The following is a 144,179-nucleotide window of genomic DNA, read 5'->3' as shown; positions in this document are numbered from 1 at the left end:
TGATTATAAAACAGAAAGACAGAATTACAGAATGTGTGAGTTTAGAAGGGACTAAGAAGGTCATCTGGTCCAACTTTGTCTGCTTGGCAGGGTCACCCAGAAGTAGTTGCCCAGAGCTGTGTCTGGATGGTTTTTGAAACAAGAAGAGCTCATACTCTCTCTGCGCAACCTGTGCCAATGCTCAGTCACCTTCACAGTGAAAAAAAGGGTTTCCTGATGTTCAGGCAGAACCTCTTTGTGTTGTGATTTAACCTGGCAGGCAGTTAGAACACCACACATCTGCTCATTCACTCCCCCACACAGTCAAATAGTGAAGAGAGTTGGAAAGAAAAAAAAGTAAAATTAATTAATTAGATAAATACAGTTTATTAGCACAGAAAAGAAAATTATAATAATAATGATAAAATAATTAGAATAATAAAAACAAATGATGCACAATGTAATTGCTCACGGCCTGGTGCCCAGCCAGTCCCTGAGTAGCAGCCCTATGAGCAACTTTTCCCTGGTTTATATAAGGAGTGTGATGCCATATGGTATGGAATATCCTTTTGGTCAGTTGGGTTCAGCTGTAACAGCTGTGTCTCCTCCCAGCATCTTCCTCTGCTCCCTAGTTACTGGCTGGTGGGGCGGGTGAGAAGCTGAAAAGCCTTTGACACAGAGTAAGCACAGCTTAGCAGTAACTAAAGCATTAGTGCAATATCAAGATTATTCTCATCCTAAATTCAAAGCATAGCACTGTCACAGTTACTAAGAAAATTAACTCAGATGAAACCAGGGCATTTTGTTTCAGTTTGTGTCCATTGTCCCTTGTTCTGTCACTAGGCAACACCTGACAGTCTTCAGTTCATCTTCTCTTCATTCTTTTATGCACTGATAGGATTTCCCAAAGCCTTGAACAGTCCCAGATAAACTTTACTCATAGGAGAGATGCTTTAGTGTCTTAATCATTTTTGTGGTCATTTCCTGGAATCTGTCCAGTGTCTCCATGTCCCCAACAGAGCTACTTAAGTAGTACATTTTTTTTTCTAAGTATACTAATCATTATTCCAAGAACATTAACCCTTTACTCCTAATTGCCTGTGTCAGTGATTTTTCAAGATAATTTTGAATTAAGTAATGAATAATCCATATGACGCTAAACTTAATGAGATTATTAAAAGATGTGGTATGGATTTATCTGCAACATGTCAACCAAACTAATATTCTTTCTGAAAGGATAACCGAAATCCTGAAAGATAGAAAGCATCAGGCAGTAAAAACATATTCCAGTAGCTTTTTAGTACTATCCAAGTTACGGTGATCAAGATATTCTCTGAGCCCTCTTTTCTCTTATAGAGTATCTGGTAGCCCTCTAGGTCTTTGGGGTCCTCCAGGCTTTGTTTATACAGGCATTCTCTGTAACCTATCCTGCATGAAAGGACAGGAAATCCCTCCTAAGCATTGTAGGTACCACAATGACTCCATCTAAAATGTCAACCCTTAAACTAATTTCTACTGAATAACATCTGAGAATGTTGATACACTCCCCCACAGAATCCTACCACACCTTTTATAAGACTGAGTATATAAATATGGAGACAACTTACAGGAGGTATATAAATAGTTGCAATTGATGTCTTTTCCTGGTCTTAAAAATTGAGAGCCAGACACAGTTAAGGGATAAGGGATTTTTATCTCAGTATTTCAATAAGGATGCACGATTTCACCAAAGTGGAATGAGTAACAATGAACCCCCATGATAGACCTTGTATACAATTTATAGACCTTACCAATTAGTATATCTAACCAGGATGCCCCAACAGGAGGCCTGGATGAATGGTGTGATATTCCCCCATCTGTGGAATTCCTCCCTGGATGGGCCAAGTCTCTAGTTTACAGGATTTGTTCTAGACTACCTGGGTTTCCCAAGATAGCATAGAGTTTTCTGGCCTCCTTCTACGAGGTCTTTAGGATGTTTGGTCTCCTGGCCTATCAGAATACTAGGACTATGCTAAGTTATCAGACTTAAGGAATTACAAGTATGCATGCTAAGAATACTGAAGACACATAAATGAAAAGGCAGAAAATCCTCTTGGCATCAAAATAACATTTTTTTAAGGACCTGTGCTTTTACAGAAGAGTTCAATGAAATATTAAGTTTTTAACAAATTGCTGTGTTTCAAAGCAATATGTCATATCTTGGAAGCAGAGGGGAGAACCAGACATTAACATACAGAAGGCAGCAAAATGAGGACACCAAAGGTATTTCAACAAGTGTGCTTATTTGCTTAGATAAATTTGCATAACTTCTGGTAAAACTAGGCTAGATTGTTTTAATTTGTTTTCAATTACCAAAGTTATCTGCCCTAACGTTCACATTTTACATTTACAGTTTACCTTTTTTTACACTCTTCTTCTGTTAACACAACCTTTTCTTTTACCTGAAGCTGAATACTATTTCAAATTTCAGGTTGTTGTTTTTGGGGTTATTTTGCACTAAGTAGTGCAGTTTCTATCTCTTTATTTTAGTTGCTGACAGATGGTTCCATTTAAGTGATACCCTCTGGCTGGCTTTCTAAAAGAGCTCTAAAATTGTTACAAACAAAAATTCTGGTGTAAATTTCCTGGCTCCTTCTTGTGGCTAATAATGATGACACTTTCTTATACTATACAGAACACAGACTGTTTAATTTATTTAATACTTTTAAAAAAAATTATTTGATACTTTTTTTATTTAAATGATGCACATATCTGAAGCCAGACATCAGGTTTTTTCCTTTCTTGGAAACTTTCAGCATTTCATATTAAGCAATAGGGAGGTTGTTCTTCATACTTAACATTTTTCTAGCTTTAGATTTTTTTTTTCTTTAAGTTCTTGGCTCATTTTGAGTCCTTACTCAGGAGCTTGCTTGAAAATTAATCCTGGTTAAACTGCCTAAGGTAGTAATGCTGTTCTGAGAGTACTTTCTTAGTCAGTGCCATATCACTGAAGAAGAGAAAAAAAGGTAACATGGTAAAATAAAATTTTGAGTCTGTATTTGGTATTGTTCTCTTCAATTTTCCTGAATCTTATAGAAAACAATTTAATAATGATGATTTTTTTTAAAGAACAGTATTCAGTTCTACTTATCTTTCTTCCCTCAGCTAGAGGTGTGTCACCATGAGTTGCTGAGGCAAAACTGCTGCATGAGTACTTTATTATTCCATCATTGTCTCAGATCATCAGTACTTTACTAATTGTGAGTCACTCTAAGTTATCCTGTAGCTGACATTGTATGTCTTTGAGTTTTCCAAGAAGCTTGTGATGTTAGTGGTTATAGCTGCTAACCTAGGAGCAGTCTTTGCTCAGGGATCACTCTGTCTATTGGCATTTTATTGGAAGGCTGCTGTTAATGCTTAAACAAAGCTTGAGACAATGCAATGTGTTAAAACTTTCCACCTCAGTGTGGCTGCTGTCATCTGGAAAACTGTGCTTAAGCAGGGCTGTGCTTGGAAGCTGCTGTGTGGCCACTGTGAGGCTCTGGCTCATCAGTGATGCAGGGTCTAGGAGTCAACCAGACAGAGGAATGGACATGATGTATATCAAAAGAGGGAGTATGTGGGCACTTTGACAGTATTGGAAAGAGGAGAATGAATGACAAGACATGAAAGTTCCCATGGAAAAATCAGAAAGAAGGTAGAAACTGAGGACCAGTAAGTACCCTAAGCACTAGCAATATTCATTCTATTTCTTTAGACAGATAGAGATATAATTGTTTTACAGAGTGCAAAACAACTTTGAAGAAAAGATTCAGGATAAAATTACATCCCATTTTTTAATCTGAGAGTTTATTGATAGATCAAAAATTTTCCCCTTGCTCTGTCTTTTCTGATCATGCCTCCTTTTCTTATTCTGGGGGGATTATGACCCTGCACTGAAAGAGTTTACTGAAGTGATCAAAAAGGAACCTGATGATGGCCAATTTCTTCCTCTCCTGACAGGTTGGATCAGCTCAATAAAAGGACTGATGAGTGCTGGAGTACCTTCAACAAAAGACTCAAGAACATGCAAATAGAAAAATTATGTAAGACGGAAGGAGAGTAAGAAGCAGCAGACGTTAAACTCTCAGATTGAGACATAAAATAGAATTTAATCTGGGGAAAATTAAAGAATTTTTTTATAGTTCAGTGTTGCAATCCATTGACAGATACATTTATAACAGATTTTTATTAGAATCCATGCTCTAGACCACAAAAAAAAAGGAGAAAGATTACATTACATTTTCCTTTACCTTTGATAAATCTTAACCACCAAACATCTTGCAGCGTTCACTTTGTATTCATTATGGAACTAACTTAAACCACCAGTTGTAGTGATGTTTATCAATTCACTCTTTGCCTGTCCCTCAATAGCAAACATATATTTCCAGAATATGAAATTTTTTGATTCATAAGTGAGGTGGAATTCATAAATGAGAGTACACCTACTCTGCTCTTACAACTGAATTATCATGTTATTCCAAACAGAGGGTTCACCTGGGCTATGCTGCAGAACAGCCCTTGAAGTGCTCAGGTCAGAAGGAAGAATCTATTTGTTATTTCTCATAGAATAAAGCTGACACTGAAGACCCATGTAACATATCACAGGGTAGGGTTGATTCTTTCAGTGACCGTTCAAGAAATCTTACTGATGGTTCTTCATACTGTGTTTTTTTGCTAATATTGTAATATTTGCATAATGTGTGTGGAGGTATTATTGGAAGCATCTTGAAGAAAACATGTTGCAGAAGGAGAGGAAGGGGAGGTAAATCTGGAGCAAAATTTTGTTATTCCATGCTAAACCTGGAAGCTGGCTTGTTTTCCATAGCAGTTGGGAGATACTGTGACTACTTTGGCTTGCTTCTCTTGGACTTTCCTTGTACAGTGTGTTTTCCAACCTGTACTGGTTTGAAATGATCAGAATGGCCCTACCTTAGTGGTCTAGAGTAATTGTCAGGGTACTGAAGTCAAAAACACATTTTGAACTTCTTTCTATCATAGTTTCAGAAAAGATTAAAGGGAGTTTGTGGTGCTGCTGTGCAGTACCTGTAAAAGGTCTGATATCTCATCTGTAATAAGAGGAAAAATACTTATGATTTTTTGAGGTGATACCTAAATATTGTGTCTCATTATCTATAAAAAATTTTGGGCTGGTGGGAACATGGAAAATAAAGGGTTATTTACAAGCCAACTGCTAACATTGGGGATTGGAAGGTTTAATATAAATGCTAATTATTTTCATCTGTAAACAAAAGAGAATTAGTATACTACATGCAGTCAAAATAGATGAAACAGTGGGATGCATTTAATTTAGTATCTTTTTTTATGTCAAAATATGTGAGTTTTCTTTGATTCTGGCATTTCTCACTGAGAAAGAGATAATATCACATTTTGGAATCATCATTTAATAACAGTCCTTCTCTTACTTACTTTGCACATAAATAAAAAGAAAATACAAAACATATCTTGCTTGTAAAGTGTTAATTTTAAATTGTCTCCTAATTGAGTTTCTCATATTGTAATCTCAGTTTTCATTTATACCTGTGGTAATTCTAACAAAATCATTCATGTTTGAATGAAAATTTAACTTATAAGAGAGGATAATAATTGCTACATTAATATGAAGCTAAGTAAGGGACAGTTTATGTTAAATATCATTAATTTTTTTTTTTTCCCCAAAAGATGGTTGGGCATTGGAATAGGCTCCACAGGGAGGTGGTCATAGCACAAAGCCTGACAGAGTTAAAGAAACATTTGGCAAAACTCTCAGGAACATGGTGTGATTGTTGGGGTGTCCTGCGCAGACCAAGAAGGAGTTGGATGCCATATGCCATCAAGCGCAGGGACATGCACCAAAGCTTGCCAAAATTGATCCCTGCTGAAGGCCAAAACAGAAAAGGACTTACAAACACACTGGAATGGAGATACCATCAAAGGAAATGCAATTGAATGGAAAAAAAAATAGAAAATTGGGAAATTTAGTGACTAGAAGAAAATGGACCGGGATTACATTAGGTTCAGTGCAAAGGACAAAAACCGGCCAAAACTAACCTCACAGATCTTGCAAAAGCAGGGGAAAAAATCAAGGAGGAAGACACAACTTGAAGGGGAAGAAATCAGGGACATGGCATGAATAATTAAAAAAAAGAAAAAAAAAAATTTCTCCAAAGTCAAAGCCATCAAAAGGCATGCCATATGCCATCAAGTGCAGGGACATGCACCAAAGCTTGCCAAAATTGATCCCTGCTGAAGGCCAAAACAGAAAAGAAAGACTTACCAACACTCTGGAATGGAGATACCATCAAAGGAAATGCAATTGAATGGAAAAAAAAATAGAAAATTGGGAAATTTAGTGACTAGAAGAAAATGGACCGAGATTAGATCAGGTGCAGTTCAAAGGGCCAAAGCAGGCCAAAACTAAACTCAAGATGTTGCAAAAGCAGGGGAAAAAAATCAAGGAGGAAGACACAACTTGGAGGGGAAGATATGAGGGACATGGCGTGGATACCAAAAAAAAAAAAAAGAAAAAAATCTTCCCCAAAGTCAAAGCCATCAAAAGGCACAGCATGCCATCAAGTGCAGGGACATGCACCAAAACCTGCCCAATTGATCCCCATTGAAACTGCAAGATTTCGTTTTCCTTTCAGGAAGGGAAATGGGATGTGCGAAGAGGAAAAGAAAGGCTTGCAGACACTGTGGAAAGGAGATAGGATCAAATGAAATGCAATAGAAAAAAAAAATCCAAAAAAAACAGGAAATCGGGAAATTTAGTGCCTTCAGAAAATGGTTTATGAGGAAATGAGCTGCAGTGCAAAGGACAAAAACAGGCCAAAACTGACTTCACAGATGTTGAAAAAGCAGGGGAAAAAATCAAGGAGGAGGACAGAACTTGGAGGGGAAGATATGAGGGACATGGCATGGATACTTAAAAAAAAAATTTATATAATAAATTTTTCATATCAATAAATTTCATTTTTTTTTTTTTATCCACAGGGTGGTTGGGCACTGGAACAGGCTCCCCTGGGAAGTCGTCATAGCACCAAGCCTGAGAGATTTCAAGAAACATTTGGCAACAATCTCAGGCACATGGTGTGATTTCTGGAGCGTTCTGCGCAGGCCAGGAAGGAGTTGGACTCTGGACTTGATGGATCCCTTCCAACTCAAAATATTCTATGACTATGACTTGAAATTTCAAGTTAATACAGTTTGTCAGATAAAAAGTGATATTATGAGTTTTATTTCATCGGCGGTGTAATATGACTACAAAGTAAGTTCTGCCACTGCTTAAAGCAGCAAACATTTCTTACCTCTTTAATTCATTCATTATAAACTTGTATTTTTAGAACAAACCTTAAAGATTAGATTTTTAGAAAGAATTTGTGGACTTTGAACATATTCTGAAGATTTCCTTTCCACTTCTGTGCTCAGTAAAATTTTTCCATTAACTTTGACTAGCCAGATGCTGAAACAGGATAAGCTTATGTATAAAAAGTTTTGTTAATGAAATCACATTTTATATGAAATCACAATTCATATGAAAATATCTTGTCTTTTTATTATTTTTTCTTACAGTAGGGGAAAAAAGTATGAGATATCTTTATATAACAAGATTTAAAGATTAAATTATAAAGGTAGAGACATATTTACATGTGTGACATGCATAAATTCAAAGTCCAGAGTAATGGAAGCTTTATGTTAAAGAGGAGGCTTTCGTCAGCTGCTTAATAGCCAATCCTTTTGAAGGAAAGAATTCATTCTGTAAAACCCAATAGCAAAATTTTAAATAAATTATATTTCCTTAGTTTCCACTATGTCTAGTGCTGTAGTGATCCTTGCCACCAAAGAACAATTTGAAAAGCAATTAATTTCATAATATTTTTAAATTAAAATTTCAGGTTACTATTTGATCATAGTTAGAGTGGAAAAACCTAAGGACATGGAGTTTAAGTCCTCATTCACTTTGCTTTTCACTTACAGGTTTGATGCTTACACTGAGCATAGATTAATAATTAGCTCCAAGGCAGGATTTGTTCCCATAAGAAATAGTAAGGGTCATAAAAATATACCAATTCTTGCTTAGCTCCAACTAATCCAGCACTTTAGAAACACTCATCATGGAATCTATTCTTTTGAATGCTGTGTGTCAGGAAATGTATCACTATTATACATATAACCATTAAACCTTAGCTTTCCCTTAGGGCCTGTTTCCAATACTTTATTCATGTAGAGTTTTAAGTAACTTGCTCAGCACTCGTTTCAGTGTTATAAGGAATAGATTATACTTTAGCTTACTGTTATGCATGGGATTTTTATTTTTGCTGAATAACAAATCTAACAGAAATATTACTTCTGTAATGGACACTGATAATGTATTGTTGAACTCAAACCAAGGTAATATGAAAACACACAAATGCTGTCAAGAAATGAGGAATAAGCTGAACAAAAACCAAAAGTTCCCATGCATTTATTTTTATAGAAATATACATATATATGTGTATGTGTGAGTGAAAGCTTGCCCACACAGGTATGTAAAGTGTGATAGCTGTTTGCTATCCAGAGATAACTAATACAGTGTAGCAGTTCAGCACTAGTGGAAATAAAATGCAACCATTTCCATATATTTCTAAAATATATTCCCATGGAATATTCCATAGGAAAGTGGAATGCCAGATGTATCATTCAAGGACTAGGAACTAAAATGCAGCATCAAAAAAATGTAATTTCTGTTAAAACTACAATGATTAGTGCTGTACAGCAATGACACACCTGCAAGGTTTTCATTGACCCTTCTTTCTGCATGTGACCAGAAATATTTGGAATTCAAACTCCCATGTATTTACATGGAAAAATCATTCTGAACTTTCCAGCACAGTGCTCCTGTTTGCCTGTGCTCATAACCTTCAGAAATTTACCACCTAGCGTCTTCTAGAAACATACCTAGCACTGGTATTTCTTTTTGTTACTAGCTATGTCTCAGTATCTCTATATCAAATTGTCACCTTGGCCTTTTGTCCATTCTTGCTTTTCCCTGCAAGAAGTTCTCGTTATCCTTCATTGGACAGAGATGTTCCTTCTCTCTCCTCATCTTTCTCTTTGGCCTGTATTTTCCTCTCTCCTTCCAGCTTTGGTAGGACAGTAGTACACAGAATAAAGCATAATGACTCTCAAAATCTTGTCCCCTCATAGGGGAAGCCAGCAGGCAGTGTCAGTATGTTGGCCTTTTCAAAACTTTTCAGTTCCTTCTTGTGAATGTGTTTGCTAGGGAATATGTGGTTGACCTTTCTGTCTGCCTTTCTCATTTCAGCAATCACTAAGTATTTCTAGGACATAAGCTGCCTAAGAAAAGTAAAAGTTTGAGGTCCTATTTAAGGGAATTGGTACTGATGTCTTGGTCCCTTTCTGCTTTCTTTCTTCCTTTACAAGTATCAGAACTTAGTTCTTCATCTCTTCAGTTAGTGGTCTGTTATTTGGTAATTTTGGCTCAGATTGGCTAGACTGCCTTCATAAAAAATTAGAAAATATTTCCCTGAGATGCCTTTATACTAGTTATCATATGCACCAAAGGTTTGACAGCACAGTACTGACTGCTTCACACTGCCAGAGCGATATACCAAGGAGTAGAGCAACCCTCCTAATGAGGAAAGGCTAAGAAAATTTGGCTTGCTCAGCCTGGCAAAGTGACGGCTTCAGGGTGACCTAATTGTGACCTTCCAGTACCTGAGGGGACCCTACAAGGAAGATGGAGACTATTTACAAAACCATGTAGTGAGGAGAAGGGAGAATGGCTTCAAACTGAAAGAGCACAGGTTTGGATTAGCTATTGGGAAGAAGTTCTCTGCTGTGAGGTTTGTGGAATAGGTTTCCTGAAGAAGTTGTGGATGCCCCATCCCTGGAAGCATGTAAAGAGAGAGCCTCAGCACGTACACACACACGCACCTTCTAACCAATGCATTGAGTGCCAAGAAAATTACTAACCAATTAGAATTAAACATGCTAACTTGGAAAACTGGATAAAAATAGGCTGTAACATTAAAGTGGGGCTTTTACCACTGAAACTTTGAAGTGTTATGCCCATCATTATTTGCCACTATTGTCATAAATCTCTATCTCTGAAACACCTGAAAGAGGAATAGTTTTCTGTATGGTAATCTGTAATCTTTCTGACTGTCACAGTAATTACACAAAAGAAGCTACTTTCCTCCTTGTCTCCCCCTTATTTAATGAATATAACATCTCTAAAAATGTACAAACATACTTGGGAAAATTACATTAGTTTTAACTTTTATGAACTTTAAATTCATATTCTGAACAACAAATTCTCAACCAAATAACTATAATTTCAAATCAAATCTTTTTTTTTTAAGTTTCTTCCAATTTTCCAGAGCTTGCAAAAGGAGAAGCAACATTGGATGGTCAGGAAAAACTCTACTGAAATGTTTCTTGAAGGAGGAAAAGAGCACCCAATGTCATAGAATTGTAGAATGGACTGAGCTGGAAGAAACCTTAAAGATCATCTGGTTCCAAGCCCCGTGCCATGAGCAGGGACACCTTCCACTAGACCCTGTTGTTCATAGCTCCATGAACCCAGCCTTACACACTTCCTGGGGTAGGGCATTCCCAATTTCTGTCCTTGGAACTAGGTTAATAATTTTAATTTTTTACTAAAAAAAAAAAATCCAAAGTAGAAGTAATGGAGGAGTTGAACAGCAAACTGAACTGAGAGGTTTCAACAAAATTGTATCACCTGATCCAATTGCCTCACCTCAGGGGTGAGGCAAACAGACTTGGCTACAGTGCAATCTCAAGATGATGGAGGGAGGGAGCTGCTTAGTGTGCCTAGTGAGATTGCAGACAAGGAGAATCAAAGATCAAAGGACAATTTTGAGAGTGTCAAGAGCCATGGCATTCTGGAAAGAAATACACTAATAACACAAGAAAGCATTACAGATGTATTATTCCAGGTGCCCTCTCGTCAAATTAACTCCCTAGCAGGCATACAGTGCTTGTATAGAGCACCAAGTGAAAGGTTTTTTTTTTAAACTACCATGAAGTGAAAATCTAAGGTATACAAATCCAAGTGCAGCAAGCATTCGCATTTTCAAACACAAAGAATAGTCATGTAGCTGTTTTCTTAAGCAGTGCTCTTGATTGATGGGCTACCTGGAATAACAGTCTATTTTCTGTCTCTGGAAATAAAAATGTTTATTTTGCGGTTACTATGATTTCTAGCCTTCACAGCTGAAGTCTACAAGTGATGCTTGCCCAAAATAAATTGTTTCTATTCTTTTCCTGAAATCTCTCATCTCATGGTCTTGTGAAGTTTTATTATTCCCTCATGTATTAAGAAAACATAATGGCAAAATATTGATTATTATATATGTATATATACCCAGCTAAACACAGAGACAAATACAAATAATTTTTGCTCATCCAAATCCTTTTTCTGCTTCACTTTAACATAGTGCACTACTCATCAAAATATAAAATGTAATGAGCGTTTCTATTGAGTCAATGTGAAATTTTACTGAGAGATCTAAACACCCAGTCAGTAGTGACTTGAACCCTTCTAACCCACCACAAGTACAGATAACTGCATAGGAGCCAAAAATTTCATAGTACTGGTCTTCAGCTATCCTGTCCCTGCCAAAATTTACACATATGACCTGGAATAAATAAACAGATAGAAATTTCCATTTTTGAAGAATAATTATTTTTGGTAATTGATCCCATGGAAATCTTTGGCTGACATACAAAATTATTTGCAAACCATTTACAGACACTACTTCATTTTTATTTGGAAAAAAATAGAAATATGGTGATAATGGATTATTTCAAGATGTAGAATGGGCGGTAGGGAAGGAACACTTAGCATAACTGCATTTAAAAAACACTTTAAAGTTATATGACATGTAAAACCCAACAATTTTATTATATTATCAGATCTATGATAGAGGGTATAGCAAAATAATACTTGTCAGAGACTTCTAACAGCCTACACTTTCTTCAAAACATTTTTTATTGTATCAGTTTTGTACAATTAACATTCCTATGGTTGTGGGGGCACCTAGTGGCAAACTAAGCATGTTTATATATAAAGTAGCTGATCCTCAATTATCAGAAAGCGGATTTATTTTCAGAGAACTATTCTCTTGCTTGAATAAAAAATGCTTTTTGTGTAAGATTAAATTCAACATGAAGTCACATTAAGAAATAACAGCTGGACATAACACACTGGCAATTTCCCTGACTCCCCCTCCCTTCCCTACTCCTGTCTGATATGTGTCTATAGGAGCTGAAAAATAGACTCTGAAAATAAAATCCCTTTATATCCTGTATTCCCTGTCAGAATTCATTACTCTCTGAGCAGCTTTTCTTAGACATTTCACATGAGAAGGGTTTAATGTTTAATGCTAAACTTACTTATTTGAAGATATTTCATGCTCACTGGATTTTGATTTAACAGAGGGGTATGACAGAGCAGTGAAATCACAATACAAGCAGAACATAGTAGTTCAACATATAGCAGGAACACAACGCAAATATGATTCCTATTACTGGTCCTTATATGTTTGTTATGATGGCACTGGGTATCCCCAGTCACCAGGAGGGAATATTTATATTGAATCCAGCCCAAGCCTGTTTCTATCCAAGTTCATTTTGTTGCCTGAATTTTTGCACTCTACTGAGCAACTTGCACCCTTCCTCCATGCTAGTCAGGCTAGCTCAGGAAAACACTCACAATCCTCATTAGCTTGAGAAATAAATAAAATAATCAATTACAAAACCAGCTGATCCTCTCATCAGGTACAGCCAGCTGATCTCAACCAAAGTCCACGCTCCAGTCCTCCTTGTGCTGACCTAAAATCAGCTTTCTTTGAAATAGCTGTTGTCACTCCTCTCTTCCCTGAGCTACATGAACCAATTGCCTGCACCCACCTTGTCTGAGCAGTTTTCCACAGCAGCATGAGTGTTGTTCAGTCACAATACCATCTCTTGATCTCTTTTTCCTTGCCTCCATCTGGAGGGGACTATGCAGGGGCAGATTTCCCAATTACGTCAATGCTGTGCTCAGATACCACGAGGAGATCAGGAGATCACCTGAAAAAACTGTTTTCTTTCATCCCAAGACATGCAACATAATATATGCAATAGGTACAAAGGTAAGGAGATATTTTTCATTTACATTAGTTTCCTAAAAAAAAATTTAAAAATATTTCATCATTTCAAAACCCAAGAATTTTATATGAACAGTGAATGTCTCTCTGGAGGTTTTATGATTAGATTTGTTTAATCTATTGAAATTTCACATGCAGCTTTCCAATAAGCTTCCTCAGTTGTCTTCCTTAAGGCTTTCTCCCTGATCAGTTGGGTAGATTCATCTGTGAAATTGTTTTTCCTTTTACTCATTTTTGTCCAAGGCCCATATGAAGAAAAACAGGCAAGCATTCTGGCTAAGCCTTCATTCTACAGAGCAAAGTCCCAGTGTTCCCAAGGTGCACCATACAAGGATGCTTTACTTGCTCCTCACAGAATCCTTGGCACTAAGTTTTGTCCTACACCTTATTTGATGGCACATTCTGGATGCCAAAGACACTGACATTTTGATTATGATCTAGCCGTGTAATTACAGCACTAATTCACAAATGCCAGATTTAACTTGGTTTGTTTGGTTGGTTTGGGGTTTTTTTTTTTGTTGTTTAGTTTTGGGGTTTTTTTTTGCCTAGATATATCCAGCAGCAAGCAATATCTCCACACGATCTCCAGTGGGCTGTGCAGATCCTGAACAAAGTCTTCAAGGCTGGTAACAGGCAGTGCAGCTCCTCTCTAGAGACTTGGAGAGGCAAAAAAAGAAAGTAGATTTTTCTGTGGGACTACAAAACAGTTTTATCACACTTAGGAACAGAAAAAGCAAGGTAAATTTACAGTCTAAATCCAAACACATATCTGTGTTTTGATCCTGTACTGGTGCCTCATGGGGCCCACCTCCAGAAGCCAGATCCTTCCCCAGGAGTCAGTAACCCCCTCCCAGCAGGCACAGAGTTCTGACTGTGCAACCTGCTCCTCACCAGAGGGGAAGAGCACTGATCCTGCTCTCCTCAACAACCTCATGCAGCTCAGTCACCAACATTTTGACTAACAACTCTTATCAGCTGGATCTCATTATCAGCTACAGAGAAAGTTCACTGAACTCATTATAGATTGCAGATAGGAATCACTTGTTCATCTTTTTGTCAGGATACAGAAATGCTGTGCAACTCTATTGCTGTATTATAAGTTTTTCTCTGTAAAACTGCGGATTTTGACATGTCTCACTTAAGCGAACAAAATTTTTTTATGTACAGAAATGGATTCTTTTGTTCAAATTATTCTATCCAAACTACCTCTCACCATTACACTGAAGCATTATAAAGTAGGAATAAAATAGCACAGAGTGAACTGCCCTCTGAATCTCTGGCACATGGTCTTGCAACTTTATCTAGGACTTTTCTAGAAAAACTAACTGCATTTAAGACCGCTTAAAATCACAGTGTCAGTCTTTTCCAGCCCACATTAGGAGACCATAAGTGAGTAAACCTATTAACATAAACAAACACAGGAAGAGGTTAGTCAATTAGCCAACCTGATTTTCAGTGTTTATACAGCTGTCAGGCAGTAATTTTCATGTATGGATGAAATAAGTAAGATATGCTCAGCCAGAGAGGGATGGCCATAAATGTACAAAATACAAATATTTGTGTGAAGATTTTGCTATAGTTTAGATATATAAAGACACTGCATTGCCTCACCCATGACAATTAAACTGTTTTTTATTGCATCATTATTATAGTGCTGAAAAGATAGCATTACTCTCAAAGTGACCTGAAAAATACTTGCTGTACAGTTAAAACATTAGAATTAACTTTTTTTCAGATTACTTGAATCAGAGAGATATCCTTTCACATGGCAACAGAAAAGGGAAGTATTATTTTTACCAATTATGATGTGCAAGTGTGAAAAATTACAGGAAATGAAAACTATAAAACAGATGAACAAACTTAGAAAATTTACTGACATTTCACAGAAATTGCAAATGTATCTACAGGGTCTCTAGCCAGTATCACTAAGATGTATTTTGTCATTGTCATCTTTTCATCTTTATTTGTCCATATATAGATATCTTTTCTCTGTTTAAGTGATGTATCTCCTCTATACCCTCTTTATTGTCCTCACACAATCTTACCATTTCTCTACAGCCTTATCATTTCAATACTGAAAGCATACAAGATAAAGTTGATTTTCATCACCCAAAACTAAGATACCATGATTTTTGTAGACCACAGATAAAGAAGGCATTCTGGTAAGGCATTATTGTCAGCACTGAGGAGATATTCTGGAGCATTCATTCACACATGAACCAGGTCATGTCCTAAAATGCATTCAAACAGATGATGGAACTTCACTTTTCTCTCATGAATAGTCAACTGTATTTATTGTTATTCCAGAAAGTCCAGCTAAGTTCACCTATATCAAAACATAATAAGTTCTCTCCAGGTTAGGGAACTTGTTCACCCAGCACAGTATTCTGTCTCAGACAGTGGCAACAGGAGATTTCAGGGAAGGATACAAGCCTGAAAACTTTCTTATGTCTGCTTCCCATCTACTTTCCCAGGACCTGCAACTACTATATTTATGATACTAGTGAGTGTACCCTTACCTAATCTCTTATTTTCCATTAGAATAACTCTTTTCTGTAAATCCTTTTTGTTTTTTTAACTGATGATACCCTCTTCTACAGCCTTCAGTAGCAGCAACTTTCAGAAGATCACTGCCTCATCTATAAAGAATTGCTTTTTTCTACCTGTTCAAATCAACCTTTTCTAGTTTAAATGCCCTTAAATTCTTTTACTGTAGTCTTAGAGAATAACATCTCCAAATTCAACTTCTTTCTCAGCCTTCTCTGAACTTTCTTTCTAAACTGAGGTCCCTGTCTTTCCTCATTGCTTTTTCCTATTACCTTGTTCTTGTCCATATCTTACAGAACTTTAATTTTGTCTTAATCTTCATGTATTCCTTGATGATATTCAATATTTTGCTGACCATTTTGACTGCTGCTGCATTTTAAGACAATGATTTCTGTCCAAAATGACCATAAGGTATTTCTCTTTAATTGTAAGCATCAATTCAGAATTTGATACTGTGTCAACCTGGATGCATTCCTTATATTGCTTACCTTAAAGCAGTTCAAAGTGGAACTCAGCTACCACCTTACCTCAAATCTCACAGTTTTGTAACATCTTACTTGAAGCCTTTGCAACTTACACAGCATTTGGCTGTCCTGCAAATTATCTACTGCACTTTGTACAATAAATCTAGGAGCCTTCATTCTGCTGGGGGACTTTTAACTGCTTATGAGCTAAAAATTTATTAGGTTTTGGAATTTCTTATTAATTTAGGATTACCATGCTCTTACCCAGCTCTACACTGATTAGGTTGGCTACTAACACATGGGACATATGTGATCACATCAAGACAACAGGAATAGGCTGACCTGAGTAGTTCTGGACCTCCACTAACACATGTGCCCAGTGCAAATCACCCATTTTGTGGATCTTTGTTCTCACCTGGACGGAGGAAAGCTTCATCCCTTTAGAAAGGTCTTTCTAAGCCTGTCCACACCTTTTTTGCATAGCCTTGAGAGGCAGGCACACAGCAAGCCTTCAGATGTTTGCTTCTAGCAAATTTGCCAGCTGTTCTTTCAAAGCATAAGACTGCTACCAAAGAATCATCCTGTGCTGCCAGGAGGTATATACTCCCTGAGTTCTCCTGTACTTCAAGAAGTTCTTCCTTCTGTCCCTGCTGAGCAAAGCTGCTGTGCAGACTGCTTGGCTAGCTATGGTTTCATCATCACTCAGCTACTGCTTTTTATCATTTTCTGAACAAGCTTAACATTTCCCCTCAGAGGTTCATTAACTCAGAGACAGGGGAGCCTAGTTCCAGCTATCACTCCTTACCTGAACATCTGCCAAAAATTGATCTCAGCTTTGCCATTTAAACTAATCATCATTAAACAGTTAAGATAATTAACAGAGATATAAGCAATCTACAGTCTGAAACTGAGCTGACATTTCAGTTTCAATACCTTCCTTTCTGGGCTGACTTAAGCAGTGCCCACAATCAGCCTAGCCCACTTTGAAATGTCTTTCAGACTAACATGATTCACTCACGTGTCTATGTGATCTTAAAATAAATGTTGAAAGTTTCCTCAGGAGTTATGTCAAGCAGGGGCCAGCCATCATTTCTGGTTTCCCTTCTCCCACCAACATAGACCTTTTCTAATCAGTAAATACCTGAAATCCATCAGGTATGGGTTCAATCCAACCTACAAGTCTGTATGCTTGTGTGACACATTGTCTTCTGACAGCATCTTTTCCTTCTGGCACTGTATGTGTATGGAAAAGGCCAGGATGAAAGATGCAGAAAATGAATTTAAAAAGAGAGAGGAGTATTATTTCAGGGAAGAAGTAGTGAATATGCACTAAGATCCCTTTGATTTGAGCACATTGTGAGAGAATAGGTGGGGTCACAGAAAACTGCTCTCAACAGTGCAACCAGGGAGTAGAAAATGAAAACTCCTAACAAAAGACACTATCTCAAGGAAGTTTCTGTAAATGCAGACCTGTGGAAGATTACAAAACTGACACAGACATGTTTTACTAGAAGAGGATTAGAAATATCAGGTTGGTCAAAGCACATACCCACATCCAGAGGTGAAAATTCTGCAGTCAGCCATTAAAAATATGTGCATGTGGTAGAGGAAGAATATGCTTCCAATTTCTTGCTTATAATCTGTTTCTGTCAAAAACTTAAACACCCAGATGGATAGTAAAGGGAAGTAATGTGCTACAAGAAAGTAAAGGCAAGATACTGAGGTCCTTCATTGCTGGCATTGAACTCCATCCCCACATGCTTTCCTAACTGCAGTACTGAGAACTACTAAAAATGATACAGTTAAACTTCCACATGTGCATGTAGTATCAGATTTATGCCATTGTTTGAAACATTTAAAGTCTATTGAAAGTATGAAAGTCTAATTGAAAATATAAAATATACAATTTAAAAAATATAAAATATAAGTCTAATTGAAATTATATCATTCATTGATGTTAAAAGAGAAACACATAACCTTAATTTGAAAGTTCCTTAGAGAAAAAAAGTGTAATCTTAAGAATATATTTCTCACTAATTAAGGTGAAGAGAAAAGCATGAAATGAGGAAAAATAGGTGGTCATTTTTTCCAGTAAACATTACAATTATGAGGAAAAAAATAAACCCACCAGGTTTAAGTTATTCTTTTTTTTAACAGTAAAAACCAGATTACTTCATTTTGTTTTCAACTGATTTTGAAATTGATTGATAATCAAAGTCATATGGTTTATTTTGTTCAAATATATAATTTCATCATGAAGCAAAACTTATTGACAAAGCCTTGGATCCTGCAAAGATTTATGTACTTGCTTACAGTTACAGTATTTGGCTATTCTCATTGATTTTGATAAATCTTTCCAATATCCAGGATTTTCTGTACCTACTCACAACATGTACTTCTGTGTATGAATGTAAACTTCCTCTTCTTGCATTTTTAAATTTTCTGCCTCTCTCCAATATTAATCTTTCTAATTCTGAAGCTGGATAAGTCTGTGCATCAATTTTTTTCTGCACTCTAAAACATTCCCAGAAAAACAAATGTAAATCAGACTAGTAATAGAGAAACAAAAGATCATTTTTCTAACATTGACAATGGTCTAAGAATACTGCTATCAAAACCTGTAGGATTAAACAATGAATTAGTAAATTCAGGAGCCTAATCATTGTGTCCAGACCTAAAGCTCCAGCCTCCTTAGCTATTTATAAAACAACTACAAAACCAAACACAAAGATTTTTGTCCTGACTTTTGCAGTAAGATATGGATCCATGGTAGTTAAATATATTTATTATATATACCTTATAAAATCAGTAGATTTTAGTTCAAATTACTTCAAATCAATTAAGACCAGATTCCAAGAAGATTGGTTTTCAAGAAGTGTTTGAACAATGCTCTCAGGCACATGGTGTGATTCTTGGGGTGTCCTGTGCAGGGCCAGGAGCTGGACATGATGATCTTGAAGGGTCCCTAAATTAGTGAGAAATATATTCTTAAGATACACTTTTCTTCCCTAAGGAACTTTCAACTCAGGACATTCTAGGTCTCTACATTTCTATTTTTTTTTTCTAATTCTTGGTCTGACGTGCAAATTCCTTATTTTTTATGCATAGTACACAGAATATCTCATATGGAACAGATAAGATGAAAAAAATAGTCTCTCTTTAAATTTACAAGATCAAAATTTAAAAGTTTTAACAGCAAGAACACGGATTCTTTTTAGAGATTTCCTTAATGAAGTTCCACTTAAAGACTTTTTACCACTTCTATATTGAGAAGCCTGCTTTTGTCAAGTTTGTAAGTGGCAAGTACAAAAATACAGGCTGTTGAAAATAAACTCAGATTTCATAATACAGTACCTCTTGTAGTCTTTACTATTCAAGGCATCATCCTGTATCTTACCTTCTCATAATTAAAACATCTTCTACATAACAATAATACCACCCTAAAGATCCACTCAAATAGTTGGATTTGTCTTCTATCTAGATAAAGACATTTTCTTCTTTTTTATTTTCATACTAGATTTTACTTCATTCATGATGAGAGATTTCTGGCACACATTATCTTCTTTGAGAAAGAAGGGATACAATAACTGAGACATTTCTGCAGTGAAAACTTTCTAAGAAAGGGTCTGTTCACTAGCCATTTATCTTATTAACATTCTTTGTGGGTTACTTATAGATGAAAAAGTCAGGCAGAACCATGGATGTTACTGTAACTACCCTCAGCCACTGCAATGGATCTCATGGAAGTATCAGTTAAACTAATTTTTAATAATTGACGCAGATACAATGAGTTTTAGTCAAGTTCAGGCTATAACTTAAGGATAACTAGATGTTCATTTCAATCACTAGCCCCACATACACACTGTGGGATCTGAGAATAAACTACAGCTGAGTAAGAACAGCAAAATTCACTCCAACAAGATGAGCAGAGTCATAGCAGCAGTAGTCACAGTCATATCTGTAGCTCTCCAGAGCTTTGATTTATATACGTCTAATTATTTTCAGCAGATATTCAGGCTGAAATACAGCAAATTGAAATGAACTGACAGTTGTCTTGCTTTGTAAGTTGCCCTTTATATGCTTTGAATATGGTCTCTGATGCCAGTTAGAAAGCACTACTAACAACTAAACAGGAAGACATCCAGAACAGTCAGTGTTACTTGGTCAGTATCAGAATTTGGGCACCTTGGACATAATGAAGAGGCTTAACCTCTAGGAAGTTATGATTACCATTAGCATCTGCAGGAAAGAGACAAGAGTCGTAGTTCTTCATTTGCTGTATGAAAAATTGAAATGGTGTAAACACTTCACAAATAAAATAAAAAAAAAAAGAGAAGCAATAAATTTCTAATTGTATTGCAGTGACTTCGTGATATAAGAAATCATTCTGCTTCAGCATGTTGGTTTATAACTGTCTATTTTATCTGGAGTATTGTATCTGCAAAGTAATTGTAAGAGAATAAAGAAGGAATAAAGGGCCAGAGGGGGTTTCTTTTTATTTACTTCAGCAGCATTTGACAATTCACTGGGCTGCTTTGTTATGTACTAGACCTTGCAGACCACATCAAGACAGCTTGCAAACATCTCATTTTTTATTTAGGCAATGTATACTCAATGACTTTAGTATCTGAAGTTTCATCTGAATTAAATTTTGTGTAATGCCAGCCTTGGTTTCTTTTCATTTGGAATCTGGCAGAAAAGAAGTCACAGAGGGGAAAACATGAAAACCCCACATTCTTGGTTTATGTCCTTTCTCCCAGCCACATTAGAAGCAGACTATGAATTAATTATGAGTCCATATGAAGCCAATAACTTGGTGACTGAGGATTTTTACGTGTTCTGATGTTTTATTACAGTATTATACTTTGTGATTGCATTTTTGCTTATATTCAGACTTGCAAAGATCTATGTGCATGTGTTTCTCAGGGGTTTTTTAAACAGATGAGTTATCTGAACATAGTTAATTTTAGTGCTAAATATGTTCATTTGGTACACATTCAAGCAGTTCCTCTGAAAAAGCAAAATTAATAATACCAAAGGGGAATACTGAATATCTTTTTTAGACCAAAAAAATTGCTGTTCCCCTGGAGGTCCAAATGAGCTATGGGAATTAATATTTTTTTTATCTCTGGAAATGAATAGAGACCTGTGACATTAATTATGGATATGTCTTTATGGAAAGTATGGATCAAAAGAGAGTATAAACAAATAATTATACAGCAAATGCATTCAATACCATCTCAGAAACAAATGTTAATCATTCTGTAACCTCAGAAGACACAGTAAATAGTTCGAAAGTTATTGTTAAAAAAGAACACAAATCATTAAATAAATGATCACAGGGCTACAAGGTTTGTTACAATACAGAGAAATACTGGATAGCTGTGTCCAAAAACTCAGATGCAGGTTACGTGCTTAGTATACAAGCCTATTTACTCAGAAGGGTCTCAACAATCTTATAAGTAACTTTCTCATGACTCACCAAAACATCTTCTAAAAGAGGTAGCAACAACATTATAACAGCTAACAAAAAGAACATTGAGTTTACATGGGATATCATCATGTCTCTGCAAAATGCAACACTACTCAGATTCCCTGCCATGTCAGTTCCTCCAAGGTGGACTGACATTGTGACTCTGCACAGAGCCTCAGCTGATAATGCTCAGCTATGTGGCCAAGGCTTAGATCTGACAAGAATACTCTTGTTAAGATGAAATAAAGCTAGTGAGCTAAAGTCACTTCAGATAACAAAATTAAAAAAGGAGTGTACTTATTGAGATAGTGAGCGGCTCAAGGATTCAGGAGGAAAAACGCTCACATGAAAGCAAATAAAGCTCTTCAGCTTTGTTTCTGTTGTTAGCGTGCCTAGTAGAAAACTTCAAACAAAAGTGACCTAGTGAGTTGGATTACAGATAAGATCCTACCACAAGCCATGTAGAACATCAAGACTTATAAGGCATTTGGGTTTGATGTAAGCTAAATGTAAAATCTGAGATCCTATCATTCTGAGGAGGTAAGACTACATGATTTAGAAATCCTTTTTAAGTTTAATTTCAAAAATTTGACTTCTCTCCCAAGGAAAAGATAGCTTTGATTTTTAAAGAGAACCACTAATAATATTAGAATGCCACAATGCTAAAAGCAGCATCTTGCCTAGCCTGTCAAGGACCATGCAGCAGGGGACAAAGAACAGCTTTGTGAATAGATGCCATGAAAACACAGAATTGTGCCTGATGGCAGTATGAAAGAAAATTACACTGAAAAATACCTTAACTGTGTGTAATAAAGACAATTTTTTTAATCCAAGTTTAAAAGGTGTCTGTATATTACTTCTCAAAAGTCAAAACAACATGCCAGAAGATTCAGCGCACGATAACAGCCTTGACAATGTTTAGGTGGCCCCATGTGTCAGGATTGAAGGTGGCAAAATATTTCATATTTTGGCCAAAAAGCCTTCCTGGTTGACATATTTGATTTTGTCAAAAACCTTTGAAAGTGCAAATGAGCCACATACAAATTCAAACTCTCAAACCTTTGAATTCAAAAAGTGACTTAGAAGTGAGCGAGAAAGAGCTTCTTAAGAAGGAATTTTCAGAAGTACAGAGATGAGACAGCAAGGAACTCAGCAATTTATGAGAAAAATATTAAGATAAAAGAGTAAAATCTTCAAGGGGATGTTGTCATCTTGTTGCAAAGCTCCATACCTTCTCAGTGATTTCTCATGGGCAGCTCCTTACAGCACTAACTCTTTATCTCTCACAACACAGCAAACAAATTTTTCTAACTCTCTTCTCAACCACCTAACCCACTCTTTTGTAGCCCTCTTCTTCTTATTGGACACAGCTATGGCCTATTAAAGGCAGGGCTGTTCCATTAATTGGTGATTAATGCAGCTGCAACTCCTCAGGGGTGAGATTGCCTTCTGCATTATTCTTTTACATTCTATCCTTCCACAGGGGAGAAAAAAATAAAAGCAGAGAAAAAGACAGCAAGGTAACATTAGGCTATACAAAAGGGCCTATACTGCCCCCACTGGAGAGGCAAGTGCTGGATTAACAAACTCTCTTCATTGGCTGTGGTGAGTATATTAATACTCAGCCTCCTAGCCAATTAATCTTAGCTATCTAGCTCTCTATCTTGTTGAACCACCAATAAGCAATTGCTGCAGATCCTCTTTGTGACTTGTAAAAGATCCCAAATTGATTCAAAGTGGGTGGAAAGAGAACTCTTAGCAGTCACCTGTTACAACTTGTTTTCTCACAAGCTAAGTTAACTCTGCATTATTTAAAATATGTAAGACAAAAAAGTCATGTTATCCACATCCTTTTTTTTCAGGTGTTGGGAAACAAACTGAGAAGTCACTTCACACACACTGTCACTACATATCCTCCTGCAGCAGTCAAGCTTTGAAAATTGATTGATTAGCTCTTATTGGTCCTTTCAGAGAGTGCTTAAAAATGTTCATGGATTATTTTCTAGATAAGATTCTACTTTCTGAAATTTAAACAGAATCATGTCTTTTGCTGAAGAATGGTCTAACTTCAGCACCAAGTTCCATGGGGTAAACAGAGATTAGATGTATTTATTGTTTCCCACCAGCTCTAGATTTAGGCTCCAACTAAACTCGTAATTTTTTAATTTCCTTTCTGAAGTTCTTAAGTCCCAAGTCTCCCAACACATGGCATAAAGATACTCATCGGCCTTCATAATCTATCCAAGACCATGCACCCTACAGTTTAGAATTTTGAGGGTGTGAAATTACTGACATGTGCAGACTGGCTTTCTGGGGCCTTGATGGGCAGCTGTATGAGGAGAGGCTGAGGTCACTTGGTCTTTTCAGCCTGGAGGAGGGGAGACTGAGAGGAGACCTCAGTTTACAACTTCCTCATGAGAGGACAAGGAAGGGCACACACTGATCTCTTCCCTGTGGTGCCCAGTGACAGGGCTCCCCAGAGACATTGCTGGTCACAGCACCAACCTGACAGAGTTCAAGAAGCATTTGGAAAATACCCTTGGACATGTGGTTGACTCTTGGGGATGGTCCTGTGCAGAGTCAGGAGTTGCATTCAAAGATCCTTGTGGATCCCTTCCAACTTGGCATATTCTGCCATTCTGTGATTCTTTTGGACATAGAATTACTGATATATTTTTCTAATTTCAAGGATAAGCTCTCAACGCTAAGATAAATATATATAGCACATATTAAATGCACATAGATAAAAATGTCTTGAGTAGTATTAAAAGTCTTCTTATTTCAAATTACAAAGCTATGAAGGTAAAATTAGGAAACAAACAAACAAACAAAACCACAAAAAACCAACCAAGCAAAAAAAAAAAAAAAACAACTAAGTCAACCCTCTTTATTTCATAGAAATCTTAAATATTTATTGCAAATTGGTAAGATTTATTCACTTGGGGAATCAATAATTAATTAGTAGAAATTAATGTTTCAGATATCTTATAAATATCAAAGGCTCTTAATTATTACTTTACAAATCCAGATCAGCAGAAATCATGAAGGCTTTAAACATTGTGGGAGGTGGAAACAAGCTAAGAAGTTGAGAACTATAAAATTATCAAAAATGAATCAAATACTCTTTGATCTTACATTGTAGCCTTGTTACAGTGAAGATTAATACTAAAAGCATGATCCAGTATGGATCTTTTGATGCTCACTGCAACCAACAACAAAGCTTTCCCAGCTTTAATGATCCAGAACCAGACCCATAGAAATGTCACAGTATCGATCATATACACTTCAAGTGCAGCTCTTCAAAGCAAGGAAGCCAGCAGTTGCCACAGGAAAGCAAACTTGCTTTTCAGTCTTACAAGAAAACATATTAATGATTTCCAAAGTACCATTTTATGTGAGCAAATTAATAAAACTCTGGATAACTAAGTTCAATTTTAAAAAACAAAAAGCCGCTCCACTCCATCCCAGGAGACTGAAAAAAACCAACACTAAGCCTCACTATGTATTCTTGGAGAAAAGCCCACTGTTTCAACTTTAAAGTCAATGTTGGCCACTTCTAACTATGAAAAAAGGCATTAAAAAAGCATTTAAATTAGACAATATTACTGATTCCCTTGTTCTGCAATCTGTCTTGTAAGCACAGTATATATATGAAGATTTTTTTAAACTCTATGCAAAAATAGAAGTTTTCCTTTTAATTCAACTACTGGATAAATGCTGTGAAATTTTCTGTTGCCATTCTTGATATTTTTTTGATATTGATATTGTTCTTGAAATTGATATTTTTATGTTTACATAATGAAAAACAAAAATCCCCAAACATTGGAGTAAAAAATCTTGTCAAAAGTTTAATTGTTTTATTAAAAATTGAAACAAAATGATCTTTAGGGACCCCAACCCAAACCATTCCATATTTCCATGAAAAATAAGCATGTATAGCCTCATTACTCTCTCACTGGCAGAAGACAGAGAAAAAATTGCAAATAATCAGTTCATTGTTGAGTATGTGATTTCTTGTATAATATAAATATGAAAAAAATCCTGTGAAACTGTAATGGCAGGAATGGATAACAGATTGATTTGCACCAGAACCAGATGACAAACAGATCCTGAAGAACCAAAGGCATTATCATCAACTATCCCTCAGAAGATATTAAAATCCTCTGCTCCATCCCAAGTCAAACAAAACACAAAGATATAATTTTCCTGGTGTTTTGTGACACTTGCATTTTTTTTCAGACATCCAACAGCATAAGCTATGAGACTCCTCAAAAGACAGGCATTCCTCAGATAAATCATACATGGTACTAAGTTCAGCTCTAAGTTCACCTTTGATCTGTGCATACTTAGCAAACCTGAAACATCAGATATACTCAGCATGCAATAAAGAAACCCTCAGAATCTGAGTGGTACATCTATCCCAGCATATAAACACCTCCAGTCAGCAGCTAATAGGATTAAAATAGCTGGGGGAACAGAAAGGGGCTGGTAACTAGTGCAGTGAAGTGCAGAGATACAGAAGTCTGGGCATTTATTCTAACCTGGGCAATTCAGTCTATATGCCACTTTATTCAGTAGCCAAAAAAACTATTTACTATCAAAACATATCTTGCTACAAAAGCATGCAATTATATATCACTTTGCTTGCAAGAGGAAAAGGCAAAAGCATTTTTCTCTACCACGTACTTTTACACTTCAGTAGTTTTAATTTGCACCTAATATTTGGAGTTTATCTACATTTCTCATGCAAAATTTGTAAGATGGTAATAAACGGGCATATAATTTAGACTGTATACTGTAGTCTGCCTTGTTTAGTTAAGAAGTGAATGCAATTAACTACAGTATCTGGCATAGATTTGTCCTGTGTATTTAATAGGAGGAAAAAGAAGGGAAAATAGAGCTAAACCAAAGCAGCTGGATAGAAAGAAAAATCAATCCTGGTCATATTAGAGGATTACATCCAGTCATACAGGATGGCTCTAACTCTGATTATTCTGGAAAGCCACAGTCTGTGGCCTGCCCTAATTCACCATCAATACTGATGGAGAAAAGAGCACACTAAGTTCAATTCATCAATGCATTTAAGAGGGAGGATTTGACAGTGGAGTTCTGCTGGCATCCCTCCACAGCTAATATTTCTTGAGAAAAGGTCACTCTGTTGTAGATCTACATCCTGGTTCACAGGAATATGTGGGTTGTCCCTACCTGGTACAGCATGAACTGAATTCTTTGTCTGAGCTGTCTCTATTTCACCAAGGAGGATGTATTGTGTTCATCACCTATTCACTAGATGCTTTTGTTTTTCTTCACTCTGACTGATTTTCACTTCTATTTTCTCTCCATCTGTATTTTGCAACAGGTCAAACACAAGCATCCTACTTTTTATTTCCCCACAATTCATTAATGCTAACTTTTATTTCCAGCACATTCTTTTGCCCACTGTGGATACCATGCTATGAAAATTAGAGTCTTAATCTTCCTAAACACCCAAGCTGACATGATATAATTGCATTCTCCTCATGAGTGATTCATTCATAGAGCAAAGTCTGGCTGGACAGAAAGTAATATAATTGCAATGATTGCCTGCAAGACCTCAAAAGGCAGAACCTCACAAGACCTGAGTTTTAAAACTCATAAAAGATATAGTTGAATCTCGCAGGAGAAGATCAGGCAAGGCCAGAGAGGATTGGCCACAAAAGAAATCTCTTGCAGGAGAAGATCAGGAAAGGCCAGAGAGGATTGGCCACAAAAGAAATGTCTTGATTGTTGTTGAAGAGTTATCTTTTGGCAAAATGAAGACTATTTCTCATTTATTAAGTTCCAAAGTGATGGTGACAGCAGAAATTTGGGTACAATGGGGACAGCCAAAAGTTGGGTACAATGATGCTTTATTTACTTCAGTACAGAGTATCAAGGGCAGAGCATAATGAGAAAGAGCAAAACTTTGACCACTACTTAGCATCTCAAAGTAAGTGATTATAATAGCAGGATTTGTTTGCAATGACCACAAATTATAAATACAGTTATATTCTCTTTATTCTGTTTCATTTTATAGTGACTCTCTATGATTTGTTCTAGCTTTTAATCTTTCAGAACGAAATCAGCTCCCAAAAGAAATGGACATGTATTTTTTGATTTTTGCTACCATCTTGACTACCAAAAAACTTGCAGAACAAGGGAAGAACTAGAGTCTGACAAAATAGCAAAGTTCTCACTGTGAAAAAATAGGCAAGCAACTACAAGGGAAAAAAAGACCCAAACTCCTTTGCCTAACTCTCTCTTCTGTTCCTAAGTCACAATAAGCAAGTCACAATAAGTGCTTATTATTTTCAAAAAACTCACAGAGCTCCTCCATCTCAGAACGCATTTCCAGGAAAAACTCTTTAAAACCTCAAGTTGATCCAAAAGCTGAACACAAAAGGCAATCCACAGCACCAAGAAAGAGAAGGCACTTCCAGCTTCTGTAATAGGTACAGAAGTTCTGCTGCTTTCCAGGCATTCCATTCCAAACCAGGTCCCCGTCCAGCTGTACCTGAGGACTTTTCCCAACACATTTTCACTGCATCTACATGACATCTCATATGCCTGTTCCTGCTTGGGGTATGTATAAAGCAGATATTGCCAAAGGGTCAGGCAGTGCATAACTCAATATGATTTGAGTTATCCTGTGGATTTTTCCTCCAAGGTGAGTGTCCTTCAGCTATTTTGACTCCAGCATTTCCCAAATAACTTCTGTGCTTCATGCTTTGTCTCTACCTGGCCCACACCTGGCATTACAGTTATCTTGGTTACACTTCAATTAACAGGACAATGCTGTGGGTTTTTTTCAGAAATGAGCCTGAATTTTCATGACTTCTCAGTCCTCATAGTTTGTGGGAGGTTCCACTGAGACATCACTCCTTTGCTATCAGCCTGAACAGCCCTGCAGGATGGCTCCACATCACCATCCTTGGATCATGCCTCGGAGAGTGACTGTCGGATGCTGAAGCCTTCTGCCCTACCTTGAGTTTTCTCTTGTCTAATTTACACCCCACACTGTGAAGAAAACTCTTAAGACCTGGACAAAAACAGCTGTCCTCGCTGATGCCTCTGAGAGTGATATAGCTGTTCTATAATTCTAAGGGAAATTCCTGGGGCCAGGTGAGAGAGGAGAAACCAGAGAGTAAAGTGTCACCTCACAGGGAAGGTATACCCTTTACCCTATCAGCTTCACATTTCTACAGTTAAATTCCATTAGATAGAGAAAACCTTATCCAAAATAAAGAAGTCTTGTGCATTTACCCCCAACACTGCAGAGAGGCTGAGCAGGATGCTGCCAATTCTCATGCTTTATTAACAAGCTTATTTTTTTAAACTCTACTAAGGCACACCTGAACAATCTGTGTGTCCTGGATTAGCCATGGTGCTGTCAATAAATAATCTGAAGAGTGAAGTTTTCACAGGAGTCATAGAGAAGTTAATTTGATTCTTTCTTAATTTTTAATATTGATCATTCCTTGGGAAAGTAAAAAAAAAACCAAAAAATTTTCATATTTCTGGAGGCCTGGCTGACAATTTAGTGCCAACAACTTATAAGGCTGGGCAAGGGGGAGTTTTTTTTTAAATGGGCTGACCATTATTCTTAGATTATTCAGTGGTAACAGTTTTATTGTTTTTGCATCATTTTGCAAGAATAACCAGGAGGATGTGTAATCAGGAGGAAGAGTCTCTTGTGACACTTGCTTTTAATCATCCTTATAGGGCATGACTGAGCAAGTTACAATGAGCAGGCTCTCTCCTGGACAGTACTCCTCCAGAAAGTAATTGAAAGTTAAATTGCAGATATAACTTGTGTTACTATTGAGTTATAAATGTATGCAAAGAATCATTTCTAGTTCAATGTTTTAGTAGCTGACAAATTTCTTTTATAAGCAAGTACTGGCAAGAAGTATTGAGCAGGAAACCTGACAGAAGGCAGGTGCTTAATCTGCCAGGAAAAAAAAAGAATCTAGTTTAATCCTTGTTATTTGTTTTACAAGCAGGAAAATGTTACACTGCAAAAGCCCAAGACAGTAAGCTGATCTCTTAACAGGTGCCTACTAAAGGTAGAAAACATTCATCCATGAAATCTAGATAATTTATTCATTTAAATAGCTTTCCAAGATGACCACTCTAATATTAAACTTTCTCTTCATTTTGATGGGAAAAAAAAATTAAAATCTCCATGCTACCATACATTTTGCTTTTTTTTGTTATTTGCTCTTTGTATTTGCCTGTACCAGATAGCCTGTGTTGGTTGTTCAGTGTGCTCAGCTCCCCAGCACGGTGTGCTCAACTCACAGCATAGTTTGCAGAGAGGAACACCAATTAAAAGCACATATCAAAGAATAACAAAATCCCAAACCACTGAGCATTTTGACAACAGTCATGAAGTTAATTTTCAGGAAGCCTTCAGTTCCCTTAAAAATAGAATATTTAAGCAAAGGCTACAATTTTATCGGACTGAGATTAGCAACATAAATTAAGGCAGTTATCTTGCCAGTTCTCATCCTAAATCCTAGTGCTCACCAGCTATGTATGTATCTGATGATTTTTAGGGTAATACTAATATTACTTCATACAATAGTTTCTTCATACACCATAATTTGCAAAAAGCTAGGCTTCTGAGTCACAATTCTTTGAGAGAACTAAGGACATGGCACCTTCTCCTCAGTATTTTCTCCTCTGATAACCTGCAGCTGGAATGAGTAATTGTGAGAGCAAGAGGGGGGGGTCACACTGATGATAAAGAGGACAGGTCTCTGTGGGGAAGATTTTCCATGCCTGTGCTGGACAGTGGCTGGTGCAGTGTGCTTGCAGAGTCCCAGACCAAATTTCAAGCTGTGCACCTTGGGGGGAAGCCTGATTGCAGCACCACTGCCTGCCTGCCTTGCAGAGCTCAAAAAGAGAAGCCAGTGATACACATTGGAAGAATAATCTGACCTACTAATGCACCTTACAGGATTCAAATTATCTGCAAATGCAGAGGGGAATAAAGGACTTGGATACTTCTGAGAACCAGTCAATAACAGTCTCTGCTCAATACATGGCATTGATCAAAAGAACAAATGTTAGGATGCAAACAGAGTAATGTTAAAAACGGTACTGAAAATGAACACCATCATAAAAATCAATGAGAGAGCTTCCTCTGAACCACTGTTCAGTGCTGACCACTTCATCAAAAAGGCATGTGGCAAACAGTTTACAAACAGACAACAAAAATGAAGAGATGCTTGGGTAAACATTGATTATGTAGTGAATTAAATGACTGGGACAGCTCAGCTTTGAGAGGTACTATTTAGGGTGCCATGAATAATACATTCACTAAATCTAACTTCCAGAGAGCTGGGAATTTTCTAACAACCTGGTTCCAGTAGAAAATATGAATTTGTCAAAACAGAAGTGTTCTGTCAGAATGTACCATTTCAAAAAAAAACATTTCAAAGGAATAACAGCCAAGATTAGTTCTTGTCAAGGGCTTTTCTCCCTTTGGAAAACTGATTTGTTTCCTCCAAGTGTGCTATCTGGGATCCCAATTTTCTGTGGCAGATGTGTGTCACAGACCTCCTCAGACACAGAGCAAATGATAATTTATCTTCAAGACTCCAAGACAAAGCCCCTGTAGAGACAACCAAGAATTTCAAACTCAACATTTCCAGTGCTCTGGAAGCTCTAGATGCAAGAACACTGGGCTCATAGAAAGGCAGAAAATCCTAAATCTCCCCAAGATGAATCACTCTGGATTTTACAAGTATGAGTTGACTTGACAATATCCTTAATTTTTTATTTAGCATGCTCCTCTTCATAAAGGAAACCAGGAAGTACACACAGAGCATAATTCAAGGAGAACCAAAGTCTACAGGCACTATCTGAACAGTTACTATCCTGAACAGGCCACTATCCTGAACAGTTACTCCTGAAAAGCATTTTGGTTGAACAATGAAAAAGTCATGGGGCTATTTTTTGGCAGAAGGCCTCCACTGTGCCCTTCCTCATCCAAAAGTCTGCCTGTATTCATTGCAGGTCTTCCCCCATCCTTCGGAAAATGCTGCCCCACAAGTTGGACATTGCATCACGTACTAGACATGATCAACTAGGTGGAATACCCTGTCACAGGAGAAAAACAGGTTTAACAGGCAGGACTTCCATCTCATGAAGATATGCTGTCTGTGACCAATGACTGTGTTGTCCTCCAGGTGTATTTTCAATACTTCCCAGAATAATTTTTCCTTGGTTTTACCTGGCACTGAAATGAGACTAACAGGCCTGTCATTTCTGACGTCCTCCTTCTTGCCCTTCTTGAAAATCAGGGCAACATTTTCCAGCTTCCTGTCAGCTGGGTCTTTTCCAGATTCCCAAGATTGCTCAAAAATCTCAGCTCAGGCCACTGACATTCCCTTGGTCCATCATCCATGTTGAAGACAGAGGCAAAGAATGCATTAAACACCTCTGCCTTGTCTCTGTCCCTCTTTGTAAGACAACCATCCTCATCCTGTAACATCATGATGTTATTTTTACACTGCCTTTTGACAATAATATATTTGCAAAAAACCCTCTTTTTATTGTCCCCCACAGTTCTGGCTAGCTTCATCTCCAACTGAACTTTAGCTATGCAATTTTTTTCCCTACAGTGGCAAACAGCATCTCTGTATTCTTCCCATGTCACCTGACCTGGGTATATACCTTCTTTAATTTCAAATGAAATCTCTGTTCAGCCAAGCTGGCCTTCTGCCTCATCTGCTTGACTTACGACACTTGGGAATTGCTTTCTCCTGGGATCTTAGGAGGTGATGCCTAAAAAGTGAGCAGCACTGATGAATGCCAGCACCAGCAAAAGTATTTTCCCAGAGGATTTCACCCACTAATCCTCTGAGCAGACTCAAGGCAGTTCTCTTCATATACAAGTGCAGGGTTGAAGTTTTCCTGGCATGTTTCCTCCTGTCTAAAGAGATTTTAATCTCGAAAACTTTGTGGCTGTTGAAAGGAAGGATGCCCAAAAGGAAGAATTTCCTTTCAGGAGACGGAATGAAATCTTGAGATTTCAATGAGGATAAATTGGGCAAGCTTCGCTCCATATTCCTGCACTTCATATCATCCCATTGGCTTTCCTTGTTTTCATGTTGTATCATGTTGGGGTTTTTTTTGAAATTTAATTTTTTCAGTCCCTCCTCTTTTTGTTTCCCTTTCTTCACAGATTTTAGGGATTTCAATGGGAATAACTTTGGCAAGTTTTGATCCGTTTCACTGCACACAATTTCATCTCAGTATCTCCGTACAATTGGTTGTAGTCACTCCATTTCAAATTTTTGGGATTTTTCAATTTCAGTTTTGATTCAAGAATTTTCTTTCAGGAGAAGGACTGAAATCTTGCAATTACATCGAGGATCAATTTGGCAAGCTTTGGTCCATCTTACCTTTTCAAATGGCCCTGTTAATATGTAAACTTGCTTAACATCCTTTTTCTTAGGAAGTAAAAAAAGGAAAGAGGGAGTAGGATTTTAAGCATAATGGTTGTGCTCTCATCTGCTTCAAATCTTACATATCACAGTAGCATGTTTGTATAATTATTTCTACTTGTAAAATACCCCAAATACAAATGAAAGTCATTTAAAAATATCTAAAATGTTTCCTGACAGGAAAGATTAAAGGAGACTCAGTCTGGAACATCTCTTTTCAAAGACTTCTCAGTTTCCCTGAGAAACTTGTGGTGACAACTGTCCAAAACAGGAGATAACAGAAAACACCTTTTGGAAAGTGTGTAGAATGAGAGATAAGTAGGGTTATATCACCACTCTGTTTTATGAAAAAAAAAATTGCTATTTAGCAATTTTGAATGTAGGTTGTTGTAGTTCTCCCCCAAGCTGGCCAGTAAGGCTATTGTGGCCTTTTGTCTGAATGCAAAGCCCTTGCACAACACGGCGGGGAGGCTTTAGCTCTGGAGGGAGCGAACCCAGCGCACGCCAAGGAAGCGAGGGTTCTGCTAGGCGTTGTTCAAACCCATTCCTGGGACTGCACCGCACCCTGGTGGCCGCAGGCACAGTTAAATAATCGACAGACTCGGTTGGTTTTTTAAATAAATTTATATATTTACATAATGCATTGCTGTACAAGGGAGCTTTCATCAGAAAATATCTTTATTGGCTAAAAAATGTCAAAATACTTCTTTTTAAACAACGTCTACAATTCCCAGGGACATTTTACTTCGTTTTTATTTTACAACAACCAATGTTTTTCTTGTTCAGGTGCTAACTTGAGATGGACTTTCCTACCTTAATTAATAAACAGAATATTTAAAATATCAGTGCTGTTGAGATGCTGGGAGTCAATGGTGTTAATTTAGGCATATAGGTTTGTTAAGGAATGCAGGATCTCAGACTGGAAGCTTTGCAAACTTTTGTCAACATACAGGTGGTAGCACTGTTATTCTATTTACTAAGGAATATGGTTCACCTAGATGAGATGTCTGATGTGCTTTTATAAGTACCATCTGGAAAAACATTAGCATATTTTAACACATCTAGGTTGAAATCAACAAATCACTTATTTCCCCTGGGCCTTCCAATTCAGCAGCAGATTATGGCTATGCATACTTAATACCAGGGCAAGTTCAACTCTGCTTCAGTGGCCCTCTGCCTCTGATTTTTAGCTCATTATCTCAGAGCTTATTTTCGACCACTGTGAGTGTAAATCAGTGGCGGGGGGGGTCTGTCATGCAGTGATTATGTGGAAGTACAGAAATGCAATCAATCTTTAGGGCTTCACTGCATGAAATCCTGAATATTCTCAGTATCCTTTGGCTTCTCTCTGGGGTTTTAATGACAGAGAAACCCAGGCAAGATTAAAAAATATAACAGGGAAAGTGTCTGTGATCTGGAAAACAAACAAGTATTTTTATTATTTTAGAGAATCTTAGTGTCTTTGAAGCTGTAAAAGGAAAATCTTAATTAAGTGTTTGATCACACAAACCACTTGATCCCTTAATGTTCCTCTCATTTCTGTCAAGAGCAGCTAACACCTCACAGGAACTTTAAATATCTTGTTGAGCCATATATTTAATGTGCAATGCTGAGATATTTTTTGGTATCTGTGGATTCCTGGGTTGAGCAAGCTATAACTAAAAAGAACGGTATTTGTATTTTCTCTACAGGAAGCTCCAGTGAAAAGAGAACTGAAGCTGTGATTCCACAAAAATTGAGGATCAGCCCAGTATTACCCTCATGGCCACATCCTTTTCTTCCTGCATTTCCTTGTGTTTCCCTTGAGAAGAGTCTGACACTTAGCCCAACCATCTGCTGGGATATTCACATCTTAAGATGCTAGAAAATTATTTTCTTTTGGCTTTGGTTTGTTGGGTTGCTTTTTCAGGGTGGGGAGGTGGGTTAAATTGTATAAGGAGGTGCCTTGTCCTTTGTGATCCCAGTCAGAAAGGTGCTCAGATTCGATAAAAGACCTCTTAAGATCATGATTTTTTGAGACCACACTAAAAAGAAAAGGAAGATAGTGGAATTAACCATATGCTGGGAGCCCCAAGTCAAATAGGGCCTCTAACCACAGCCCAGCACCATGGGTGAAACCCTGCAGATTTCACCCATGGGAAATCACCTTATTTTGGTCACTTACAGGATTTTCCCAAAGAGACCAACTCTATTCCTCATTTCTACTGTCAAACAGAAAGGATGTCCACCTGAGAACTTGCTGCCCTAAATAAAGGTGAGGCCCAGCAGGGAGTGTAATCACCTCTACCAAGCAGGAGCTGCTGATTTTCTCCTGTGGTAAGGGATCTGTGTGGTACAAGTCTGCAGGCAGCACATGCAGCCTGTGCTGCACTTATAGATCCACATAGTAACAATATTAAATACTTGCACAAATTGAATATTGAAATTCTTTTTAACGGAATGCTAAAATCAGACCAGCATAATAACATTTGCCCGTGCCTATTTTTGGTCTTATCAAATTTAATACTCTAAATTGTGGAGACACCAGACAAATAGCAAATGTAACATTCCTATTACTTTTATGTGAAAAAAAACAGAATTAAAAGGCTTTATCGAGATATTAAAAAATAACTTGACACAACAGCCCTCTGAATTGAGATTATAAATTGCCTCAGGCAGACAACATGTGAAATGTTGCTTCAAGGCATCATGTGCTACAATTTGAAACACTAATGTCTAATGAGAGGTGGAAGGAACATTTTCAACACACCTAGTATTTGATTTTAAAAAGATGCTTCTTGTTTTGTACATTATTACTTAGATAAACCAAATCCTCTAGGTTTTTCTATTCCTCTCTTGGTTAAGAACAGTGATGCATAACTGCATACATGTCTATAATCAGTACAGCATGTTCTAACTTAAATGATTAAAAATTAAATTTCAAAATAAAATAAAAATTACATCACTATTGAGATAATCAAGTAGGGCAGAGAAACATACCACTATATTTCTCATAGAACAATGGAATTATTTCAGCTAGAAGTACCCTGGAAGGTATCTGATCCAGCCTCATGTTCTAAGCAGTCACAGAAGAAAAGGCTCCAAGGTGGTAAAATGTTTTCATTCTCAGTTACATGTGCCACCACGACAATAACTGGATCCTAGTGTTACAGAAAGAAGTTTGAAGGGCTCTCTAAAAAAACTGATTGTGTTCTAAGAATGGCCAAAGGTCAGGTAAATGCAAAAAACTGAAAAAACATCTGAGAAAAAGGTATGAAATCATGTATATGTAACACTTCATTAAGAGGTTTGTTTCCCCAGAAAGGAATATTAAAGTATCCTTCTTATCAGTCTTTATATAACTCTTCAAATTTCAGTTTGAAATGCATTTAAATACATATCTCAGTTAATTCTGAGTTTTCTTGTGAATTTCTTTAGTTCATAACACATTATGAACTGCTCCTCCGTTAAAATTGCAAAATCTCAAGATCAAATTCAGAGTGAGTCCCCAAACATGTGACAAAGCAGATAAACCATGTAGGAATCTGGCTTTTGTACCAGGAAACCACATTCTAGAATGCATTACACTATTGCTGTTTACATTAAAAGTCCTCTGAAACTGCTAAGTATAACTAATAGTATTTATTCATATTAGGAATTATGCCTTAAAAATCTATCAAATAAAATAGGGGAAGGATCTGCTTAAGGATTTTTTTCTCTATGAACTATCAGTCTATGGTGTAGAGCCGTAGTCTGTAAAAATAACTTCAAGTGCCAAAATTTTATAGTAGATTAAACATAGTGGATACAGATCTTTATATGTCACCATGCAGAGCATACTTTTAAGAATTTTTAACCAGTTTTGAAACACTATAGTGTGCTTCCTTCCTGCACCTTCTTTTTGGAATTTGCAGTTTCTTCATCTTTCTTCATCGTCTATCACATCCAAGTGGATAATTTCCTTATTTCCCTTTAGATGTTTCTTTTTCTCCTTTTTTATTCACTTCCATGTCTTCTTTACTCTGCTGTCAAAACAGATATACACAAAATTCTGTGCATAATTTCTTAGAGTAAAACTACATGCTCCTTCAGAAACATTTTAAGAAGTTAAATTAAACATGAGATAGACATTCTAATCTCAGCTTTCAAAGCAGCTGTAAAATGTATGAATGGTCTTTAGGGTATCTTGCAAACATTTGTAGCCTGAGTCCTTTCATGGCTTCAGACTTCAGCTAGTTATTGCAGTTCAGCTGAAGCTTCACAAACAATCCAGCAGAGAAACAGATCAAACTTATATAGTCTCTACTGTTTGTCTGGTGATAGAATCCAACACTTGCCTTTTGTAGCACTTTATTTTAGCGTATGCACTCTGCTTTCATTTAAGTGTTATTGGTAAAAGAAATAGAAATCACAGATTAGTTATTCAGGCAAAGGTACATGACTGTAAACAAAACTATTAACTGCTCTTTCAGCTACTCAACATTGATCAGAATCTTGCAAGTTTTGAATGAGGAAGTTTTACAAGCAGTTTTACATTTTCTAGGTGGGCAGAGACGTGCCATTTCTCCTAAAAAGGCTGAATTGTAACCATTTCTATCAGTTACCTGAGTAGTTATTTTAAATTTAGAGAATGGTTTTGCTTGTGGATTTCTTTTCCTCCAAGCTGGTGAATTAGAAGATCCTGAAGTATATTTGCCTGTAGGAAAAGCATACACATTGTTTCCTCATTTCAGCCACAATTTCAAGAAAGAGTCCCTTATTCTGATATGTGAATTAAATATTGCATTGACTGAAGTTTCAATGAATGTAGCAGATCAGTCAGATATTGCCTCTGAAACACAAGCTAGTACTAAAGGCAGACTCTCTAGAACTCTAAAGATAATTTGCAACATCGTAGCATTTCCATGACAATCATGTCATCTTCCAAACAAGGAGATTCTGCTATGAACATCCTTGGTTTTAACCAAGGGAATGTTCCTGGGCTAAAGACCTTCCCAAAGACATCCACAGCTTCTGTTTTATCCCTGCTTGTGAAAGGGATATATATACAGAATATATATATACAGAAGGCTACATTATGGCTTTTTGCTAGACATTCGATTGTGCCTCAGAATATGCTGCCTAATCACAAACCATTTTCTAAAAAAATCAATTAAAAATTAATATTATTAATATCCTTCTTTTAATTCCATCTTAATGCAAGTAATTTAAATTATAATTTTGTAAAAATCCTACAATTTTCTGTTTATGCACAATGTGTAAATGTTACCATAGTTTTCTGTTTGTGTCCAAAATCTCCTATTGGTGTCAGGCTGATTCTTTTGTTTGGAGCCTTTCTGACCATAGGACTCAGGTACTGCTGAAAAGAAAGGCAACAAAAATATAAATGATTGTTTTTAAAGAAAAATGCTGATTCCCATTTTTTCAAAAATGTTCCATCATTTTTTAACCTGGAAATTTAATAAAATGCATTCTTCACATAAAGAATGTTCTTTCTATATAATCTCTATACCACCTTGTTCACATTTAATGAAAGCAAACATTCAAAGAAAAAAAGAAAAGACACAACTATTTGTCCTCAAGACAAAACACCAATGTTGGAATTTGTTTCGGTTTATTCACCTTAAAGTAGGCATTACTCTGTCTGAAGGACGTCCTTGTTATTAGAAATTAAGACAGGGAGGCACCTCAAAATGGAGAATGAACCCAGCTTAAGAGAGATGACTGAAACTGCCAAGATGAAATCACTTTTTTGATTTCCGATTATTTAAATAATTTACCACAAAATCTGTTGACAAAGTGACAAATAGAAAAACAAATAAGCCAGAGAAACCATGAACAGAGAAACTGAAAATTCAATTTAAGCCCAAATGATGTACTAGATTGGGTGAGGCTATATATATATTAGCAAGATTAAAATAAAGTGAAAGGTGTAATAAATCTGAAGCAGATTGTCAGAAAGAAAGATGCAAGACTCAGAATCCCACCTGTAGGCTTCTTGTCAAATTAATGACATAGCATGTACCATCAAGAAGACAGTAGAGTAAGATGAAGGAAAGTACCATCCTTTATGAGCAGCAGAAAGAATAGATTCAGTCCTCTGTCCGACATAATTAATGTGAAAAAAATAATACTAATGTTAAACACAAAGATTTACACTGCATTTAAATTGATAACAGAATTGTGAATATGACCAAAACCCTTGTTTATTCAAGACAAAAAATAATCCTAAATAATGAAAGTAAATACAAATTCATAATCATGAAATCTCCAGTGTAATCCCAGTTATGGAAATATATGCTGCAAAGCAAGCAGCATATTTCCTACTGGGAAAAATAAGGTTGAACAAGAAACATTTCTCGAGACACGACTGAAATTCTACTGCGAAACATACTTCTACTATAAGTAGTTAGAATAAAATAAGAGCTTAAAGGTGGATTTTTCAAGGTTTATTAAATATTTGAAGAGAATAAATCACAGAAGACATGCTGTATAAAGTGGGTATCACTATATTTGTGCACATCACCACTTCATTGCATCCATGAATTCCTACTGTAGAGATGGCTCAATTATTTTTCGTGAACATCCTGTCTGACAAACTGTAAAGCTTTATAAATCTTTACGTTTCTGTCTATGGACATGGCTAAAATCAACTTGTGAAAATTATGCTTGATCAAATTTACTCATGCCTGTATTTAAGCATAAATAACTTATTATTCAGCTGCAGGGACCCAATTGAGAGCAGCACAATATAGAGAGGCCTTTTAAGAATTCTGTGTACGAAGGAACCCACCTGCAGGTCCATTGAATTTCGGTTTTTGAGTGACAGTCCGGTAGACGACATAAGCTGATCGTCGAGGTTCTGGAGAATTTAAATGAGTGTATCTTCCAGTGTCTCTCCCATATGGACTGGAAGAAGCAGTTTCATCCTCCTTACTTTGACCCCTTTGTTGATAACCTGGTTTTCCTTTGGGGTCTGGAGTGTGAATTCCTAAAAGTGAAAATACAACCAAAATGGTTGTCCTATTATTCAAAATTTCACAGATTGCATGCAACTGGAGACCAAGCAAGATTAAAAAAATGCTCTTTGTAGATAGACCAATCCAAGTATGGGCTGCCCATATTTGACACTAAGAACAGAAATTTACTAGATAGTGCTAAAACATCTCACAGTTTAGTAAATAGAAATTAATAAGCTGATGATTTTTTCAAAATACCTTTGCCAGTTACTGCATTAGCTGAATTTCTTCGCTCCTCAGAAATCCTTTTATTTTCCTTTACTTCCTTAAAGTGGTGGTTCTTTACCAGTTCAGTGTTGTTTGTTTCTGAGGGATTAAAATAACATGTATTCACTTTTTAGAAAGCACAAAAAGTGTTCATAGCCAAAAATACTGTGGTATTTTTATTTTATAATCTCCTAATTCATAATAGGTCCCTTTGGATGCAACATGATTTCACATGTTAATTATACTAAAAATGTCATTCCCCAGAAGGAGAGCAACAGTGTCTATATTTCCTCTAGCAGAAGAAATCTTAAAGACCAACTTAAAAATTAACTCTAAATGCAAAAATCAGATCATCCTTTCTCTACACTGCAGAGGTGTGGACCTCTAGAACACCCATGGCTGAGCCCATGGAGGCCAACCTATGCACTTCAAAGGATACCAGGCTGAACCATGAATGACTTCAGCCTGTAGCATCTGGATACACCCTGGACATGTACAGTGCAGGAACATAACAAAATACTACAAATGATGGAGGTAAATTTGCAACAGCACTGGTTGCATAGGTAAGCCCACTTCAAACTACAAACTGAACTTCACAGGGAAAGTTGCATTGCAAAGTAGCCACAGGACTCTTCTGGCCCTGCTACTCTTTGGGAAGATGGGGCTTTGTTCTACCTTTTTTCCAGCTAATGTAAATAAGCACTTTTGGTTCCTGCCATTTCAGGCCAAAATGAGGCAGAAATGCTCTACTTCTGCTTCAGTTTATGGGGTAGTTCAAAGACCAAAATCTGTCCTTTCTTTTTCTTTTATTCTAAAACTGCAAAGAAATGACTGGATAACAATCTACTCACAATAATATTTTGTAAATTGACAAATATACTCTGGAACTCTCCTGTGAAAAGGATGAAACTTATCATTAAGGTACTTTAGTGTAGGTATTTTAATTTGCTTACATGACTAGTTTTTGATAAACATACTCTATCACAAGTGTTATGTTCTTTCCTTAACTATATTTTTACTGGTTCTATTAAGTCCTGTGTTCCTTGAGATACTACCTACAATCAAATCTGTTTTACTTGTCCAAAGTGGAAAGTGCACAGCATTCCCCATGATCTAACGTGTGCATCAAAGATTTTAGTAACTCAGGGACTCATAAAAGAATCCATCAGAGTATGCAAACTGGCTGAAAGAAGCAGAATTAAACCATAACATACAACAACTGCTGTCATCTTGCAGTGAAAGAATTCACACTGTTAATGGAAATTTCACTTCAGATTGGTTTTACACAAAATGTATAATGTTCAACACACTTGCAGAGGAACAAAAGTAATCTAATCTAAAAATTTGCAAATATATAGTAATGAAGTACCTTTCACATTGGAATACTTTGATGTAATTGGTTCTTTTTCCCTAGGTAGTGCCTCAAATCCATTTCCATCAACAAATGTGCTCCTCTGTATCACAGAACCACCACCTCCTGCAGGAAAGGAGTTTCATAGTTATCTATACTTGAGAGCACCCTGAGAAAGGTGAACAACGCAAAGAGTCTGCTATTTAAATGGCATGTCTTTAGCTGAAGTGAATAGAAACCAAATAGCTGATTTGAAAAGGCCCACAAAAATTAGAGAAAATAATCTGGTAAGCAGAGCTGTTAAATAGTCTGTTAAAAGCTTTAAATACATATAATTGTGAACAGAGATTCAATTATTGAATTGTGGCTCAGTGTTAACTGTTTATACAGACATAAAGAATATCCAAAAAGAAAGATACTTTTGTACATAAAGGTGACAGGAAAAGATGTAGAATGTAAAATTCATTTCTACTGTGCAATAGTTCTGGAGCTAGAAGACACACACCAGTTTGCTTCAAGCTAGAGGAAGCAGCCCTAGCATGGTATTGCACTATATTGTATTGACAAACTAAGGGGGAAAAAAGAATACTACAACTATTACTATTTTTATCATTAATAAATACTTATGAAAAAAAGATTGAATATCACTAAGTATTAAGCAAATTCAAGGAGAATGTGGCATTCTTCAACTCTATTAACATGATTCAATACTGAACTCAACTGGTCAAAACAGTGTGTCTTCATTAGGGTCAACCATGTTAATGCAGAGGGATCGGATCCTGTTACACAAGTTGCAGGATTACAGCTTTGCTATTTTTCTGTAGGATAACTGAAAAATACAAAGCTTTTTCATCTTAACTATGGATAGTCCCACAAAAGTAACAGTTTTTGAAAGCATTTAGACTTCAGACTGTCACAGAATCACAGTCACAGAGTATTCTGAGTGGGAAGGGACTCAAGGATCACCAAGGCCATCTCTTAAATGAATGGCCCATACAGGGATCAAACACATGTCCTTGGTGTTACTAGCACCAGGCTCTAACCACTTTGTCTGCATCTCTATGCCTGCTTTTTCATAACTCCACAGAACCCTTTCTTTCCCAAAATCTACTGTAATCTGCATAAAGGATTTTTTCCACTGCAATCCTAAAATAAGCATAATATATAATTGTAAACAATGTTTATGATTTATTGTTATAATTAATGATTCAGCATGAGAAAGAGTGTCTAGAACATAAAGAACATATAATAACTCAAATGCAAAATGTGGAAGTTTAATGCGTGCATATTTAGTTATTTTATTTATCACATGACATTCAGCAATGAGAAGCTGATGCTACAGTATATTACCTCCACTGTCAAAGGATTTATGGTCTGTTTTGGGAATACTCTCTATTGATAATCTTCTTTCTGAACTCTCCTTTTCTTTTCTTGTACTATTAAATCTGGTAGGAATTGTGTTACCATCACCTGGAAAGGTAACAGAAAGAATGTTTAGCTGTGTGTAAGCACAGGTAATGGCACTGACATTCTCTTCCTCCTACCCCTATGAGCCATTGATTAGTTTAGTGCAATTTCTCTTAACCTCTCATTTCATAACCTTCTTTCTCTTTTATTAATTATTTGAATCCTGTCTAGTGTAACTGATGTCTATCTTTCATGCTCTATAAGAAAATATCATAACTCATAGACTAAAGAAGACTATGGCTCCAAAGTAAAGACCTAGCTATAAATTACCTGTTTATTGATGAGCTTTTCTCTACCCATGAATTACATTTATTAATCCTATCTAATGGAATTTATGGCATTTCCAGAATGCATGTCATCATAGTACCTGAAGCCTCAGAGAACTCAATTGAAAAACTGTTTTAGAGAAGCAAATCAATCTTTTTCTATTAATGCATCTAATGATAGATTACACTAAATAAAGACACTTCTTAAAAGGTATGTTCACACATCTGTCACTGATTCCCTCATCTATACACTAAATATATCTGTGTATTTGTTAGAAAGAATTATCAAAACTATTTTAATAACAAACATTTCAAATTTAGAAATTAGAAGAGAACAGTAAATGATAAACAATAAGAATTGAGGTAAATGTTTATAAATTCGTATTCCTTTGACCCTAATTATGATGGATAGTCCAGAATTCAAAACAAAATGTAACTCTTTTGTTCTTCTCTTTTACAAGACAGTTGAAGGAGGCATTTAATCTAAATTTAGTAATAGAAAAGTTTGATTTAACACTACATTTTGACATCAAGACACCCAAGAGAGCCAGCAGAGGTCCAGGAGCACCTCTGGAAAAGTGGCTCATCTCACCCTTTGGCAATGCCTGGTGATTCAATAAAAAGGAGATTCATTGGAGTTCCTGTCTCTCTTCATTTTCACCAGAGAGCCTAGATGAGAAATTCAAACTACATTCCTAACCTTAGGATGGTTAAAATTAGACAACATAAATCTTTATCATGAAATTATATGAAAAATTGATGTTGTGTATGTCAGAAAAGATTGTGTTAATAGCCCATTTCTACCTTTTCCGTCCACAATTGATGCAGGTCATCAGCACAAGTGTGACTATATATGGCAAAAAAGAATGAAGTGTTTGTGCAATTTGCTGACAAATGAAAATATGTTTCTGCAATATTTTATTTTCACCTAATTTAAAAAGCAGGGAGGAAGTGCAAACTATGTAATAGTTTCTCCTGTTACAGCAGTTTTAGAAGTGGTAAATACAATCCAAAGAAATCAAAATACTTGCCTTTCTGCAAGTTTTGCTCAGTAGTTTCCAAGGGTAATAACTCATCTTGCCATGGTGAAGACACAGTTTTTGTTGATTGGTGTTTGTAAGGGTTCTGAATCCCATAGTACTCTCCTACACATGCCCCAAGACGAGAAAAAAAAACCCCTAAAGTTTACTGTATTGGAAGCATTGCTTTAAGGAAAGAATGATTAATTTCATATTTACCAGATTTATAGCATATATCCCTTATTGCTCTTTCCTCTTCAATATCTATAACAGTCTTAGGCATCCAGCTAGAAACATCTGCAGGAAATATTTGTAAAAGATTACAAGATAACTATACTAAGACCTTCGATAATTCTTAATAATAAAATATGATAATGACTTTAATTTTTGTCATTGGTTATTTTAGGTTTTGACTGCAACCTGTGCTTCTGGACTGAAAAATGATTACTTAATATTAGGTATTTTCATGTGCAATGGGATTGCAGTTAAAACACATTTTTAAAAGCAAACATTTGTTAATTCAAAAGGATTCAAAAATACATTTAATATTAATTTTCAAAATAATCTTTCATTTATTCCCACAAGGAAATCGGATTCAATGTGTCACCAGAGAGTGCTTGTCACAAAACCTCTGCCCAAAGTTACAAAGCTCTGTAATGCCTGCTGGCAGAGCTGGTGAAGTGAGTGCTCTGGATCTCTCTCAGTTAAGGCTATGAGGACTAGCAAAGCCCTGCTTTCTATACTGTTTAAGTGGCATACTCAGGCTGAGGCCAAGTTAGGAGGCACTAACAGGCTGGTCTACCAGACAACCTGATGGGCAGTGGGAAAGTGAAAAGTGGGTTGGGGCAGCACAGCAATTTGCTGAATGCATGCCCGAAAGTACGTCATTCTTTCACTTTTCACTCTCCAGGAATGTGTCATTTGTTCCATCCCTATGAGTCTCTTATCTCTAAGTGAGATATGCTCAATGGTTTAACTGTTTTAACATATATGTATATATAAATGTAAAAACATTCAGTTCAACTACTGGAGAGTTCCGCATCAACTCTCTTTGCTAGATTTAAGAATAACTTTCTCTAAAAATTACTGCCAACAGAGTTTGGTAAATCAGCTGAAAAAATTACTTAAGTCACAATTATCTTTTGTAAAAAATTTGTGACTTCACTTTCACTGACGAGCGCATACAGCCCTTGTTCAAAAATTTATTTCTCAGAAACAAATACCTCCCAAACTTGTCATTTCATCCCAGAATTTTGAAGAGTTTTTGATGGCCATTTGAATTGGATTGCAGGCTTTAGAAAATACTGCCTGCTCACATCTGGTGACTACCAGTTCCAACATTTTAAAGATCAGCTGAAAACTATCTCAAAAAACTTTTCAACAAGTCTTTCCTAAAAATTTAATGGTTATTATAATAGGCCAGTTGTGAGGTACATTGCAAGAGCTGACAAAACCCATACAACTTGCTTATAAAAGAAAAAAACTGTTTACAGCTGTCTTCCTCATCATCATCATCTTCATCATCCTCTTCATCATCCTCTTCATCACTGAGGTTTATAATCAGTGGAGGATGAATTGGTACTAAAACATTGTCTTGATTTCTGAGTGAGTCCTGACGATGGGTTGGATGCAGAATGCCTCCTTGGACATCCTGTTTCAATGGGACATCTGCAGACAAGAACATTAAACTTCATTTGGTAGAAGGAAACCAAAGTATCACATCCAGACTGGCAGCAGCAGGCATACTTCTGAAAACATTATCAAGATTAGGCATTATCTTGTGCAGACACTGGCAAGAGAGTACCTTCCAACTCCAGAAAGTATGAAAAACACAGGTGCCAGCTCCTCTGAACAGACACAGGCACTGCTGAGTACAGACTTTTGAAATGTGGAACATTTTCATCACTGCACTATTTAAAAAAGTTGCAAACATGCTGTAGCAATCCCTACAGCATCCATTTTGAAGAATTTAGCAATGCTAAGCACAGGATTGCTCATTTTAAATTTGACGACCTTTTTTTTATATCAAACTAAATCTCAACTCTCATTACTAGGTACAAAATGTAGATTTTGTGAAGGAATGTAAAGCACACAAAAATAATTTACACTTAATCAGAAAAAAAAATCAGAATATATATAATTTTCCTAAGGAATTTATATATTAATTTGCTAAGGAATTTATCTCCACACATAATATTTCCAGCAAAATGGCTTTAGTACTAGGACAACACATTCCAAGAGCCAGGAAATACAATGGACTAAAAAGAAAAATTATGAAAGATGGTGAGTCTACGGATATTGTTCAAGCTGACTGATTTTCAACCACAGTATTCTGTGCATTATATTAAAAATACTGAAATTTGATATATTTTCCAGTCTAAAAGAAAGAGTGGGCATTTTTCTATTATTCCAGTTGTTTTTATTCTTGTGCATCTCTTGCTTGCCTATGAGCAGTGTGTATATAATGTTAAACCTATTCTCATAACATGATTGCAAATAAGAGTTGTTGCACCTCATGTAAGAGATGTGTAAGATACAACACTAACTTGATGGAGCCTTTTTCAGTGTTCACAACAGGCTATTTTTAGCCCCATGTAGAATAAGCTAAATTAAATTAGTTTAACAAGATTTTTGAGTATAAGAACAACAAAGAAAGCACACTTAGTATCTGCAATGTGGCACACATAGGCTTTGAACTTGTACATATTTCAGTAGAAACTAAAAGGGTTTGGTCTGTTTTCCAGCTGTGATTGTCAGAGATTGCTCTGGCACAGGATACCCTTGCCCACAGTGTCTTTTGGGCACAGTCTCTGACTTGCACCACAGCCAAATGTGTGCTGTGTAAGGGGGAGCTGTGCTGAAGGCAGAATGGGCACTTGGAAAAACAGCACTCCAGGTCTTGCCTTGATCCTGTGTGCTTAGTTAGGCTCCACATGCCCAGATACCACAGGCTACATTTTCCTGGGGCAATTTCAGGAACATCAGGTTTCATGGTGACTTGCTCTCCTCACTCCTGCTTCTGACAGCTGTCTTGTTGTTTGCCCTGGAGTATTATCCTGTTCCAGGTTCCAACTGTCTACCAGGATTTCTGGTATTTAAGAGCTCCTCTTAGAAATGGATGAGGAAAAAACTGGACTTGTAATGGTGGAGTTTTCTACAAATAAGAGTGCTTCTTTATACACTATTACTGTACTTCAGTAATATTTAACCAATGTTCAAGCCCCAAATTTTTATTCAAAACTACAAACTGGAAATACATCTGCACAAACAGCTCTGTGATCTGATGTTATCTCTACAAGGGGTGTCTCATCCATACATGTTGTGCTCTATCAACAGATATTGGTGTCCCTCCTCATCCCACCACACACACTGCTTTTGATTTCTCTTAAATTATTACCTGCATACTAAGCATTTGAATTACTAGAGAGATTTAATCTATCAGAAATTCAAGTTAAGCAACATTTTTATTCCATGGATCTCAGCAACCTAAATGTGACTTCATCTTTTATATCACTAATAGGTATGAAGATTCATAATATGACAGCTAAAATAATTGGCAATCTTATTCAAATTCCTTTCTTTCCCTTAAACTTGTTGGGCTAGCAGATCATACCTGATTGATTCATCATGGTGCATTTCTTGACCTTACTATATATTACATAAGCACTGGAAGGATATTTTTGTCTATTTCATTACTCAAGTGAACAAATTGTTTAGAAAATATTTTTACTCACTGTTACTAGGTGGCAAATAAAGTCCATTTATATTACGGGGTTTTCTGTGAAAGAAGTCACAGCTTATCCTCCTACAGCCTACGGGCTCTGTCTCCCAGAAACAGGAAAACTTGCTGTAGTTTTGCTGCAGGAGAAAACAGTTTTCAGGTGTTGTAAATATAACAATCAAAATGGAATAAATGGATTAGTACATGCTGTGTGAATAGAGGATTGAATATATGAGAATTCACACTGCTATAAATGTATGATCAAGATTTTGTGGGACCACATTCTTACCACATAGTTTACAACATTTCAAATTATCTTTTATGACTTTTATCATAAGGTCTAGATAGCTCTAAAGTTACTGAGTTAAGTCAATGGTGTTTGGTGAGGTAAAATTTTTTCTAGATTACAATAGGGGTAAGACAGTCTACTTAGTTTACTGCAGACTTTTCATGAGCTGGTGGGAAGGAAAAAAAATCTCTTAAGTCATTTAACTGACGTGGCTGAGTTTACTTTTCTGTACCATGGAAAAATCAGATAAATCTCCAATTAAATGTGCTGTTTTACTATTAAAGGACATCAATCAATGGGAAAACACGTGGTAAGAAACAAAACCCAGAAAGATTCCTGACAAAAACTAAATACACTTGGCATTTGATGTTGGCACTACTGCTATTAAACTGCTCACACCATCTTTCAGCTTCAGCTGTTTTTAAAGATGACAAACAAAATCCTAATGGGAACAATAGATTGTCTACATGGATTTGTTTAATTATTTAATTGTTTCTTTCCTCATACATATGCTCATACTGCAGCTGTCCCTCTATTGATCAATGTGACACCAGTTAAAAAGTCTGCACAATATTGCAGAGATAGTACTTTCACAACACGAGTCATTCCTGTTAGTCATACATAAAATTGTTGTTCCACATCTCATTCTTATCAGAGTTTGCAGTTTTTAGCACCATCTCTGATGATGCAATTCACTTCTCCTTATAACCTGAGGTATCTGTCTCCAATGTATGATAAACTTGTAATTCCAAAGAGGCAAGGGCTCACGAGATTCACCCTGAATACGTAAACTCAGGCTTATATCCTGGATGTAAATGGCATCCCACCTGAAAATTGTAAATGTCAGGTTGGGGGTTATTTCAGAATGAGTTTCTGAGTAATTTTTTAAATGAAAACAAGGCCCTACTTGAAAATATTGGAATGTTTGGAAGCAGGTTTCTCCCAGGTCCAGACATTAACAGCTAAGTCTAAGAGCAGCATCTCCAAAAACTTTTGGACTGTAGTCAGTACAATTGGGCCACTCCCTGAGACACAAAGCCCATCTCCCAGGCATTAACACCTAACTCCCTGACCCTTAAAAATGGATGGAATAACCAAGAGCCCTAAAACCATCCCTGGATTTTTACCAGGTGGAATGTAAGTACTTTGAATTAAAGCTATCAGCAGTCAGGCAAATCATCTTATCCTGAAAACAGTTTTCTTCCAAATTCCAAACCTTCAGACGACAATAAACTCAGTGGATAGTGTAGCTAAAACAAAAAATAGTTGAAGGAAGCATGTGGTACCTTCTCCATGTGGCTGAACTGTTGAACTGAACTGAGAGCAGTTGTTAGCCAGGATGGAATGTTACATTTTAACAGTTGCCAACTGCTCTTCCAGCTTGGGACACCAGCATGATGCTGCTGCATGACCTGTCCAGGCTGAACACCTTCCTTTCTCTCTACTGCATCCAAGTAAAATATAGAATATCATGTCGTTTCAAAGAGTCGCCCATTCTGGTACTTTTTTTAATGTGAAGTGGAACAAACCAATTTAGTGAAGCTTAAATAATACCCAACTTCTTGCTGATGCAACTGTGGTCTTAAAAACAAATCTCTGATACCACAAAGATACCACAGCCTGCTGGGCAACAACAGTCAGAGGGAGGAGTGAGAATATGTGTGGCAGAAAGAACCCTCGGCCACCAAGGTCGGGGAAGAAGAAGGGGGACAAGGTGCTCCAGATGCCGGGCAGAGAGTGTTTCCTGCAGCCCGTGGTGAAGGCCATGGTGAGGCAGCTGTGCCCCTGCAGCCCATGGAGATCCACGGTGCGGCAGACATGGAGCTGCAGCCTGCGCAGGGCCCCACGCCAGGGCAGGTGGGCGGGGGGGCTGTGAGCCTATGAGAAGCCCGCGCTGGAGTAAGTTCCTGGCAGAACCTATAGACCCAAGAGTCCATAGGTGTCTACTCTCGCAGGAGCCGGCGCTGGAGAAAGCGCAGCTGCCCCCGGCCGGGCCGTGCCGGGCCGGGCCGGGCGAGCAGAGCCCGGGCGCCGCTGGGCCCGATGTTAGACGGGAGGCGGCCCCGCCCTGCGCAGCAGCAGCAGCGCCCCGGCCGCGCCGGACTCCATTTCCCGTGGCGCAGCGCGGGCGGGCAGGCGCAGGCACGGCGGCGGGCGCGGGCGGCCGGCCGGGGCCATGAGGCGGCGGGGCGCGGTGCAGCGCAAGGTGCCGTGTCTGTTCGTCACCGAGGTGAAGGACGAGCCCTCGGCCAAGCGGGAGCGACAGGTGGCTGGGGCAGCATCGGGACGGGAGGACGGGGGGCAGGCATGTGGGGCTGGGCTGTGCCCGAGAGCAGGGGAAACCGCTGGGCCGCGGCTCACAACAGCACGGACCGTGCCGGAGCCCCCAGCCACAGCGGAGTGGCCAAGAAGGTCTGCTGCAGAGTTAAGGGAACCTCACGGGACAGGCTTGTGTAGGGTCTCCCGCTGAAATGCAGAGAGGAAGGCCTGTCTGAGAGCCGTGCCAGCTCAGCCCCACGCTTTTCCTGGCAAGTGCATACAGGTGTTCACCCTGATGCTGTGTTTGCTTTTTCTAAGTGAAGGCCACTCCAGCATGGCCGCACGGGGAGCCTGTGTGAAACCTTCCTGCCATTGCCGCCTGTGAGCCTCGTAGGAGGAAAGATGAGGCCGTGAGATGTGGACAAACTGGGGCGGCACACTCACCTGTCTAGCTGCAGACCTCCAGCTTGTGTTCCCTGATTTTAGTAGCAGCTGTGTAGTGGGATGGAATGCAGCTGCGGGTGATCTTCTCCCCTTGGTGATTGGCTTCTGGATGAAAGAGCTGAAATGGTTGCCAAAACAACAGTAACATAATTGTTCAACTTAGAGTTAAACCATCTCAATAATGCTAATATAAGGGTACCTTCCTACACTGGTGATTGTTCTCACAGGAAAACCTGACAGAGTAATAGATCTGGAACTGGCATGTGCTATTTTTGTTTGGCTGATTTTGGCTTGGGTTTTTTAATATTTTTTGTTGTTGCTTTGATTTGTTTTTGTTGCGTTTTTAAAGTTCAGGCAAGAATAAAACGTGGTTATGATTGGTAGGGAAGAAAGGGGGTGGTACTGGTGGTAAAACCAATGGGAATGTTTTGTCACTACCCTGAAATTTTTAATGTAATCTTGATATATGCTATTTGTTGTGATTACACACCTTATAATATGAAACAGTCATGTCGTGTAACACAGGTTCTCATTTTATGAACTCCACATTCTGTTTCAAGACTTCTGCAAGACAAGGACTTGCTTTGTGTTTTGCTAGCAGAGAGAGTCCAGATTAAAAGACAAAGTTGACTGGGGAGAGAAGAGGGAGGTATGATAATTATAGAGAAAAATATTTGAATCCAAACACCACTGACTGCATGTTTGCAGTGAATCTCTTAGAGAAGCTGTACAGAAGTCCTACAAATTTGTACTAGTTGGCTGTTTGTTTAAGATCCACAGGTCGTGTATTTCTTTCTCTTTCAGAGCGCGAAAGTGTTTAACTGACATTGCTGATACTAAGTATTTAATGCCAGGATGCTTTTGCTACCTTGCAGAAGCACACCTGCTCTGTGTATTGCACTAACATGGTGCTATTGACTTTCATCTCCAAACTGAAAGCTGGGGTGAGCTAGTCAGGAGGAATTTCTATTGCAACCTTAATGCAGGAAGGTGGATCTCAAAATGTTGCTGTGTTGGAGTGCAACCCTTGTAGTTTATATGCCCTGTTTAAAGGGGAAAGCAAAATCATCTTTAAATAATAATCAAAAATGGGAAAGAGGGAGAGACTTTACAAACAGATTGCCCTGGTTCTTCTGTCTTAGAGTACTTTGCAAACTATCAAGTTTTGAAGCAATTATTAGAAATCAGCCCTATAATGTGTAATACTTAAAGGGCTGGATTTATAGAGGCCAACTGAAAAACGAGCACGAATCCCTATGAGAGCAAGGCAGTAACATAGCCATTTGTCTTCTTTTCAGCCATTTAAAGTTTTGGCAACTGACACTATAACTGGAAAGGCATTAGAGGCAGATGTGCACAATGCAGTTCCTACTGAAAAGGTGGATGGAACCTGCTGTTATGTAACAACGTATAAAGGTAATAAGGAAGATCCATTTGCAGATTTCTCATGCTGACTAGAACTTGTTTTTTTAGTTTTCTCTTTTTTTGTATGATTTATTTACAGCTGTTGTGAACTCAGGTGTCATTAAGCATCTTCACCACAAAGTAATAGTTACCATAGACTTGGAACGTGTTTCTAAAGTTGTTTTAGCATTTACTCTCTAAAATATGTGAAGTATGATTTAAGTGAATATCAACATCCAGGAACTATTCCAGTTTTTAAACTTCCTATTAGTAAGTCTTCCTTGCAAACTGGGTCATGTATTATATAGTGTCTAATTTCCTTGGGGAGATTTATAGAAGTAGAGAGGTTGGGAGGAAATGGGAAGACTGTGGTTCATTGACTCACTGGGGCTCATGCCTTCACCTGCAGTTGTGAGTAAACTCTGTATTACACGAGGCAGGACTGTACATAGAATCTAAAATAGATTTGGAAATTCACATAGTGTACTTTGAATTTAGAGTGGATGGCTTTGCTTATAAAATTTCTCTAGTGGCAAATGGGAATTCCTATCTTGCCTGTTATGTAGCTGGTTTCAGTACTCTGCAGGATATGGTCACCTCAGTAAAGTGCTGGTTTTGTCTTTGGAAACTCCTAGGACAACCCTACCTATGGGCAAGGTTGGATCGAAAACCCTCCAAACAAGGTGAAAAAAGGTTTAAGCGATTCTTGTATTCATTGGAAGATTGCAAAGGTTAGTGAAGATTTCTTCCCTTCTTTTTGACAATGTGAGGTATCCAGTTAGAAAAACAGCTAGGCTAACAAATAATCAGTTATCCTGCTCCAGTTTTTTTAACATCACCCTTTACATTGAATAGCTTTAAACTGGAATAGGTAGCTAAATTTTTAATCCTAATTTTTGAACTTTTAAACTTCTTAAAGGCTAAATGCATCTTTAAACTATCCTAATGGTAAACCACTTGAGTGTGACAGATGTTGGTGTTTGTACAAAGTAACTGGGGCTACTGTCTGTAACAAACAAGGTTTAAATCAATCGTATTTTGATAATTGCATTGAAAGACAACTAAAGCAAAGTTGGTTAACAGTTTATCAAAAACAAAGTGTTGCATTTATATGTCTAGAATTTGTTTGGAATATTGAAGAGGATTTCAAGCCTGTTCCGGATACCTGGATTCCAGCAAAGGACATAGAGTTCTCTAATGGCAATCCTTTGCCTGATGAAAATGGACATATGCCAGGTACCTATGATGCAGCACAGGTAAAACTGGGGAAAGATGTGTGTGAATTTCTGAAGTGAATTAGAATTAATTCCAGAGTTAAAAATAGTTAACATATTCAGTAAAAATAAAATTGGAATGTCATTCATTCACTATCCAGAAAGGCTTTGTTTTTCTGACACATGGAAATAATTGCAGTTTACTGTACAAACTTACAGGCCTTCAGCTGAAGGCATAATTGTCACATTTGCATTCTTCTAAGATACAACAGTTTTTACTCTTTCTCTTTGTAGTTAGCTGTAGGGTTTTTTATAATGCCTGTAAAAGCTTCTAGTATGCATTTAATAACTTCAGATATTTACTTTGGTAAAATGTGTTTTCTCATAGGTTGGGTGCCTGTGGAGAAGAACAGTAAGCAGTATTGCTGGCACTCATCTGTTGTAAATTATGAGGCTGGAGTAGCACTGGTATTGAAACACCATGCTGACCCAGGGCTCCTGGAAATCAGTCCCGTGCCATTATCAGAAATTTTAGAACAAACATTGGAGCTGATCGGAACTAATATCAATGCAAATCCATATGGTAAGTTTATATGGTCTGTTCTTAAATACTTTTTTCTTAAGTGGCATTTTTGAGTGAAATCAATGCATTTTCTTTGTGTTAGTTTCTTAAGAGTTTTCCAGTAGCAACCTTCTTAGAAAGGAGAGAAAGGGCTGGCTCAAGGACCCCTCACCCAGAAATACCTTAGAAAGCTGAGTTGTCATGGGACTAGTTATATCTATTAGACCTCAGTTACTATAAAAATGCATTGCTTTTGTCTTCCAAAAAACCAGCAAAACTGTTGTAAATATTACTGTTAAAATACTAGTAGAATTTTTTAAGTTTGTTTCTTGGAGCCTTCACTTTTTTGCATACTCTTTTGATGAATTGAAGTAGAAAACTTTATTCAGCCATTTTTTGGAGCCCCTAAAGTTAGCTTTTGGAGCCCCCACAAGTTGCAATTTTTAGATGATAAAATAGGATTTTTTTAAGGAAATGTAATTTAGCCTAAATTTCAGTTGTGGCTTCTTCATTTAAAGGCCTTATAATGAGAAACCAATTACATATGAGCACAAGTGAGTTCTAACTTCTGTGCTTTGCTGTTAGGATAACTTGCAAGGACGGATAGGAAAAACAGTCCTACCTGGTCCTACGCACTTCCTCAGTATGTACAAGAATTGCAACAAAAAGTTCTAATAGCTGTGTTCTTAAATGAAGATTTATGTTAACAGGAAAAGGCAATGCAGTTGTTAACAGCCCAGTTTTAAGTATTCATGCGAAGATATGCCAGATTTTCAGAAACTAAGATATTTGTGCCATTGATCATGATCTGAAGCGTGGAGGATTTAGCTGCTAGCTGTATGGTGACTGAGGTGGTGACCACAATGGAAAACAGACAACTGTATAAATCTGTGTCATGTTTATTTTATCCAGAGGAGGAGGATGTTTTAATAAATATAAATTAAAATGTGAGGAGAGACAGCTGCATTTGGTAGTTAAAAATTTAATTAAGTGTTCTGTTAAAGGCAGGACAATATTGTAGTATCTAATAGAAGTTTACCTTTACAGAGTGCTTTTGAGATATCTGCAATAACAAAACTGAGGAAACACTCTTAACTAGGAGGAAGGTATTTGTTTCTTTAAATGTAGGATTGGGAAGCAAGAAGCACCCTGTACATCTTCTGGTCCCACATGGAGCTTTTGAAATAAAGAATCCACCTGCCTTGAAGCAAAATGACATACTGTCTTGGTTTGAAAGCTGTACGGAGGGTAAAGTTGAAGGAATTGTGTGGCACTGCCATGATGGATGTTTAATCAAGGTAAGTATGTGGATGGACATGTGGAAAGCACTGTAAGAATATAAAATGTGATGTACTGTATTCATTTTTTGTCTTTTTTTCCAAATTCTTTATTAGTGAATGTTCTTCAACAAATGAGATGACAGTACAATTAGTAAAGCCACTGAACGACAACATAACATGTTGAACTTTTTCATTCCCAACATGCTTATAAACTAATTGAGAATGTATTTTCTTGCCTCTCTGTATAGAAATCATTAAAGCTTAATTCCTCTATTTAAAAATTAAGTTCTCATAATGTTGACTAATAGAACAAGTATTATTTAATAAGAATGTGATTTCTGATTAATTAGGAGGTTTGTATTATTTCTGAAACTGTGGAGGACACCTTGGTTCTAGTTTGCCTTTTGCACTTTGTTGTTCATGTTATAGAGATAAATTATTAATGATTTTAAGTGCCCTGATGCAGAGGATCCTAGAATCCACAGCCACCCACACACTTCCCAAGCTGGGAATTTTTGCTCTACTCTATCAAAATGGCTGAACTGATCTTCTTTCCTTTTCTTTTAGCTCCATCGCCATCATCTTGGTTTACCTTGGCCACTTGCAGAGACTTACCTGAATTCTCAGCCTGTTGTAATTTCTTTTAATGGAACTAAATGTGACTATGACTTTGAACCAAAGAGTTTGTTTCACCATTTTTCAATGTTGGATGGACAAAAATTTGACAGACTCAAAGATATCAAGTTTGAGGCTTGAAATTATTTTTTTGTTTTAAGTTAATTTTTGTATGTTCTGCATTCCTCTTACTTGTGTCTACCACAGAATTCTTCATGAATACTCTTCTAGCTTAGGCAACAGCCCAGGTACTACTGTATCATTTTAAGTTTATCCTAAATGACTAAATAACAGAGATATGACTGCCAGAGCAGAGATCTAGCTTCCAGAATGTTTATTTTATGAAAAATCCTTGATTTTTGAACACATTCCTGGAAACTGTTAGCATTAAGTGTAGGAAGTATGTTTTCTACCACTGGCTGGTCCTATAAGCTTTACTAATGAATGCAATCAACTGGAAAAGTTACATAGGTTATGCTTCTACAAATGTAATTATTTTGACACTGTTGTATGTAGATTTGGGACTTAGCATAAAGCTTCTTAACAGTGAAAAGACATATTTCAGTTGGGACCAGAATTAGTCTTAAAATTTGACAATTTTTTTTGAAGTTGTAACTGTTTCTTATGGGGGAAAACTTCCTGGTATCACTTAACTGTACGTCTGCAGCATTATACTATTATAAAAACCCAGTTAACCTATATCTTAGAGGCATTTGCACTATTTTGGGACAAAAAGAGTAAATAATAGAAAATAGTTTTATTTTGGAGGGCCTAGTAAGTAGAGAGAGACCTGACTTGGCTTAGTAATTCCCATTTACAACTGTCCCAATTACAAAACTTCATCACAGGCATATTAAGTAAGATAAGGTATATAAATAATAAAGGTGAGACTGAATGATCATTTGAGTTGGCTTTATTTCATCTCTGCTATAAAAGTATACATCCAGCAATATAAAATAAACAAAATGAAAGATTAATTATGTACAAAAATACCAGTGGTTTGGCTGAGATACTACAGCTTCATTTTCAGTTCCTTGTTCTTGGAATTTTTAACATTGAGGTAAAAATAACCAGGAATGTAAGAAAAGACATCCAGCACATTCACCCTGAGTTCAGAGTTAAACATTATGGTTGCACTAGACAACAAGAGCAAATTACATATTGTTACTGATCTGGGACTTAGCATACTTAGTATGCTGACAGTTTAAATGCTTATTAACTTTTAAGAGAAGCCCAAAGTTTCAATTTTACCTGACGCCTTATTACTCAAATTAACTGTTCTGAATAAAAATATATTATTGCACAAGAGCTGGGAGAGGTAAAACTCCCTTCTATTTTGACTGTTGTATATAAATACTGACAATGAATTGTTGAATAATCCAATTCTGCCCTCTTAGGTGTGTGCAAACTAACATAACTTTAAGAGACTTGTATAATTCCAAGATAAACACAGACAATTTTATTTTTTGTATCAATGATGAGGATACTGAACACTACCCTAATCGACAGAAATATTGCCTGGACTATCCTGAATGCCAAACTCTTCACAAAGCTGCTTCAATCTCTCTTCCAAGATAACATTTTTTTTAACTTCTTCTTTGTAGTTATATTTTAGATCCTCAAGTTCTTCGAAAAAGGAAGGATTATAGGTTTCTAGTTCTCTTCTCAGCTCTTTTGTCTCTTCCTATTGAAAAGAATGAAGGAGTACCACCTTTATCCAGAACTTTGATAATACTACACAACACCTTTTTTGCCTTTTTCTTGAGGGCAAAAAATTATATATGATAAGAGAATAACAATCTTGTCTAGAAGCAAAAAACTCTACTCTTCATAAAAACAAAATAGGCTTTGTAAACAATGTTTAAAAATTGACTTTGTCATTAAATATTAATTCAGCTATTAAACAGCTCTTTCTAGCTAACCATAGTTTTGCTTGTTATCTTGCCTAGGATGATCCTTGCAGCTCACCTTTAATTTCTGTTTTTCGAGCTCTGAAGTCTCCAGCTGTGACTGGAGATCATCCATTTCTTTCAGGAGTTTGTCAATTTTATCCTCCACAGTTTTATCGTGTCCTGCAAAAATAAAGATTTTTTTAAATGAAATATTAAGTAGTGAAAACCCCTGGCACAAATAATCTTGTTTCAATAATTCTGCATCTCCTGAAAGATGAAACAGGTAAATAAAACCAATTGAGAACACCAAACAAGTCACCTGGGGAAAATCATACAAAGTATACAGCCTGTTGCTCAAAATAATTGATTATGGAGATTTTTACTGAAAATTCTCTTTAAAAAGCTTGTACATGTACTCAAAAATCCAAGACCTTAATCTGCCTGAGTTTACACTACTTCAGTATTCATCTACTTCAAATAATTCTGTAGATTTATTATCACTTTGCACACACATGTTAAGTAGTTTCAGACCCTAAATACAAGAAGATAATTGTTTTAAGGTATTGAAAATTACTACCAGCTGCAGGACCTTCACTTGTAGAGGTGTGTCTTTCATTCCTATAAGCGTTCATCTGATGCAAGAGTTCTGCTTTTTCTTTCTCTAATTGATTATTAGTTAATCTGGAATATAAAAAAAATAGAACTTTTTTAATTATTAGAGCATTTTAAACCATAAAATATTTAACTAAAAATTGCAGTGACCATTTCCTGATCTTATTTCATGTATATTGGCTGAGGTGTTTAGTTAGTTTAGAAGTACATTACCTTAAAAGCTGAAGCTCCTTCATGATGTTTTGCTCTGTCCCTGCAGCTTCAGGAAGGTGTTTAAGATGCTCAATCTTAAAAGAAAAATTAAGGACATTTTATTGTTGAAAACAATATCCATGGCAGTGCAGTTCAGATAGAGTTCTCTTGAATACAAGATTAAAAAAGAATGAAAATAATACTAAAGATGTATCCAAACATTAAGCTATCAGAAAAAAATTAATTGTTCCTGTACAGTTTCTGCACCCAAAGCTCATTCTTGAAAGCCTTTCCAAAGTTAGTAAAGATCATTGCTACATATTTCATGAAGGGTGAAGAAATAAGTATTTAGAAATTAGATTTACAAAAAAGTTGGATACATAGCTACACCAACATACTGTATACATATGCATAAGGAATTTATATGTCTAAATAATTTAAATGCTTTAATATTACTGATGTGCTTATTTGCACGTTTGTCCCAGTTCATTTCGAAAAACTATGAAAACCCTGTGATTTGCAATGCCAACCCCAATGAGGGTACACTGACTAGGGGTGACCTGCAGTTAAGTTATAAGAGGTTTATGACCAGAGAGGGAGGGAGCCTCTGAAAGAGATGCCTGGTGAAGATGCAGGAGCACAATAGTGGTTTAAATATATGATTATATACAGGTAATAAATGCAGTGACAGTGCATGAATGTGCATGAGGCTACTGGCAATTACAGGTTTTTGTTCTGTTACTACCTAACGTGGTAAGGATTTGGGTTATTTTTTTTTTACACAGTCAGGCTCTGTTTTTTGAAATGTAGTTAACTTTGATTTCATCACTTCATCAGTACTTGAGACATGAAAGAAACTGGAAACTGTGTTGCTCCCAGAGTAATACTTCTATCTCTGTTAAATTTGCTGCTGGTATACACTTCATGTTAATAACACTGATGTTAGAAAAGGAAAACCAGGGAAAAATTAACAAAGTAATGGTTTTACAGGAATCAATTCCAAGTTCTATTTATTGAACACATCTACTTCCTCACATAATATATATATATGACTTCACAAATTGGAAGTTTTGTATTTGATACCTTACACCGAGAAGGGCCAGTACAGATGCCTGGGGAAGTAAATCATCTGCATATAAGTAAAGGAGATGAAAGCTGATGTAGGGGCAATTCTAGCACTGCACCTCTGCACTTAAAAGCCAAAACGTGATGCATTTGTTCAAAGGTTCCTGAGTTCAAAATTCATTAACTCCTCCCCATGTACAATAGTACTTGTAAGACTACTAGAGACTGCACATGAGAGGGCAGACTGGAAAGAGAAATGAGGATCCTGTTTGGGATAGCGAACTCAATGCACTCCTGCCCCCCACCAAAAAACCAAACTGGAGGGAATAGGGAAATCTCTGCAGCAACCTCACTGCAGAACAAGCTGGAAAGATTGTAAGATCTTTTGAAGCATCCATCTACAGGCTTTCATGTGATCCCTGAAACTATAGTAAAAAACCCAACAGAAGAACACAGTAGAAAAATAATAGTTGACTGCAAGTCAAGAATATATATTGAAAATATATGGTAAACCTTATTAATTGGCTAAAATATGTAAATATAGCAACTATGACTGAAAAAACCTAAAAAGTAAAGGATTGGAGAAAAAACAAGTATTCTGCCACTACAGACATTACAAAGACAAGCATTCTACTTTTACAGTTATCTAGCTTAATTTTACTCACCTGTTCTTTTAGATCTTGTAAATTTTTATCAGCATTGTGTTCACGTTCTGTTGCTTCCTGCAGCAGCCGTTTAAGGTTAGCAATGCTTTGGGTTTTTTTAGCAATATCTATTTCCATTTCCTTCAACTTAGTTTCCTGCATTCTGGCAGTATTTTTATTTAGAAAGAATAAGAGCAAAAGTTAATACTTATGCAGAAACAGAGATTAAAATATCTTTAGGAGAATAAATGCTGTAAAATACACCCTAAAATATATTTGGGGCATTGGCCTTGAAATAACCACTGGCCTTATAAATACAGTTTTCTGAAATAAGCATTATGAGAAACACGCCGTTAATCCTTGAATAAATAAAGGCTTTTCTAGATGTTACACTTCTGTAGTTCTCTTTTTGTACCTACACTTTATTAAAAGGGGACAGGAATCTTTTTATGCTATTGCACATAAACCCCAAACAGCTGCTGCTAAACGTGTACATACTGGTTCAGTATATACACTAGTTGGATCTTACTTCAGTGTTGTAACTTTGAAAGTATTTTTTCAATGATTTAGTAATTTATGGAAAATGTACTGAGAAAAGGGTTAATACAGATGGAGAAGATGAAGACTCCAAGGCCAAAACTATTCTGCAGTAAATTGTTTACCCTGGAGGAAGAGCAGTCTGAGGAAGATTCCATTTTGCTTTGAGCTTTACAAGGCTCCAAAAGGTTTGTGTAGAATTTGAAATGTTGTAAGGTACCTCTGGAGGTCACACAGCCCAATCTCCCATCTGAATCCATCTGGATTTTCAGATAGCAATACAGTGTCCAACACCTTGCTACCTGCCAGAGTCTTCTGAAGGGTCACTGGGATGACACCCCTTTGTCTACCCTAAGAAACACTGTTACCATGTATATGCATTGGTAGATGTGCTGGTGAGGTGGATTGCATGTTAAAGTTCTCCAAGCAGCTTCTCTAGGTTAGTAAGGTCCTTATGTTATTAACTTACTTTAAATTCATGTTAAAGTAAATGCAAATAGATGGCTTTATTCACATGAGTTGAAATAGGCAAGTACAATTAAACATGACCATTATGTATGACATGTATTTTGTACCTATACATAACTATGTATCTCTCAACTAAATAGAACCAAGTAGAAATGTTTTTCAAAAGAGGTGAAGAACAAAAAGAATAAATGTATGAATGCTGCTGTGCCGATATGCCAGCTGTTAAGGGCCTATGATCTTCACTGCATGCTCATATCCTCTCTAGCTGTAGTCATTAGCTACTTCTGTCCCGTCCTGCAGTCGGTTTTGCCCTCCTTAGACAAAATATGGTTGTCATCTGGCCTTGCATAGAGACATTTTACCTCACTGGATAGTTCAGGGGAAGCTTAAAAACAACCAAATGGCTTTTTGGAAGTCTCAATTAAGAAATGGCTCAGCAATATGTCAGAGTAGCACTAGACCCTCCAAGGGATCCTGTGGGAGTGCAAGATCAGGAAGGGAGTAAAATCTTGGACATCAACAGTGATCTGACCTAAGATGAAATTAGACAAGTCTCTCTCCTGTCCAGTTGATATTATGTCCTAACAAGTTTACTGTCAGAGGTTCTGATTTTGTAGATACCTTCCATTTCTGTTTATTAAAGAGTACTTTGCAACACATCAACTTACTTCACCCTGAAGTCATCCAGGAGTCCAGGACTAAGTATTTCTTACCAAAAATTTGCTCTCTGCCATCCTTACACAGAACACAGGTTCTTTATTTCTCTCAATAGCATAAGCATTGTATCATTTTTCTGTCCTCTTATTACATTCTCAAGTCCTACCTTGTTACAATGGACTTCCAGTTTCTGCTGTCAGCTCCATCAAATTGGCTCTCAGCCAAATTTAGCTTCTTAATGGTTTCCTCCAGCTGAACATTTAACTTCCCATTTAATATCTCCAAGTTATTCTTCTCTATCCGTAGCTTCTCTCCACTGTCAGCTTCCTATTGTTCAATAAAAGCAAAGCTTTATGGAATACTTAACCTCACGGGAAGCATCTCAAACGACGGTGAGAGAGGGTCAGTGCTGATGTAGAGGAAAATTGTATCCAAGACTACTAGCACTACAAACTTCCAGATTTGGTCTTGGGCTGGACCTTGGATATCTCCTCTCCACATATAGTGGGATAAAACTGTCATGGCAATATCAGTGTTATATCAACCATTAAGAAAAATAAAAAACATATACTTACCATAACCAGTGCCTAGTGGAAATAAAGGGATGGATTAAAATGATCATACCTTTTTCAGTTCTTTACGCAGTCTCTCATTTTCAGTAATGAGTTTTTCCATTCCTTTGGTTTTAGATTCATAACGCACATTCAGCTGGCCCTCCAGATCAAGTTTCGTTTTTTCCATTTCAGACTAAAGATCAAACAATTTGTTAAAACACATTTACATAACTTAGTAGAAGACTTCAGATTTCCATTTTTAAAGCACAGCACAGTTACAGCTACATAGCACAGTGAACATTTTATCACACAGTTAAATATATCCTTAAGGTACAAAGTACCCTTAACTGTGCAGTATATTACGCTAATATTAAATTTTGCCTTTCTGTTCTATATATTTCATAACTGGTATTTTCAAAACAGTTTTGTGCCAATCAGTATCAACAGGCTTGCTACTCCATTTTGTTACTAACTTGCATATAAACTGTTACCTAAACATAGTTACTAAATCTGTACCTTTAGCCTCTCATTTTCCTGCTCAAGACCAAGTAATTTCTCATTAGAAACCACAGCTGGAGCTTTTTTCAGTTCTTCATTTTCTCTTTGGACTCTCTCTACAACCTTTTTCATTAAGCCAATTGTTTTTTCCAGTTCTGGGACTGTCTTTCCACTTCTACCACCCTACAGAGGAGGGAATGAAAAAAGTAAAAGTGAGAAAATAGCTCATCTTAACATTCTGAGATACTCCAAATCTTACCTTATTGCTAATTTTCCCATTGCAATTCACATTTATAGGAAAAAAGATGCTTTATTTTGATATGACTTGAACCCTAGAATTTCCAGCATACTTACCTCTCCAAAATATCTAATGGTTTATTAATTCCTCAAATCAACAAATGAACTCCTTCATTTTCTACCTTACCCTAAAGGGCTGCAGTTAAGTCTCAAAATCCGCTGTACTTGTGAACTAAACTGAAACATTAGGAAAATAAATCAAAGAACTACCTAATTTATTTAGCTTTTCTTTAGAAAAATTCCCCAATCCAACAGACTATGCAATTACTGTTGAGGGCATTGGGGAAAAATGCTGGGCTGGAAGCTTGAGGAAAGAAAAGAGGGCCCTTTTTAGCAACTCTCCTTCTGCTGAATTAACGTGACAAAAGAACTATATATTTTTCCCTTTGGAAATACTATTCTATTAAGGTAGTTGACAATAGCTAGGGTAAAATTTAGCTGTGTCACCTTCTGTAGCACAAGAAACAAAAACCTTCACTAACAGTAACTTACCCTTTCTACACCTGCATCAAATCATTTACATAAATACACTATTATAATTTTCATTATTATGGTTGTAACTGCTATTTATTGTACAAATATGCTTCTGAAGGTAACTAATGCAAATGACAAAATAAGGCCATGATAGTGCAAATATTGAATAGTCATTCTAATGGTCCTGTTAACTTAATGTCATTAATTCATTATAGCATTTTGTCAATAAAATAAACAAGAACAATTCATGTTTCGTTTTGGTTGATTCCAAATTATTTCACTTCAATAATACTTAGCTGCTTTTTATTTCATTTACTTATGATGAAAGTTAGAACACTCACCCCTCTAATGCTGTTCAGCTTTCGTTCAGCTTCTGCTTTCTCTTTTTTGAGAAGTTCACACATTTCTTTTAAGTCGTCTACTTGGTCCTACAAACAAACAAAAAAAAAAAGTAATAAGCAACTTAAATCTCAAATTGAGGTGAAAAACTGGTGAACAAAATTGCAGTGGTTTTACTTGGAAAAATTTTAGAGAAAGCAATTTCCCATCTCAATGACATTTTCCATTATTTCTACTAGCTATTCAACCATCTCATCTTCTGTAAACATGTGAAAAATTTACAGTACATACAGAAAAAATATCCATTTCTTTGTAAGCAATTCCCTGACCAGCGTGAGGGTAAAGGGGACTAAAGTAAGATGTTACCTTTAGTCTTGGCAAATCTTTACTGGCCTGCTCTAGTTGGAATCTTAGCTCAATGTTTTCAGATGACAATCTTATATTTTCCTTTTCTTGTTCTCTTCGATACTGATCACTTGATCCTGTTCCTGATGTCTTGAGAAAAGAGGGGGAAAAATTATTATTAAGCGGCAATGTACTAATTCAATACAACTATCAGTTGTAGCTGATTAAGAGCAACAGAAAACTAGTATTTTTCACAGAAATTAAAAAAGAAAGCATTATTACCAGTTTTGATCTAATCTGCTTTGTCTTTACCAACTTCTCCTACATTTCTTAAACTTGCTTAACCTTTAAGGGAAGTTTACAGATCAGTATAAATCAGTAAACATTTTGTCAAACCAAAATTACTTCTCAAACTATTCTGCAGAAGTAAACCTCAAAGACTAAAAGATAAAGAAGATACTGAATGAAGTAAGCTGTGACACTGTACCTGGGAATAGCACCTAATTTTAAGGGCATACTCTGATAGTTTTTTAAATAGTGCATATGTCATAAGAAATTTCAATTATGTCAAACGGATCAGAGAGGAAGCCAGGAATAGTAGTATGTAACTCTCATTGAATCTGTTAGTTCCCAAAATCTTAAGTCTTTATCCATGGAGGATAGTGATTTCAACTACACAAAGACAGGTTTGCATACTTAATAGTGCCAACTGAAATCATTGTGATACAGTAAATTATTATGCCTGACTAGTAAAGAGTAAAACCATTTAATAACTTAATAATCAGTGGTTTTGATTCATTACTTTATCACTAACTATAGCAATCAAGTATTTGCTTCATTAAAGCATTTTTTTAGTGTAAATAATAACATAACTCTCTTGAAGAATGAAAGGCATCAATTAGCTCCATGTATCTTTAGGGTTATTTGTAAACTCTCTGAATCAAAATTTTAGAATTGACAGTAGCTTACTTGCAAGCTGACATGCATGCTATCATGAAAGTAATAAAATTTGCTTTATGGACCATTTGGTGAGTACTTCAATATCCCTGCAGACCATGCATAGGAAAGCACTGCATTATCAAGATCAAACTATTCTACTTCTACATCATTTGTACTGAAGAAATGCTAGAGGGCCACTACAGTATCAAACCTCGGGCATTTCACAAAATTCTGGGGTAGTTTCAATCCCTTCTGTACAGCTTGGGTCATTTTCCTGTTTATTCTCTGCAGTGTGTTGATTCATTTCATTATTCATATTTATTTTCTCTGCTTCACAGTCATTAGCTTGATTAGGAGGTTGCCCTGAATCAGACTGATTGCAGCTCATTTTGTCAGCATCAGGCTCCTCTACACATTCTTCTTCATCGACATTTGACTGCTTGAAGATTTCTTGCTTCCGCTCTTCTTCTTCATGTTTCTCATTAACTTTTCCATTTTCAGGCTGGGTTATATTTTCTTCTTTTTCACCACAGTTCTCTTTACCAGCTTCAGCTACAATTTTGGTTTTCAGTCCTTCCCTAGAAATCTCTGTGTCCTTGCATTTCTCACCATCTTCAGGGTGCTCTTCAGGAGACCCTCCTCTGCTTACATCTGCAGCAGCCTCCTGGACTTCATTAGGCAGGATGCATGCTTGCATCCCTGTGTCCTCATCTACTTCACTGCCATCAGTAACTCTATTATTAGTCTGATGTTTGATTTCAGCCCTATTTGAAATAGATTTCTTGTGAAGGAAATTCAGATACTTTTGTTTACTGACAGTGATAGGAACAGACTTGGTCAGTTCAGTTTGGTCACATGTACTCTGAGTCAAGTTGAAGACAGAGTGAAGCATGAAAGAAAAGCAGAACATAGTAAAAGAAAACAGGAAATAAAGGAAACTAGAATGTACTAGTTAAGTCTATTAAGTCTATTCTTGAAAGATTCGGAAAACTTAATAATGCAAAATTTGCAATGTAAGCAGCCTTGTAAAAATCAAAGTGGGACAAAACCACCTAATGCAACTGAAATGAAGATCAGTATTTCCCCAAACTCTGTGCATCATTAATTTTAAGTCACTATGTAATATAAAAGTAGTCTCTCAGTTGCAGACTCATGTTTAAAAAGCTATTTTTTTTATTTCTCCACATATGCTAGGATGCTGAATATTTCATCTTCCACCTGTAGGACACAGAAACTTTAAATTTTGGGGATTTGGGTTTTTTTTTTTTTTTTGTGTTTGGTTTGTTGGGTTTCTTTTAAACCACTAGAAGTTGAGTATATCATATCCTGCTGTAGGATACTGTCATTTAAATAAAACCAGCTAAATGACATAGAATACCAAATAGAAAACAAAAACTTTTCCTAAGTAGTATTCTGTGTACTATGGTTACATAATTAACTTACCGATGGTTTCAAAAACGTCTCTCTTGAACATTGTTTCTGCAATGCATGAAGTTTTTCCTGGAGGTATTGATTTTTGAAGTGTAAATCTTCTACAACAGAGTCTCGTGGGATTGCTTGCAGTGTTCTACATCAAAAAATGAATCAAGCCAAAACAAATAGAAAAACACCCCTTAATGTAAAAGCATTGTGAAATTCTGGATTTCTACACTGGATTTTCCCGATGTTTCTAAGCTAGTTATTCTGAATCAACGTTGGCCATATTTCAACTAATCCTAATGAATGGAAGATACTTGCTTTGGCAAAAGGAATCCACTCTTTTCAGATGTATACAGTTTCTATTACTCAGGTACATTATCCACTGTGATAGTGGACAAATGGTTAAGCACTTCCTAACTGCACTTAGCAGTTCCAGTAACTTTCACCAACTCTAAACTGCAGTTAAATTTTTTCACAATACAAGCCATATGTTTTTCATATTATTTAGCTTTTTAGAATAATGAGCCAATGCTGCATATTCTCTGAACATGCACAACTGCTCCCAAATACTTTTAAGTTTGCTCATCATGGACTCTAAGAAGAAATTTTAAAATTCCTATTTCTTTTTTTCCTTCTTGAATTACAGTTTGCTTATTAGAGACTATCTCATTCCACGAATTTTTTTACTAATTTAGACTTCTCACTTTTTATATTCTTTTAAAAAGTCTCCCACCTCAAGTGTGCAACTTCATTTTCTAACTCTAGATTCCGTTTTCTTAGTTCTTCCACTTCTCTTTCAGTTTCTGTGGCTCTTACTCCAACAACACGGTCAACAGTAACACCAGTAGTTTTCAGTTTCTTCTGCAGAGCAACTTTCTCTTTTTCACTCCTGCAACATCCAGTAAATTTACATTTTGAAGCTTATTTGCTAAACTGCTCTCTTAAATAGAAAAGATTTTCTGTCTTAAAGAATCACATTTGCATTTTATCTGCCAACTGAACCACACCCCCTTTTCTATTTAATAAGGTTACTGTATAGACACTAAAGCCTTACCAAAATCTCAACTCAAAGCCCAAAAAAAACCAATGGACGTTAAGTCAGTATCATGCACATCATAAACCACTTGTTATTCTTGCCTTGTTCTATGTGAAATTCAGGCAAGGCTTGCTAAGAATAAGAGCCATTTTGAAGCAATTTCAAATCACAATTTACAAACAGCTACAATCACCACCACCACATCTTCTATCAGTAAAATCTTGCCATTACTTCACTGAAGTAAACATCTGCAGAGCGTATGGACATATGGTTGTTTCCTGAAAAGGCTTCCAACTCACAGTCTAGAACTGTCATTACTGCAGTAACACTACAAGTATCCAGTCCTAGCAACCTGATTAAATAACACCACTGTGAGAAACAGACTGTCTTGATAAAGCTGTTATTTCCTTTATGAGAATCATAGAATGCCAAACCAGGAAGCTTAATAAAGGACTTAAATTAATTTTATCTCAGGACACTTTCTTCTAATGAAGGTAGTTGGCTTCCAAAAGGGAAAGGGTACTAGAAGAGTCAGCAGCCTGCTGCTTGAAAATTAACTAATCCTTTTAGTCTCAACAGCAGTGTCAAATTCTCGCCATCAATCTTATAAACGTAACAAACTGCAATAATTACTGTATGTAAAACATGTCTGGATTTCTCTTATGTCATTATTTTGTAGCTGAATCAATTAAAACCAACTCACTTGGTATAAATTTCCTTCAATGTATTCAACTGTTTGGATAAAGCATCTGCTTCTTTTTCCTTTTCCCTCAGTTTGTTCCGCAATCCTTCCATTTTGATTTGCCATTTTTTACCTTCATCCCATCTAATTATTTCCTCCTTGGACGTCTGTGAAGAACATAAAGAGATTCTGTATTCCCCTTTGATTTCTTCTCTTACAGCAAAACAAGCAAACACATTAGAAAACTAAGAATCATATATTCTTCATTTATCAGATTAAACCAGGAAGCCATAGCAGGCATATTTTATTTGCCATAGTTAAGTAGCAGGTTCAGCTGGATACATTGCTGTGATTGGTGGATAAAGCTATTGCAGTTGATTGCTCCTACTAAATTTGCACTTTGATTTTAATATTCATTTTACAAAAAAATAAGTGAAGCATTTCATGAAATTAGAGGTGCTACTGCAATGTGTCCTTTTACTTCAAATTACACATTAGATTTAAGACAAAGTAGGTTTTTTGTATGGCAATTTACAACAGATCTGTCTTCTACAACTCACCAAGGGCTTGCTTGCCCCTGCTGCAGAGCTTTTTTTTTCCTACAAGAAATGTAATCTCTACTTAGAGTTAATAAGTCAGTAACTATAAATTATACATTGGTTAAAACCTGAACCAATAGAATCACAAATGGCTACTGAAAAATCACAGTCAATATTCCTGTACTAAATTTTTGGTTTGGTTTGGGGTTTTCTTTGTTTATTTTTAGTTGGAATTTTTCTTTCTCTGGTTATTCCCTGTACTGCATTTTCTGGTTTTGTTCTAAACAGTTACTGCTATGAAGCGATGGAATGAAAGGAAAATCATGGAAAAAAGGAAAAATGCATGCCAAATCTGAGAAAAATACCTAAAGACACAAAGCAACAGGTATTTAAAACATTTCAAATTAATTGAAAGCATACGTGCAGTTGTAGAGTAATATTTCACATCATACATCAATAGTCTCTCATTACACAAGTAATTAGTTACTGACATAGTAACCAGCAAGAAACCAGCAAAAAACTTATAAATTAACATAAATTAATCTGAGTGATTAACTCCAATCACTCAGACTTCCTGTATGTAAAGATCACAATTGTCAAGAACAATCACTTATAGAGACACCATCCCTTTTAAGATTCACTTTTTTGCTCCTCAGTATTTTATGCTTTTACTATTGCATTGATTTCACAAAAGACATTTGGCAGAACTCATGTAATCAATTTCACCGCTACCTAAAAAAATCTTAGTTTCCTGAGATTTTGTAGAATTAAACATCCATTAGAAAAAGGCAGGAAAACATTAAGATACTAAGTAACAAGAGCAGTAACAAAGAGCATGGGAAACATGAGAAGTTGCAGCCATGAAACTGCTTTTTTTCTGATCAAGTTTGGCTGGGAGGTTTTAGAAGAAATCGGGAGAGGTGAACAACCTTGACCTCAGTTGATGAGCTCTTTCAAAGCCATGATATAAATATCACATACCTTGTCCTCTCTTAGACTCTTTTTTTCTGTTTCTTCACACTTTTTCTCAAGTTCACTTTCCAACTTTTTAATTTTTTTTTGAAGCACATCTATCAGATTTTGTTCATCAGCTTTGCTCTGAAAAATTACAAATTTTTACAGCTTCAAGTTTAGTGACTACTGAGATTTTTTTCTCCAAGCAAAAAATAAGGATTTTAATTCCAAATTGGTAAAATTAGTTTAAAACCTAAATGATATTTTTAAAATTATCTTTAAATTATTAAAGTATTGGAATGTAACTTTTCCCTCTGAATTGAATAATCAGCAGCAAGTAACTGAATTTTAAAAAATAGATAGATGACTCTTCCATAAATCCTTTACTTTTCTTCTAAAAGGAGAAATAAGGAGAGCCAGGAAGAAGACAAAATATCATTTTTCCAAGAAGCTATGAAAGTGGTTATTCAACTCCTCAGACTCTTTCAAACATATTTCAAGAAGTACATAATTTCTTTTTTTTTTTTTTTAGCTGAGGCAAAGAAACAAGGTAATAGCTTACATGTAATCCAGCTGATTAGGAAAAAAATAAATTTTTTAATCAAGTGTAAGATACTTAAATCTTTCATCCCCCCAGACCAGCTCATCTATACAGAAACTTGACCAAGATCAAACATAGTTTGAAAAGTCACTTCTACCTGAATGCTACTGCTTAGCCTCCTAATCCGGTTCTTCAGTTCTTCATTTTCTTTGTCTATTTCATTTTTTTCCCTCAATATTTTAGCAAGTGCTTTTTCTTTCTTCTGAAACTCTTGGTTTAACTCATCCCTTTCATCAGACAACAAAGCTTCCTTGTTTTTACTTATTTTAAGGTTCTCTGTAAGTTTTGTAATCTGATTATTCAGTTCCTCTATCTGTGTCTGGAAGGAAACAAAAAAGTCAGCAAAGGTCCCAGTTCAGGTTGAAGTCCTGTTCCCTAACTGCTGTAAAACACAACAAAGCAGTATAATGGCATTACCTAGTACTCACCATAAGCCCCTTGGTTTCTCTGTCAACAATCTCCTGCACATTCATATATGCCTCTTTTTGTGACGCAGCAGAAATAATTTGCTGTTCAGCATTGGCAGTCATTTCTGCTCGGAGCTCTAGAAGTGCTCTACTCAAAGCCTGAAAATAATTAATTCAAGTTTTTTTGTAAGTGAAGATGCTGCTACAAAACAAGAAAAGGCAGTTATATTTTACTCTGACATGTTATGCAGTTATATTGGATCTCCTGCTCAGCTATACAAAGAATTCTTAAGCATTATGAAAAATTTAGTCATTAAGTGCCATAGAGATTAATTTTTGTTGACTAACTTTGTGCTGGTTCTCTTTTATGGCTAACTGCCTCTTCAACTGTTCCACCAGGTTTTTCATTGTTGCTGTGGGTGCTCTATTATTTGCTTCTTTTTGGACCTCTAGTTCAGCTTTAGCATTTGCCAATTCCTTCTCCTTCTGAGATAATATGTTCCTCAGTTCATTTGCTTCTTCTTTGATTTGTTCCACATCAACTGTGTGCTTTTCTTGAAGCCTAATAAAAAAATAAGCGTGAATAAGGTACAGTGTAATAATTAAGTTAGCAAACTCTAAATAAATCACAAAGGACACAACAACAACAACAACAACAACAACTATTATTATTATTATTATTATTATTATTATTATTACTATTATTACTATTATTACTATTATTAAAGAAAAAGACACTTGGATTTGGAAACAGCAAAGAAAGACTGACTCAACAAAGGCAGCCCCCATTTAATAAGAGAATTATTCATGAAGGTCAGCAAAATTACATTAGAACGTTGTTAATTTGTATTCCTGGCCCTTACAGGTAAAGAAAGCATCATATTTTTTTTCCTTTTAAACATGGGTTAAACTTTCATGAGTTTAAACTTGCTCAGCAGTAAACCCAAATGGATGTGTCATGGGGAGAAAAATGACAGAACACAAGCCAGCAAGTAATGAAGTACCTTAAACACAACTTACTTTTTCATTAAATGGCACAAAGCTAACAACTAAACAGCATTTTTCCAAGCCACAGTATTAGCCCCAGTGAAGGGCTAGAGATTAAAAATAACTCACAAATGCCAACTATACTAATGCATTTGAGATTTTTTTTTTCAGCTAAATCCTAAAGTCAGCAAAAACACGTTCATTTTGATAGATCAGTCCTGAAGCAGCAATACATAATTGACTTGAACCACTCCAATGTGCCTTATATTAATAGTTAAAAAACTTACTGGGCTCTGATTGTCTCAAACTCATTGATTTTCAATATAGTGATTTGTTTTTGTTTCTCCAAATCAGATGATGTTTTCTTTAATTTTCCAACAAGTGAAGCAAGAGAATTATCCTGTTCTGCTACAGTTTGCTCTAAGTGATGAAAATATTTGCTGTTGGATAGGGACATAGAAGTCTTTTTCCCTAATTCCTGTAAAACACAACAAATGCAAATGATAAACATTTTAAGCTTTAAGCAAAAGATAAGCATTAGTGACGCATTTTTAACTCATTCCTAAATATAATCAAGAATTAATAGCTACCATTTATTTACTGGGATGTGATTCTTAGTTCAGAGAGAAATGGGTCAGGCTGGTTTGTACATCTAATGATCAACAGAATACAGCAGAATACAAGCTTCACCTTATCATAAGGTGCAGAGAGGAATTTTGAATTGAAATGGATTAGCTTAATATAACCACACATTGAATGAGAAGAATACAAAGCAATATATAACTTCCTCCCCTAGAATTCTCTATAAATTAGAATGATATGCAAAGGGCCCATATATACTGAGGTCATAACTGTTTTTTTACAGTTGACTTCTAATGCCTCTCATGTGAAATCTTTCAAAAACAATGCAACAATTATAAATCAATCACCATTTTATTTTTCCTGTCACCAGTTATTACTCACTTTTGACTGCCAAACTGTTTTTTCCAGCAACAAAGCAAAAAATATAGGAACAACTTCACAAATTCTACAAATACATGACTCACCAAAGCAGCTGCTTTGAAGTTATTAAGGGAATTTTCAGTGTACAAATCTAACTTCTGGTGTAGAATTCTTAGGTCTTCCTCATGCTTCTTTGCTATTTCCTCTTGTTCCTGGTAGTTCAAAATAAAACTCTAGTGATGTACATTATCACAGAAAGTTATGAAACTGCAGTGCCTTCAAGTTGTTCACTCATTGCTCAATAATGCTCCCCAAATTTTCCTCTAATTCTCCAAGTTTTTAAATTATTTTCTTCTAACTATAATAATTTTTTTTTTTCCTTTTTACACTATTGGGGGAAAAAAATCAACTCTTGCACTTTTAAACTAAGTAGCAAGTAGTGTGGTGTAACAGCACAGAAGCTGGAGAACAAAACAGTTGGTGCTGGTCTTCACCAACTGTGACTATCACTATGGACAGTAATTTCCATACCAGGTACATTTTGAGTTTATATACCTTGGAATATAGTGTGATCCCATGGCTGGAATGCTAGCACACAGAGCACAACAGGCTCATTTTAAGACTGCATCTTCTGGGTGTTTTCCAAACAAAACCCCTTGATTTCTCCCAAAAGAAATAGCTCCATGTGTTAACCAAAGTACACTAAGTGAAGATGATAAAATCTGCTTTGGAAATGTGCTTCTGATCTAAAACCAATGCATGTTTGGTCTTGAAGTACCTCTTTGACAAAACACTTATGTTTTAAAATACACTTTATGGATAAAAAGAAAAAACAATATGAATTATACTTAAATAATATAAAGTATGCTTAGATACACTTTTTATGCTTTAAAAAAATGCTTTTGTTTAAAATATGCTTTAAGAACGATGTTACACGTAAACGTATGTCTTTCTTGTACTTCCAAAATTCACTGCCAATGCAATCCAGAGATTTGCTGCAAATACTGAAAAATCCCAAAGAAGTATACAAAATAGACTGAGACCACTTCAGCAGAAATTTAATTTTCTTCATGTCACACTACTTTAAATCCTAGACAGACATTATATACATAGCCTCTTGACTAAGTAAACTTACTATTCTAAAAAGAAAAAAAATTCTATATGAACTTTCCACATATAAAGTAAGTAATTGTCTCTGTTCTGTGTGAGATCAGAAACTTTTATTTTTAGATTTCACTAGCAAGGAGAAAAAAAGAATCAACTAAAACAACTTGAAAATAGAAGAAATTTCAGAAAAAAGGTTTAACTACCTCTCTTGCTTTGGCAAGCATATATTGATATCTTTTTAACACTTCCTCCTTTTGATTTAATCTTGCTTGCATATTTGTAATGGTTTGATGAGCAATTTTAATGGCATGACGGTACTCTGGGTCATCTTCTTGTTTGCTTAATTCAGACATTATTTTCTCTCCTGATGTTGCAGGTAATCGAAGTCTTAATTCATTTATAACTTTGTCTCTTGATATAACATTTTGTTCAGCTTTCCACAGAGCGGTCTCCTTTTCTTCTAATTTCTATAACAAAAGGCAATTTCTGCATTTCCAGAATTCAAACACTGCAAAAAGATCTCACTTTTCAAGAAAGGTACCAGAAAGATTTGTCTAAATATACTTATAAACACACAACACTTTGTCCTGGGATCTGTCTGTATGGGATTACTATTAGATTAAAATGTCCTAGAATATCATTACTATGTATCATTATTATGTATTATTTGCTTGGCACATGACACTTAAACAACTCCTTTTGTCCTACCAAATGAAGAAGCTGGTGTTTTACAAATTATTTAGGAACCACAAAGTCTCTTGTGTAGCAGAGTAGCAATTTAACAACCCAAGATAAAAGTATTTTGTAGCACTTGCTAAATTTAACTATGCATAGTCAACTGAATTTTGTACAGCAAGACTAAATGTATTAATAAAACATCATAAAATTCTAAAGACTAAATGGATTAATAAAACCTACTAAATGGATTAATAAAAACATTATAAAATTCTCCTGTATGATTTTTTCCAATGGAAAAAATATTTCATTTTACTCATGGTATGATTATATTATTAACATTTTCTGAGTGTTAAGCATGTCTAAATGACATTTTAAAAAGGATATTTTTCATGGGAAAAAAAAGTAAAGGCATATGGAAACACAAACTTTGTCACGTTAAATTATAATTTATACATTAAATTACCTCTTCCAGTGATCTGCAGGTTGCCCTAGTTTCCAGTATTGTTCGAATATATTCCTGAATCTTTCTTAAAGCCAACTCAAGTTGTTGTGGGACTGGCAAACTAGGGTCTGGAACTGAGCCTGTAGCATCTTCAAACTGCACAGAAAGATTCATATTTATGTAATCTGATAGCTCTGAAAAACATGCTTATGTGCCTAATTTTAGTGCATGTACCTTTAAAGCTGTGCTAAGTATTTCAGTTTGTTGATGATCATACTGGTCTAACTGGCGCTGCAGTTCTACTTCTCTCTGGTCCCAAGCCATTTGCCTTTCTTCATGAAACTGTAACAAATGTTTGATAGAGGTAGTTTATTTATTGAAGGCAATGGGAATTTTATAGAAAACTTCAACTGAAAAAAGTTACCAAAAAGTAAAACACTCAAATAAGCTATTAAAAAGGATTATAGAACCAAGATATAAACACCTGTGTTAAAAAGCTATTAGAAAATCAATTAATAAAATAAGGAATAGTATATTTTTTCAAAAGCATGCAGGAATATATACCTTGTTCTGCTGTACAATTTCTTCTTCCAGGTTACTGATTGTACATTCATATTCAGAAATTATATTACGCAAATACTTCACCTCTTCTTTTTGCTTGACTAATTCTCGACTGAGTTTAAGTTCCTGCAGATGGAGTTCCTCCATTTTCATGTGCCATACAATTACCTTGCAATGAATAACACACAATATATTATAATTTACCACAGGCCAACTAGATTTGGCTTCACTCGTTGGCTTTGAGGCAGGATGGAACTTCTCAAACTAACTGGAAGACACATGCTCTGCCTTTTTAAGCTTCTTTGCTTGTCTTGAGAGAGGAAGCATGACAAGAGTATGAAACTGCAAGGGGAATGACTGATAAGTGCAGCAGCCAACTGGAGAAGCAACAGGTTTCCCTTACACTGACAAAAGTGCATTGCAAACAATTTTCAAATTATTCAAGTTATACCTTATGTATCTGTCCAGACTGAACAAAAAAAAAGTATGCAAGAAGTTTGGTTTGTATTTTCTAAAAGAGCAAGAGAATTCAAAATCATTAAAAACTGTATGTATTCAAAAAAATGTAAATGTACTAAAAATAACAGACATACGTTTGTCAAAATGCTCTAGAAAAATATTTGAAAACTGACTTAAAACTATAACATGCCCAGAGCATTACAAGCATTGCTTACATGCAGACAACTTTAGTCAAAACAGATACAACCATAATATCTAACATACAGTGATCTTGAAGAGAAGTGAGAAAGCATTCTTAAGATTTCAGGGCGGCATTGCTTACAGTTGCAAAATATACTTAAGCAAAATTTACATAAGCATAGTAACATTTCTAACCATGCTGTCTAAATTACTGCCTCTGGATTTTTTTAAAAAATACATGGATCTGAAGTAAAGATTTCACTGCAAGCTTATGGGACAAAACTTCAGAATGCTAGTTTGTATTTCATTTATTTCATTATTTAATTAGATTCATAATTTAATTTAATATAACTGCAATTATAGTTAGCGTCTAGTTCCTATGTGCCTTAATTGGGCACAAAAGCAGATAATTAGTACATATACCTCCACTGACTTTTACAGAAAACAAAATATGATAGCTCCCATATTCTAACAGTGTATTTTGAAATCAGTAAGTTTTACATTAAAACATATATTTAGAAAACTAACTAAACTGAAACTAAATTTAAATGCAGATCAGATAAGCAAAGCTATTCAAAGCTATAAAATCACAAACCTTTTGAGCTCCTCTGCTATCCTTCAAAGCACTTACTAATTCTTCTAAACTTTTCAGTTTCAACTCCAGCTCTAAAGCTCTGTTTTCTGCATTTCTACGCTCCTGCTGGGCATACTGAACTTCTTCCAAGATCTTCAGTTTGTCATTCTGTAGCTGAATCATTGTTTTGGAGAATTTTTCTTGCTGTGCTAAAGGCAGAGCACCACTAAACTGTCGCCGCAAAGACTGAACTGTCTGTTGTAGATGTTTGGCTCTATTTCTTCCTTCAAGTCGGGCAAAATATAAGGCTTGATCTCTCTCATCAAGCTTCTGCTCCAAACGTAGATTATGGATCTCCATCTTCTGGAGTTTCAACTTAAACTTCTCCAACTGGTCTACAGCAACAGATTGACTACCTTGAAGAGCTACAATATCTTGATGCAGTTTTGCTATAATTGCTTTTTCATCTGACTGTGCCTAAGAACAAAATTGATAGAACAAATTTATTTTTCATTTTAACGCAGAATATGTTAACCCAGTTTATACATAAACAAAAACAAGCTATTTTTAATATATATGTGTTATATATTGCGTGTATTATTCCACAGAGAAGAGTAAGAATCAGCCTCTAACAGGCTTTTAATTTTTCCACTATTGTTTCTACAGCCACATTTTAGAAGTACACCTTTTCAGATACTTATCTTAAGAATGGTGTCTTTCCAAAATACCAGAAACTGAGGAAGAAATATGTACCTAAACTTAAAAAATATGATAATGTTAAACCTGACACAAGTGTTGGATTTAAGGTCTCAAACCGTTTTATAATGTGAAACCAAATTCCAATAAATTGTTTTAGCTAACAACAAAATAGTAAACCTGTTGCAAATCTTCAATATTTACAAGTAATTTCTTGCTTGTGAAAAATGATCAGACTTTCCTCACCATGAGTTTTTCCTTGACCATGAGCTATTGATGATACAAGAACGAATATTATGTAAACAATATGGAAAAAGGTCAGGATCTGTAATAGCTGCACAGCTAGAATGGAGTAAATAGAGAAGGGAATAATTAATGTAACATGGAACTTTTGAAAGGATATGGGCACTACAAGGACTAGCTTGCTAAGATTCTTCTGAAATACTTTTGATGTTTTCTAATTCATTGCAAAATCACTTCATTTCTTCTCACTCCAGGGAAAAAAGAATCCAAAGTGCAGTTTTAATAAAGGTTAAATTTTACCTGATAATCTAAAATTTGCATTCTAAGATATTCCACTTCTTTATCTCTGTATTGCTGGCGTGCCTCCAGAGCTTCAACTTGTGTTTGTGCTACATCAGACAGTTCTCTTAACCTTCCAGGGAAAACAAGAGTATTGTGTCACTTGAAACCAGTGAATAACTTATTATGTTTTTCTACATAGAAGATATCGAGAAAAATTATGTTTCCTCATATCAAAACATATTTGGATTTCATTCATTTCAGCATACTCTTCTCTACTACTTAAGAGTTCTGTTTAAGAAAATTCTTCTGTGTTGCCTCTCAACTTTTTCACAGGACATTTTCTTATACACTATACAGAAGTTTGCTAGCAGTAACCTACTCGAGGAAAATAATGACATGGGTTTTTTACCTGACCTAATCATCTCTGTCCTCTATTTCTCTCCTACTTCAGGATATAAATACTCAACATTTTATAAATGCTCAAAACATTTCATTCTCAATTCCCTTCTCTGCTTCCCCAAATTTAATAACTTACTTGCAGTGCCAAAAATCACTGCAAGTATCCCAATAGATTTTTCTGGTTTAGGCATATAACAGGATTACATTAATTACTCAAAGACAAATGTTCATACCAACATAGCTAAAAAGCTCCAATTTCTGCAAAGTTAATCTCTTCTAAGTAAATGGAAATCCTCCCTCCTACTGTACCTTAATGTTTGAGATATGAGTCTTTCAAAGAAAGAACTGCTTTCCAATTAGTTCTACGAGATTTTCATATACAGAACGGGGGTTGTGGCACAGAAACAAAATCAACTTTAATTAGTGTAAAAATACTAGTATAAGTATCTACTTGCACGCTTACCCTATCTATCCCAGCCAGCACTTAATTCCTTGTTCAAATTAAAGTGAAACAAATTGCATTCTTTAGAGTCAGGAATTAAATGTTTCATTTTCAACACTAAATTTGGCATGTATATATGCATTGAAAACTGCATGTAAGTCATAGACAAGTAGTGTATCGTGTAAGGCTAGTATGCCTGAATTTTCACACATTTCTGAACGTACTTAATTCAAAATTTATAAATGCAAGACTTACTTTGATACTTCAATCTTGAGCTCCATCTCACGCTTCTCTAGGTCCATAATTTGTCGTCTATCTGCATCACTTACTGCCTTACTTACACTCTTTGACAGTTCATCCCTTAATTCCTGTTCCACTTTCTGTGCCTCAAGATTGATTTTGGTGAGCTTAAAAAAATCAAAACCAAAAACAAACGAACAAAATGGTATCCTAAGCACATAACTGCTCAAACTCAGCAATGAAATAGGAGCACCAAAAGTATTTTTTCTTTTTCAGTCATTACAAAACACAGCTAAACTGTGATGAGGTTGTGTTCAAAAACCAGTTTCCCTTACTCTCTGCTTTAACATCTTTTTTGTTTGCAGGATTTCATGCACATAGCAATGGATACACGGTTTGGCACAGAAAAGGATTCTAAACTAAATACAATTTTTATTAGTGAATTTTCTTAAAACCATTACTGCAATAACTTGCTCCTAAACTAAAATGAAAAATAAAAACAAATTTTAAAAAAAGACTTTAAACACTTTGGAAAATGAACAGTCCTATATATTTATATACTGTCTTTTATATTGGCATTGTTAACACAAACAGAGTTTATAAATGCCAAGACTGACAATAATATTGTGTTCTTTTATTCCTTCTAAAAAAACTTTCTTAATTAAATGACATTCAAGCAGTCTGATTTTTCAAGTCGATTATCAAATACTGAGAAACCAATATTTCAATTCAAACCAAAAAGCATTAAAAGAAATAATCTTAATCCATCTTAATCCTAACACAGAGAAGTCCCAGTACATACAGTTGTGGCCCATTATTCTGATACCACTTCTTCTTAATAAAATAACTGATTTCCTAAGCAAACAAAAAGAAGTGCAGGGTATCCTCACATATCTGGAAAACTAAAAGTAGAATGCTGAAGTTGATTTATGACTTAAAAAGATGTATAGTGGACTTCTAGTTATCAGTTCTTAAACTGGTATTACTTACAGCTTTCATTAATTACATCCACACATTCTTCTTATCTCTTTCTCAAACAAAAAAGTAATTATACCAGCTTAGGAGGTACTGACAACAGGAGTATATGAAACAGAAAATGTATGTCCTTGAACTACAGAAATGGGGCAAAAGGGATACAGAGGTACTAGTAATAAAGAATGGCTTTAGGCATTCATCAACTCAGAATGGAGGAAGACCATCAGACCTAAAGTATAAAACTATCACAAGACAAATAATATATACAAAAAAGAATATGAAAAATGTGACACTAGGGTGCATCACCTAAAGCATTCCTTATAGAAATAAAAGAACTCATCCCATCAGAAAAGGCTTCAGCAATGCTGCTGCTGAAAAGCTTTATACACTTTCAGTTACTCCATCTCCCAGATTAAATCAAATCAAAACAATGTAACAAACATAACTAAAACAACAGAGAAAAAGGGAGTCACCCAACAGCAATCTAAAATAGACTACACTCTAGCAAAGGACAAGGAGTGGAAATTAATACAATCTATCTTCATTCCTATCAATTATTCTCTTTCAGCCCTTGTGCTTAAATTATAGACCAGTAGTGTCACAAGAACAAATCTGTACAATTGCTATAAATAAATTTATTGTAGTAACTATAATAAAGTCTCCTTCTAGTAAAAAATAAATTTCTATAAAAAATTCAAAATTGAATAGTGCGGATGAAAAAACCTAACAAGTTTAAGACTGATAGGCCAGGAATACTGAGCCTCATTAGCTTCAATGGAACATGACTTCTATTTCTGTACTACAGACAATCTGTGGCATAGGATGTAGCCAGTCTGTAAAAGAATCACAACACTATCATTTGCACAAGTGATGCAAAGTTCTAACCTTTTTTTGAATAATTGGTAACTATAATGAAAAAATTATAAGGAAAAGAGATCATATGGAATAGACAAAAGAAATAACAAGGTTGGAACAGACTTTTTTCTTGCAGTCCACTGACAAAACTAGGAAACTATCTGTCAAGATGCTCATCATGTGTTGTATTATCAACTAAATTTTAAAATAAACTACTGACAAAATAATTAGTTCTATTTTTACCAATGTCTCTCATATGCAAAATTGCAGCTCTTAAAGGCTACAAAACTATGTTTTGCATCATAAGTTTATTTATACACTTAATTTATTGACACAAATTGATATAAATAATTTTTGAAAAGCTCAAAAATATGTTTTTAAGATGTATCAAATTAGGTTGTTAAATCTCAGCAGATTTACCTCAGCAAATTTTGTTTCCAATTCAAAATTACGTTCTTCTATTTGCTTTACAGTATTCCTTAAGTGTTCATACATGCGTTGTGAATGCTCTGCTCTCTGTCTTTCATTTAGCTCCTTCATTTCCAACATTGTGATTTTCTTAGAAATGGACAAAATCTCACTGTTGGTTATTGCTTTTGTGACTTTGTCCATGGCATTGTCATCCCCTACAAGAAAAAATATTTAAATTTAGACATACACAAACTGATTCAACTATGAAAATTATTTCTACCATGGAACCAAACAGGAGTTTTGCTTTATCTGTGTCAAGTAAACTTTAACATCTGTGCATCTGGATGCATGGTTATCTTGCCTTACTTCATGTTTAAAAAGGACGTAATTTGAATAAAATACTACTATCAATTATGAATGCATGTATTTGCAACCATGGTTACTGAGACTGATAGCTATTTTTAATGTAGCCTTTCACCTTATGCTTAATACAACTGGCAAACCTTCAGGAAATTTAATTTAAAATCTGTAGAAGAAACAGGGCTGAATAATGGGAATGAAACCTATACAAAGAAACCCCATCCATTAGGAAAGAATACTTTGTTACAAGGCATGAAACCAGCAAAATGAACTGAACTGCCTTAACAAACTCTGAAACACCACGACTGACAATCAAGTTAGACAATATTAAGAAAAAAAAAATTCAGGTGATGTTGCATTAAAAGCTTTTAAACCCTTGACCCAATAACCCAAGAAACTCAAAGTGGAAGAGTTTCATTAGAAAAATACTGAACTTGCTTTTAGTGAAATGAAACTTACAAACAAAAAAATTCAGCACAAAAATGGACATCACTACTGAAAGACATAAAATAATTATGATTTTTTTTATTTTTATTATTTTAAGACACATCTATTTTATACTATTTTAAAGCATTACTTTTATACAGGATATACGATTTGGTGTTTAATGTTGCAATATAACTTTCATACTTGCCCAGTTTAGTCATCTGCTCCCAAGCTTGTTCTACAGTGTGAAGTTTTTCTTTTGTGATCTCCAGTTCCTTATTCAGTGCAGTTATCTGTGCTTTCAAGGATTCATTCTCACGCTATATGACAGAAAAGTTACAACATAACAGCAAACTATTTCATTGTAGCAGATTTCATCTTTAGTATCTATGAAATCTTTTAGATTAACAGACTTTACTTTTGTGTGACCTATATGCTACATATATAGCAACAGAAGACTATATGTTGTGAAGTGTAATATGCTTGTCAAGTGTAAAAATACTAGTCTTTGTCCTCTGTATCTTCCTGTCACAGCTAGGAAGTATTTGTTACCAGCAACTGTGAGTATTTATTACCAGCAACTGTGATTCCTACAGTGCTAGAATTAGATGAGAAAATCTTTGTTTCTCATACTGAGCACCTCATTAACAGTGGGAAAGAAATACTTCTGGAGTACTTCATCCCACAAAGAATACTTCATCTTGCACACAAATACCTCTTTCAGACAGATCACATTTCTTTAGTTCTTTTAGGCATCTGACGCCAAATGTTACTTTTGTAAATGTTCCTTCACTCCTCCAAATAGAAATACAAATTTCATTAACCAATACAACAAATTAACCAAATACAAGTACATTAACCAGTAAAACAAATGGAATACTTCATAATAATTTTCAATTTTAGTTTTCTGGACACATTTTTAGTTGATATATTATTCTCTAGCTCTAGGAAGATGCTGAAATAAGTAATGCAAGTTTTCATATGCACAAAATTCCATAAAATAGACATAGGAGTCCTTCATTCTTTACCACCCATGAAAAGTGAGAGGTAGTAACATATCTTTTAAGTCAACTTCACAGTTCTTGAGAAGAAACTCCTTTCTACTTCAGAATAAAAGTTTCACGAGAAGAGTTAAATATTTGCAGTACCTACAATATTTTGCAAGTACATTATGAACAATCTTTGGCATCTTTTATGAAGTGAAATTAAATGCTTTACTCTTTTTGGAACTAAACATTTAATTCCTGGGAAAGCTGGAAAGTAGTAAGAGCACATACTTTGAGAGTAAGATTTCAAAGTGTTTACAGTCATTCTACTTTCCTTATGACCTCCGAAACTGAAGATGATAGCAAACATTCCTCCTGCCTGTCTCATTTTAGTAATCAAAGAACTAAAAATAATTTCTGTGAGAACATATCCAAAGCTTAGTTTGAAGAGCAAACAAACAAATAAACAAAGAACCAAAAGGAAATGCTTTTCTGTCAGCCCATTTTTTCCCCTTAGGGTTAAAATGTAACACAAACATTACCTCCATGTGTTCCATGTTTGTTGTCCGTTGCACAAGCAAATTATCTTTTTGTAACATCTCTCTGTATTTAGCAGTTAATGCATTGTACTGCTTATTGGCCACTTCTAGCTCAGACAATGGCACACTATTGTCTAGCACTTTTTGCAGAACTGCAATCTTAAAGCAAGCCATTTCCTATGAAAATAATCAACACAATAGGTTACTAAGGTCACCTAGAAATTTAAACATAAAACTACTCCATGTAAGAAGAATAATAATTAATACAGTGCTTTACATATTAGTTTATTTTTCTACATTACTGTTCATCTTCAAAAATCACCTGCAATACATATTGACAAAACTCTGATATTCCAACTCTCTGGGTAATTTTATCAACAGTTGCCTCTCAAGGCACTGCCAAAACATATCTTGTAAAATGAATACAGGTCCTAGAAACCTGCAAGACCAAAAGGTAAGATTCAGTTTCATATGATGATCATAGAATCATAGAATGGTTTGGGTTGGAAGGGCACCTTGAAGATCATCTAGTTCCAAACCACTCTGCCAGGGGCAGGGACACCTTCCACTACACCAGGTTGTTCAGAGCCCCATCTGACCTGGCCTTGAATGCTTCCAGGGACAGGGCATTCACAACTTCTCTTGGTAACCTGTGCCAGTGCCTCACCACCCTCATAGCTAATAATTTCTTCATTATATCTAATCTAAATCTACTCTCCTTCGATTTGAAGCCTGTCCCCCTTGTCCTGTCACCATACACCATTGTCAAATGTCTCTCTCAATATTTCTTGTAGGCTCCCTCCCTCCCTCTGGCCTTCCCTCTGGAAGGCCAGATTTAGGTCACCACAGAGGCTTCCTCATTTCCAGTCTGAATAATCTCAATTCTCTCAGCCTTTCCTCACAGCAGTCACACTGCTTTTGATGCAGCCCAGGATGTGTTTGGCTTTCCAAGCTGGAAGTGCACATGGCTGGGTCATGTCTAACCTCCCATCCACCAGCACTCTCAAGTCCTTCTCAGCAGGGCTGCTCTCCATCTATTCATTCCCCAGTCTGGGTTGATACCAGGGGTTGCCCTGACCCAAGTGCAGCACCTTGCACTGTGAATATGAGATTCACATGGACCCACATACTGAGCTTGTCCAGGTCACAGTACTTATATTAATAAAAAGAATATTTCTACAAGATTTGTAACAGCAATTAGAAAGCTTTTGGAAAATGCATTCAAGAAACTAGTAATAACTACATTTAAAAAAAACGGGTATTTCTTTCCCAAATGTAAAAATAAAAAATGTGTGCTATTACTACCATAAACTATACCTTGAATCGCTGCAAGTTTCCAATCTTCTCTGTAACTGCAGTCTCCATATGTGTTATTTCACCTTTTAGTTTATCATTCTCTTTTCTGAGGTGCCGCTCCATTTCAAGTAAAGTGGTACACTGCCTTGTTAGTGATTTTTCATTAACTCGTAGAACAGTTATTTTTCTATTATTTTCTGCAAGTACTTTCTTTGTTTCATCAGAATCCATCTGAAGTGCATCGAGTAAATTCTGCAAAACATTTTTTTAACAAGAGCCTTGTACAGAAATATGGTAAAGCACAACTACATACAAGATTTCTTGTATATTTTTTAATCTAAATGGAAAAATTCCATTAATTTGTCTGAAATAATTTCTTTTTGCTAATAAAATACATACACAGACTCAACATATGCTCAAACATACAGCATTCTAAGAAAAAGATGAATCTTCAAAACAACTAGCTAAGTACATTTGACTGACCAACTGGAATTTTAATTAATGCTGACACTTTCAAAATTTAGAACAAGAATGGTTCTCTGCATTCACTGTCATCAGTCTTCCCATTTATACTAGAATAAAAAAAATGCATTGGAACAATTTTCTAAACAAAATAGAAGTCCTGTGGCTCCAAACAAACCCTAATAACCTCCTACTTTGAAAATCAAACCTGTACTTGTAAAGTAAAAAACCACAGGATTCCTTCCATAGAAACATCTATGTGTATGTGTGACACACGTGTTTGCATGCATGTGTAAAAGGATGAATTGTTTCCTGTTTTTCTGAAACACTGATTCATATACATTAACAGTTATATATAATGACACAACTGAAAGTAATAACCTTAGTTCTTAGTGTAAACCAATGTGTTTTCAAAGGGCTTGTTGGCTTGCTCCTCCTCCCAACCAAACAGCCTGGGTAACAACTGCTGTTCAGAGAGCAGTGTGGCTGTAAATAGGGTGTGTGTGAACAGAATACCTGCCTTAGAAGGCATTTCCTCAAAACTGATAATGTTGAAGAGAAAGATCACCATTAACCAGACTGAAGGGTAACCATAAAATTAGAGACTTCTTTATTTGAAGTTGTCAGCTTGAAAACTGGCATTAAAAAAGCATAAAAACTTCTAACAGCAAGGGCAGAAAGGGTTATAATGCAGCACTCATAACCTAGTTCAGCTTCAGAAGCCTCTCCTCTGTCCCTGTATCTTCTACACATTTGTGAGTGACTCTTCCCTGGTGGACACCACACCTCAGCACTCCAGATAATGGTCTGGGGGTACTAATTGCAACAATTAGGGAACCACACCTCATCAGGTGAGTGATGTGACCTCTTGGGGTGGTTTCTCACCAGTGCATGGATTAGCAGACTGCAGGAAGGCCAACAGGCACACGCAAGACTGGAGCACCCCCATGCATACACAGCACCCTGGGACAGGCACAAGAGGTGTGTGTACACATTTTCCCATCTAACAAACTAGAGTAGTGTATTAAAACCTCTGTTCTATGTCCTAAAATCGTTTTGAAAATTGAAAGTAACAAAATTACTTACAGAATATGCCTTTATCTTCATAGCATCTTCTTCTTTTTGCTCTTCTAGTTTTTTCATTTCCTTTTTAATATTTTCTGATTCTTTTTGCCAGCTTTCTTTTTGACTAAAACAGTACCAAATTTTAATTTATTATAATGAAAGAGATGATGATTTTTAAAACTGTAACTTCAAAAGCAATTCTAAAATATTGCAAACCAAGGTACTTACTTTTAGCAGTAATATAATTTGAAAAGCACATAATAAATTGTAGATGGATTACTGAAAAACAATACCTTCTGTTTAGCCCACAGCCAGTTAAATGATGAAAATAATTCTTCAGTGTCTTATTTATTCTTCAAACGTATATTATATTTGCTTAAAGGATGTAATTTCCCACCATTGTTTTGTTATTTCAGTGAAAACCACACCCAAAACATAAAAAGATTCAGCTAATTCAGCTTAATTTGGCCCAAACTACTCTCCTCTGTCCATTTTTATTTATTTATTTGGGAGAAAAAAAAAAACAACTATGCTCTTTCATACATGTCTAATAAGGAAGTTCCTATAGACTATATGGCACAGTTTAGGATAGTTTAAAAAATCGTTCATCAAGGATATTTTAGAAGTTGTATTTTCTCTCCAAAGAGGTATCTAAGTTTCTTAAATAATGAAGTAAAATGGAGGAGAATTAAAGAAAATTCTTTGAAAGTCAATTTAATGGGATGTCAAGTCAAAGAATCTGCTTCTGTAACTTCAATCTCTACCAACTTTAGAGAAAAAAGCTTGAATCATCATTTTATCCCCATTGGATATTGGAGATATCTCACCTAGTAGTAAATGAGGCAGTATATTACAGCCTTCAATAAAAACTGTCTCTTTAATGCTTAAAAAAGAGGTAACATTGTCTGGGAATCTTAACTGATTCAAAGAAGAAACAGAAATTTCTGAAAGATTAAACCCTTATTACAGAAGCCATCTGGGTAACTGTTCGTCCCAATCCAGAGAGTACCCAACTAATAGTTTGTTAATTGAAAAATCCAAATTATCATATTCATCCCTATCCTCCCAACAGATGAAAACACTTTTTAAATTTTTTTGACCATAAGAATAATTTTATGGAATTTAGGTTCACTGAAGCATATAAAAGAACTAGGAGTCCAAAAGAAAAGCAACCACAAAATCCTGACATTTTCTGAATGTCACAATCTCTGAAATTTTCAGAGATCTCTGACTGTATTTGGACAGCAGTTTGCTTTTTTCCCTCCCCTCCTCTCCACTCCCAAAAACCTATTAGAACCCATCCCTGAAAGCAAAAGAAAATGAGGCTAACAACCATCATACCAGGTTCTAGTAAGTGCAAGGTATCAGAAGCAGAAAGCACAATGAAATCCTCATGATAAAACATGCAAAATGAGAAGAGTCCAACAGAAGATGGTTTTGTAGGAGTTTTCTGAATCTCTACAGGACTAAAGAAAATGTATGGAGTCCATATCCAAACATGGCAGCACTTACAACATTAACCAAAGAAATTCAACACAGCAGCAGATCTTGTTTCAAGACTGTTAAATATTTAGATAATTGAACTTTCATAATTCAGAAAAAAGAGCAATACCTTTGATATTCTTTATACAGCAAGCCTTGTTGATGACGAATCACTGCAAATTTTTGCTTGTAGTCCTCCACTGCATCTTCTAATTGTTTAAGCAACTTTTCTTTGTTTTCCAGTTCCTAGTTATTATTTTCCAAATCAAAATACAAGAATTATTAATGTAAGTTTTAAACATGAAACTAGCAATTTAATCAAAATGGCAGTTCTTTGTGCTTTCATGATAGATGCTTCTGCCATGAACTGTGTGAACTATGAATATGAAATATGCATTTTCTTTAGAAGCAATAGATGAAAAAAATCCAGTGAGTTTCAGCATTCACATTAATCAGTGTGAAAAACAGCACAAAGCCTGCACTGCAGGTTTCAGCCCTCAAAGTTCAAAACACTATGACCTGTAGCTAGCTCACAAAGAAAACTAACTGAATGTCTTACTGGCAAGGGGCTTTTTCCTCTCATTTTCTCAAATAGTCTTCTACTTTATAAGCATACAGAGTTGAAAAATATTTTCTAATGAAAAAATTAAAAAATCTATCAAAGACAGAAAAAGATAAATTAACAATAATAAAAAGGTAACTTTCTTTTTTTTACTCCAATTCTGAAATAGTTCTTCATTACTATATGCCTGATTGCCATGCTTCTCATGGGAATCACTGGAATTGGTTTCAATGTATTCATGCCTTTATTTACAATTGTCAATGTATTTTTGACAAATCACGGAATGAAAAATCATATAGTAAATTACTAGAGACCTTGGCTCTATAGGGAAAAACTGTTCAAGTAGGATTTGCACATGCAGACTCAGGTGTGGAATCCAGACAGCAGTAAGAGAGAGGTGCTCATAGAAAGAGTGTAACTGTGGAAGTAGAAGGAAGAGTGGGCAAATATTTAGATCAAAATTCAGATTTAAAACATAAAAAATCTGAATTGCTGTCCATTTAGTTAGCTATTACCTTTCAGGCTTACAGCACAGCACAATACTTACAACTTTAAATTACAGAATATCCCAAAGAGTTTAGTAGATGTTAGAACACCAAAATAATTTTGGAGACATCTTTCATGTCCACACATAGCATTCTGCTGGACTTGAAAGGAATTATATACATGCTACAAATACTCTTTATTTCAAGGAATATATGAGTTACCTGTGTAAGATGTATTAAATATTCATTCAGAGAATTAATTGTATTAACACTTGAAGGAGCCATTCCTTCTGGAAGATTCACTGTTTGGAAGACAATATTGGCACCTTCTGACTGATGTAGTAAGCAAATTTCATTTTTCATTTGTTCAATCTAAAGACAGGATACAAAACTCTCATAAAGAAGTAGCTCTTGCTATTAGATTAAAAAAATAATGATGAAAAATATACTGCTACATCAGTTGTTATTAAGAACCTAATAATTTCACTTATATTCTAAAACACTCCTTAAAATATCCTTTAAAAATGATATGATTTCATAAATCAATAAATACATAATAAATTAATCCAAATTTATCAAACTACTCCAGCAATCAGGGCCACTACACATATAATCACAGTTTTATTCCAATTGTTTAAAACATGGTGCATTCCTACTCCTTTAGTAAGATTAAGTTTTGGAAAGAATTATTGCATTGGTTATTTGATAGTTTTTTCTAAATGAATCTTTGCATTTTCATTTAATTTAAAAGCTCTCTGGTCTTCTAACACTATTTTAGAGGATTCGCTTATCACCAAAGCTGTGATAAAAAGCAAATTTAAATTTAGCTTCTTGTAAGATAATATTTCATTCACCATTCCTTCCCTGGAAGAACCATTGCACAGAATAAATTGTACAACTTAAAACAAGATATAGGACTTTAAAGAATGACTCATCATTTTAATCACTGAATTTCTGTTACATATTTATAAATAAAAAATGTAAGACTCCTGGTTTTTTTGAAGAAATAGATCTGTGAGCTTTTTTGGACACAGCTCTCCCCAGAAGACAGGCATGCTTGGTGTTTAACATGATGGAATATTGCAAGGATAAAGTAACATTAAGAAGAGTAAGATCTGAAGTTAAAAAGGACAAATTAGTTGGTCCACTACATAAATTTCAGTTAGATTTGTACAATGACATTGTTCAATAAGCTGAATTCAGTGTCTTATAGATCATGTGGATTGTTCTAAATTATCAGAACAGCCACTTTTGAAGTTGGAAATAAAATTATATAAAAAAACTATATACCTTTTCATTGGCACTTGCCAGCTGATTAGACAAACTTGTTGCTTCCTTCTGAGTCTCTTTTAGCTCGTGTCTCAATTCCTCATTTCTTCCTGTAAGCTGGTCAACCTGGGCTTTCAAGTGTACACTAGCATCAAAGATCCCCTCTGAATTCTTCGACTCCATTGCCTAATGCAGTAAACAGTTAATTAACATAACAAAGAAAAAGTGTAGAAAGCTTTAATTTTTTCAGAGTAAACTGGAGCCCTCAAGTTTAGACTACATGAAATCAGCAAAAAGCATAACATGTTATCCCTGTAAATCCTACAAAGCTAAATCATAATTTAGAAGGCAAGCTTACATGAACTAAGCGATCCAGACTAGGGATTATTAAGGCTGTTTCTCCTCCCTTCATACTAGTATCCTTCTGCATTTCCTTGATGGCTTGCAATATTTCTTTCATTCCTTGTTCAAGTTGTTTATTCTCTTCTGATAACTCTTTTACTGCAATAAAAGTCGTAAATCTGTCAAAAAGCACTGAAAAAATGATTTAAGGTTTCCTAGGACATTTCATCATGATTCTTGTTGATTTGAAAAATCAAAAGAATGTTCATGTTATTCATGTTATACATACATAGGCATAAGCAATTATGAAATGAAAATCAAGAGCTGCTAGGAATATCTGGGAGATGTATTTTCGTGATGAAATATCAAAAAAAAAAAAAAAGCTTCATGGGACACAAATGACTTTACTGAACCTTCCAGTCTTCAATGTTTACTTCACTTTAAACTTCTTTAGTAGCCTGTCTGACTTTTGCCAGCTCAGAAACACAGCTGTGTTGGAAATGTCTAGGTGTAACAATGAGCTATCTAGGAATTGCCTGAATTCCTTCTCCAGAATAAGAAAAAAGGTGCATTTAAATTATGTGGCTGTCAAGGAGTCTCAAGACTTCTACCACCTGTAGTTTCTCAATGAAATTCCAATTTCCAGCAAAAATGAGAAGTGTTAAAACTGAAAAAAACACAACAAACCTGTCAAGACATTCTCTGCATTCAAAAAATATCGCTACTCATCCTGAACACCCAGGAGTGAGCTGCAAAAACTTGAGTAGTTTCACCAAGTCTATTTTGAAATTCAAAAAGAATTTTAAGAATTCACATTTTCTGGGGAAAAAAATTAAGCTTCTTATCCAGAAGAAATTAGAATTATTTTTATTTCTGTGTTTTCAAACAGTGCACTTCAGCTAACATAGATATATATGTAAGCAGCAAGTGGGTCTAATTCCCCAATACTTCCTTTCAGCCAGAAAAGCCCTACAGCTACTACACAAGTTGTATAATTGTTACAAGTGGGATTACTCACACACCTAAAGACTTTACTAGGTCTGAATCAATAAGGAAAAGCACGAGAGATAACATTTTCATGTATTTAGTGTGAATAAACTATGTTTCATGTACTATCACTGCTTTGGTAACACCATAAATGTATATTTACACATTGACACAAGGATATACACTAATAGAAACACAAGATTTTTTTTACAAGTCAGATATTTATGATCACAATTACAGAAACAGAACAACTAAAGAAGCAAACCATCTATAGGTACCTGATAATGTTCCCTAGTTTTAAAACAGGCTGCAACTCACATTTAGACTGAAATTTGGCCATTACAGTCCTGTTCTTCTCCAAATCTCTCTCTCTCTCACGTAATTCAGTTGCAAGATATTCATTCTAAAAAAAAAAAAAAACCCCAGAATCTCATTTTAGCAGTTTAATATTTTAGTCCCAGACTTTTTCAAATTTGAAATAGGCATTCATGAAGATTTCCCCATTCACATACTGATTTCTTGCCTAAATAGGAACACAAATGGATTCACTGGAATAGTTACATGAGGTGTATCCCATATAACACTGGCCATACCGAAATATGTACTCTTGGGTCATGCAGCAGCTGGAATAGTGGTCTGGTACAAAACAGAAGTCTGTGGAGCCTTGTAAGTTGTAGCTCTAGTGATATGAAAATACCAAGAGCTTCAAAATTACACTTGTGTTTAACTAGTTGCCACCCTATCTCATAGACTTAGAACCTAAATGAACCGAAAAAGTGGTTTTTTCCAAGTGATCTGAATTCTCGTGTATGCCACAAGTTTTTCTAAGATTTCCCACAGCCTTTCTGTTTTCAGCTTTATTTTTCTCTTCAGAAACTTCAGCTGGTGCTATTCTATCTGCAAGCATGTTTCTCCATTGCACATTACATGAGCTGCTAGCATGTATTTACAAAAAATATAGAATATTCACTTGTCTTCTAAAAAATATTACAAATTATTCATTCTGGGATTTTTTAAAAGCAGTTAGTAAATGCCCCTAGATAAGTATTTTAACAAGTATTTACAAAATAGGTGGTTTTAGTTTTTGAAAGAGAAATACAAGAAATGTTCATAAACTTGCTTTATGAACCTACTTTTGCTTCTACTTCAGCCATGTCATGTCTGTTCAAGAAATCCAACTTCCTCATATTCTTTCCCTTCTCTTCAGTAAAGCTATCAGTCATTGGCATATTATCAGCATCCAATCCTAATGCAAGCAGATGTAAAAGTAATACATTATTAGGAAATTTTAACTGGTCTTCAACCAAAAGAATACACTCCATTTATTGTATCTGAGTTCTAGGTTTCTACCTTTCCATCTGAGCATTATGGTACCATGAGTGGAATGGAATTGAAATTTTAAGAATTTTGAAACACATGAATTATGTTGATTTACTGGAAATTTTGGGAAGATGATCCTACGCCTATTGCAAAGCAAAGACAGAAGGCCCAGAGGTGCATTACAAGTCATCACAACTCAAGAAGATACTGGGCTGTAAGATCAGGAAATCCAAAAGCACTCACCTCTCCCAACAGATTCAATGCAATGTATTAAGCTCTCTAATTTAAACAAATGAGCAAGTATAACATAGCTACATTAACTATAAACAGAATTTTTATGTTTATGTATAAGCAGAATGTTTTTAAAATGACAGTTTATATCAAAAACATCCTACCTATTGTTGCAACTCTTCTTCCTTTCTCCTGAGCCAACTTACGAATGTGTTTTTTCAGTTCAATTCTTTCCTCTTCTAGTCTTTCAATCTGCATATTTTTATTCACAGATGAGTATTCCATTTTGTTCAAATGCATTTTTATTATGTAGCTTTTACACAAAAATAGGATTTATCACTTACCTCTTGCAAAAGAATCTGGTTTTCAGCTCTATATTGCTGCTGCTTCAGTGCTTTGCTGTTTCTGAATTCATTTAAATCAATCATTGTCTTTGGCTCAAGACCTAAAACAAAATAGGTCACAGTCATTTATTAAGGAGGAACATTAATGTTAGTTAATGAAGTTAATTTATGTAAGAACATAACTAGAGAAGTAGAGTTAAAAAAATAATTGGTGGGTAGTTGATTGTATTTCAACTATCTATAAAAATATATAACTATCTATATAACAAATACACATCTTATACTCCATGTATTAAGAGCAGAAGAAAGCTTAATTTACCACAGTTACTCAAAACCTAAAATAAAATAAAGTAGCACCTAAAATTAAATTTATTTACATTTAAATTCTTCTATTTAAAAAGAACTCTATCTGAAGTTTTCTCTGTGTGTTTCATCTAGCATTATAACTTCAGGATGCTATGGTTTCCAGATGCCATATTATGACGTTTATTAGGCAATGCATGACCAAAGAGGAATCAAAACCAAAAAAGAGTAGAGAACCTATTCTCCTACTTTGTTCACTCAAAGGAACCTATAAGCCAAGTCCATTCATGCAGTTTGTCCAAACTAATTAAAACTACTTGGAAATATTAGCAGAATATAACCAGCTATTTCCAGTGACTTGGTACAGTAAAAAATTTCCATTACAGAATCCTATTTCAATTTTTACACAACAAATAATTGAACACGTACTGGATATAGCATACCTAAGCGCTCTCTGAGTTCTTCATTTTCATCAAGAAGGTCATTTATTTTAAGTTCAAGTTTATTGACTTCCTTAATAAATGACTCAATCTCATGTTCTCGTATTTTGACTTGCTTTCTTAAATCTTTGATTTCAGCAACAGCTTCTTCCAAGCCATATATTCCCTGTAAAAACCCCACACAGGAAGTAAGAACTAAACAACCAATAGAAGACTTACTAAAATAGATAATGAATCTTTCTTTCATCATTACACAGACAAGAAAAAATGTTTTTCAACCTCTCACTCTTCTGCACTATGCTTAGTGAAAATAGTTACTGAATAAAAAGCAGATCCTGTAAATCTGTCCCTGACTACAGAGGAGCCTGCATATTTCAAAAGTGAGTCCCCCAACTACATGATCCTTTGAAGAATTGTATCTTGAGCATTCAACTACTGTTCAATAGGGAAGGGAAGAATGAAGGGGAAGGGCACCAAAGTTAGTTATTTAAGTTTTAATTAGATCAATTAAATAAATATGGGAGGACAAAACAATCTCCTAAAAATATGATTAATACCCTCTCCACTCTGACAAACTGTTTACCAGCTCATAGTCTCTCATTCTTTTCAAAGTCTCAACAAGCTCTTTGTCTTTTTCTCTAGCATGTGCTTCTGCCAATTCTGCTGATTTCTCAGCCTCCATAGTTCTCTCTTCTAGCATTTTAAACTTTTCTTGCATATCCCCAATTTGGTTCTGCTGAGCAAGAGATGAGTGACCTGGAAAGAAAAACTTTGATGTTTACAATTCAACTAAGAATTCTTGCTATCTGTCATTAATCAAGACAGAAACACTTCAGAAAACATTATAAAGGAGATTTTCATTTCCTGCTCTTGTTAATTAGGAAATTACAAGACACTCCATATAAGAGGTTTGGTTCTCTTCCACCTAAAATTTCCTTCAAACAATATTTATCATAACTGAGTGCACAGAAAGGATATCAGAATTTATTTGGAATTGCAAGCTATTACTCCCTTTCAATTCTTCATGGAATCTGAGATCTTATATTTTATGCTCTAACTTTTACAGATCAGGTATAATTTTTTTACCCATAAAGCCCACTGAGGTAATCTGGAAAAATTTAAACTCTTCATGAATATTTAAAAAAGAAAATTAAGAAAAAATATCAGAGACTAAAATTACTCAAATACTGCAATTTTTTTTCCTGTATTTCTAAAGAAATAAAGAAGGCAAAGTAAATTTGTGGTTTCTGATTTTCCTGATTTTGACATTAATACAAAACAGTCATGTTACCTTTATCCTTTTGGAGATCATCTTTTAATTTCTCAATAACGAAGGCATTTTTCTCCATTTCTTTGGTATACTGTTCAACTTGCTCAGTGAGCAATCTTATCTGAGCATCTCGCTCTTGCACACCCTATGCATGCAAAAAAAAAAAGAAACTCCATTAAAGGATCCTTCTTTACTGACAGGCAAACTACCAATGAAAAACACCACAAGGGAAATGAAGAAATTACATGTAACTAATACAAAACAATTTATAGAACATTAAATATACTATACTTACAACTGAGAGTTCAGATATTATCTAGAAGTTTGGTATATAAATGCAAAGCAGGAAAAATAAAAAAGAAAGTAAAAATAAAGCACTCAAATACAGAAAAATAAGCAGCATTTTAGCATAATGACTTTAAATAGAAACAATACTCTCAGAGTTTGGCAGTGTTAGAAGAAAAGTTTTGGATAATACAGGTGTCTTGGCAGCTTCCTCATAAACAATTGCCATTGGGAACTAAGAGATACAAGTTCAAGATAGCAAGGACTAACAATCCATCATACCTGACACATGAATTGCAGACAGCCTTTCAGCAAGCCATCTAACTTTTCAAAATTCATATCCTATCTTGTTTTGGATGCATATACATTCATAGGTACATACAGACTGTGGAAGTGACTTACTTCTGTGTATACTACCCTATTTCTGTACTTGTACATGAACTTCAGAAACAATAGAGAAATCTTAACATTACTTTTTCTGTGACTAATAAAAAGTGCTAAAAGATAAAAAAGAGACTTAAAAATTTACAGGAATTAATAATAATAAAATGTAAAATAATAATATTTTAATAATAAAAACCACAAAAATCTCAAGGTCCTTACTTTATACCAATGCTCTGAAAAACAATTTACAGAATTTCTTACAAATATAACCACATTTGAAACCTAAAAGTACAGAGCTTAGCAAAGTTGTAAAAACCTAGATACAACCCATTAGAATATGAACACACATTGAAGGATAGCAAGCTCAGTCCATTTTGAGCAAAAACCTGAGCAGTAACTTGATTAATTTTTAAATGTCTGCTTAAAATACATGCTTATTTACACAAAACATTTCAAAATGCCATGCTAATAATGCCCTCTCCTTCCCCCAGCCCCCCCAAAAAAGCAACCTCTATAGCCATCTAATCAGCTAAAACCAAACAACTGCTTATCAGTTACTTTCAGCTGCTTTCCTCTTCTGATACTTATGGCTGATTTGTAATTTAGAGTGTTTTTCTCTTGAGAAGCTATCTGTCACCAGGTTTGGAAGATGACATAAATATGTCTCACCATACTGCTCAGTTTACAAGAACCCAAAATGTAACGTAAATGTCATTACACATTTGCTTAAAAAACTTGAAGCAAGTCAGGAAACCATTCAGGAATCAGAGAGTATGCTTTCCATAGAGACTATTTCAGGATTCCTAATGGGCCATTATTTTGGGGGGACGGGGAGGGGGTTATGTTTTTAAGAAAGTGGAGACATTCAGAATCATGAAGAACTATGTAACTTTGCCTGAATATGAGAGATACACAAATTCAGACAGTTCTGTCATACGATGAACCACAGAATTAACGAGATGAGATAAAGGAACACAAAAAATAATGTACTAGGTAAGACTGTTCCTTAACTAACAAATTTAGTGGAAGCTAAAGCCATATTTTAGAAACACTACATAATAGATTAATATGAAATTAATAGAGTCAGCTACCAAGAGTTCAGGTCATACACACATACATACAGAGAAGTCTCCTTTGTACATTGTCTCTTAAGCTAACTTTGCAGTGGAATGAATCGACCTGTCTCTCAATTCTCAAAAATGACTATTTTGTATTTGCAAACTACGAAAGAATAAATACATATTTGGTCAATAGCATATGTAGTTAATGGTGATTTCTATGTGTGCAATGTCTCACATGAACTGTACCTGCTGAAGGGACAGTATACTGTTTCTGTCTACATCAAGTTGGAGCATTTTCATTTTCTCTTCCAAGTTAAGTAACATTTGCTGATACTCTAGCAGTTCATCATCTTTTGAAGCTAAGATTTTCTGAAAAGAAGATAAAATACCATCAGAAAACTTGAAGTAATTCCTAGAAAGGATTTTAAAAGTACTAAAAAATACCTTCCATTCTTCAACTTTTGCATTTACAGCTGCCATGAGCGGATCATCTTCCTCATTCTTTGCTTTCAACTGGTCTGAAAGATCCTGAACCTAGACATGCCATTTGGATGAACATCACATTACAAAAAGGTTTGGAACTAATATATATATTATTATGTACAAACACATCAAGGTCATGAAACTTAACAGATCAGTATTACAACAGCAAGGGAATGACTTTTGATAACAGTGCATGACTAACATACTATACTAAAAAAAATGTTGTGGTCTGTAGTAAAATTTTACAATCTGTACCATATTCAAAGATCACACTATTTTTAAAGAGCATTACTTTAGAGGAGTGTAAGGTTTTAACTGCAGAGATAGAAGGTTTTAACTTAAGCTAAAATATGAAAACAGAGTAGAAACCTAAAAAAGAATTATACTAAATAATGAGTTATTTCTTACTTGAAATTTGTATCGATCTTTCTCTTTTCTTAACTCATCCATAATAATATCAGACTGTTGCACAATTAGTTTCATTTTGCTATATTCATCAGTCATCTTCTCCATTTCTTGCACTGATTCCTCAAGGTTTTTCCTCATTTCTTGGTTTTGAATCTCTAACTTCTCATTAGCTTCAGTCAAATTCTACAAAAATAAAGAAAAAACTGCTTTTAGAAAGTGCCTGTTTTAAAACCTGAATAAGAACTTGAAAGTCTTATACAAAATTAGCACAAAATAGAGTATTTCCCCTCTAGGTTATCGATTTTAACAAACCCAAACAGCAAGTAAGACAAATCTCTCTCCCTGTCAGTAACTTCATTACCTCTAGCAAATTCAGAGATGCAGATTGTATGTATGACAGAATCCTTATTATGAATTCCCTTACTCCACATGACTTTATCTGTAAATTGACACAGTGTCATGAAAGACACTATGGTCAGTAAAACTCCAATAGTTACTCAAGAGAATTCATAGATTTTTACCTGAATTTCATCCAAATACTGAACAAGCTCAGAGCTTCTTTTGGACAGCTGTGATGTGTAATCAGATACCTCTCCTCTTCGTAATGGAATTGCTTCTTTTTGAGAATCTATTTGCCTCTGATAGTCAACCACATCCTGACGCAATTGCTCATTCTGCACAAAAAGCAATCCAAACTTCAATCAGTTTCTAAGAGTTGGAGACAAAGTTGTTGCATTTCTAGCAAGCTAACACAAAGAGCTAAGACACGCAAAACCCATCCGAATTCCTACAGTCTGCTTTTAGAAGTCTTAGAAGCCTCACCTTTTTCTTTATGCGCTTTTTCTTCATATTAAAAAGGAGAAAACAAGACCAAGAGAACAAAGCATGAAAAATATTAGAAATTAGCTCTGCTTTTGGAAGACCAAATATTAATCAATATAGAGACAAAATAAAATAGCTTTTGTTATACCTCTGCAGGCATATACATACACACACATACATACATAGAAGGGTATATTGACAAATGATTATCAAGGTTTTACCCCCAGGACAATAATTAAACAAATTTACTTGGAAACAATATTTAACAAAAATCTTAAAAATTCAAAACCCAAAATCCAGGCCAAGCTAATGCACAGTAGGAGTATTCAAATTGAGGTCAGACTTCCTGACCTCAATTAGCTATGTTTCATTGGAGCAGATGTACAACATATTTACTTTGCAGTAGTACACAGGAAATGTTCCAAAATTAAATATCACACAAAAAATTATAAATACAAAAATATAGTAGTATATTTATAAAAAATTTGAAAATACAGTAAATCAGCAATAATTTTTGCTAACCTCTTTCCTGAATCTGATGTTTTCATTTTCAGCATCTTCAATTCGAAGAGCAAGCTACAAAACAGAAAACTTTATAAGCATCACTGACACCACAAAGAACTCCAGAAACAAAAAAACAAATGCACAGCAATCCTGTGTCATTAGTGCTTTCTTTTTTTTTTCAGATGCTTTTTTCAGAACATCAACTTTTCAAAATATTTGACAGAACAGCTTCTAGAGATGTCAAGCTCAAGTCCTTCATACCTGTTCATTCACTTTCTTCTCCTTTTCCAACTCTTTTTCTGTATCTGTTAGCAGTCTCTCTTTTTGTTCCAATTGCTTCTCCAGTTGGTGGATCTCATCACGCAAAAAACGAGTGTCACGACCACCAGCAGACTTTTGTGCCATCTTATGAGCATTAAAATAACATTATAAATACAGTAGATATTCAGAGTAGAAAGAACTAAAAAAACCAAAACAGATACTAAGACTAAAATAAATGGGGTTTTTCAAGCATAAAAAACTCAAGTAATCGTTCATCCAAGACCGGTGCATATTCAAAAAACAATAAAAAGCATTTGCTAAAATGTAGGGCTATTTCATGACTTTACAAGACTAAATACTAGTCTAAAATAAAATAATTAAAAGACCCCACCATAGCACTCTGTACACTAACAAAATTTTAAAACATACCTCTAATTCATTTTGAAGTTTCACCAGCTTGGTTTTAAAATTATTTTCTGTTAAAATAGAACAGATATAGTGAATTACCCAATAAGGTAAAAAAAACAATACATTAAAGCAACTGACTTCAGAGCAGTTGGTATTTTGTCCAGCTCTCTAAACCTTAAAAAAACCCACAAAACAGCAAGAACAAAAACCTAATAACATATTTAACAAATCTTTTAGGAACAGCATAAAAAAGCTTGCTTACCATATTTGGCTTGCTCCTCCCCAGCTTTTTCAACTTCTTCTAGTGCAAGTTCTACCTCTTGAGCTTTCATCTGAGAAAAGAAACATAGCAAGCAAAGAAGAAATATTTACTACTACCATAAATTAAAAGATTGTTCCATAGACCTTATGTTTAGAACATATTTATTTTGAGAAATTTATTTGCATTTTCCATCTATCTATGTTATTCCAATTCACTTCACTTCCAATTACTAAATTCCAGCAGCTACACAAGAAAGTACTCTGGTGCAAGCACACATTTGGCATATAAATTACCTTAGGAGTAAGCAGTATTTTCAGGAACAGGAGAAAAAAAGATGCTTCAACTTAAACAAAAAAACCAAACAAAAACACAAAAAAAAACCCAAACAAACAAACAAACAAAAACAAAAAAACCAAACTAAACCAAAACACAAAAAACAAACAAAAACACACAAAACAAAACTAATGTGAACTAATTTGCAGAATTGAAGAAAGTAAGCCTTAATACAAACCTTCAGTAGTGACTGAGTAATTTTAAAAAGCTGTATCATTTTTTCTGGAGTTTCAGTTTTTAAGTCTTTCCCATCAACCTAACAAAAGAGACAAAAGTGGTTTTACACTAATATCAATGAAATACACAAAATAAATCTTTCATGTATGTGAAGGAGCAGAGATGGCTTAGGGAAGAAGGTATGACAGAACCCTCATGTTCCCTTTTTCTCAAGCACCTTGATCATCATATCCAGCAACCTGTCTGCCAGCTCCTCTTGACGAGGCAGAGTATCTGGATCAACTTTCATGAGCTTCTTCCAATCTAAAACAGGTGCCATATTGAAGGTGTGACTTTTTTTTCCTGGAACAAAGATTAAAATAAAAGTTATCAGGTATTATGAGTGCAAACCAATTTTAAGTCAAATGATTTAATGGAGGCTGGCCACTGAACACAGCAGATGATTCTAATAACTGTAACACTGATTAACATTCTGTTCACATTTTGATCTATTGCAAACTTGGAGTCTATAATAAAACCAGTTTTTCTTTAAGAATTACACCATGCAGTCTCAATGAATTCTTAGAACTATCAGTGAAGATCAGGACACTCATGAAACCTGTACTTTAATTTCAATATCCTTATTTTCTTCCCCATCTCTTAATATGGTATTTTTATGCCAATGAACAAACACAAAAATCATTATTTCTAATATTTAAAACACAACCAAATGTGAAACTTTCAGTTTCATACTGTGAACACCAACTTCTTGGCATTCTATTAAACATCATTTCTTTTTGATTAGAATACTTGAATTGACAAAGGACATTAATCAAGCTGGAAACTGAGAAAAATCTCATCAGAAAGTGATGGAAAGTTTTTTCTACTGCTTACCTACTGGATGTTGTGGGCCACAGTGATTTCTCACATACCTGAAAGTCAATGCAGTATCTGAAAAAGGCAGAAGGGATTGGAAATCTTGGATTATTCTGTTCTTTGGAGCTGTCTCTAGACTTTCTGATCAATATTTCAAAAAGTAAATTCTACCAAGTTTAGAACAGAACATTTTTAATCTACTTATTGCCCTAAATTATGAATATAGCACAAATGATTAAGAAAAAATAAGAAAGAAATAAAGCTAGCTAGAATAGTAAATGCAGTATTATTCAAAAAACTAATGACACAGCAGTGGTATGTATTTTATAGAAAAAAAATCAAGCTCAATCAATAATTTCAGCAATACTTTATGCTGAGCACAATATTTTGAGATCTGATCCATCATGCACCCTGTTCCCCCTTCAGCAGTTTAAAGACTCAACAACTGAAATCTCCTTCGTTAATAAAAGGCTGAAACCGGTATTACTTTCCAAAACTAATATGCCTAAGCATTCTGAAAGAAGAGCTTTCAGACTTAGAAATACAACTGTATGCTTAAGGAAGGATAAAAATGATCTTCATCCTTTCTGAATATGTGAACTACTTGAAAGGTCCCCTATATTTACTATATTTCTTCAATGTTTGCTAACCATAAAACAGGCATTACATTCAATCCATGACTTCACAATATATGCATTATTGCTTTTCTGTTTTGTTGTAATGGCAAAGGATAACACAAAGAGAATGCTGGCACTTTGACTTATTCAGTCAACTAAATACTACTTGATTTCAGCAACATACTTGTTTAAGGATCAGAGTTCTTAAACATATTTATTTTTTCTTAAGCAATGAGATGTAAAACTTAGAAGTTTTAAATGCTCAACAATCAAAACTATTCTGAAAGCAAATACACAAACTTACTACTGTCAATCCTTTCCCACCTTCCATCTCTCATGTATCTTTTTCCCTTAACTTAAAAAATAATGACCTAAGAAAATATCAGTCCTAAAATTTTATCCAAAAGGATAAAACAGAACTGGATTGTACATAAACAACTGAATCCAACTTGTTGGGAGACCAGCTACAGTAAGGTAGGGGGGCACAACCCATGCACAGAGTATGGTCCACAGTATGTACATACTGTGAGAAAATATATTTAATTGAAAAGTTGTTGGTTTTTTTTTTTCAATCTTTGCTCATCTGTTGTTGTTAAGTAACACCCGTGGTTTTAGTAAACAGATGATCTCTGTGGTGAGACGCTGAACTTATGGCTCTACAAAATGTGTGAAATAGATGGGGATTTGGTATTAGTTACCACAAGATTTTCTGGACTTACTCAGGGTATAAAGCATACATAAAACGTTCAGATGTCGTAAAGTTCAGCAGTCTCAGATGGAAAAGGAAGTCTGGAGGGTATGCTCAAGTACTACCAGAACATCAATGCCCTGGTCTGACTACAGGAAACCACGCAGAGGCAGCCAAGCTCATGTGGTGACACCTTGCCATCACAGGGAGGTCACGCACCACTGGGAAGAGCTGATCTTTTCCCACCAGGGTGTGTGTAATGGGCAGCATAGAGTCCCCTGCACACGAGGGGGACGGAGCATCAAGAAGCACCACAGCCACGCGGGAGATGTGCTCTGCTAACTCCGCATTTGTTTACATGCCGTAACCCAGTGTAAGCTACTTCTGACTTTCAAATTGCATTTACCCGGAGTAGCTCTGAGAAGCACAAGATCTTAATTACAAAGCCCCAACCAAGAGAGGATCTTCGCAGGTTCCTATTCTCTCCTCTTTGGCATATCCCAGACACAGGATACAGTGTCAGCCCAGGATCCCTCCAGGATGCTGCTGAGACAATTTTGTCCCCGTTTCATTCCAGCTCTGCTGAACTAACAACCTGCCTTATTCTGCAGCCGCCTTCCCAAGGAGGCGCAGCAGAGGCAGCAGCTGAGAGCAAACCGGGTGGGACGCCCTATCCCCGGGCTCAGCCTGCGCCCGGACGCGCCTGCCCGGGACCCGCGGCCGGCCCGCCGCCGCCCCCAGCCCGGCTGCTCCCGGGGGAGCCGCTCCGGCCGGGGGCAGCTTTTGGTCTCCTCGCCGGAGCACCCCCCGCCCCGTGGCCTCACCGCTCCCGGGGGATGACGGTGGCCGCTGCCAGGCGACGCCATCAGACTCTCCCGCGGTCCCGGATACTCGTGGGCGCAGGGAAAGTCAGCGCTTCCGTGGCACCCACAGACAAGACCCACGGCGCCAAGCGAGCTCTCCCAGTGCCGAGGAGCAGCCAGGCGGGCAAGGCACGATCCCGCCCGAGAGCGCCGCTTCGCCGGGGCAACGGCCCCGAGCACCACCCCCGCCACCGGGCGGGCTCCCGGGGACTACAGCTCCCGGCATGCCTCTGGGCCGACCGCCCCGCTCACTTTTTTCCCGATAGCCTTTGTGGGGCGGCGCGCATGCTCCATGTGCGGCGGCAGCGGAGTGCGCGGTGGGTGGCGGCTCCGGTGGCGGGGCCGCGGCTCCGGTGTTGGTGCCGGCCTCAGGTAGGGCGGGCACGGCGCGCTGCGGCCGCGCCCCGCGGCGGGCCTTGCCGGGCCAGACTGGGGGGAGGAAGGAGTGGGTCCGGTGTAGCTGCTGCCCGCGGTTGTTTCGGTCCGCCGGCTGTGCCTGCCGTGCCCCGTCGGTGAGCCCCCCGCTCCTGCCGGGCGGCGGCGCGGCCTCGCCCGCTGATTGCGGCGCTTGAGCGGCGAACGGGATCGCGCCCTGGCTCTGCCGCCTCCGCCGCCCAGGCTGCCCTTGCCTTGCCTTGCCTTGCCTTGCCTTGCCTTGCCTGCCTCGCCCCAGCGCTGCGGGCAGCGTGCTGGTTCCTGCCCGGACGGCGGGAGGGCTGCGGGGCTGCCCGGGTACGGGTGCGCTTTGGGGTGGACAGGGAACAGTGGGGGCCAGAGGGCGCGGGGAAGGCACACCTATAAATTACTTGAATCCTTTGGGTACTACTAGCCAGCAAGTCTGAGTTTTGGTAGAGGCCTGATAGCTGATAAAGTTTTGGCTCCAGTGTTTTAGTTAAAGGGGTATGAAGACATCTTTTCAAATAAAAAAAAGAAAACTAGTAACCATTTCAGGCATGTTTATCTCTTTGTATTTGTTTGTTCAACAGCTGTGGAGAGCTGAAGTGGATTTGCTTTGTTTTGTTTTTAATGGTAAGAGAAAGGCGATTATAACGTTATGTTTGTACTTTTGTCCTTTTTTGGATTAATAACTCTTTTCAATGTTTTTGCTATCTCTTGATCAGTATATCTTTGATATTTAGTAGGAGACTGACAAGATACAAGATGCCTTGCACTCCTTATAGTTATGCAGTTTGTATAGTTATGCAGTCACAGCACAACTCCAAAGACTTCTATATCTCAGCCAGGGGTTGGTTAATTATAGTTCCATATTGGGTGCAAAAAGCAAGCTGTGTAGTTAGGGAAGGGAAAGAGACTGGGTTATATTTAATGAATGGGTAATGTTACTAAAAATGAAGTTAATTATGGTTAGGTGTAAAACAATGAAAAACAATGATTTATTAGTAGCATGGACTTTTTTAGGTGTAGGAAGTGACACAGAAAATAATGGCACCTTAGCCACAAACTAAGCCTTCAGGAAATAAATCCTTCTGTGGCAGAGAAATTAATCCATTGATGCTGGAATGCTTCTGTTTCGGAGGCTTTTTTTTAATCATCTTCATCATATTAACCAGCTGTTAATGCCAGTATAGCTATTTAATGTGCTTTATTTAATACGCATCTGCATTTTTGAGTGTTCTGTTGCAGAATCAGCTGAGAACACGTTTCTACATTTACTGTTAGTGAAACCATATCTGGGTTGTTGTAATTGTGTAGTGCAGCTACTAAAGACCATTGGTGCAGAAATAAAAAGTATTTGGATTTGAGGTGGGCATTGAAACTCCAAAAGTGAAAAAAGAGTAAAAGCAATTGAAGTATTAACCCCACACAAAATGAGAAAACATTTAAAATACAGCGTGGCTTGGACCAAGTAAATTAGTATGTTTTGCATCACCTCACATGATGAACTTTGTGTAAGTGAATCTTCTTTTAGTGGGAATAGATACTTACAGTTCTGGAGCCAAGGAATCACTTCAGCTCCATGGTGAACAGTTTGACCTACTCTGATAGAAGAGTTAGGCATACATGTTAAATCACAGCTTTGATAACAGTGTGCCCTTGCAAAGACTTAATAGAAAAACTGCACCATGAAAAGCCTAATGGAATGTTATTTAAAGTACATAAGAAATCTTATACAGACCCAGCATACTAAGTAAGGACAGAGTAGCAGAGTCTAAAGGCTGTGTTTTCAGCTTATACCTCACATGTAGCTTTTGTTCATTTATTCTTTGGAGTAAACAAGCATACAGTTTGTGCTGTTGCATTTCTGGAACAGTGAGAGTGGTGATAAGTGTTATTTTAGAGACACTATTTTTGCATCAGTGAGGCCACAAAAGATGTTTTATGTAGTTGCTCTAAATAGGATGGGCATTATTTTGCTACTGTTTAAATGTAGCAAAAACCCCCTAAAGGCTTGACATTGAAATGTGAGATTCTGTTACTGATTTAAGTTTCTAAGTTACAAAGTACAAGCTAGACCTGTGTGGTTTGTATTTCAACTGGTGTGTACTAGTTGCAATATATCCACTCAGAACAAATTGAAGCTAAACCACCAGCTAAACCAGTAGCTTCTTACCCATTTTAAATTGTGTTTCATTTTGGTCCTTGTTTGTATCAGAGTAACCTAAAATATCCGGAGTGTTAGTCCAGCTGCCTGGTTGCCCGCAAGTTCTTTCCCCGTGGGAGATCTTTCCTCTGGCCTGCAACACAAGTTCTGACTTTGTATCAGAACTGCCAGTGCTCTTCTAGTTAATCCTTCAGAACCATGTGAAGAGATGTCTGCAGGCCTTCCTGAGCAGTGAAGAGTATTTCTTAGTAGTCCCATGCCTCTTTATCTGGTAGCAAAAACCTTGCAGAAGGTTTTCACAATAAAATTTTTCTTGTTATATTTTTCCTGGTTTAGGATTTCAGCAAGATGAAAGGGAAATTCAGGCATGTTTTGTATTATTTCTCCTCTCATCTTCCCAAATACTTCTTGCTTTCTAGATCAGATTCAAGCCAAATCATTTAAATTTCAGCTGTGCAACTAAGTTTTTTCCTATTGGAGTTGTACCTTGGAGTGGCATGAGTAGATAAAGTTTAAGGCTTTGTTGGAAAGGCAAAATAGAAACAAAATTATGATCTCTCTCTGTCAGTAAACATTTGTAATAATCAGCACAAAATGTTCACTTTGACTCAGAATAAAAATAAACAAAGGTTAGCAAGTAGGCAGTACAAATTAGGACATTAGCAGAGCCTCAAAAGATTAATTAAAAATGCTATTTTGAAGTGACTGTGCTATTGGTTTGTATATATCTGCTGATATTCATCAGTTCAGCTACCAGCTCTTAGATGAACTAGTTGCTTACTTGTTTAAAAATAAAAATAACCCTAGGAGTGATTTTAACAGCTTTTCACTTTATTCCACCTTTGATAATCTGAAGGTTTCTGTGTGAACTGTAAGTGATGCTCTAAACAGTTCAGAACCTTCAGTGATTAATAAAGTTTGTGTCTCTAGTATTGCCTGATTATTTTTTAGTAAATTGGCATGACACATTTCAATGCCTTTCAATCCATGCAAGTGCCATTACTCAGTAGAAGAAAACAATTTAAATGTATGTTTAAGTTTCTAAAGTTTGATAGTCAGATGTGTCTAACAGACAAATCATAGTTGTTCCTGCAAGGGTCTTTTAATGTAAGGTAGCAGATAGCTAATGATGGAATGCTAAATAACTTTTGCATGTTTTGGGGATTGCAGCTGTGTTCTTGCCAAGATAGACACTTGCCATTTTTTTCTAAATTGATGGACAGAAAATGGCTTCTGCACTCCCAAATTTCCCAACTGAGGATACTCTTAGAACATCGTTATGCATTTTTTATTTACGACAGAGGTTTTCTTATGCAGACTACTTCATCTTGCAACATGTGGTGTGCTAAACCGTCCATAGTGTCATGGATTTAGTAGCAATCATTGAAAAATGTGTCTTCTTACCTTCTAAAGGTGCTTTGGCTCTTTTGGTGGCTGTTACTTGGTTTTTTGTCAGTGCATTTTTTCAGTTTTGTGAAACTTTCTTACATGTGACTCTTGCCTGTTATTCTTGAAGACTGGATGAACTAATAGAGTGATCTCAAGAAGCTGGAACAGGATAACTGTACTTTATGAGCCAAATGGGCTTGAGAGTTCTGGAGTTCTGGTTCTCTTCTGTCCTTTCCATTTAGTGTCTCTGTACAAATGTGAAAACGGTGCTGTGCAAAGTGCAGATTTCTGTGCCAAACAGCCTAAGAGATTTAGTCCAATGATAAGCTGTTTTGCACAGACTGGGTATTCTTTTTTTTATAGTTGGCTCTGATGACTACTGTGCATTTTCTGACTCTTAAGGTTTACTTTGCTGTTCATTGTTTTCAGCTGTATATTCTTCATGACACGGTCAGATATTGTTGTAAATTAAAGCATCCAACAGAAGTCTTTGTAATAAAGTATGCAAAGTACATGTCTGTCCTGATTTCATCCAGTCAAATGGTAGCTCTGTGGCTGTGCACTAAACCACAAGCTGGCAGTCATACAGCCCAAGGGCTGCTTAAGGTATCTCAGGGGCAGTCTTAGTAGCTGTGAAAGTAGCAGGGAGGTGAGATGAAAAAATAACCTGAGAGTTGGTCAGTCTGTTTGCAAGTTTAGGACTGGGCAGTGATGTGGTTCTCCCTTGCAGCAAGTCTGTTTTAGCAAAGAAGTTGTTAGGCAGCATTTTGCAGGTGTTTATCAAATACATCCATCATTGGAAGTGAAGTACTGGCCCTTGCAAGACCATACTTGGCTTGATCAACATGTCAGTTGGTTAGAAGGAGAATATATCCACTCACATGAGCAGCCCAGTCATATCAAGGCTCCAGCAGCCTCTTGCATGTCTGTGATTTGCAAGGTTCTCAGTCTAATATACTCCTTACATGGATTCTTTCTTTCCAACATCAAACTGATAATAGATTAGTTGGCGTGAAAGTTATTTTGGTTGCCAAGAAGCAGTTGCTGTTTTCCACTGAGTTTAAGGGCAGGCATACTTTTGCCTGGCTTACCAAGTACGGGTGATCTTTTATAAACCTCTGGTTTAGTTTTGCATTCTCAGCATGTTGATGATCATTGCAGGTTTGGAGCTTGGAGTGTGAGGGTGGACCCAGCTACAGTAGCAGACAGGAAGTAGTAGTTCTGATTGCAAGACTTGCTCAAAATCTGCATTGTTATGCTAACATAAAGGACTGCAATTTTATTTATGCTTTAGGTCAGCAAGAACATTAAAAGTACTCTGTAATCAGACCAGTTGGAAAAAAGTAATTTTCCTAACTCTGTGTATCTTTACAGTACATTTCAGGAAAATAAGACCTTAGAATGCCAGAATGCAAGTCAGAAGGAGTAAAGTACCTGTACTGCAGTTTTGTGCAATCTACAGGTTTTATGTGACCTTACATTTCCCATTTTTCTCTTTGTGCTTAGCCTGGAAGCAGAGTGCTTGAATATGAGGGCTTTACCAGATTCCCATTATGCCTCTCAGTTTTCAAGACCTAGTGCTTTAGCACACAACTAAAATTTGAGAGGGGTATGGTGTGATGCTTTAGAGGTTACTAAGTTTGATACAGTTCAAGCAGTATGTTGGGTGACTTGCTGCTAAAACCAGAACAGTGCATTTTGTTGCATATATTCATTGCCTACAGTAAATTTAGTAAACCTGTTCAGGATTATCTGGAGTGTCTGTGACTCAAATACTTGCCTTGAAAGACCAAGGTATAGCCATCTATTTGCATGTAGTTGTAATTGTACCTGTGATTGAAATGTGCAAAGGTGAATTGCAATAAAAGCTTTCCGTGTTAAATGTGGATATTTTCTGGAGTTGTCTGATGGTGGGCTAGCCACTAAAACATGATTTTTGGATTTATCTAATATCTGAATTTATTTATGCTTAAGAGTTCACTTTCATTCAAATGAAAACAGTATTTTCCCTACAGCTGTCATGTAGGTAAGTGGAGCTCTGTCAGGGAGCAGCATGGTCAATAACGGTGTAGTGTGGAGTTCTGGGTGGAAGGAATGCTAGAAATTCAGAGCAAAAAGAAAGGCTTGTGGAAGCATCAGAATCACCTGGGATTAAGGGATAGGTATAGTAGATGTTTTGACATACTTTTTCACATGTGGAAAAGTGAAAACCTACTAAAAGTTGAAAGAGCTAATAATTAAGGCTGGTTAAGCTTTTCATTTTGATAAGATGCAGTACTTAGGAATCAATTTTGGTTTTTTGCTAGTTGGGTAACAGTAGCTGTTTCTGAATAAGTGTTGTTAAAGAATTAGAAGTCACCAAAACCCTACTCACCTAACAAAACCTTTTCTTAAAGGTTGAATTTAAATAAATCTTACAGTTGGTTCTATGTGGTAATATTACTATGTCACAGTATTTAAAATAACAAAGGCTAGTATGTTGGAAAATCCTGACATGTTTATTGTAGGTCCTTTTCAGATATCACTGCTTTTCAGTAGGATTAGTGAACTTCAAGAAGTAGGAAGTGGACTCTTTAGAAGCTGTTGCAAAAAAGGAATTTCAAATTCTGGCAGGGTAGAAGCATATGTTTCATATCCACCTTTGAAGGGGGATCTAAAAAAGTAATGAGTTAAAGTTCAAAAGTGTATTCCTGTAGCATGCTTTGTTTTCTTTTTTTAATAAGATTTCTCTGTCTGCCAAGAGGATCACAGACATGTTCAGTTGTAAACTTATCTTAGTGTTTTAAAGTAATCAGATCAAGCCCATGGTAGGGGGATTGGAACTAGATGGTCTTTAAGGTCCCTTCCAACCCAAACCATTGTGTGATTCTATGAAAAAGGTGTCGCAACATCCTTCAACATTATGGTGTTTTTTTTATTTGTTTTTGTTAATTACAAAGGTGGTGGCAGCTTTAAAAAAAAAGGCTTTCTTTGTTGAAGTGACATCAATGGCCAGTGCTCCAAGTACTAAAAAACACCAAATGGTTTGGTTTGATTTCTTTGAAATTATATATGTCCTGGTTTTCAGTTTAGCTGCACCTGCATCTTGTTGTATGTGTATTCCTTCCTGTAGCTACTGTTCCTTTTCCACTAGTTGTGGTGGTGAGTGATTGTGAGCTCTCAGGTCCACCCTCCAAACTACAAACAAGATCACCTATCTAGATCTTTGTGGCCTGTATTAAGAGTTCAAGAGGGGAAGTATTAAGAGTTCAAGTGTGGAGTATTAAGAGTTCTAGAAGCATTTGGACAACACTCTCAGGCCCATTGTGTGATTCTTGGGATTGTCCTCTGCAGGGCCAGAAGTTGGACTCAGTGATCCTTGTGAGTCCTTTCCAGCTCAGCATGTTTTATGATAAATCTGAACACAATTTTTTAAAATCCCAGTGGACCAGAGAAAAAAAAAATCACCAGAATTTCAGTGTTTAGGCCAATAAAGCAGACTGTAGCTTTCAAATAGCTCATCAGCTTTGATGTGTGAACTGTGATAAACATAAGGCTGCAGTCATTATGTATTCATGGATCCACATTATCTGGCTAATATTAGCTGCTCTGTGTCCTTACAGATGCTCCCCCTCTACAGTTTGGGGGGAAAATACTCTTGTTCAGTCATGTCCATTTTCTCAAAATGAAGTCAGTGTTCAACTGTCTTTTCAGTATCCTCAGTCCCAGCAGTTGGCAGTGGTCTGTGCAGATTCACTAATGGTCAAAAGAAATACCTTTGACCTGTAGTTACCTTCTTACTCTTCCGAGGCAGAACAGTATTTTCGAACAACCCAATACACAGTAATTTCACCTTTTGATCAGCTCACCCATAGAATATTATGTAAATAATCATAAAACTGCTGATTAATAATTTCTAGGGCTTAGGAAGTTAAGCAAGATGAGAGAAAATAATACAAGATAAAGTTAATTTTGGTTTTTTGCGTACTATTTTTTTAGACAGTAGTCTCATGAACAGTCCATGACATCAGAGCAACTGGCAGAGTTGAGGAAAAAAATGACCTTTTCATGAACTTCTACAAAGAATGCTAATGAGCCTAGTGTGACCTTCAATGGTAAGTTTAAAATTATTAATGTCCTTTACCTGCCCTTGAACCCCTGTATTTATGAAATTCTACAAGTTTCCAGTTTGTTCATCAGAACGTTCGAAGTTTCTTTAGTTTTAATTGATTTTGAAATATTTTGAGAAACACCTTTAAATCTAAACCCCATAAATAATTGACACAGTATCTGCCTTGTTGCTAACTAAGAATTTGTATATGTTAAATTACTCAGGATTCCAGAGAACTTATTTTTCATAGTTTATCAGTTTACACCACTCTCTTGAACTGCAATAGCTGTCTGCAAAAGCTACATCATAATTTATGATCAATGCTTTTTTTTTCTTTGCCCGCAAGTAAAACATGAAAAGTAGCATTGTATCTACCTTTTGTAAGGCTTTTTAAGGGTAAGATATTTTAATGAGAGTATTTACTTTAAAAACTGAACCATGTTACATGTGTGACTTGAGGAAAAACTTTTCTATCTTACTGATTTATAGGTATGGAGTGTCATTAACTTCTAAAGTGTTTGATGTCTTAATTTGACTTTTTAAATCAAGTTTAGTAAGTAAAACTACTCAAGTTTTCTACGTATATTTCAGTTCCTGTCCATGAAACCTCCTTGAGAAGATGGCTGACGTAAGCCTGAAGGAAGCTGCACTAATAGTTGGTGTGGTGGCAGCCTGCTACTGGAACAGTCTCTTTTGTGGGTTTGTTTTTGATGATGTTTCAGCAATTTTGGACAATAAAGATTTGCATCCTTCTACTCCATTAAGAAATCTGTTTCAGAATGACTTCTGGGGCACTCCAATGTCTGAGGTAGGTGGTTTGTGAAACACTTTGAAACATTTAGGAAATTGAAAAAAACCTTGCAGAGTGTTTTTACACTTCTTTTCCCTAGTGTGGTTTTAACAGAATAGCTTGGATTTGATGGAATTTGGTGCTGTTAGTGTTTTGTACAATAATATCAGGAGCACGTGTAGTTTATATTCTTTCCCTTTGTTCAATAAAAGATCTGGTAAGAAGATGAAGTTGTACTGACAGCATACAGCTGCATGATATTTCCTATGTAATTGCAATATCAAAATTGAACAACTCTGACCAATTTCTTTTCTCTTTTCAAATTAGATATTGCCATGCAAGGGCATTTATTTCTGAATGCAACCTGGAAGGAAAAATAACACTTAAACAACAAAGCTTGGAATTAGGATATTGATTCCTTTAAATTTATTTAAGTATATATATATATAGATATGAATTCAGAGTTTCTGATTTGTTATCATATAGAGTGGCTGTGTATTATCTGGAAAGCTGCATTGGCATTGAAGCTTTTGATAAACATTGTTAAATGGCAATAGCTAAAGGATTTTGATACAATTTTAAAAGTCACACATGGTGTTGTTGCTGAGCAAATGAATAAAAATTCTGTCCTATTCATGCATTCTCTGCTTATCAAGGCATTCCACTTTATAATCTTTTCTTATGTTCATAACCTACAGGGTCAGTTCCTTGTGACATACTATTTGCTAGCTCTGCAAATAGACTCTGATACATAACTTTCATATAACCCTGTAACCAAAGCTTCCGGATGCCATTCAGTTCTGTATTCATTGAGGGTTAAATAGGTTCCTAAATTCCCCCAATGAAGTTTCAAGTAGTATGTTTTTACATGTTTTTACTGAAAAAAAAATCCTTAACCATGCCCAGAGGAAAAAAGTTTGTGGTTTTTTTTTGTTTGTTTTTTTGGGGGTTTTTTTTGTTTTGTTTTTTTTTTTTCCATGGGGCTACTGATTTTCCAGTCTTTGTTTTGAAGGTAGATGCCTGACAGTGGAAGGAGATTCAGGTATGGATAGGTGTTTAGGGAGGTATTTTGGAGTGAAAGTCATTTTGTAAGTTAGTGGTGACTGATGGTTTTATTTGTTTTCTTTCAGGAGAGGAGTCATAAATCTTATCGTCCCCTTACAGTTCTAACATTTCGCTTAAACTACTTGTTCAGCGAGTTAAATGCGGTTTCTTACCACTTTCTAAATCTGGTCTTTCATGTGGTGGTTTGCATAGTCTTCCTCAAGGTCTGTAAGCTCTTCCTGGACAACAGGAGCAGTGTAGTTGCATCCTTGCTCTTTGCAGTGCACCCAATACATACTGAAGCGGTAGGTACAGCTGTGATGTGCTTAATTTGTTTGAACTGTGTTAATTAAACTTAAATTTCATGGTGTTTGTATCTGCTTGTATATATATAACTTCAGAAAGTATGATTTTATTTGTACTTAATTTTTCCTTTGCAGTGAGTGGTAGAAGTGACAAATTTCCATGCTCAAGAGTTGTTTTATATTACATGCAACTACTGGAAAATAATTAAAGAAACATGAATTTAGTTAATAAATAATTTAGGCCTCTGCTATTCACGTTGGCTTTTATGACTTCAGTTTACGTAGACATTTGTGTTCTGTGGTGATTCATACAGTATCCTATTTTGCAAATACTATGAATGCCTCTTAATGCATTTCCAGAATCCCTTGTGGCTAATCACCATGCCTATTGTGTCTGCTTTCTTTTATGTCAATTGTCTCAGTGGGATTTTCTCTAGGATTGTTGTTCCTATGCTATAGCCAGCTTTGGCCCAATTCTGTTTAAACCTTCCATTTTTTTAACATACAGCATGCCAGTAAGAAGAAATACATTTCTCTCCTCTCTTCTTTTGATTCTGAAGGAATTCTTTGCTGCTATTTAAAAAAAAAAAAACAAAAAGCTTTGTTTGTACAAGTTTTCTGATTATGTACTTTTTAATGGCCAACCAGGCTTGCAGTGTTGTGGAGGAAATCAAGTCTTGTGATCACCATTCATTAGATTTCTTTCTGCCAGAAAATCTGATAAAGCAGATTTCTGGCATTTTCTGCTGTTATTTCTGCTCCCGTTCAATTTGCTTTCCTGGATTTCAGTACACAGGTATTGCAAAGCTCTGTCTCTTTCTTTTTTTAAAATAGTATTAGCTTATTTTCAGAAAACTGAAAATGTTTGAATCTTTTGCTGCTTTGAAGATTATACCACTTTATTGAGTGGAAGGAGTTTTTTTGGGTGGCGAAGAGGGGAACAGAGTCTTTTGATTTTAATAAAATGAGAGGGCTTTATGTTCTAATTTTTTGGTCCTGATTTTTTGGGTAAAGAGTTTGCATCTATCTCTTATTCACTAGTAGTACAGATCCCTTTAAGCAATAATTAAGAAACCTACATCATTGCATTTTGAGCAAATTTTACAGGAATTGAGTTGATAAAGTTGGCTGTTATTTAAACTTCTAGCAAGGATGTATTAGTAGCTAATGGAATATTTAAAATGAGGAAGTTCAGCACCTAAAAATTCCTGCTTGCTCCAAAGCACAAACCCCTTTAAAAACTTGGATAAAATATGAGTTTAAAAAATTAAAATTCTTTATTTAATTTGGTTTTCTGGTTCTTTGAAAAAACATGCTTTAAATTGCCAAATTTGGCTTTACCTCTTTGTAGTAAATGTGACAGGATCTTTGCAGCAGCGCTAGCAAGTTTCCAGTGACTTAGGTTAGTGGCTCACAGGTTAGATCAGGCAGTGAAATTTTATCACTTCAATTCCAAATTTCAGTGATTCTTTATTATGATTGAACTTTCAGATTCCGCCCAAAATAGCAAGTAGCAGAGATGCTTTTAGTACTGTGCCATCAGAGTTAGTAAGAAGTACCGTGCAAATCCTACAGCCCGTTGTGTAACAGAAGCTGATTGTGTAAGGCAGAGCGTGTGGAAGGCCTGGTGTGGGCCACGGGAGGGCACTGCAACACAAGGATCGCTACAACCTTGTGCTGGCCTGGAAACACCAACCAAACTGCAATTCTAGTTAAATCCCCCTGCTGGAGTACCCCGGTACTCCGTGAAGAGTTAGTTAGATAAGGGCTTGCTTTCTTCTTACCCACACCTCTTTCAGTGTGTAAAAAGAACAAATGGAAGTTTCCTTACACAGAAAAGAGGAAGTAATAATGAGATGTATGTTAGGACTAGGATTTTTGGATTTTTATATCATTTATAATTATAATTGAAAGGTATCTGGTCTTAATTCCTTTAAATTAATCTCTTCGGTATTAATCACCTGTACAGGAGTTTGAAGCAGCAGATACAATACATAAATATTTCAACCCTTTGCCTATCTTAAGATAAACAGTTTTTTCCTGGAAAAGTTATCAAAGCAGAAAAAGTAGAAGATCATTTTCTGCTTGAGTTAAGAATTAGAAGCTAGGCTCTTGCAGTGATATCTGTTTTTCTGAGGAAGACGTTTTTAGGAAATGAGTTGAATAACAGCATCATAGATTCATCTGTCCTTATCTTTACAATTCCAGTTCAGTCTTGCTAACTGCTTTGCTACTGTTCTGGCCAGAAGTATGTAAACCACCTTTATAACTACAGGATGTCAACTAACTTTGTGAGTGCTGGAATTTTCTCTCATAAGTCACGTTTGTATCCAGAAATAGAACCTCTCTTTTGTTGGCAGTCAACTGTGGAGGCACACCAACATGCTTTATTAATGCTCTCTTTCAACTGATCTACAGATAAAGTTCTCTTTAATGTCTTAATGCTAGACAATTTTGGATTCCAGACCAGGAATCTTTGAAACATCTTAAGATATTTTTGGAAACAAATACTTAGATGCTCTTCAAAATATTAACACAAACTGTAGTGTCTTACCAATGGTGAAACATGCTCTCTCTGTGCGTGATTCAGTGAATCCTTTGGTAAACATACTGTAGTCCCAAGAGAAATACTAGAGTATGATTTCAGATTCAGATTAGAATGCTTTTCTTTACACTGTGACCTTGGATACTGAGTTACTTTCTCATTTTATGCTGTGCTGGATCAATCATGCTTGACCAAGAATGTACTAGCAATAAAACTTTCTAGCTGGGTCCAGATGGAAAAAAGTCAGTTTTCAGCATTGTCATAGTTAAATCATGAGCTATGCAGTGTCCTTAGCTAAATATGACCATCTACCTCAGGACAGCATGCTGGTTTTCAGCCATGTTACTTGTAAAAATTTGGAAGCAGTCAGAGGCACTACAGAAGAGGTCAAGTGAGGAAGAATGGTGGTCCTAGAAGGTACTGTAGGCAGCACAGTGGCTACTGCAATAGCCATGAGCATAATGACCTGTCTTCCATATCTGAGTGTTGGTTTCACTTCAGCATTTTTTGAAAACAGTTTTCGAAATGGGAATGAGTGTATTTCTTTGGGGATTCTGAAAAAACCCTTTTCTATATGCATTTTAACTCTTCTTTGAATTTCATAAAATCCACTCCTTTCTGTCTCATCAAGGGAAGAGGGGTTGTGATTGAAGACTGAGGCAGAAATATTGTTGAGTACCTCAGTCTTCTACTTGTCCGTTGTTACCAGTTTTTTCAGTACTGTTGGTGTGGGGAGGTACACCTCTGACATTCCTTTTCTGGTTAACCTACCTGTAGAAGCCTTTCTTGTTATTCTTTATGTCCCTTGCCATGTCCACTTCCAGCTTTGCCCTGGCCTTCCACACTCCATCTCTGCACAGCTGAGCTTTGTCCCAAGTTACCAGTCCTTGCTTCCTCTGCATGGGCATTTGCTTCTTTCACTTTAGTTTGACCAACAGTTCTCTACTCAACAACACTCACCTCTTACTTTCCTTACCCAATTTCTTGCTCCCGGGGATTAGTAACTCCTGTGTTCTATGGAATACTTCCTTAGAGATCTGCTATCTATGTAATAATAAATATCTAGTAACATATAAATGGCATACCTAGATTATTAATAAAAACTCAATAAATGCTATCTTAAAATATCAAATAATAATAAATACTTAATAATAATTAAGGTTTTTCTTCTTTTATTTTTCAGGTAACTGGAGTTGTGGGCAGAGCAGAGCTTTTATCATCTATTTTTTTCCTAGCTGCTTTTTTGTCATACACAAAGTCTAAAGGTCCAGATAATACCATAGGTAAATGATTGACAAATAGAGATATAATTTAGTTTCTTTGCCACTGATAAAAATGCTCTTAGAACCATAATAGAGGTGAACTGGTTATTCAGCAAGTGTGTACCAAAACTCCTTCAGAGCCAAGATACCCATATAATACTACTTTCCATTATAAATTGCAATTTTTTTTTCCCAAGACTTAGGCATTTCTTTAATGTCTTCTTAGTTTTATAACACCTACCCTAGGATATTCTTGCACTGAATTTTATTACTGCAATTTAAGTGGAAGTGTGCTGAGGTGCCTCAGATGGTCAGTCACAAGTAAACTCCAAAGTTTCAGTGCAGATAAAGGAGGCTTCCATCTTTGCCAGAGTCAGATTGACATAGTGAGAAGCCATGATCCCTATAAAGTATTCCACTTGAAAAAGTGCTCTGGTGATTTAGGAAGTACTGAGATATTTTGTTTTACTTATTATAAATTAGTCTTTTACCCTTAATTTATTTTATTCATTTTAAGGGAGGCAATTTTAATATTGGTGCATGTGTATTATTTTCTGTAGAGCAAAAGTGGTCATCTTTCATAAGACATTACATATGCTAAAAATATTTGCAGAACATAGCATATTCAGATGTGAGGAGCCAAAGCCTTCACTTTTTAAAGTAATTTACTTTATTAAATATGTTTTTTGTAAGATGGAACATTTTCAATATCTTCTTTATTTGCAGTGTGGACACCAATTGCAGTGACTGTATTTCTAGTAGCTGTTGCAACACTGTGTAAAGAACAAGGAATAACAGTGGTGGGGATATGCTGTGTTTATGAAGTCTTTATTGCTCAAGGGGTAAGCTGTTGAAAAATAAAGTGGATTTCTGTTATGAGACATTAAGTACTTTGAAGCATCATATTTGGCACTGATCTTTCTCAGTTAAGGTTAACTCAATATTTCTGTTACATTTTTCAGATTTTTTTGAGTCAATTCATTTTTGACAGTTAACAGTGAGGGAATCAAATAATTTCCAAGTTGTCCTTTACGTACCATGTGGAGATGTTAGTAAATATACTCAGTAAAGACTTGACAGGTCGTAATGGAAGCCTTTGGTTTTAGCTGACTGAGATTTGCAAATCCTAACTTGTAACAGTCTTGATTAAAGTTTGAGGTGCATAAAGGTGGAGGATTATTTGGTTTTAATCCCTGTAGTAAAAATAGAGAACATACTATATACAAATTCATTTCATCATTTTCTATTGAGTAACCAAATGCTTTAGAGTAGTTCTATTTGAATAAGTAACATTCTTAAGGAATTTGTTGTTCTAAGAATACTGTTATCTGATATATTTCATTTTAAGCATTGATAAGCCTTTAAATTAATAGTGACTTTTCCGTAAAGAAACGAGGTTCTCCTGCAATTAAATAATTCTAGACTTTTCAATAACCAAAATAAATTAAAAATTAAAATTTAGCATTCCATATTTTAAGAAAATTTTATAGTTATTTCTTAATTGCTTGCCGGAAAATTTTGCCAAAAATGCGCCAATAAAAGCCAAAAGATTGTCAATCCTGGGGACACATAATCAAGGCTGAAATACCAGAATCACATAGATGTCTTAGTAACTATTGCCTTTGCAGGTCTAGTGAATTAAAATACAATTTTCTAGCTGGATTTTTAAGGAAATCACCAGTATGTGACTGGTTTTCAGCCCACTCTTCCTTTCTTTTAGTAACTTTTGATCTGATCTTCAATTTCACTGAAGTTTAATAAGATTGTGTTAGTCAGTTGAGTAGGAAAGATAAAATGCAAACTGAGGCTTCTTAAAGCACAGGTGTCACATGAACTTAGATTTTTACCTGTCCTCAAAAACTTTTCAGTTTGTCTAGTTTAGCCAGCCGGTGTATGTGAATCAATAAATCGTCACCAGCAGAAGTCATGAAGACAAAGGGAAAGAGGTACACTGAGAAGAAATTAGCTTATGTAATGGGAACCTGTGCAAGGTTATGATGTTCATGAGGCAAGGAGGGATGACTTACTGCAGTAGTGGCATAAAATATAAAGCCAGGGCTAATCAGAAAGCAAGTAGTATTTCTGTCATTCATAAGGACTTTTGTTTATAGGGCGAGTTTTCAGAGGGGCTGATAATTCTGAAAATAGTGATTTTTCTTCTTGAGAGTTCCTTTCGTGGTTTTGATTCATTTGTTCAAGCCTCTGAAGATGGTACAATTTTTTGATCTGTCAGCACAAAATAGCTATGGGTGTACAGGTTCAGCTGTGATAGTGTTAGCAAGAATACTTGACTAGTTTATTAGAATGGAGACCTGATTTTGGGGACTTTTCATGAAGGTACTAAGAAGCTGAATTAATTAACTATTGGGAGCAGACGTTTACAGAAAACCAAGGAAAAATGTATTAGGTAGCTCATATTTATCTAAGGAACTAATGAGTACCCTGTCTGATTATAAACCATTTTTTAATTTGCAGTACACCTTGCCAGCATTATTGGACACAGCTGTACAGATTCTTCGAGGAAAGGGCAGTATTCCTTTCTCTATGCTCCAAACACTGTTGAAGCTCATAGTCCTAATGTTCAGTACACTCCTGCTTGTAGTTGTCAGAGTCCAGGTTATCCAGTCTCAGCTTCCAGTGTTTACAAGGTAATAGTAAAGTGCTTCTTATTTACAGTTGTTTATAAATAAGATGTGACTTAATGAAGTCAGAATGAAATGGCCAAAAATATATGAACTTACGTGTTATTCACCTGTTTCAATATTATTATTCAGTGTCTGTACAATATTGCATTTTTTGTGAAGTTGCTAAATGATATATTTCAGCAACTGTTGAATAAAATGTTCAAAATACTGAGGTATCTGAGCAGGCAGCCATTTAAAAAAGTTTACAGTTGATAGTTCATCTTAATAATTCAGAAATTACATGTCTTACTGCTTAAATATTTTTATTGTCTCTTTATTTGAACCTTGTCTGAATTTTCCAAACCTCTTAAATTTTTCCTCTTCTACATACAGAATATATTTTACATTTTATGTGTGTACTATGCAGAAACCATGGTTGTCTTCAGATAGACTACTTGAAGATGTATATGAATGACGTTAGAACTGAAAGACTAATTTTTCTTAAGCTTGAGCAATGTAGAAACACAAGAATCTAGAACTGTCCCTGAAAAATTGAGACAAACTATTAAAAACATGAACAAGGACCACTGAACTCAACTTGAGGTGTAAATCATTCTGTTTCTTCAAACTTATGTTGATTATATCCCAAAACAGTTTCATAAACATGGAGGAGGCTCTGTCCCTCTCTTCAGTGAATCACTGTGCATGGTTTCACACCTGACAAATGCAGGAAGAGTAGGATATTTTATGTCTGTAATTAGTAATTCTAGCTATGACTCTAAAGTTTGCCACAAAGTGAATCAACATCATATCTTTCTTCATTAAAAGCTCCTTTTTCTCCTTTCTTTTGCTTTAGGTTTGATAACCCAGCCGCTGTTAGTCCATCCCCAGCAAGACAGCTGACTTTCAACTACCTCCTCCCTGTAAATGCTTGGCTTCTTCTCAATCCCTCAGAATTATGCTGTGACTGGACAATGGGAACTATTCCTCTTGTGGAGTCTTTGTTAGATGTTAGAAATATTGCCACCCTTACCTTCTTTTGCTTTCTGGGATCTTTAATGGTCTTCAGTCTCCGATACCCCGGAGATTCCTCCAAGACAGTACTGATGGTATGAATGATGCCCTGGTTTTGTCCTTTTGTTAAGAGCAAGTGGCTCAGGTTCTATCATCACATGTGTAATCTGCTGTGACCCAGAGATACTATGTGTATCTAGCCTTTTAGGCTAGAATGAACACATAAGAGGAAAATTGTCTGGTGACAAAACTGCTAAATTGCAGTTAAGTGTGTGATTCTGTTAGAGATGAGAATAAATATGCCCCTTGTTATGTATTTGTAAACTGTATTGCAGCCTTTCTCAGATATTCAGAGCTCAACTGGCACATGGTGGCTTTCAATAGAATTTAAATGTTTCAAGGACCAGAATGCATTTTCATCCTGCAAGCTGTCTACTTTGTTTAAATGTCAGTAGTCATGATATGTATTTAGCAAAAGATTTGATTTTCTTTCTCATAGGTGTAAAAGAAAGGACATATTTTTGCATTTAGGAATAAGTTTCCTCTTTTGTTATTGTTGTTTTGTTTTTCTTCTATAAGTTGTTTTCATATTATGAAAAACTAATTTTGTCAAGCTGTAAGATCAGTTCTGTGTCTGTTCAGTATTATATATAATCTTAAAACTGAGATGGATTAACAGAAAAGAATATTTTGAAAGAAATGGGAGGGATCAAAGGAGCTGGTATTTTTGAAAAAAAAAACAGTCATCAATTCTTGATTCCATTGCAAATTTTTGCAAGGTGAATGATAACCTGATACCATACTTTTTTATTAGTTCAGTGATGAAGTTATGCATACAAATAAATTGCATGCATTTATCTTAGTCTGCTTCAGAAATAATGCATTTTTTAGTATGTTAATCAGCAAACAAAGTTTCAGATGGGTGGAAATATTTATGCATAACCTAAGATTTAAGTAGTTCTTTGCTAAGCAGCTGGCAAATTTTGATGCACTTCTAAAAGACCTAGCATTATAGTTCTGACTCATATGTTTTCTTCTTGTCTTGTCACTGGAGCAAGGCAATATATTTCCCTAGAAGACCAGTGAAAATGGTATCTAGTATTGCTGATGAAATTTCTTGTCTTGAATTTGGAAACTGTGTATGAAGAGAAGAAATTATTTATATAGTAAATGTGCAAGGTGACATGCTTAGGAAATAAGTGCCCAGCACTTCAGATATGCAGAGTAGTTGCATTTTCCTCCTTATATAAGCTGAGGCATAAGTTTTTCTCCACTGCACTGTTGGCAGGAAAAATGTGTGTCAGGTGTGGTTCACTTTTTTTATAGGACAGCTCCTGAATATTAAGGCTGTTTATTTCCCTGCATTTCTGTTTATTCCCTACCTGGTGAAGTTCACAAGAGGAAAGGGTTAATGGGTGTTTTAGCATACATTGGTGTAAGTCAGCTAGGTTTTGTTTGAGGGTGGTATTTTTATACGTGTTTTTATTATTTCAAGTGGGTTTTATAGGAAGGATTTTTTGAGGTCATTCACTCTGGCATGCAAGCCTCAATGTCACCTGACACAGTATAGTCCTGGTTTAATGCAAGTTGTTTTCCTTTAATCTATACCTATGCTGTGTATATAAATTTCAATATTATGCTGATTTTCTTCAGCATTGAAGTGCCTGGGAGCAAATTTCATAGGAAATGGGAATGCAATATTTTATATTAAATATTAATGGTTATGTGCTACAAAATGAAACTATATGATAGGCCAAAGCCTATTACTCCCTTTCAGTAAGCCATTAATATCCCCCAAGTAATCAATGCATTCTGTATGTTGCAAGGCTCTGTTGTGTTTTTGTTTTCATGGAGCTTAATGAAATGCTGTGGATCAGCAGCTGGGCTGTGTTAATGATCCATGTGCATATTCTTGAAATATCCTTGAAATACGAGATAAAATCTTAAAGTTTTAAATCAGTGTTGCATTTTTATATATGTAATCCTGGGTTGATTTTCAAACTGGATTATTTAACTGTTTTAGCATGGAAGAAGCAGTTAATGTCATGCTTAACTCTAGGCAGCCAGTTGTACTGAAAGTTTCTAGAAAATTCCTCTTTCTTCAAAGAAAAATTCCATTTCTGTAGGTTTGTTTTTATGGGGTTTTTTTTTTGGTAACTTGAAGGCAAGATATTTTGAAATCATTATTCATGTCTTTTCTGGAACCAGAGTTTGGAAATCTGCTACTTAACAGTCATTCAGGACTTAAAGCAACTGGTCATGTCCACTTTCTTTGCAACAGATGGATTTCTTTGTCTCTTAATAAACACAATTTTTGATAAGAAGTGAGTCCCCAACCTAAGAACTACAATCGTGCAGTTCTTAAATTCATTGTTATTTCAGATACATTGGGGTACTCTTTGCACTCTGTCCAAAAACTGCTGTTTATTCAGTGATTGATTCTGGCTTTGTTATTCACATTTCTTACAGAAACACACAACAGACTCTATTGTACTGTAAAAATAGCTGCTTTATGCCTCAAATAAGCTGATATAAATTTTTAATTGTCAGATAATGTCCAAGGTTTTACGCTGTCTTATTTCTGTATCTGGAAATCTTACTAAAATTGTTTTGAATTTAATTAATCTGTTTATTTGTCCTTTTTGCAGTATAGTAAAGCAAATATACTTCCAAGCCCTTAAGTAAGGAATAGAATAATTTGCAGGTTCCTACTTGCTATATTCAATGTGAAACAGATCTGAATATTAAAAAAGACCGAATATCTACTATTTATGTCTGGTTTTATGGGATTATTTTTGTAATTTTTAACTTGTTTCTTGGGTACAGCTTGTCACTGCCAATATCTTGATTACTAATGTTGTTTGTATTTCCTTTCTAGGCTCTCTGCTTAATAGTGCTACCATTCATTCCTGCGTCAAACCTGTTTTTTCCTGTTGGATTTGTAGTAGCAGAGCGAGTGTTATATGTTCCTAGCATGGGATTCTGCATTTTAGTAGCACATGGATGGAAGAAATTATCAAATAAAAGGTAAATAAATTCATACTGATAAAAGCCCTAATGGGAAAGTTTGCATAGCCATAAATATGGTTGTCTTCTATGAAAATAATTGATGAGTGTAAATCAAAACTGGTTTAACTTTATTCAAAGTTGATTACTGACTGAAGTTTATACAGTGCATGTGAGTCAGCCAACTAAAGTTGCTGAACATTTAATCAGTAAAAAATTAAATTTTCGGAAATGTCATGCTAGGAATGGATATCAGAGCCATTCAGTATTTTTTAAACAAAACAATTCTTTGGTTAACAATTTCTCCTTAAAAATTGTGCTCTAAAATCATGTTTTGTACACACTTTTGTGTTTTCTGATATCTTTTGCCTTGACTTGGACATACCTCCCACTGATGCTTTACCCTTTGCCCAGTGGTATCCTAATGCCAGTTCAGATAAATGGAAAGGCAGAAATTTGCAGTCTATGTTGTCTGCTATTGTTAGAGATGAGGCCTTGCAGTAAAATTTACACTAACTGGTGCTGCTGAAGCTGACAGCACTGGATAATGAGAAATTAGTGATATATTGTGGGAGTGTGGATTTCTCACAAATCCCACTACAAGGCAGTAAAAATAGAAGTGATGTGAAAGAAAGAAAGGAACCAGGAGAGGATGGCTGGGGAGAAAAATTAGGCAGCTAGTGTCATTTACTACAAAAATATTGGAAATCAGTTCTCTAAAATGAGAAAGAAAAGGTTCCTTGCTTTAGAAATATGTGGAAAGAAGAATTCCTATAAGCCTGATGGGTTTACAGATTACTGTATATGACAGTTCTTACTGATCACTTTGGTAGTATTTTAGAATTACTCTCTTAATTTTACAGTTTCCCTTTTTTAGTATTTTTAAAACCAAACATGGTAGACAAAACATGCATTTTGTTTATCTTAGAAGTGGATGGGGAAAAAACTTGCAGTTTTTAGTAAACTCTTGTGAAATAGGTAGCAGAGTGAACAACTGTTCATAAGTCAAATGTGGGAAATAGTGGTTAAGGGTGAACACCTGCATGTCCACTCCAGAATGAGATTTTTTTTTAAATAAATAGTATTCATAATTGTGGGAAGAAATTAGAATCCAGAAACAAAATGATCAGCATGTTAAAGTGTATGTTTTAGATCTGTCATATTTCAACTCCAGAAAAATAAACTGCACAAAATGAAGGTTATTCCTGACAAGCTTGTCACAGAGAGTGACCTTTGCCCCAGTTTGCAGCTTTATAAATAAAATTGCTAGAAAAACACTAAACCTTTCTCCTACTTAGATATTCCAGTAGCACTAGGATTACATTTGCTTATGGAAGACTGGGTAGTCTCCACAGACCTCTCCATTAAGGTGTGTTCTGCAGTGTGGGAAAGATTTGCAATGTGTGAAGTAAAGAATATGTGTGGAATTGTCTGATGTGAAACAAAAGTATGAGAGGATTTTTTAGTTGCTTTTTTCATTTTTTAACATTTTGTTAAAAATAGTGTTTTGGAGAACCTCACTTTTTGGCATCATATGTATTGTCCTAAATTACAGATAAGTTTTAAGAGAAGTAAAATTTTTGTGAACATTCTATAAAAATTCTATTGTGTTGTGTGAATTGGACTTGTTCTTATTAAGGGACTTGCATGAGCATAACAACAAAAGCAGGTAAACAAAATTAATTATAGATTGAACATATTTCCTTTCAAACTCTGGAGCGTGCTGATCACAAATGTGGTCCTTTGTTTGCCTTTTAGCATATGATATACTTATTCTAATAAAAATTAGAATTGCTGATGTGCTTACAACAAGTCTTTGTTTTATTTAATAGTGTACTAAGAAAAATTTCTTGGGTTTGTTTGGCTGCGGTGCTGTTCACTCATGCCTTAAAAACACTGCACAGAAACTGGGACTGGGAGTCGGAGTACACTTTGTTTATGTCTGCTTTAAAGGTACTGTATTCTGTTTGGAAAGGCTAATGGGAAGTTCTTGTTGCTGTTCTTAAGAAACTGCAGTGGAACATGATAAAAATTGACAAAAATTATGCCTGTTTCAGCACATTAATTTCTATATTGATATATTGATTAATTTCTATGTTATCAATTTCTATATTGATATTCTATATCTCCTTCAGCACATTAATTTCTATATTGAGAGTATTGACATCTAATTAGTTGCTTTTGGGAATGCTTTAAAGGAAGTGTGATGCACACATAGAAATTCATGCAGAAAATAGATGATAATTTTTAATTCATTCTCTTGTCTGGATGAAAGCCGGATATGTTTCAGTTCAAAAAGTTTGAGACATAGAATTATTTCTTCTAAGTTCATACGGCATGATAAGGCAATTTGCAAAATATCCCATAACAGTTAAAATTAATTTTAAGATGATTGGTATTTCTAAGAGCAAATAACTAAAACAAATTGATGTTGCACAACAAGATCAATGTAATCATTCTTGTATGTAGTGTTCTGTTATTCTTTGCATATAGAGGCTTGATGAAATCTGTCATTTGCAATACATTTTTATGTCTTAAGATATTGTTAAGAGAAACTCAATTGTTAAGTAATTTTAACTTAATACCTTATGCTTTGGTATCTTTTTCTGGGTTTAGGTGAATAAGAACAATGCAAAACTATGGAACAATGTGGGGCATGCATTAGAAAATGAAAAAAATTTTGAAAGAGCTCTGCAGTTTTTCATACAGGCCACACAAGTGCAACCAGGTAAAGCTTTAACTAATTGCCATCTCTTCACTCCTGGTATTTCAGTATACTTTAGCTTACACTAACAGCTTCTCAATAGACTGTTGTGCTTCAGCTGAACTTCAAAGTCAAACAAAGTCATATAATAAGTTAATTGATCTCAGGGTTTTAAAAATAAAGTAAAAAAGTCCTCCAGAAGAGATTTCTGTCTATAAAAAGCTGCAAATACTTTCAAAACTATTTCTTGTATGACATTCTTTATGAATTAACTTGAACTGTGATTTCCTAATGGAGTATAAATATGGCTTTATTTTTTTTACTCAAAACTAAGGAAGTGTGTAAGAAAATGAAAAATCTAGAAAATAATAAAATGCACATTTAATCCATTTTACATATTGTTACAAAAGAAGTTCTAGGTATTACTGGACAATCTTTCCTTTTAGAAGATTAATAAATAACCTTCAATTTATATGCCTCTATTATAGCAAGAAATTAGATACAGGGAAGTATGATAGGACCTTAAACTTTTTACAGTTTTAATTTTACAATCCTTCATTAACCAGTTCCTGGTAAAATTAGTAGCTTCATAATTAAGATGAAAACTGATAGAATTGCTTTCTTCTTTTAGTGATGGAGATGTTTCATCAGAAACATCTGTATTTCACACTACTCTGTACACAGAAGTGTTTAATTTCATGATACTAAGTGCATGGAAATATTTTAAATTTCATTCTTTTCTTTATTAAGATGATATTGGTGCCCACATGAATGTAGGAAGAACTTACAAGAACCTAAACAAAACAAAAGAAGCTGAAGAATCATATATGATTGCGAAATCATTGATGCCACAGGTAATTAGGGACTTCATCTACCACTGCAGCACAGTACCTCTATTTCTGATACAATTTTTGGTTTTTTTCCTCTTGCTTTGTGTGGCTGTCTACTTTAAAGTTTATCAGTGTTCTTTTAAAAGCTATCTATGAAAAAATAGGCTGTATACTCATGGCTGTTAAAAAATGCTAACTTGGAACTCTGCTATAAATGTTTTAATTTACTTTTTATAATACTGTGTTGTGTTTTGGGGTTTTTTTTTCTGAAATTTTGGTTATAAAAAAAAGCAGCAGCCAAAACCTACAGTTTCTAGTAACAATTGGTTTATTTTCACTCACAGCTAATACATTGATGATGACTGAGTTTTTGAGCCCTTCAGAGAAGGCTTAAATACAGCATTGAAGGTTGGAGAAGGTAGCCACAGCAGCAACAAAAAAATTTGGCCTGAATATGTTATTATAAACATGTGTTTTGTTACCTTTTCTATTTGTTAAATTATATTTATACCGAGGAAATTTTACTTGTTCAGGCTGTTTAGAGTAAAAGATAATAGTATTTTGAAGAATGTGTGAAGGTAATAAAAGCTGTGGTGAAAATGAAACTGGCAACAAAAATGAGCAGCCCGTTGAATAGAAGCATGGCATTTAGAAGTCTGTGAAATACTGTTTCTGTGAAACAGTGGGAAGATTCTAAATGGATAACGTATAAACAGTACAGCAGTTGCAATGTCATAGGATTTTCATCTCTCCTCACTACTTTTCATTTTCTCTATCAGCTGGCAAATCATTGGCTGTAAAATCTTACTTACACTTTTCTTAGGCTGAAGGGTCATAAAAAGGAATTAAAATGTCTGACAGAATCTCAGTTTATGCTTTAGGAAACATCTTCATCTGACTGGGGAAAGTTTTTCAAGGTCTGTTTGGTTTCAAATGGCTATCTACATGAACCAAATTAAGTAGCAGCAGAACTTAAATATTGTACAAATTTTTTATTCTTTATTTCTATGAAAACATAGATAATATTCTATTTATTTTTGATATGATTTTTCTGGGAAAGAATTACTGTTCTTTGTCATTATCAAGAGCCTACACAATACTGTCCAGTAGTACCCTAAAACAAATGTGGCAGAGTGAAAAGGAGTTCTATACTGATCATCTTTAATATTTCTCCTCATCTGTGTTTGGTAATGTATTGTCTTTGACAGATTATTCCAGGGAAAAAGTATGCAGCAAGAGTAGCTCCTAACCATTTAAATGTTTATATCAATCTTGCAAACTTAATTCGAGCAAACGAATCTCGCCTCGAAGAAGCGGATCAGTTGTATCGACAAGCAATTAGTATGAGGCCGGATTTCAAGCAGGCTTACATCAGCAGGTATATTTTCTAATTTTAGAGATACATATTCTTGAGTAAACTTGTTTGTATTTGTAGTACTATGAACACTATTCAGTTTGTACAGTTCAATTAGCTTCTGAAATTGTTTCATTTCTAAGTGAGAAGATGAAGATTTGGGATGATAATCAATTATTCATTACAAGTCTGTTCTTTTAAATTCCTCCTTCAAATGGCATATTTCCATGTAGATTCTGTATTCAAACATTATATAGAAAGACACTTCCATTAGATTTCTTTATGAATCTCTAACTCTAATTTCTAACCTCATAGTTTAGTTTTGAACTAAAAAGCTTTTGGTTAGTGTGAATCGTGGAGCTTTCTTTATACTTTCTTGTTAAAGATGGTCCAGAAAATGCAAGTCGTAACTATTTAGTTGACATTATTGCATTTTAGTTAATAGTTATGTGGATGTGGGTATTGAGGCTTCTGTCCACTGTTTTGTTCGTTTTGATTCCCACTGGGATGTTCAAGAATGCCTGAACTATAGCTTTGCAGTGTAATTACAGAGCCAAATCAGGCACCCTTGATCAGTTCCTTTTTGATCACCCTTTTTGTTCTTGTCCTGCTTATGCATTTGTTGTATACAGGTTTTTGAGAACTGAAAGCTTTAGGAATAGAATGTAAAATAAGGTCTTGTATTGTTTTGTGCTTAAAACTAAATAAAAAAACACTGTTATCTGATGCCTACTGTCTGTAGGAAGACAAACTTTAAAAAAAAACCTGTCAATTCTTATATGGATAACAAGAAAAGTATCGTTCTTCAACAGGGGAGAATTACTTCTAAAAATGAACAAACCTCTGAAAGCTAAGGAAGCTTACCTTAGAGCTCTAGAACTAGACAGAACCAATGCAGACCTGTGGTACAACTTGGCAATTGTTTACATTGAACTGAAAGATCCAACAGAAGCCCTGAAGAATTTCAACCGAGCTCTAGAACTCAACCCAACACATAAACTGGCATTATTCAACTCAGCGCTGCTAATGCAGGAATCTGGTATGTTAATTGTCCCTTCTGTGCTTATTGCATGTTTGCATTTATAGGATCCACACTGTTTAGTTTTTTATTAACTCTTTTGTTTTTGGAAAGGAGAAGTACACAGCATCATCAAAAAAGAAGCTATTTATTATAACTTTGTTATTTTTTAGTATATGGAATTTGTGCAAAGTGTACATACACCTTAGCTGATCAGCATCTTTAATACAAGCAATATATTTTACAATATATCTTACACATATAAAGAATAGTGTTACTCAAACATCTTCAAAAGAATACCTATATCAACTTTAAAGATAGTAGTTAGTAAAGTACATTTAATACCTGGTTTGCATTTATAGTGATTGATTTAATTATTGACTCAAAAATCTAGCTTACATCTCTGGGCTTAAATCCTGCTCTACAAATAGGAATGTTTTCATAGGTTTTTCTGTAATACTGCTAATTAGGATGAATTCAGTTGGACTTTCATGAGTTTGTTTTTTCATCTGTATAGCTCTGTGGATAAGGGTGAGTCCTTAGTGAATTAAGGCTGTTGCAGAGAGTATTTGGCAGGTGAGCTGCTTTCCCTTTTGTTAAAATGGTAAACTGCCCCTAAGAAAGATAAAACAGAGTTGATTGAAGCTGAAGACACTTAGTAATTTTCCATCCCTTATCACATTGTAAATTAGGTAGTTCAAGACATGTCTTGTTCCTTTTCTGTGGAAGTACAAGCAGCTTCAAACAAGCAGAAGTACTAACTATTTAGCATTCACTTTTTCATACTAGAAGGTGCAATATTGTTTCAGGAGGTGAAAGAGGGCAGATTAAAGCAGCTCCCCTATCCTTCAGTAAGTCTTTGTCTGGAATTTGTTACTAAAATACGTTCACTGTACTATTCAGTAAAATAGCACAGACCACAGGCATGTCTAGCTAATCCTGGTATTGTCAGATAAAATTGTTTTACTAAATCTTTCTTAAACTTCGATGCAAATTAAAGTATAGGGGTTACAGATTTTATTGTTTTGGTGTTAGAAGATATCTTAGCCTGGCTACATTAGAAGTCCCTCTATGTGCTCTCTAAACTCTTTCAATCTATCTTATAAAATGAGATCTTCCACTCAAAGTTTGCCTCTGTAAGAGCTGGTTTGTCAGAACTGATGTCTGTTCTGCATTCCATTTGCTCAACTGTGCATGAAAATAATTTCTCTTAAGCTTGTAGAGACGCCTTTTATATCTGTTATACCAAACATAAATATCATTCAACAGCTAATAGAGTAATGATGCTGAATTTGGCTAGAAGTCAACTGTATATAGTTTCATTCTATAAAGAAGGTAGATAACATTTGTTTTTGCTGTTACACAGCTATGATGAAAAATAGCTTTTAAACCCTTTCACTTCTACAGTTGCATTTTAATTTGTATAAGGACTGCATTTTACAGTCTAAAAATCCTTCAGAATAAATGTTTCAGGAAATATCTTGAGAATTAAATGCATTTTCTGTCACTTAGGTGATGCTCGACTTAGACCTGAAGCTAAGCAAAGACTGCTACATTATGTGAAAGAAGAACCACAGGATTCAAATGGATACTTCAATTTGGGTATGCTGGCAATGGATGATAAAAAAGACATGGAAGCAGAGGCGTGGATGAAGAAAGCTATAAGGTTACAACCCAACTTCCGAAGTGCTTTGTTCAATTTGGCCCTGCTTTATTCTCAGACAGGAAAAGAATTGATGGCTTTGCCTGTCTTGGAAGACCTACTGAGATACTACCCTGATCATACCAAAGGTCTGATTTTGAAAGGTGATATCCTTATGAACCAAAAGAAGGATATTGTTGGAGCAAAAATGTGTTTTGAAAAAATTTTGGAATTGGATCCCAAAAATGTACAAGGAAAACATAATCTTTGTGTGGTTTATTTTGAGGAAAAGGATTTAATAAAGGCAGAAAAATGTCTGGTTGAAACACTAGCACTGGCACCTCATGAAGAGTATATTCAGCGTCATCTAAACATAGTTAGAAGTAAAATTGCATCACTTGGTGCTATGGAACAGTCATCACTTCCATCAGATGGGACTGCAGCTACAGAAGCAAAAAAAAACTCATTTCAGAATTTGAAAGAAGCAAAAAATGAGAAGACAACCACCCAATCAACAGTTGATAATAAAGAGCACTCAAAAAAAAAGAAACCAACAGAGAAAAGCAGTGTGGACAAAGAGACTCCCAAAAAATCTACAAAAGAAATCAAAGACATTGAGAAAAAGAGAGTTGCTGCATTGAAAAGACTAGAAGAAATTGAGCGTATATTAAATGGTGAATAGTCTTTACCATGTCACAAAAGAATAAGGGGAGAATACTATTTTTAATTATTAATTTGTGAGCCAACTGGAAAGTGTTCTCAGTGCTTTGAAAATAGAAATAATGTTGACTGCATATCACTTATCAAGCAGCAAAAGGCATTACAATGCTCTATGTGAGAAAACCACAACTTTTAAATATGATGGAGGGATGGGTGGGAATTAAAGGATAAAGGGTTGAGAAAAATCTTCATGCAGAATCCTTAATAATGAGAAAATAGCACTCATAAAAGTCGTTGGTAGTCAAGGATATTAAGTAATGCTACTTTCAGTGATTCAGTGGAAGAATTCAATGGTGAATTATTGGGATAAGCCAGACACTCCTCCTTTCCCCCAACAAATCTGTTTGTATTCTCATTATCTACATTTCAGTTTAAACATCAGCTGAAATTTTTCTAGACCTGTGCTGTACAAGAAAAACAGTTTTTCTTTGCATTATTTGTTTCCAGAACTTAACAAATTCATCAAAATGCCACTGGATGTAGTACAGGAGGATGCAACAACACACTAAAATTTTCAGTTGCATTCTAAATATGGAATGATATTATTAACTTTTAGATGTTCTTTATTTACGATGCTAATAGTTTGCCTGGTAAGAAGTCTTACGGTGCTCTTAAGATCTTTAGACTCTGCTTTTTTATTTTAAAGGAAATGTGTGGGGTTTCTTCAACTGTCAATCATCTGATTGTTTTTAAAAACTATATTATGAAGGGTGGTTTCTTCCCCAGTTCATTGAATGCTGATAAATGCACTTTGGTACAGTAACCAGTATGCTATGCAGTAGTCCATTTTGTTGACTTTGTATCAATGGCTGTGGATTGACACCTTGGTGTAGTAAATTCTTCCTTGTATAGTAATCTGGTTTTACTATTTCTGTCATTGCAACAGTATTTCTATTCTCATGACTTTTTATGACACTAATAGAAGCAATGTTTGCTCAATGCAGTGCGATAATAATTAAACCACTGAATTTAGTCATGTTTAACACAAGACAATGTAGGTAGTGTCCTTTCAAATACTAAGTTCTATTGTTTTGATACTTTGTCTTGGGTGTGTGGTTTTTATTAAATATTTATTTTGACTACTAAAATATTCCCATTTACACTTTTTCACTAGTGCATCATTTTAATTTCTTACACGAAACAAAAATCTTTCAAATTTCAGTATTGCTTTTATTCTTATGCAATGCATATATTTTTGTTCAAATATGCTACCAATTACCTAAACCGGATGTTTTCCTTAATTCTCAGAAAGAAAAGAAGTGTAAGAGATGAGTTCACTCATAATTTTCACTGATCATTAAATCTAACTCTTACTCTTCATGTTTTGTCTTATTTCATGATGTGGAAGTATTCCTTAACAATTCTACCATTTAAACTTAATCCTTTCTGTACGTGCTCAACTTTCTGCCTCAGGCAGTAATCCAGCTGTAAGATGTAATAATAATCTCTGTGGGAGAGATCTTAAATGGGTAAAGGGCTTCCTTGCACAGACCTTTTATTCACTGCTTATCATTCTTAATGTTAGCACAACAATTGCTTGCATGGTAATAATGGCGGAGGGGGGGGAGGGGAATGTGTTTTGAAAAATGTTATTTACAAGCAGCTGACAGGAACAAATATATGTTGTGCAGCTGTTCATCATTCAAAAGAATATTTAAGTGCTGCTTTTAAAGAAGCGCTCGCAGGAATCTGTTGACCACACCTTGAAAATCACTTGTCTGTGAATAACTCAGATACTTGCACCTAAAATAGCGAGTATGTTGACTTTTATAGAAACATTAACTTGCATATTAAGTCTTCCTCCAAATCTTTGTTTTAGAAAATGATTAGCCATTGTTCTGGGCAAGATGAAGGAACCTTCATGTGAAAATGGCAGGAACTACATAGTATGAAAAGGTATTCTGATAGAGAATTTCAGGATTCTCCTCTCTTCCATATGAAGAGCTCCTCTTATTGTCATTGCCCCACCATTTTTATTTGGTGTGTAAATTGAAGAGGGGAGTAAAGACACGGTCTCAGTCTCTGCATCTGAGTCTCTGTCATGTCTCATCTTGACCATCCAAGTAGCTCTCTAGGTACTACCAAGAACTATTAGATTTATTGGTGCTAAAAAGTGCCATCACTTTTAACTAAAATCATCAGATGGATAGAAACTGAATGTTGCTTGATGTCTTTCAAGTCTGTTCTCAATGCTATTCCCCCTTTGTCTCTCTCAAAGAAATGTTAGTAAAAACAAGTATTTTGACTAACAAGTTGTATTTATCCTGTTAGGATGGGTCAGCCATTTTAAAATTAGGCTTTCACAAAAAAAAAGGGTTCATTAAATTGAAGTGACATAGCTTGTGAAAAACTATCAAAATAGCATTTACACATAGGAAAACCATCAAAAAGAGTAATTTTGGCTTTTTTTGCTTGCAGGTAGAACAGAATAATCAACAGGTATTTTTACCCCTTCTAGTTCAACCTGTCTTTTCCCGCCATCATCATGTGCAAGATGCCATAAATATCATCCCTTTTCAGACTTCCCCAATTTCACTAGACGTGCAATTAGGAATTTCTAAGAGTGGGACAGGCATACTAAAATAATTTGTAGCTCTCTATTCATACAGTGCAATTACTGTGGTTGCTGAAAAATGGAATGGATGTCTTATATCATCTTGGCATCCATATGCAAAATTTTTCCCACTTACACATACAGCTGCAGAGTATGCACTTTTAGTATTATACATATTTGTGCATGTGATTTGAGTACAGACGCGTGCATTTGTCAGATTATTTTTTGGATCTTTTGCAGGTGAGTATATGCATAGATAGACTTGTAAGCATATGGATTAATTGGATATGCATGCATATAGTTGGGACACTCGGATACCTAGAGACTGTGCAGTTGCAGAGGGGCAACAAAAAAGTACTTTAGTTAAACTTATTCATTCACTTCCCTGAATTCCTCCCATATCAAACTATGACAGCCTTGTAGCTCACATGCCTTTCTCAAGGGTGTGGACCTTTGGGCTGAGAATGCAGGTATCTTCCTGAAGTTTCTTATGGAAAGACTCAATGAAGATCAAAATAATACAGGGAAGTTTTCAGCCCATCCCAGTCTCTTGCAAGCTTTGCATTGCATAAAAGCTCCAAGAAGGGTCCTCATTTAGGTGAGTGTACATGGCTAGGCTTTTCCTTGCAAGTTTTATAATTCACTTCTGCCTGGCACAATGTCTGGAATTGCAGCAGAACCTGCTTCACCTGCTGCTATGTAACCAAAACTATGCTTGGACTTTGAGCCTAGGAATCCTGCTCTGTCTAGACAGAAACCTTGAGAACGGAAAGGCTGTTAGACACCTTCCACCCATCCTTTTCCTCACTTCCTTCCCATACAAAAATACAACATTCTGTGTAGTGTTTCAACTATAGCAAGAAGAACCTGTCCCCCAAACCTCCAACAGAGCTTATAAAAACATAAGACATTCCTTCTTGAAATCAAAATAACAGAGCTTAGTATGTTACAAATAATGCAATGCTCCATTTTGTTTTAAATAATCTTAGATAGATATGACATTTTTATAGTTCTGAGTAGTAGTGCAGTTAATATTCTTCGAAAAACTTTAAAACTGCTATCTACAGTCTAGTGCCTGTCTACAAAGTAGTGGTTTGGCATGTGGGTTATATGTCCCTTGCAAACAGCCAGAGGAAATCACATACAGGTATCAACTAACAAAAAGCAATAATGACAAAATCAAACCAGGGGAAGGAAAAAAAAAACCAAACAAACAAATCAAAGGACTTCATGCGTAATTATCTTGGTTTCAGAACAGCATATAAACTTTATAATTTTCCTGGGCTAGGAAATCATCCCAGAAAAACACATTTAACCTTCTCTGGCATGGTCATAATTTAAAAGATTGCTGGAAAGATAATTGGAATTTATGGGTACCATCTACTGGTAAGGAATTCTGTTTAGAGTAAAATTAATATCATGTCATTACTCCAGCATAATGCAAACAACTGTTAGCTGCTACATCTTTACCAGTATAAGAAAGACACTACCAAAAAAAAGGGAGTAAAAAATCCTTGTTCAGCTTGTGTCTTCACCAGTGCTTACAGAATTTAAAATGTCTTTTTCTAAATACTCATACAGAGGCACTAACATTACAGCAAATTTAGGGGTTACCTGCTTGTATGGGTGATTTCAGTCTTTTGTGGTTATGGACAGAAACAAAGAAATTAAAAGCTTGACTCGGGATGTTGCATGCACCACTACGCATTGGCATTGAGGAAAAATGTATATATACTTTCTGAAATTTTAGTTACTCATAGATCATATCACATTGTAGCAGGAAATTTGGTGTATATGATACAGTTTTGGAGGGTGATACAACTTAGATGATTTATATTGTGAATTCTGTAACTGGTGAACGTGAAGCCTTAAAGGACTCCACATAGTCATTGGAATAAAGCATGCTGTTCAAATATCCTACCCCTATTTAGCATATATGTTTGTTTCTCACATGTAATTATCAGGGTATTGTCTTTTTAAATAGGCATGGCAAGGTATTTTTAATTACATGAGTATTCATCTGCTCACAATGAGAGTAGGTGGAGGAGGAAAATATAACAATTACAGGATGTCTTACCAAAAGTAGAAGTCATAAATCTTGTTTTTTAAAATACCATCTAGAACATGCACTCACCTTGATTTCATTTGCAGTTGTTAACCCAGCCTTACACTTTAGTTGTACGTGAGCATCGTCGGAGCGCGATCTGTGGCGCCGACTCCCCAGTACCGAGAGCTGGCAGGAGATTGTGACACCGGGAGTTGACAGATTGGGGGATTAGTTGTTACCACTCCTTGGCCTCCAGCTGAATAATCAAGGTTTGCTTGTCTGTTTGGGTGCACTGCTCCTTTCATCTACAGGAACATCAGGCGTTATGGATGATTATCTCAGTTTGCAAGATACAGTAATTTTTCTGTTAATAAAAGTGGCTTAAAGGGAGCTTCTGAACTCCCTTTCTACCCCTTGAACAAATTTTGAACAGGTCTAGAATACTGGATTGTCTTCAACTCTATGCATACACTTTTATCAATTTTCCAGTATAAATAGCTACAAACAAATAAATAAAAAGAGTGGAAAGGAATGTGACAGCTTAAATCTCATGAAATTCAAATACTGGGCAAAAACATAAAAGAAGCTGAATTCTGTACTACTTCTTTAGATATATTTATGTGAGAGGGTTTTCATGATGTTACAGTATGATCTGTAACACTGACTACTATTTCTATAGTTCACACTGTATTTCTGCCCCTTACTTGGATGAATGTAGCCAAAGTTTTATTACAAATACTTAGGTTTAAATTTTCCATTCCAAGGATAATCCTTCAGATGGTTTAACAGATATTGCAAAGGAGCTAATTTGCATGTTCAGGAAAAGCAAAAATAAGTATAATTGAGTTTAAGGAGTTTTTTCCTTCTGATCAATATACGTGAAAAATTATGTATTTGACCAAAAAATAGATGTATTGCATGAAGATAAAAGCACCACAGACATTACAAAGATGCATAAAGATTTTTCAAAGATTTTCCAATTATCTGCAGTGGTTTATCTTGTACTAAAAAGGATCCTTCTTTCCATTGACTTCCTTTATATTGTGATTATTTAACTGACTGTAAGACCTTTTCCCCTAAATAACAGCTTTTATAAAAATTCAGAGTATAAACATGACTGATGATCCTTCAGCTTACAAACACAGGACATACTGACTAGAAAAACAGAAAACCACATAAAACAGAAAGCAACTGAAATGCAAGAAAGCAAATGGGGGAGTTTAGTTTAAAAATTAATAACAAAAAAACAAACACTGTTATCTTAGGCTGGTTTGTGTCTGAGTGTCTTAAGAGCCTTCTAACTTATGAGGAAATAAAGCAAACTTTTAACTCATCAATTACTGACAATCTCAACTTTGGAGTCTAAAAGCTGCATCATTTGGCTGGTTTTAGTATTTATGCTGCTCCTTCTTCAGCTCTAGATGAACCTGCATAAAGGGATTGGAGGTGAGATTGAATTTTAGTAGCAGTCTTTGCATTGTATTGTTTTTGATGTCTTTATGTTCTCTTTCCTTTGTTCTCTCTGTGGCAGTGATACTTTCTCACACTGCCAGTGTTCCAGGACAGAGGGCTGAAAAGAGGAGGTAACTGAAGGATTAAAGTCTTTATATATAATTAGTAAGCATCTTCAGTGTTCTGCTCTTTGCTTTTGGTTAAATGCATATGAACATATGTATTTATTTATGTATAGAAATTGCATATCTAAGTCTCTGCTAAAAAAGTGGAACACAATTATTTCAATATTCACTATGAAAAGTGCTCATTTTGCTTTATTATTCAAAACTCTGATTATTGTCCTTGGAACAGCAATGTAGAAAAATACCTACAGGGACTGATGGCCAAGTAACCGCTTCAGGTTATTACCCATTGTGAGGCAGCTACATAAATCACACAAATGATCAGCTAAAAGCAGATACTTACATAAATAAATTAGTACAGTTGTATAATATATAGAGCATAAAACCTTGTGGCTGTTTGATTTTTGCTGTTGTGTATTGTGATTGGATTCCTTTTGCTCATGATCTGGCAGGGTTTTGAGAAGGTGGGAGTTTCTGCTTCCAAGGGCAGCAGCTGTTCAAACTTGTTATCTACTGTTCATTATCACTTCAGAGGTGAAGGCTGCTATCTTTGTACTTCTTGGTAAATATATTGTTAAAATGTGGAACAGAGGGTTCATTTAACAGGCTAAACTAGAACACGATTTGCAAAAGATCGTGATTGTATCACTCCACAGATGAAAAAATTAGACAGAATTGTTCTGTGTTTCTATCCTGAATTCACCTATTTACAGAATGTTCTCTTCATAGTCCTGGTAGCAACTTTTGTATACCTTAGGCCAGTAACTATAAATCTTAAGCAACAATCCAACCCATGTTCTCCATGTGACAGGATAAATTGCAGTGCTCTAAATAACACCAGTGTAAGATGTAGCCTCTGACCTGAGAATCTTATCATCATGGAAGAATGTGATGATCTAAACCAGGAAATAAATAAAAATGGCATTTTCGTTACATATTTGGGACTAGCAAAAAAGCATCTAAGGTCTTACAAAGTTTCTTAATTCTACCAAAATATGACAGTCTTCATGATATTGTTTGTTAACTTTCCACCAAGCCTGTGATTTTCTTCTGAAGAATTTGCTTTTCTTCAACTGCTTAATTAAAGAGAAAATACTAATTTGCTTTTAAATGTTACAGTCAATTTCCATATCAAAGTTTTTTAGTTTTAATTCAGGATGATTATGCATAGATCCTGAAGCTTATGTACCTACAGTAGCACCAAATAGTGAAACTGCTGTGAAGACTATATTTGGAATATTGCAGGTACAACATGACTGGAAAGGCTTAAGTGGAATAATAAAAAATGAATAAGATTTTTGCACACAAAGGTACCACCAGTGAGTCAAGACATATATACTCCACAAATTACTGGATGCTTGAGTAAACACTAGATTAATATCACTTCCAACTTGCTTTACACTTTTTCTAAGCATTCGCTTTCAGGTACTGAAAGTGGGTTACATAGCCTGGTTTCATTTGGTGTGGCCATCTGAGAAGGAATTCTGCAGCGTATCCAAGGGGGCCAGGGGCTGTGGCACGTGATGTGTGAAGAGAGGCTGAAGCAGCTGATTCATTTTTTCCTCAAGAGACAGGACTTACAGGGGCTTCTTACTGCCATCTTCAACTCTGGGATGGTATTTGCACAGAAGCAAATAATTTGAAAGGTAATGAACACAAGCTGCAGCAAGGGTAGTTCTAAATAAATGCAAGAAAATAATTGTTCTCAGCATTGCCATTTGCAGATGATCCTGCTGTTCAGAGGCTCATCACCCCCTTGGCATATTGCCTTCTTCAGGCTCCTCAGCAGTCATGCCCTGGTGAGGACAGCACTGTGCTGGCCAACCACTTCAGCACAGCCAGAGTGAGACATTTTGCATGGCAGACACCACTGGGGCTAACTCCTGGTGTATGTGTTAGTATTCAAAAATGTACAGAGAAAGATAACATCAACTAAATTAATGCAGAGGCATTGCAAAGTCATGCATTACTTATGCAAGGATTTTCCAGAGAAGAGTCATGCAACTTGCAGTACAGATGAACAGGAAGTGACACTACTTATCTTAACAGCAGGCTGAATGACTTAAATGGATGAAAATTTTGTTGGTAAAAATAATATCTTTACAGAACACAATCAAATTTTGTGGTTCATTGCAAGATGTTAGGGTTGGTGAGGTATAAAAATTACAAGAAGCAAATAGCTACATTCATGAAAGTGAAGATCTGTAAAATGCCATGCAACTTTTGATTTAAGAAGGTACTATTGTGCAAACTCCCAAAACCTCATAGGACATACCAAGAGAAGAATCCACCATACACAGTTCCAAAACTTGTTCCTAAACTCTTCCCCTGACTATTTGGCAGCAGAAACAGTCAGGGATTCCATAAAGCTAAATGGACTTTAGGTCTGACCTATGCCATTAAAAATATTATTCTTAACTCCAAAATCATTATAGAAAAAAAGTAGAAATGTTTTGCTTGGAGTAACACAGTAACACCAATTATCTATTGTAACCCAGCTTTGGCTATATCAATATAAATGAATATCTTGTCTGTAATGTTTCTGACCAGAGAAATGTTTGGGATCTTTGACTTTGCAGGCACAGACTGGGTAAAAATGCTGAGGATATGATAAGACCTGGATATTTGTATGCATGCTGACCAGCAATTTTTTAGTTAGGTTATGAACCTGCAGAAAGTAGCATTATTTAAAATTATTTTTGATAAGAAATAGAGTATTTACAAGATTGTCTGTAAAAAAATCCAGCATATCAAAACTGGGCTTTCATGAAAAAAATAAAAAAAAGTATTTATTTAAAATTAAATGGAATGAAATAGCAGTAATCCATGTCTGGATCTGCAAAAGGCAGATTTTATGCACAGATATACTGAGACAAGTCAATGGACCACAGAAAAAGGTGAAAGTAAAACACTGTAAAGTTCTCACTCTATGTAAATTGAGATGTTATTTTTTGGTTGATTTAACAGATGAAAAAAACACCTGATACAATCTTCCTGAAATTGAGCTTGGGAGAAAATAATAGTTGAACTACAAATGACAAGAATTAATGGAATTATTAGAAGATGGATAAAAGCTTTCCACAGGGAAAGACAATTCTGCAATATCTGGTAGCACAGTAGTTACTGGAGATATTCCAAAAATAACTTGTCACTGAAGTCCTTTAATAACCTCAGTCATGACCACGGTGGAAATACAGTAAAAATACTGATTGCTTTTGTTGACAACACAAATTTGTAAGCATTGTCAATATAGGGTATGGTGTTGTATAAAAATTGCTTATTTCAACTGGATTAATAGAAATCAGATTAAATTCAATAATAGATAGTATAAGGTGATGCACCCTTCCCCTAAAAGGTGGGTCATCGCAACCCTGCTACTGGTATCCCATTTCTGTTGAAAGCTAGAATTTAGCAAAGAAATAAACTGGAAATGTACTTGGCTGTCCTGCATAACAGCAAGATTAAAAATTAGTGAATTAATTTAGCCCAAAAATGATGTGACTGTGTCAGAAAGGCAACTCCAATAGAAATAAAGACTCTAGTGATGCTACTCTGGAATACTTTCTTAGTTTTGATTGTCTATGTCCAAGATAAATAAATTAAAACTAAAATAATTACACAAAATCACTGCTGGATGGATAAGTAAAGAAGGAGGAATGTCTTCTGCAAAGAGCCAGAGCTTGTTATCTGAGGCTAAACAAGTGAAAAGGGCATGTCTTTGTTAAGATATTCAGTAGAAGGGTTAAAACTGGAAGAAATATTGCCATTTAGGCTAAAAGCCAATGTTTGTACAAGAACAAAAAGGGAGAAAACAATTATAAATACACTCAAGCTGGAAATGAGGCAAAAGGCTCGGTCTACTGGAACAATATATTTTGGGACTATCTTTGAAGGAGAATGGTGGGGGGAGGAAAAGAGTTTATTTTAAGCTAAGGCTATGAACTGTTTTGAAAGTGAATTCATCAAATGCTACCTGTAATAATAAAGAAGTAAATTTTGTGATCCAGAAAGTTTATTCTAATTTTGTGCTTCCTTAAAGCACTCTAAGCTAAAAAATGATAGGAATTTACATCCCAGCCTCTGTTTATTTTAAAGCATCTGTTTAAATTGGAGGTACTGTTGTGAAACAACAATGCCTATTGCAAACCGATGTATTTGACATGTGAAATCATTCTGCACAGAACAGTACAGAAATAGATCACATTAAAATGTCTTTCAGTGGTTATAATTTTAATGAAATCATAATGTAGCAGTGAAGAGTTGTCTAAACTTGCATGTTTATTGTCTTCTGGAATTATTTTGCCATCTTATTCCTTTGTACTAAGATGCTCTTGTACTGAGATGCTCTCTCTCTACAGGTTAAATAAATCACCTTTTAGAGACCCAACTCAATGATGTTAAGACAAATCCCTTGATGTACAAGTCCCACAGCCGTGTGTGCCAAATTACTGCTGCAATTCATGAGGTAGTACAAGAGGTTAATTGAAAATTTGCAGTAGAATTCAGCTTTTTCTGAATATGCAAATAATTGCTTTTTTATATGTATTGGAGATGGTAGTGAAAGCCTTACAAAAGATTGGAGTGAATCAGTATTGTGAAGGTAGAGAAGAATATGCAGTTCTCTGCCTTCCTTTTTTTGCTTCCATGCCCTCTACCTGGTAGGCTAGTTTT

At 35.7% G+C, this 144,179-nt stretch overlaps 5 protein-coding genes across 9 annotated transcripts; 2 read left to right on the top strand and 3 right to left on the bottom strand.

Moving 5' to 3' along the window:
• Positions 1 to 36,521: 36,521 nt before the first annotated feature.
• Positions 36,522 to 48,305, bottom strand: C5H12orf50 (chromosome 5 C12orf50 homolog; the record flags this gene model as incomplete). Its single annotated transcript, XM_077178024.1, has 11 exons — positions 36,522 to 37,134; positions 37,714 to 37,805; positions 38,379 to 38,495; positions 39,903 to 40,100; positions 40,327 to 40,434; positions 41,705 to 41,812; positions 43,037 to 43,156; positions 44,451 to 44,564; positions 44,658 to 44,735; positions 45,930 to 46,106; positions 48,173 to 48,305. Coding segments are annotated over 11 exons (1,308 nt in total), but the record flags the coding sequence as incomplete, so codon positions are not given.
• A 2,242-nt stretch (positions 48,306 to 50,547) lies between these two features.
• Positions 50,548 to 57,127, top strand: RLIG1 (RNA 5'-phosphate and 3'-OH ligase 1). The gene is made up of 7 exons (XM_054631167.2): positions 50,548 to 50,714; positions 52,450 to 52,567; positions 53,191 to 53,286; positions 53,675 to 53,791; positions 54,158 to 54,352; positions 55,460 to 55,629; positions 56,179 to 57,127. The coding sequence occupies exons 1-7, from the start codon at positions 50,625 to 50,627 to the stop codon at positions 56,365 to 56,367; spliced, it is 975 nt and encodes a 324-aa protein (XP_054487142.1). The 5' UTR covers positions 50,548 to 50,624; the 3' UTR covers positions 56,368 to 57,127.
• On the bottom strand, positions 57,122 to 104,640 carry CEP290 (centrosomal protein 290). Of its 4 annotated transcripts, none has more exons than XM_077178766.1 (54): positions 104,392 to 104,639; positions 102,281 to 102,337; positions 101,625 to 101,749; positions 101,409 to 101,486; positions 100,898 to 100,967; positions 100,657 to 100,703; positions 100,228 to 100,371; positions 99,985 to 100,038; positions 99,162 to 99,314; positions 98,641 to 98,823; positions 98,194 to 98,283; positions 97,996 to 98,118; positions 96,041 to 96,164; positions 95,333 to 95,505; positions 94,753 to 94,915; positions 94,007 to 94,107; positions 93,827 to 93,914; positions 93,245 to 93,357; positions 92,430 to 92,514; positions 91,141 to 91,283; positions 90,804 to 90,968; positions 89,736 to 89,885; positions 88,597 to 88,712; positions 87,006 to 87,108; positions 85,479 to 85,709; positions 84,165 to 84,338; positions 82,845 to 82,956; positions 81,860 to 82,065; positions 79,625 to 79,776; positions 78,547 to 78,658; positions 77,329 to 77,784; positions 76,098 to 76,262; positions 75,768 to 75,875; positions 75,555 to 75,689; positions 74,617 to 74,880; positions 73,411 to 73,518; positions 72,652 to 72,842; positions 71,726 to 71,939; positions 71,399 to 71,536; positions 71,068 to 71,289; positions 70,397 to 70,513; positions 68,898 to 69,043; positions 67,892 to 68,047; positions 67,183 to 67,306; positions 64,822 to 64,950; positions 64,458 to 64,544; positions 63,364 to 63,528; positions 62,918 to 63,040; positions 62,460 to 62,620; positions 60,653 to 60,794; positions 58,944 to 59,017; positions 58,696 to 58,799; positions 58,195 to 58,298; positions 57,122 to 57,910 (listed from the first exon to the last, which is right to left on the bottom strand). In XM_077178766.1, exons 3-54 carry the CDS (start codon positions 101,724 to 101,726, stop codon positions 57,725 to 57,727), a joined length of 7,374 nt encoding a protein of 2,457 aa, XP_077034881.1. In that variant the 5' UTR covers positions 101,727 to 101,749; positions 102,281 to 102,337; positions 104,392 to 104,639; the 3' UTR covers positions 57,122 to 57,724. The 4 variants fall into 4 exon arrangements, with proteins under 4 accessions (XP_077034881.1, XP_077034883.1, XP_077034882.1 ...); XM_077178768.1 differs by having other exon boundaries at positions 58,708 to 58,799; XM_077178767.1 differs by lacking the exon at positions 104,392 to 104,639 and adding an exon at positions 103,974 to 104,185.
• On the bottom strand, positions 64,959 to 67,168 carry LOC143694136 (uncharacterized). Its single transcript, XM_077178770.1, has one exon. It carries the CDS (start codon positions 66,647 to 66,649, stop codon positions 65,945 to 65,947), a length of 705 nt encoding a protein of 234 aa, XP_077034885.1. The 5' UTR covers positions 66,650 to 67,168; the 3' UTR covers positions 64,959 to 65,944.
• A 17-nt stretch (positions 104,641 to 104,657) lies between the features above and the next one.
• Positions 104,658 to 133,763, top strand: TMTC3 (transmembrane O-mannosyltransferase targeting cadherins 3). 2 transcript variants are annotated; one of them, XM_054631173.2, is made up of 16 exons: positions 104,658 to 104,802; positions 105,417 to 105,459; positions 112,361 to 112,476; positions 113,064 to 113,280; positions 114,393 to 114,611; positions 118,340 to 118,439; positions 119,145 to 119,260; positions 120,894 to 121,066; positions 121,899 to 122,151; positions 124,935 to 125,083; positions 126,895 to 127,015; positions 127,679 to 127,790; positions 128,517 to 128,620; positions 129,805 to 129,974; positions 130,763 to 130,989; positions 132,481 to 133,763. In XM_054631173.2, the coding sequence occupies exons 4-16, from the start codon at positions 113,092 to 113,094 to the stop codon at positions 133,290 to 133,292; spliced, it is 2,745 nt and encodes a 914-aa protein (XP_054487148.2). In that variant the 5' UTR covers positions 104,658 to 104,802; positions 105,417 to 105,459; positions 112,361 to 112,476; positions 113,064 to 113,091; the 3' UTR covers positions 133,293 to 133,763. The 2 variants fall into 2 exon arrangements, with proteins under 2 accessions (XP_054487148.2, XP_054487151.2); XM_054631176.2 differs by lacking the exon at positions 105,417 to 105,459 and having other exon boundaries at positions 104,685 to 104,802.
• The last annotated feature ends 10,416 nt before the right edge of the window (positions 133,764 to 144,179 follow it).

The sequence above is a fragment of the Agelaius phoeniceus genome, chromosome 5 (genome assembly GCF_051311805.1).
Source record: "Agelaius phoeniceus isolate bAgePho1 chromosome 5, bAgePho1.hap1, whole genome shotgun sequence".
In the NCBI taxonomy this organism is placed as follows: Eukaryota; Metazoa; Chordata; class Aves; order Passeriformes; family Icteridae; genus Agelaius; species Agelaius phoeniceus.
Note: the sequence above shows the minus strand (reverse complement) of the source record. Positions and strands in the feature narration are given on the sequence as shown.

Excerpts from the sequence above, each read along its gene's own strand:
- RLIG1 (XM_054631167.2), top strand. The coding sequence starts at position 50,625 with ATGAGGCGGCGGGGCGCGGTGCAGCGCAAGGTGCCGTGTCTGTTCGTC. Across the intron at positions 52,568-53,190 it reads TTATGTAACAACGTATAAAG|GACAACCCTACCTATGGGCA; the intron begins GTAATAAGGAAG and ends GGAAACTCCTAG. Across the intron at positions 54,353-55,459 it reads TATCAATGCAAATCCATATG|GATTGGGAAGCAAGAAGCAC; the intron begins GTAAGTTTATAT and ends CTTTAAATGTAG.
- LOC143694136 (XM_077178770.1), bottom strand. The coding sequence starts at position 66,649 with ATGTTCTGCTTTTCTTTCATGCTTCACTCTGTCTTCAACTTGACTCAG.
- CEP290 (XM_077178766.1), bottom strand. The coding sequence starts at position 101,726 with ATGGCACCTGTTTTAGATTGGAAGAAGCTCATGAAAGTTGATCCAGAT. Across the intron at positions 98,824-99,161 it reads AGTATTTGGATGAAATTCAG|AATTTGACTGAAGCTAATGA; the intron begins GTAAAAATCTAT and ends TTATTTTTGTAG. Across the intron at positions 98,284-98,640 it reads AAGATCGATACAAATTTCAA|GTTCAGGATCTTTCAGACCA; the intron begins GTAAGAAATAAC and ends TGGCATGTCTAG.
- TMTC3 (XM_054631173.2), top strand. The coding sequence starts at position 113,092 with ATGGCTGACGTAAGCCTGAAGGAAGCTGCACTAATAGTTGGTGTGGTG. Across the intron at positions 121,067-121,898 it reads CAGCTTCCAGTGTTTACAAG|GTTTGATAACCCAGCCGCTG; the intron begins GTAATAGTAAAG and ends CTTTTGCTTTAG. Across the intron at positions 125,084-126,894 it reads AAGAAATTATCAAATAAAAG|TGTACTAAGAAAAATTTCTT; the intron begins GTAAATAAATTC and ends TTTATTTAATAG.